General features: G+C 51.6%; 2 protein-coding genes across 2 annotated transcripts; both read left to right on the plus strand.

The window, feature by feature from the left end:
* Nucleotides 1–26,514: 26,514 nt before the first annotated feature.
* WRAP53 (WD repeat containing antisense to TP53) lies at nt 26,515–35,510 on the plus strand. The gene is made up of 10 exons (XM_056863625.1): nt 26,515–26,786; nt 27,617–27,715; nt 28,785–28,893; nt 30,175–30,263; nt 30,868–30,958; nt 31,070–31,202; nt 32,838–33,046; nt 33,617–33,720; nt 34,074–34,217; nt 35,315–35,510. The coding sequence occupies exons 1-10, from the start codon at nt 26,515–26,517 to the stop codon at nt 35,508–35,510; spliced, it is 1,446 nt and encodes a 481-aa protein (XP_056719603.1).
* Nucleotides 35,511–54,437: 18,927 nt separating this feature from the next.
* Nucleotides 54,438–102,260, plus strand: EFNB3 (ephrin B3). The gene is made up of 5 exons (XM_056863433.1): nt 54,438–54,556; nt 89,453–89,745; nt 97,087–97,179; nt 99,316–99,420; nt 101,582–102,260. The coding sequence occupies exons 1-5, from the start codon at nt 54,438–54,440 to the stop codon at nt 101,986–101,988; spliced, it is 1,017 nt and encodes a 338-aa protein (XP_056719411.1). The 3' UTR covers nt 101,989–102,260.
* The last annotated feature ends 5,991 nt before the right edge of the window (nt 102,261–108,251 follow it).

Here is a 108,251-nt window from a genome sequence, read left to right on the forward strand (position 1 = left end):
GCACAGAAGGGGGAATGGACCCCCCCCTTGGCTGCGTGTGGCCTCCCAGTCTGGACGGCCGGGCTCTGGCCCCGCTCCCTGAACTCGCCCTTCTGCACGCAGGGCTGCGTGCAAGCAGCGGTATCCCAATTCTGTGGAGGGTTCAGAAGGTCTCTGCAAAGAGTCCTCCCGCACGGGCCGGCCTCCCGAAGCCAGCCCAGCTGTTGGGTGTGAAAGGAGGAAGGTGGGGAATAGTCCCCCCAGGGGTCCCCTCGGCCCGTTTTCGGGTCAGGAAAACACCGCCTGCCTTGCTCAGGGCCACCCAGGTGCCTCCAGCTCACACCAGCCAGCGGCCCACCCAGACTACTCGAAAAGCTCCACCCCCTCCATCTGAGTGGAGACTTGGTGAGGACCGGCAAGTGCACCCCGCATCCATGCACGGTGTGGTAGTCTGGTGGGACAGCCGTGCCAGGGCTTTTCATCCCTCTGTTCATTGCCATGAGCTGAGAAGCCAGCAGTGTGTTGGAACTTGGATCAGAGGTGGTCGTGGGGGGGTGGGGACCCCCTCCGGCAGTCTTTTCCTTTCCCACGCTGCCTCCCGCAGCAGCACACCCAACAGCTGGGTTGGCCTCGGAAGCTGCCCTGGACCCAGCTTTGCCGCCGCATTCTGACCGCGGCCTCCCATGGGGTCAGCAATAATTGCAAACATTCACAGCTGTCAAATGGCGTTGATGGGGGGGCAAAGGAGCCCCAAGCGAGGCCTCTTTCTCCTGCTTCTCCTGCACATGCACTTTGGAGCATGTGCAGAGTGTGTTCCCGTTTCGGTTGCATGATTGCACTCCCCTGATTGAGACAGGGCAGCAAGCCCTTGAGTTATGAAGGATGCCGTTTGCTTTGGGGATTTCCCTTCCCGGCAAAATGGGGGCTCTGGGGGCCAGTTTTCCTAGTGGCGATCAAGAGGAGCCAGGCGGAATCAGCGCAGCAACCTTGTTTTCCTCCTCTAGCAGCCTGGGATGTTGGAGGAGTTGTTTGCTGTGTTTCCGTAGCAACTGCCTCCAGGATGAGAACCCCCAGGCACATTCCATCTCAGCACTGCTGGACTTTTGCCAGTGATTCCCCCCCCCCACACACACACACACACACAACCCAGGTACAAAAGCAGTAAATCAGCCCAAAATGTTACTTCCTTGTTTTAAACTACCGGCGTTAGTGTAACCTTGAACCTGTCCAGATTCCAGCAAGTTCACACTGGCGTTTTTTGCCTGCATCAAAGCGAATGGACCCAAGGCTGCCCCCTCCCCTCCCCTGCCCCCACCCCACATGAAGCTGCCTTGTACTGAATCACACCATCTGTCCATCAAGGATAGGATTGTCTACTCTGACAGGCAGCTGCATAGTAGGGTTTCCAACAGAGGTCTTTCACATCACTTCTTAGCTGATCCTTTCAAAAAGAGATGCCGGGAATTGAACCTGGGACCTTCTAGCCTGCCAAGCAGAGGCCTTTCCACTGAGCCATGGCCCCTCCCCAAACAGATTCTGGGTCCTTTGAAGTCAGTATCGTCTACTCAGACTGGTAGTGGCTCTCCAGGGTCTCTGGCAGAGGTCTTTCTCAACACCTGCTACCTTTAATTGGCGATGTTGTGGATGGTGCCTGGAACCTTCTGCATGCCAAGCAGGTGCTCTGCCACTGAGCCCCGGCCCCTCCCCTCTCTCTCGGGCCCGTGTGGCTCCCGCAGGGCACCTTCCTTGGGGGCCTCCCAGGAGGGGCTCTCCATCTGCGGTCCCGGCCTGCCTCTGCATGCAGTGTCCTGCTGGCCTCTGACCCCACAATGGCTGCCTCTGAGCCTTGGCAGCCACTTCCATGGCAGAGGCGGACTCTGCAGGGCTGTCGTGCTTGGTTCTGCAGTACGCCTGGATCAGAGGAAGGCTCGCCATTCCAGCTGAAGCAGGCGCCTCAGAGGGGAGGAGCATTTCTCATGAGGTGCGCTCTCGTGTTTTTGCAGTTTGGGGATGTGACCCTCCCATTTCTCTCTCTCTCTCTCTCTCTCTCTGGTTCTCAGGAACTCCTCTCTGCGGACGACGCTGAGGCGATGGATCCAGTAGGTGGCTTTTATTTCTCAGAAGCAAAGGAGGCTTGGTCTCTGGGTGACCTACGTGCATGCATGTGAACTGTGAATGGGAGATGCGCGTGTCTTGGGTCTCCTTGGTGTTGTATGTTTGCCACTGGGGCAGGAGAGAGCCCAGTTCAGAAACTCTCGTTTACTGAGCTTCTGATGTGCTGCAGACCTGCATGCAGAAGACAGGCTGGTGGGCAGGATCCGGCCTGTTCTTGGAGAGAGGGGTTGGTGGTCAGCTGTTGGGCCGTGTCTTACAGGTGTCCTGCTGCATTGGGTTTTGCTGGAGCTTTGTCTTTTGTTTTGGACAGGGACTGTAGACTGCCCCCCTAGCCCAGAACTGCATGCCTTCTATGCTGCTGCAATGGCATCCTCGAACTCGGGGCCTTCGTGGTTCCAGGGCTTCTTCTCCAGCCAGCATGGTGTAGTGGTCAAGTGCGATGGTTTGGAGCGGTGGAGTCTGATCTGGAGAACCGGGTTTGATTCCGCACTCCTCCTCCACATGAGCGACGGAGGCTAATCTGGTGAACTGGATTGGTTTCCCCTCTCCTCCACATGAAGCCAGCTGGGTGACCTTGGGCTAGTCACAGCTCTCTCAGCCCCACCCACCTCACAGGGTGTCTGTTGTGGGGAGGGGAAGGTGACTGTAAGCCGGTTTGATTCTGCCTTAAGTGGGAGAGAAAGTCGGCATCTAAAAACCAGCTCTTCTTCTCTTTCTCCTTAATGACATCTGCCTTCTCTGCCCCGCGTTGCCCCTCTAGGTGGTGCTCTCTGCCAGCTGGAACAGCCAGGGCAAGTTGCTGCACCATTTTGCCCAGCAGGGGGCACTACGGCAGCGAAGACAAGGTGAGTTGGCGCCATTTGGATCCCATTTGGCAGGACATGGTGGGGGGGGGACACAGGAAAAGGGTTTTCAGTTGTGCCAGGGCCGCTTCCATTTGGAGACAATTCTCTGCACAGTCTTATTGCCGCAGCAAATGCCCTCAGTGCGGTCAGTATTTTTTCCTCTGTATTTTCTTGCCTCAACCCCCTCAACCATCTTCACCCTCCACCAAAAATTAGGCACTGCTAGAGTCACTGGAAAAGGCAGTCATGCTAGGAAAAGTCATGCTAGGAAAAGTTGAGGGCAGCAGGAAAAGAGGAAGACCCAACAAGAAATGGATTATAAAGGAAGCCTCGGCCCTCAGTTTGCAAGACCTGATCAAGGCTGTTAAGGATAGGATGTTTTGGAGGACATTGGTTCATAGGGTCGCCATGAGTCGGAAGCGCCTTGACGGCACTTAACACAGAGATCGGTATAACCTTATAACACTCTGTTGCAACTATGTACTTGTTGGCAGCTTTTTTTGAAAGTATGTCTCTAGCCCTTTTCATTGTAGACTTATAGAGGGAATGGTGTAGACTTCACCACGGTGTAGTGGTTAAGAGCTGTGGACTCTAATCTGGAGAACCAGGTTTGATTCCCCACTCCTCCACATGAGCGGCAGACTCTGATCTGGACAACCGGGTTTGATTCCCTGCTCCTCCACATGAAGCCTGCTGGGTGACCTTGAGGAGCTCAAAGACCACACTGAGCATGCTCATTACCCTCTGGTATCCATAGAATGTTGATGGCATTTGAGCATCAATTTTTGGGAGGGGGGACCAAAAGGGACCTGGAAGAGCTGGGCCTGCGCAAGCCCCTGAGAGTTTGGCGGGGGGGGGGGCTGAAGGGTTTGAGGCATGCGCTCCCCCCTCCCTAAAAACCTTCCTCTATTTGGAGTGGGAGATATCAATTGGCCCCTATGCCTCATTCTAATCAGGTCCGAGGCAACATGAACGGTTTCCTGTTCTCTTTGCCCTGAGCATCAGCAGTCGGGGTGATTGTGCTCACAAGCTACGCTCCTGGTAGGGTCTGTTAGGCAAGGGGGTCCCTCCCGCCCTTTCTTGTTGCCCCTCAGGAAAGGCCGACCCCGTGTCCCTAACCAAGCCTTCTCCTCTCCCTTTCAGCTGCCGGCAGAGGGAAGCGTCGGTCCTCCAAAGCCAGCACGGTCTTTGCGGCGCACTATGAAGGTGAGAGGGGCTGGATGCACTTAGGTTGGCCGCTCAGTTCTGTCCCCGTGGGCCTCCTGATTTCTGACCATGCTGAGACCCCAGCTTTCCCCCAGCCCTTGACGCTGCCTTGGCTGCGCACGCTTCCTTTCTCATGAGAGCAGAACCCCAATTTATGCCCTCTCTTGGTGGACCCAGACTCACGCGGGGAAGGCTTGTTCCGAGCAGGCGTGGCCTCCCGAGTCATTTCAACCAGCCTGCCTAGCTGTCCTTGTTTTCTACTGGTGTTAGGTTAACAGAGCATGGGCAGAGTGAGTTCCCTTTATGGAACCATCACTGCAGTCCCATGACTGAGACAGGGCAGCAAGCCCTTGATTTAAGAGGGATGTTGTTTGCTTTGGAGATTTCCCTCCCTGCAGAATTGGGGCTCTGGGGGCCAGTTTTCCTGGCGGAGATCAACTGATCTCTGTAGCCTGGAGATGAGCAATAATTCTGGGGGATCCCCAGGTCCCACCTGGAGGCTAACGTCCCTAGTTGAGCACCAGCTTGCAGCCACAAATAGGGTTGCCAACCTCCAGGTACCAGCTGGAGATCTCCTGCTATTACAACCATTAAGCAGAGGCTAGATAGCCATCTGTCAGCAATGCTGATTCTATGACCTTAGGCAGTTCACGAGAGGGAGGGCACCTTGGCCATCTTCTGGGCATGGAGTATGGCTCACTGGGGGTGTGAGGGGGGAGGTAGTTGTGAAATTCCTGCATTGTGCAGGGGGTTGGACTAGATGACTCTGGTGGTCCCTTCCAACTTATGATGATTCTATGATTCTAACTGATCTCCAGCCGATAGAGATCGGTTCACCTGGAGAAAATGGCCGCTTGGGCAACTGGACTGTATGGCATTGAAGTCCCTCCCCTCCCCAAACCCCGCCTTCCCCAGGCTCCACCCAAAAAACCTCCCGCCGGTGGCAAAGAGGGACCTGGTGACCCTGGCCACAAAGTAAAGTTGTTACTTTACTTTCTTCTGGAGTTGGAATGCACCCCACCACACACACGCACACCAACTCACCAAAGTGTCTGTCTTCCAGTGCAACCCACAGAAGGACGCGGCGGCATCCAGGCAGGTAACACCTTTTGAGCCGGGCCTGTTTGGGGCAGAGGGTGAAGGGACGGGCAGGGAGGAATTTCTCCTGCTGCTTTCCTATTGAGCCATGTTTTGGGATGAAGGGGGGAGAGGCATTAGGGTTAGCGTGTCCCCAGTCTTTTGAAGCCTGAGGGCACCTTTGGAATTCTGACACAGGGTGGTGGGCGGAGCCACAAAGTGGCTGCCGCAGGAGGCGGGGCCAACCACAAAATGTCAGGGATGGGGTCGTACATGACTCTATTAGTAACTCTTCAACATTTCAAAGAGAAGTTCCATTGAACAGGATGCCTTTTAAAATGAAGATATTGTTTGAAAATGTTTTCATGGCATACGCACTGCCTGCCTTCAGTAGTGCAGTGAAGAGCCTTGTTCTGTGTTGGCAGCTGCTGCAGAAGATTTAAAAATCTGCACAGCCAATCAGAAGCCCTGCCGGGCCAAAGCCCCACCTGGCCCTGCCCGCTTTCTAAAACACCTGGCGAGCACCAGGAAAGGTGTCAGCAGGCAACCACAGGCACCACATTGGGGACTCCGGGCTAGGTGGGAAAGTTCTGGGTTTCTTCTTTTTTTATGCCCAGAGGCTCATTCCCCTCCCCTCCCCCACTCTAGATGGCAGCGGGACCATCCGGGGCTGGGGAGAGGCCAAGCTGAACACCAGCAGCCCCCTCCGCTACAACAGCAGCCGAGGGGAGTTCACCGTGCTCAAGAGGGGCCTCTATTACCTGTACTGCCAGGTGAGGGGGCTTCTTGGGGGAGCGGGGCATCCAGGAAGTCTGAGAACTAGAACTCTTGGGCTCTTTGGGAGGGTGGCGGTAGCAGGGGAGGGGAGAACGTCCAGTTGTTGAAAGCTTTGGAAGAGATTTTCCCAGGATGGCCAAGGGGGATGGATGTAAGGGGAACTGACCAGAGCTGGGCCTAAAAGGTCCCTGTTGAGGACAGATGAGCACATGAAGCTGCCTTCTACTGAATTAGGTCAGTGTGACCTACTCAGACTGGCAGCATCTCTCCAGTGTCTCAGGCATAGGTCTCTCACATCACCCACTGCCTGGTCCTTTTAACTGGAGATGCTGCTGGGGATTGAACCTGGGACCTTCTGCAAGCCAAGCAGGTGCTCTACCACTAAGCCACGGCATCTTCCCATGCAGTCACCAAGGGTGGGTTGAAGGGTTTTGCCATCCCATCTTGGGCCTGCTACCATAGGGGCTTGCCTTGGAATCAGTTTGCAGCGGCATGGGCCCTGGAGAGGATGCCACTTGGCTCCTTCACCCACCCACCCCGTGGCTGGGAGCGAGGCGAGGCCCAGCGGTGCTTTGGTGCATTTTGGTGAGTGCTGCTTGTCATGTCACTTGGGTGACTTGGCCGCAGAACTGGCCCCGCTGGCAGAGTCTCCAGGAGCAGAGAGGCAGCCGCTGTCAGGAAGAAGAAGAAGAGGAGTTGGTTTTTACATGCTGACTTTCTCTACCACTTAAGGGAGACTCAAACCAGCTTACAATCAATCGCCTTCCCTTCCTCTCCCCACAACAGACACTTTGTGAGGTAGGTGGGGCTGAGAGAGTTGAGAGAGAGCTGTGACTAGCCCAAGGTCACCCAGCTGGCTTTGTGTGTAGGAGTGGGGAGACCAACCCAGTCTACCAGATTAGCCTCCGCCGCTCATCAGAGTCCACCACTCCAAGCCACCACTCTTAACCACTACACCATGCTGGCTCTCCACAAGCCGCAGCTGTTGTTCATCCTTGGTACGTGGAGGTTCTGTTTTGGCAATAGTGGCTGATAGCCGTAGCTAGGGCTGTCCTCTGAATTTTTCTGATCTTTGTTGCAAGCCGTCTTTTCCTCGGAGCTCTCACTGCATGTTCAATTCCGTACATTTATTTTCTCTCGCTTCCTTCTTGTCCTTGGCTGCCAGGTTCATTTCAACGAGGACAAGGTCAATTACATGAAGCTGGACGTGGTGCTGGGGGGCCAGCTGGCCTTGCGCTGCGTGGAAGAGTTCCGCCCCACCAGCTCCGGGCCCCAGAAGGCCGAACTGCGGGTGTGCCACGTCTCTGGGCTGGTGCTGCTGAGACCCCAGGAGACGATCCGGCTCCAAACCATCCCAAATGTCCAGCTCAAGGCTGACCGCTACCTCACCTACTTTGGCCTCTTCCAAGTTCACTGACAGACTGGACTGTGGGAGGAACGGAGGGCCTGGGTCCTTGGGGGGGACTAGTTGTAGGGAGAGAAAGGGAACGGGCGCTGTCTGTTCGCTGCACGTGCTCTGTGCTTCTAGCTGCACCGGATCTGACCACGAGGGGCTGTTGTGTCCCGCTGACTCTCCTCGGAGTACTGCAGATCCTTTGGGTTCTGATCTCCTTTTCCTCGTTGTAACCCCCTTCCCCCCACAAAAGACTCTGCAGTCCATTCTGCAGTCCGTGGGGAAACCACCGCCCAGCCGCACCCCTCTTCTTGAATCCTGCAGACAACATCTGGACCCCATCTGCAGCTGTACACCAAAAAAAAAAGGCACGGAGCCTGCGTTTTTCCCAAAGGTGTGGACTGCCTGCACGGTCGCCATGTTTCCTTTGCGGATTATATTGTCACCCGAATGCTGCTATGCTTTTCTCCTGCGCTGGGCCCTGTGCCGTTGTGAATTGCTACGCCTCGTACTACTCCGCCGTTTCCTTTGGTGTGTTGGAAGTGGCCAGACTCTTCCCAGGGTCCCGTGCCGACGTTCCAGAGCAGAGGAGCTCGCAGGCTGCGAGGACCCCCACCACCACAAGGGCTCATCTGTATATACGGGCTGCAGTTCCAGTGGCAGCCAGCAGGAGGTGTGACAGGAAGCGGCCGGCTTTGACTAACCCCGCCCAACTGAACCAGCGAACAGCCAATGGAACGACAGGAATCTTCCCCATTGGTTGAGGAGAGCAGAGGGAACCTCAAGGAACGCAGCCCTTGGGGACATATCCCGCCTGTCCAGCCCTTGACCCATTTAAGGTGGGGCAGGGCAGGAGAGGAAGTTTATGCGAGTGGAGTGGAATGGAGATGGGACTGCAATTATTATCGTTGTTAACACAGATTTTTTTTTTAATGAAAATTTCTTGATAACAGAAGTCTTGTTGCCCAATCTGTGCCTAGATACTAACGGTTCCCAAATGTTGGGAACCAGCATGGTGTAGTGGTTAGAGTGTCAGACTACGATATGGGAGGACCAGGTTCGAATCCCCACTCTGCCATGGAAGCTCTCTGGGTTACCTTGAGCCTGTCATAACCCTCTCAGCCTAACCTACCCCACAAGGTTGTTGTGAGGGTGATATGGAGGCACCCTCCAAATTTTCCCAGTTAAAGGGCCAGTGGGCCCCTGCCACTCAGGCTGTAGGGCCCCCAGGTTCCAAATGCATAGTGTTGCCAACTCCAGGTTGGGAAATTCCTGGAGATTTCAGGGTGGCACTGAGGGTTGCCAACCTCCGGGTGGGGTCTGAAGAATTTCCAGTATTGCAACGGGTCTCCAGGCCACCGTTCCCCTGGAGGAAATGGATGTAGGAGATGCAGCGTTGTGTAGTAGTTAAGAGTGCTGGATTGGTATTGGGAGACCCGGGTTCAAATCCCCACTCTGCCTTGGAAGCTCGCTGGGTGACCTTGGGCTAGTCACACCCTCTTAGGCTAGCCTACCTCACAGGGTTGTTGTGAGGGTAAAATGGAGGAGAAGGATGTATGCCACTTTGGGTCCCCATCAGGCGAGAAAGGTGTGGCATAAACGAAATAAATCAATACCTTTTGAAGGTGGACTCTATGGCATTACACCCCGCTGAGGTCGCTCCCTTTCCCAAACCCCACCCCTCCCAGGCCCCACCCCCAAATCCCCAGGAATTCCCCAACCTGGAGTTGCGACACGCTTGAATCGGTGGGGGTGGTGCCGGAATGGGCATTGGCCAGGCAGAGAGGCAGGCAGGCAGGCAGCATGAGGAGGCCTTCCCCAGTTCTGCTCTAGGTGCACAAGGGCTAAATAACCGGTTGGCTCAGCTCCACGCTGGGCGGGCACACTTGGCAGGCAGCGAGCGCGGAGAAGCTTCCTCAAACCCCTGTGGTCTTGCACAATCGACCTCCTCCCTTGGCACCGGCTCAGGTCCCGCTAGCCAGAAAGGAGGGTGCCTTGACCAACGTCAGATGCTGCCGGTCCTGCCGTGGGGCACGAAGGCTGACTCCAGCTGCGCAGGGAGTGTGGCGTCGCCTTCCTTCTGGCGCTGAGCCCATTCGAAAAGGGCACGGGCTGAGCTGAGCTGGGCTGGCCAACAGGCTGCGAGGGTGGCATGGGGCAAGATGGGCAGAGCCGGCAGGGCCGAGATGTGGGGCCTGCTTAGGCATTGCTTTGGCAGAAGGGGTTGGTAGGGGTCTAGGAGGGCCATGGGGTGTCTTGGGGGGCACACGATTCCAAAGCTTTCCGGACCGGAAGATCCTCACGAGGGAAAAGGGGACCTGCAGCAGACGGGTCGGAGGTAAAGGCCGGGACTTTGTGGCCTCTGCAGGTAGAAGTGGTGGGGAGCCGAACCCTTGGCCTCTCTCCCCAGCATTGGGGTAGTCTTGTGGGGGTCCAGGTCCCTAGGCATCTGGGAGGAAATTAGGGGTCTAGCCATCGGAGCAGGAGATTACCAAGTGGTCCCTAAGAAGAACTTGGTGGGAGCACAATATGCTCACTCCATCATCTCCTCCAGGACTGAAAGCCGGGGCAGGGCCGGAGCCCCACCGATACCCCTCTCTTCTGGCGGCTCTCTGGGTGGGCGGGGGCGCCCTGGGGGTGGGGATGGTGGCCTGCCTGCTGACCGTCATCTGTGTCCACCACCACCTGGAAGCCCTGCGAGGGGAACTCGCTCAGCTGCGAGAAGAGCTGCGGTCCCGGACGTCTGGAGGCGAAGGATCCCTCAGAGCTCCCCAGGTAAGACTTTGGTCTGCTTGGCACGTGCAGAGAAGCAAGGGCTGGTACAGCGAGAGGCAGTAGGGTCCAGTGGGTAGGGGCAAGGAAGATGGGGGGGTCCCAACTCCTCAGCAAATGGGTGCTGGTACTCTCATTCCAGCTTGCAACTGCAGGGCTTCGAAAGCTCTACAAGAGCCGGTGCCTAGAAACCCCTAAAGTTAATAAGCGAGCATGCCTCTAAGCATGTGCAGAGTGCTTGGAGATTCGGAAGGAGGATTGTGACTCCCCTGTCCCACGACAGAGCCAGCGTGGTGTAGTGGTTAAGAGTGGTGGTTTGGAGTGGTGGAATCTGATCTGGAGAACCAGGTTTGATTCCCCACTCCTCCACGTGAGCGGCAGAGGCAAATTTGGTGAACTGGATTTGTTTCCCCACTCCTCCACATGAAGCCAGCTGGGTGACCGTGGGCAAGTCACAGCTCTGTTAAAGCTCTCATCCCCACCTACCTCACAGAGTGTCTGTTGTGAGGAGGGGAAGGGAAGGTGATTGTAAGCCGGTTTGAGTCTCCCTTAAGTGGTAGAGAAAGTCGGCACATCAACACCAGCTCCTCTGCTGCTGCTGGAGTTCCAGGCGGAGGCAGAGGGCACCCAGAAATAGCCGGGCTTCTCCCCTCCGCCAAGGCAGGATGAGGCCCCAGCTGCTCCCGAAGCCAATGGTGCAGCCTCATGTAGTGACCGCCGAGCGGAGGAGTGAAGCCAGGACGTGTTTGTTGCAAAATGCTACAATCTGAAAAATTCTTGAGGTTGGGGGGTTTATACAATCTTCATTATTTGGGGCTGAACATTGCAGCCTTTTTTAAAAAAATCCTTCAAGCAAACTTGCTCCACTAGAAATGAGATTTTTGTAGCCCCCCCCCCCCCCCTGAATCATTCATGCAAAGTATCCTCTTGGCTCCCTGCCTTTCCCCTGTGCTTTCCGAGAAATCGGATTAGTTTATTTTGCTCACCAATAAAGCCAGCCTCCTCTTCGCCGCGGAGGGCTGGCTTTTCCAAATCCCAGTTGGGCGGGTGGCCAGAGCTGGGAAGGGAAATTAGTTCCCACCCGTTGCCAGAAATCAATCAGTGGGGAGGGTATGGACAGGGAATCCCCCCTCCCAATGAATTGACAATTGTCCTACAAGTTAAGGATGTATATATGGGTTATGCATTTAATCTCAAACTGAGTCGTGTAAGAAATGTGCTTGTGAGTGTCTGCAAAAAGCTTCCTCACCTGGGCAGGCTTGGACTCAGACTTCCTGGGAATAACTGCCCCTTAGTGATAAGCTTAAATGCACTCTGCACATGTTCTGAGGCATGCTGTTATCCTGAAACAGAAGATGTAAGCACTGGAGCCTGAGTTAAACCTGGAGAAGAGAAGTCTGGACTCCCAGCCTCCCGGTGCCCTGAGACCAACCCAGTTCCTATCCCCTCTCTACTTCTCCCTTATCGAACAGTTCCCCTTTGAACTTCCTGTTCATTTACTGCCATTAATGGGGAAAAACCCACATTATTATGGTGTGCCTGCAAAACAGAAGCCACCTTCTGATCACCTGCCAATTAGCAGATCAAAAGGCCAGGAAACTGCACCCTGGGGTGCCGCCTCTGGGCCCAGCTGGGCGCTTCTCTGCTGCCCCCACGGCTCTACCAGTCTCTTCCGCTGGGACATTTTTCCCAGTCACTTTATCCCCCCCCCTGCACATATACATTACAAGCATAGTTTGAACATACACAAAGAAAGGAAATGTACCCTAACTGGCAAATTCACTCAGGATTTAAATGCCATTAAATGACTCCGACTGCTGTACGTCCTTCCCATTTCTCTGTGCCGTTAACGTCATCCATTTGCAGGTTTCTTTGCATTTATCAATCTGGTCTTGGATCAGTTTCCTGTTTCCAGTGCCTTGCAAAAACAATTCTCGCAGCTGTTATTAAGTGTGAAACAGTTGCTGTGCCGTGAAGTAACTTTCCGCATCTTGGTTAGCAGATAAAGACGCAGGAGCTGTTTAGGAAAAAAAAATAGGTTGGCAACTGCACCTCTCAGTGAGTCTCTGTGAATGTTTGCTTGCAAAAAACAGTGTGGGGAGGGAACTTGGGGATCTGAGGTAGGGTTGCCAACCTCCAGGTACTAGCTGGAGATCTCCTGCTATTACAACTGATCTCCAGCCGATAGAGATCAGTTCACCTGGAGAAAATGGCCCCCTTGGCAATTGGACTCTATTGCATTGATGTCCCTCCCCTCCCCAAACCCCGCCTTCCTCAGGCTCCGCCCCAAAAACCTCCCACTGGTGGCGAAGAGGGACCTGGCAACCCTAATCTGAGATGATGAATTCTTTAGTTCTGCCCCCACCCCTGCCTCTGGTTACCACCTTTTTTGAAGCAAAGGCTGCTGTGCTTTTAAAAGACCTGCAAAAGTGGGGGCGGGATTGTCCATACTGTTGACTGGCAGGACTGTATACTGGGACATCCCTTTTGTATCCTGTCCTGTCCCTGGGCTACGACAGCCAGCCTCCAGGTGGGGCCTGGATTTCTCCCAGAATTACAACTGATCTCCAGATTGCAGAGATCAGCTCCCCTGGAGGAAAGGGCAGCTTCAGAGGGCAAACTCTTTGGTTTACCATAGATTGTAGGTGAAGTCCCCAAATTCTCCCCTTCATGGGCAAGTTCCCAGGATGACCCCCCCTGGGTGGAGGAGCTCCGTCACCTGAAGAGCAGGTCCGGCATTCCTCTCTGCCTTGGTTTCAGGGGGCTGGAGATCTTTTGGTGCCCTCGGCTCTGCAGGAGAGGCCTGCGACACCCCCAGAAAGGAGGAAGAGGGACTTGAGGAAGACCCCCCGTGAGCCCACCCGCCCGTGCCGTAAGTAGGCAATCTCAAAGTGCCCCTTCCTAAAACCCTGAGTCCCCTGCCCTCGGCAAATAAGCGAGAACCACATTTAATGGATGTAACTACAAATATTGTTTTAAGCAAATTTATTTGAGGCACAGCTCCTCCCTCCTCTCCTTGTCCTAGTATTTATTTATTTGTTTACTTCATTTAGACTCCGCCTTCCTCCACGATAGGGACCCTACATGCCTCACATCATTCTCTGCTCCTTCATTTTATCCTCACAACAACCTTGTGAGGTAGGCTAGACTGTGGGAGTGGCCCAAGGTCCCCCAGCAAGCTTCCATGGCAGAGACGGGATTTGAACCTGGAACTCCTAGATCCTAGTCCGATATTCTAACCGTGACACCCCACTGGTAGAGGTCTGCCCCCCTTCTCTCCCCTACAGCAGGCAGGGAAAACTTCATTAGGGAAGCCAGCTGTTGACAACAGAAAAGTCCTGTGTCACCTTAAAGGCTAACAAACTAGAGATCTGTCACGATGGGTCGCCGTGTTAGTCTGTCTGTAGCAGTAGAAAAGAGCAAGAGTCCAGTAGCACCTTCAAGAGTAACAAAATTTCTGGCAGGGGATGAGCTTTTGTGAGCCACGGCTCACAAAACTAGAGATCTGCTGCCCTGAATTCATTAGACTTACAACTAGGATAGAGTTCAGTAGCACCTTAGAGACCAACCAGGTTTTTGGGGTGTACGTTTTAGAGAGTCAAAGCTCCCTTTGACTCTTGAAAGCGAACACCCCCAAAATCTCATTGGTGCTACTGGACTCGAACTGGGTGCCATCAGGGGGTTTCAACAGTTGTAAAAGAGGTTTAACTTGGATTTTAGATTATTTAATTGTATTGTACTTATCAGTCTGTCACTATGTTGTAATTATATGATGTTCGCTGCCAGGGAGGGAGGGATACAAATCAAATGTATTATTATTATTCAGCTACCATCTGAAACTATCATTATTAGCCTTTAAAGTGTTGCGGGGCTTTTATTTTTTGCACAGCAGACAGAAAATCAACAGGTACAGAATTGCTGGTCTCCCCTTTGCTGTGGTGAAAAGGCTGCATGTGTTGGACTCCTGCCTTGCGTGTTGCTGTGAACACCACAGGCACCCTGCTGGGGAAGGAAGTCTGGCAAAGGGAATCCTAATGATCACAGAGAGATGAATCCGTCACGCGGCCCTTTTAAACAGGGCTGCGAGAGTGTAAACAGAGAGCTTCCAAGTGGACTTATGTGGCTGAGGAGTGCTTAATGTTATTCTGGTTACCGTGAAATGATCACAAGAGGAAGGGGGGGGCCGTTGCGCACACAAGTTCTTGGCTTCAGGCATGACTGGCGCAAGTTGCAATGCAAGTGTGCCCCAGAATCTTTTGCAGCGTCCTCGCAAAATACGGTCTGTCCAGCGCATAGACTCATGCAGTATGAGTAGGACGAACAACCACTTCCGACAGTTGGCCTGGCGGAGGGGTGAAGGGAAGGGAGGAAGGGCGCGTGGTTGCCTTTGCAGGGGAAGCGAAAGTCCCCTGGGAAGCAGCCGCATGTGCCTGGCCAGAAACGTGACCCTTTTTTTTTTTTGCTTCGGCCTGGCGGAGCAGAACAAGCAGGGTGAGCTCTGGGGAGGGGAGTCCTCTTGTTTAGACTTTAGATCCTTATATCCCACTTCTCCCCCTCCTCCTTTTACCCTCACAACAACCACCCTGTGAGGTAGGCTAGACTGACAGTGACTGGCCCAAGGCCAGCTTCCATGGCAGTGTGGAGATTCGAACCTGAGACTTCCCAGGTGGTCATAGTCCAGTGCTCGAACGCTGTCTTTCTCTCCTCCTCAAGCCAGGAAAGGCAGAGTCATGGGGTGTGCAAATAGAGAGTGACCCCCAGAGTTGCTGGCATTTGGAGTGGGGTGTATGGGTTGAGGCTTGGCAAGGGTTAACGTATGTCAGTGGCTCTCTGTCCAGGGCAGGTCCAACTTGCAGGGAGACCCCAGAGGACGGCCCCAGCTCTCAAGCATGTCAGCTCGATTCGAATCCAGGAGCACCTTAGAGACCAAACAGATTTTCAGGGTGTCTGCTTTCGAGAGTCAGAGCTCCCTTTGTCAGATACAAGTTGGACTGGAGATCTCTGTGTCCTTTTATCTCAGTCTGAGGGAGGGAGGGATGACTGGGATATAATGCACATGAGCACATGAAGCTGCCTTCTACTGAATCAGACCCTCGGTCCATCAGAGTCAGTATTGTCTACTCAGACCAGCAGCAGCTCTCCAGGGTCTCAGGCAGAGGTCTTTCACATCACCTACTTGCCTAGTCCCTTTAATTGGAGATGCCAGGGATTGAACCTGGGACCTTCTGCATGCAAAGCAGATGCTCTACCATTGAGCCATGGCCCCTCCCCAAAACATCAACAAGCCAGATCGAAGGTTAATATGAAAAAATGAAGCTGCCTTATAGTGATTCAGACCATTAGTTCATCCAAGTTTTAATTTTCTACTCCGATTAGCAGCAGCTCTGTATGTTTTCAGTCTTTCCCATCACTTGCTTCCAGGCCCTTTACCTGGAGATGCTGGGGATTGAACCCAGGACCTTCTGCATGCCAAGCAGATGCTCTACCGCTGAGCCACAGTCTCTCAGATTCAGGACCCAGAGATCTCCATTCCAACCTGTATCTGACGAAGGAAGCATTGACTCTCGAAAGCTCATACCTCAGAATTCTTGTAGGTCTCGAAAGTGCTCCTGGACTCGAATCCAGCTCTTCTACCGCAGACCAGCGTGGCTACCCTCAGAAACTATCTCAAGCATGTAGGTCCCTTCACTGATCTTGGGCTATGGAGGCATTCCCTGTTGCAAATCTTAAATCTCCCATAACCTGCAATTGGATGAGCTGACTTATGGTGACCCCATAGGGTTTTCAAGGCAAGAGACAACAGACAGAGGTGGCTGGCCCCTGCCTGCCTCTGCGTAGCAACCCTGGACGTCCTTGGTGGTCTCCCATCCAAGTCCTAACCAGTACTAACTGGGTGGGTGTAGCTTCTAGACAGGTGTGAGCCACAGAGTCTCCATATGCCCATTGCCCCTTTGGGCATTCCGATGGAGGGCACTGCAGTTTGGGGGCTTTCCTGGCAGCAAAAAATGGCATCAGTTATCAGTTAAGTGCCAAAGGCTTAGCATTGAGGAAAAGGAGTATTTTCAGAGGAGTGAATGGCTGCGCCAGGCTGAGAATCTTCTCGTCGGGTTGCCAACCTCCAGGTGGGGCCTGGAGATCTCCTGGGATTACAACAGATCTCCAGACTACAGAGATCAGTTCCCCTGGAGAAAACGGCTGCTTTGAAAGGTGGACAATGTGGCACTGTATGCGGCTGAGGTGCCCCCCTCCCCAAACCCTGCCCTCCCCAGGCTCCACCACCAAATCTCCAGGAATTTCCCAAGTCGGAGTTGACATCCCTATTTTGTCTCTTCCTGCCAGGAAAACAATCTGTCCTACACTTGGTTCCTGTTCGCCAGTCCAGTAGCAGTGAGTATCTTAGCCCTCTGCAACAGGGCAGGAAAGGGTGGTTGATTCTTACGAAGGTATACAGCAGCTTTGGTGTTCAGGCAGCAGGGCTGGTGTCAGCATGCCCTCAGGTGGGGCCAGGGCTTCTGGTGGGGCTCACTGCCCCCCTCCCAACATGTTCTTTCCCTGCCTGCTCCCTTGAGAATGCCCTGCCACCCATGCTCTAAGAGGCACACGCTGTCTAGTGCCATCTGGGAAAGCACGGGCAGAGGGAGGGCTTGCGAGCTGGGCAGAGGGAGGACGCACCAACAGGTAGTGAGTGGGTGAGAAGGGGGCCCCTGGGGACTCTCTGCCTAGCCCCCCCCCCAAAAAAAATCTGGAACTGGCCCTGCATGTCAGTTTCCAAAAATAAGGCAAGAAAAAGGAGCTCCCTGAAAACGAGGAGGAGCGGAGGGGGTGCGCCCGTGGTCAGTGGAAAAGAATGTGCATCCCACACACTTCCAGGTCTGGTTTATCTGCGAGGTCTCTTTCTGCCTTCTGCTGAGCAAGCCAGTTTCTCTGAGTTTTGCTGATGCTCCTCTTTCTTTCCCTTGGCTTCCTTCAACCCTTCTGTCCCTCCCACTCTCTCTCTCTTCCTTCTTTGAGGACACGCTCGTGGTTCTCCTTCTCCTCTTCCCAGTTGCTCTCCAGGCCTGTTTTTGGTGGTTGCTCCCCTTTCTTGGCTGGGGGTTCCTCTCTTTCGGAGCTCCCTGAGAGGGCTGCCGGCTGCCCTCTCTCGCTCTCTTCTGGTGCCAGCCCTTATGGCTCAAAGGCTTCTCTTGTCTTTCCCAGCCCATCCCGAAGAAACTTTCTCTTGACAATCTGTTCTCTGCATTCTGGTGGCTTCCTCCACACAACCAGGACTCAGCTCTTGGCCCAGGCCAGCAACTAGGGTTGCCAACCTCCAGGTGGTGGTTGGAGATCTCCTGCTATTACAACTGATCTCCAGCTGACAGAGATCAGTTCTCCTGGAGAAAATGGCCCCAAAAACCTCCCGCTGGTGGCAAAGAGCAACCCCTTCTCCTGTCCCCAAATATGAAGCCACGGATTCTTCGTTGGTATATCCCTTTCTTTTTCTTCTTCTCTTCTGACTAATGGCTACCGGTCATTCTTTTCTTTTTTCCCTGCAGCTGCAAAGGTAGGGTTGCCAACCTTCAGGTGGAGCCTGGAGATCTCCTGCAATGACATCTGATGTCCAGACTACAGATACGAGTTCCCCTGGAGGAAATGGCTGCTTTGGAGGGTGGACTTTATGGCATTATACCCTGCTGAGGTTGTTCCACTCTCCCCAGGGCTGCACCCCCAATCCTGCAGGATTTCCCAACCCTGAGTTGGCAATCCTATCTTTCCCCCTTATTCTTTCCCACGTTGGTGACTGTGCCTACGTTTTCTTTCTGGCTTGCCTCTTTCTCACTTTCTATGTGTTCTGTGCCATCAAGTCACTTCTGACTTATGGCTAGGGTTGCCAGGTCTCTTTCTGCCACCGTTTTTTTGGGCGGAGCCTGAGGAGGGTGGGGTTTGGGGAGGGGAGGGGCTTCAGTGCCACAGAGTCCAATTGCCAAAGCAGCCCTTTTCTCCAGGTGAACTGATCTCTATCGGCTGGAGATCAGTTGTAATAGCAGGAGATCTCCAGCTAGTACCTGAAGGTTTGTAGAGGAAAAAAAGACACCACTGTACTGATACTACACAGTTAGGAAATTAGCACAGGAGAGACACAACAATATTACAGGGTGCAAAAATATTCTATTGATAAGCTACCAAAGTGTGAGCAATATCAAAGCAAAAACTGTTTGTACAACACAATCCTATATCTACATAGTCCAATAAACTCTGGTATATGTATCTTCAATGTTATAAAGCTGGTGTAACGTTGCTTTACAGATGATATGGGGATACGGCCGTTTCAAAATTCTTTAGTTCAATTCTTCCTCAGTCCCCAAAAACGTCAAACAAGCTTGGCTTAAACAATTTCTTGACTGCAGTTAGATATACAGGATAGTCATCATGTTCCGCACTGGGATACAACAAATGTAGCAGTGCTACAAATGTAGACTGTGCTACAAATGGAGACTGGTTGCTTCCTTCTACAAATGTAGCAGTGCGGAACATGATGACTATCCTGTATATCTAACTGCAGTCAATAAATTGTTTAAGCCTCACCCAGCTCTCCTCCCTCTCCTTTAGAGCACGAAGAGTGGGTAGGGCTTTTGAAAATAATGACTGCATGGCACCTAGATGTTGAAGCATGTGTAAGTTATTTATATTATTTGCCACACAGCCTTAAACACTTAGGCTTAAACTAGTGTGGCACTTTATAGACTGGCAGATTTACCGAGGCGGAAACGTTTGTGGACTAGAGCCCATCCGTCAGATATATGAAGCAGATCATCAGCTGGCAAGAAAAACAGACATGGCTTAAAAGACGTTTTTAGATCAAAATGAAACGCAGTAAGCGCCAGGGCTTTCCACAGAAGCAGGCGTTGCTGATAATGCCGTCTTCCAAGCTTTGCTTTGCCAGTGACGGCTGAGAATACCTCTGAATTAAAATCAAACTTCCTGATGAATTCTCATGTGGTTGTTTCACGCTGGAATCTCCCTTTGTTGAATAATGGTGACTTTCAGGTTGCCAGCAGAGTATCCTGGGAGAAAGGCGTTACCGCCTACATTTCTACCTGTAGTGAAGTTGCGAAAGGCAAGATGTCATACCAGGACCTAGGGTTGCCAACCTCCAGGCAGGTCCTGGAGATCTCCTGGAATTACAACAGATCTCCAGACTACAGAGATCAATTTCCCTGGGGAAAAATGGCTGCTTTGGAGGGTGGACTCTATGGCATTATACCCCATTGAAGTTCCCTCCAACCCTTCCTGCTCAGGGTCCACCCCCAAATCTCCAGGTATTTCCCAGCCTGGATTTGTCTACCCTAAAACACCCCCCACGGTATCACTATCGGCAGCCACAGACTGTTTTCTGAAGAATTTAATGCACCAACTATTTTCCTGCCCTCCTCAGATGTCGAGGATGTCACAGAGATCTGGTGGGAGACTTTTCTTCACCAGGGACGAGCCCTGGAACTGAGTGGCCAGGACGTGATGGTGAAACACACGGGGCTTTATTTCATTTACAGCCAGGTAAGAATGCAAGGGATTATTGCTCCGGTTCATTCGTAGCCCCTCCCACCCAGTGCTGGCAGAGAAGTGGGGACTCCCCACAATTCTTCCTTGCCAGTACAACATTGTCCATGCCAAATTTTCCCCTCTGAGCCCCCGATCCTAGCCCTCTCTGTCCTGCTGGCCATTCAAAGGGGACTCAGCCTCTCTGCCCTTTCTTCTTCTTCCAGGTGCTGTTTCATGACCACACCTTTACTATGGGGCAGGAGCTACGCCGGCTGAGGCCAGGGGGGCAGGATCAGACCTTGTTCCGCTGCATCCAGAGCATGCCTGCCAAACCGGAGCTGGCGTACAATACTTGCTTCAGTGGAGGTGAGAGAAGAAACGGCACACAGGGCCAGCTTGGGGGAGGAGGCAAGAGAGATAACAGGGAGCCAGGGGTGGGACAAATTTGGTGAGTTGGAGTTCCTGGCAACGATGTTGGGAAGCTTCACCTGTTGAATTTCCACCAGAGGTTTGGCAGGCCTGACAAGGCAGCAATCCGTATCTGTTTACAGCACAAAGAGCATCTATTCCATGATGTTCCAGCTTGGAGTAGTGGTTAAGAGTGGCAGACTCTAATCTGGAGAACTAGGTTTGATTCCCCACTCCTCCCCATGAGTGGCAGACTCTAATCTGATGAACCGGGTTGGTTTCCCCACTCCTCCACATGAAACCTGCTAGGTGACCTTGGGCTAGTCACAGCTCTCTTCAAACTCTCTCAGCCTCACCTACCACAAGGAATCTGTGGAGAGGAGAGGAAGGGAAGGAATTGTAAACCAGGTTCATTCTTTGGTTCTTGTAGGTTATCCAGGCTGTGTAACCGTGGTCTTGACATTTTGCCTGCCACAGCTGCTGGCGAAACATCAGGAAAGAAAATACCAAGACCACGGTTACACAGCCCAGATAACCTATAAGAACCAATGAACTCTGACCGTGAAAGCCTTCGACAATATTCAGGTTCATTCTCCTTAAAAAGGTAGAGAAAATCGGCATATAAAAACCAACTCCTCTTCCTCTTCTGAAATCAAATACCTTTCCTAGCACTTCTGTGTTGTTGAAAGGAAAGCTCTAGGAATCTGAAGGATAATCACTGTTAGTATGGAGGGGCTTCAGACAGCAGTTATAGGCAATTTACAAGTGTACAATTCAACACTGAGAGATTCTCACCTCTAACACTTTTTTAAGAGCTTGTTTCAATTTCTTCAAGCTGCAGTGAGACGTTTGAAAATGTCAGTGCATCAGGTCAGTGCATCAGAGCAGAGCAAGACGTCTAGGGGACCGTGGGGCTCGGCAGACATCTCCTTGTCCCTCCAAAGGGATAGCAGAATATATTGAGCATAGGGTTGCCAACCTCCAGGTGGTGGCTGGAGATCTCCCAGTATCACAACTGATCTCCCGGAGACAGAGATCAGTTCCCCTGGGGAAAATGGCTACTTTGAAGGAGGAGGAAGAGGAGGAGTAGTAGTTGGTTTTTATATGCTGACTTTCTCCACCACTTAAGGAAGAATTAAACCAGCTTACAATCACCTTCCCTGCCCCACAACAGACACCCTGTGAGGTAGGTGGGGCTGAGAGAGCTCTAAAAGAACTGTGACTAGCCCAAGATCACCCAGCTGGCTTCATCTGGAGGAGTGAGGAAACAAATGCAGTCCACCGGATTAGCCTCCGCCTCTCATGTGCAAGAGTGGGGAATCAAACCTGGTTCTCCAGATCAGATTCTACTGCTCCAAACCACTGCTCTTAATTACTACACCACACTATAGTCTATGCTATTATACTCTACTGGGGCCCCTCCCAGTCTCAACCCCCAAATCTCCAGGAATTTCCCAATCTAGAGTTGGCAACCCTAGGTCCAGAAAGGGTAGGGAGGGGCTGTGTCCCAGTGGCAAGAGCCTCTGCTTGACATTCAGAAGGTCCCAGGTTCAATCCCCAGCAGCATCTCCAGTTAAAAGGGCCAGGCAGATGGGAAGGACCTCAGCCTGTGACGGCAATCTTGACCTTGATGGACCGAGGGTCCAGTTCAGGATGGGGCAGCTTCATAGTACATGTACAGAGCTTAAAAATCCTGTCCAAAGTAGGGATCTTTGAACTGTTGGCTTTTGTCTCCTCCTAGGTATATTCCAACTGCAGCACGGAGACCGTGTGAACTTGCGCATCCCACGCTACAACGCTTCTTTCATACTTAGTCCTCATGGAACCTTCTTAGGATTGCTCCGTCTATAGGGGCATTACCAGCCAGCACACAGATGCTGGGACAAGCAAGTTGTCATTTGAAGAAAGAACCCTGGTCCCTGGTGGAGTTGAGAACTTTGCGGCAGAACGGGGGTGACAGCCGGGGGTCTTTCAAGGGTACAGCACTACAGCCAGGCCTGGAGACAATAGGAGGCCAAATTCCGAGGCTTCCTTCCTCGTGGCAGGAAATAGAAAGGACTCAGTAGCTTCCAAGTTTCTCTAGGAAGGAACTTACCTTTGTATTTTGTTTAATTACTATTGGTATAGTGATTATATACAGGATCATACTCCAAATGCAGAAGTGACTAGAAAGACATAATAAAGAATTAGCTACAAAAGAACTCCACCCCCCACATTCCTTTCCAGCCTCATTAAGAGATTGCCTGGGCCAATACTGATTAAACGGAATTAGGGTTGCCAATCTTCAGGTGGCACCTAGAGGTCTCCCACGATTACAATTGATCTCCAGATGACCAAGATCAGTTCCCCTGCAGAAAACGGCTGCTTTGGAATGTGGGCTCCATGGCATTGTACCCTGCTGAGGTCCCTCCCCCCACCCTCCCTGGGGCCCATCTCCAAAATCTCCAGGTATTTCCCAGTTCAGAGCTGCTAACCCTACAGAATCCATTTCTAAGCCAGCCCAGATCAAGAGTGGGGAGGGGTGGCTGCCTCGTGGCCCAGATCTGGCCTGCGGGCCTTATGTTTGACACCCGATTTAGATAGTTATACCCTCCTTTTCTTCCCAATGGAGACTCAACACAGCTTTGAACATAATTTCCCCCTCATCCATTTTATCCTCAGAACAACCCTATAAGGTAGGTTAGGCTGAGAGTAACTGTCTCAAGGTCAGCCAGTGAGCTTCCATTGGACAGTAGAGATTTGAACCCAGGTCTGTACATGCTACGCCAGCAGGGCTGCAGAGCGCAACTGTAACCTCAGCCACACTTCCTAGTGGGTGGGGATAGCTGCATTCCTCAGGTTTGAAGAGGCTGGCACGCAGGTAGCTGTACCTGGGAGCAGCCTGTCTGAGCAACACCCCCATTTTTAAGGCAAGCAACTCAGGCTTGCTAAAGCCTGGCTCACACAGCCAGGTGCCAGAGGTGGTCAGATGCCGAAGCGGCTGATGGCCTGTGCTGCTTCAGACTGCAGGGGGAGGGTCACAGACACCCTGCAGCAAGAAGCCAGCACAAGTTAAGGGAGGATTTTTCTTTTGCGGTGTGTTCTCTATCTAGCTGCAGTTATTATGCACAACGAAAATCCACCCCGTGCAGTCTTAAACGGGGCTGGCCAATGCTGCCCCTGGCTTTGCCTGCTGCACGTGTGAACCCAGTTTCCCCCGTGTTTGTCAAGGACTCCTGGCTGAGCACAGTCAGTTCACATCACTGTGGACAACATCTGCTGGAAAACCAGATCTCGCGAGATTTGAGGCGCAAGAGCGAGGCCCAGCCGGACACAGGCGCCGTACTCTCGCGATACCCGTGGGAAAACAAGGAGCCATGGAAAGAGTCATCCTTCCGATTTCCGTCTTAAGATATCGCGAGATGTGTGGCAGGGAGGCTTGGGTTTCTGGTAAGCCGCCATTGGCCCTGCTATGCCAGGGTGCCGCTCTAGGCCGCCTCGACTCTATAATGAAAGGTCTCTATCCTTTGCATGGGAGCGGGAAACCTCCGTCCATTGCAAATCCAAGCGCTAAACCGGCTATTGTAGCTTCGAGATTAGGAAAGGGGGTGGAGGGAGGAGCACCCAAATGTCAGTTTGGCAAATGACTCTTTATTGCTTGGGCCACAGCCTGCTACCCTGCTGCAGAGTTCTGAGATGTAAGGACTTGGTGCAGCAAAAAGCATTCTTGACATTGTTCATCTTTCAATTCTCACCGCTCTCTTTGTTATGGAAGTAAAAAACAACAACATTTTAACAGCCCCAGGAAAGCATCAACAAAACCTTTTTTTTTTTTTTTTTTGAAAAAAAGATTTCCAGCAGTCCTTGGGAAGAGAAGTGGCTTATCAGGCTTGCGGATGCCCTTTGGCAAGTGGTCCCAGTGAATGCTTTAATGATCGTAAAATGGTGTTGGAAAGCAGGGTAATGCAGGCTGTTCGATTTGTTTCTGAATTTTTGTTTTAAATCGAATGCCCCTTTATTTCCCCCCTTCTGTGCCCCTCTTATAAGATAAAAAAATAATAAAGAGAAAGAGATTGTGGACTATACAGTTGGACACACATGAGACGCACAGAATTATTTCAGGATGTTTGTCATGTTGGTAGCAGAGCATAAGAGCTGGTGCTGGCATGCGTTTCAGTCAGTGTGGAGCCGGGGAGTGGGGGGTGGGGGTGGGCGTCCCTCCTGGAGATCTCTCTTCAAGCCGTGCCTCTTGAGCACAGGAAGCTGCCTGATACTGAATCAGACCCTGGGTCCATCAAAGTCAGTATTGCCTACTCAGATGGGCAGCGGCTCTCCAGGATCTCAGGCTGAGGTCTTTCTCATCACCTCCTTGCCTGGTCCCTTTAACTGGAGATGCTGGGGATTGAACCTGGGACCTTCTGCATGCCAAGCAGATGCTCTGCCACTGAGCAATGACCCATCCCCATGAAGCTGCCTTATACTGAATCAGACCCTGGGTCCATCAAAGTCAGTCTTGTCTACTCAGACTGGCAGCGGCTCTCCAGGGTCTTTCCCATCACCTCCTTGCCCAGTCCCTGGAACTGGAGATGCCGGGGATGGAACCTGGGGCCTTCTGTGTGCCACTGAGCCACGGTCCCTCCAGACCACTGGTTCCCAACCAGGGGTCTGCGAGAACTAAATTAAGGTCCGCGGAACAAAGTTATAAACCCATAATAAATTAATATTTTCAATTTAAGGTTCTCTATTATAAAAATAGATATTTAAATATTATTCTAAGTTTAATGTTTCACTAACAGTTATGATTAAAGTTTATTTTCAAATTCTCGGAATTTTTATGTTGAACCTTGGGGTCCCTGCACCGAACAAAAAGGTCCTAGTGGTCCCTGGTCAAAAAAAGGTTGGGAGCCACTGCTCCAGACGGACCCGACGCCCCTCGTCCCCCCACTTCCATTGTAACGGAGCAGGGGGTTCTGCCGCCCATCCTCCCCCCGCCCTCCCTGGCCGTGCGGACTAGCGCCTTGGCGCGCGCAAGAGGCTTTCCTCCAAATCTCGCGAGAGGGCTGGCTGGCGGGCTGGCGGGCTGGCGGGCAGGGGGCGGGGCTTGCGGGTGTCATGGCTGCCTCCAGGGGCGGCCCACGCGGGGGAGCTGCTGCCGCCGCGGCTTGAGCGGGGCGTGGAGGTGAGGGGCGAGGGGGCTGGGCGGCGAGTCCCAGGGGCGGCCCCCCGGCCCGGGTGGGGGGTCCCTCCGGCCTCTGCGAAGCGGGGCCTTCCCTGGAGGACCTGGGGGCCCGACCGGGGACCCGCAGCCTCTCTGTGGGGCTGCCCCTTTGCGCGCGCCAGGGACACCTGCAAGACTAAGGTGGGGGAGGCTGGGTTGCCAGCCTCCAGGTGCGGCCTGGAGATCTCCCGTAATGCCAGCAGGTCTCCAGACGACGGAGATCAGCTCCCTTGGAGGGGGGGTATGTAAGGCATTGTATTCTCCCCAGGGTTCATCCTTCAACTCTCCAGGTGTTTCACAACCCGGAGCTGGAGGTCCTAACGGCACTTCCACACATGCCAAATAATACACTTACAACCCGCTTTCAATGCACTTTGCAGCTGGATTTTACTGTGTGAAACGGCAAATCCACTTGCAAACAAAGTGCATCGAAAGTGCATTATTTGGCATGTGTGAAAGTGCCCATAGGTTCCAATTATAAAACAGATGTTGGTTTTTCAGAGCCTTCCTTGGCGGGTGAAAGGCTTTGGCAGACCCCCCGTGGGGTGGTTTTGCTCCCCCTTCCCTCACATCTTCTGGCTGCCCCCTGCTCCTTCCCTCCAGAAAGCTGTCCTTAAGCCTGTCCCGGGAGGTGCCTGTGCTTTCTCCCACCCCTGGGTCTGCTTGGCCTCGATGCTGGAAAGTTTATTCTAAACTCCCCCCTGTATGCTTTCAGAGAATGGTGGGAGGGGTGAACACTCCCCATTGGCTCTTGATTTGGTACTCCCTGGGGGCCTAGCATGTCATGTTCTTGCTGTTAGTCTTGTGTTTCCAAGCCCTTGAAACTCAGACTGTGGACAGCCCTCTCAAACCACCTTTGCCATAAGGACAAGGAATTTGGCTGTTCTTTTCTTTTATTAAATTTAAATCCCATGCTCAGGCTTTGTCAGCCTTCTGATTCCTGCCCTTGTAAGCATGGGATATTCACTGCCCTACTTGGAAAAACCAGTGGGATAATCTGGGTGGGTCTTGTTGGGTTAATTTTTTGTTTACCTGCAGATATTTTGCTCCTTCTTGGTGGCGGCCCCCTTGCCCACTCTTGTGCTGGGATGCATAAAACACCGGATGCTGCTGTCCGTTCGCGCTCGATCCGGAGATCTGGCTGGAACCTGGGCCGAAGTTTGCATAAACACTGTCCTAGTAGCGCCTCTTAGGCATCGGCCTCAAGGAGGCCCTAAAAGATTTGCATGATGGAGGCGGAGCCGCCTCCTGAAAATCAGGATGCTCCAGAACTGGACCAGCCAGCCGACAGCAATTTGGAAGCAGGAGAGGATTCCGTATCCGCTGCTACGGTGCTAAAGTTGAACGGAGGTCAGGAGGGCCCAGGAGAGGTGAGAGAGAGGGTCTCGGGGCCTGAACTCCTCGGAGAAGAGCCCTGGCCGGAGGGTGTGTCGCCGGGTCTGGAGGAAGAAGCGCAGGATGAAGGAAGGGAAGCTGCCCTGGAAGGTGGCGAATATTAGTGAGTGTGGGCGTCTTCCTGTGGTTGCGGTTTGGCCCCCGGACCTCCATCTGAGCTTGGCTGGAGCAGCTAGCCTTGCTGGTCTGGGGAAGGAGGCACAGTGCTGTGTGGGGGTCGTTCTCCGTGCTGGTTGTCTAGAGCACGCCCATGATATGGGAGGAATCCTTCTAAGATGGGGCAAGTGGGAGGAAGGGAATGGGTGGCCCTGATGAGGACGGAAAGGCGGGATGTCAATTTTGTACTTAAATACTGCCCTGACCTGGATGGCTCAGGCTGGCCTCAGAAGCGAAGCAGGGACAGCCCTGGTTAGGGTTGGCTGAGGGACCACCAAGGAAGTCCAGGGTCCCTACGCAGAGGAAGGAAATGGCCAGCCACCTCTGTTAGTCTCTTTTTTTGAAAACCCATAAATCAGCTACGACTCGATGGACACTTTTCACCACCAAGTAAATAAATAATATTTTTTTGCTTGGAGAGCCAGCGTGGTGTAGTGGTTAAGAAGGGTGGTTTGGAACGGTGGTCTCTGATCTGGAGAACCGAGTTCGATTCCCCACTCCTCCACATGAGCGGCGGAGGCTAATCTGGTGAACCGGGTTGGTTTCCCCACTCCTTTGCATGAAGCCAGCTGGGTGACCCCAGGCTAGTCACAGCTCTCTCAGCCCAACCTACCTCACAGGGTGTCTGTTGCGGGGAGGAGAAGGAAAGGTGATTGTAAGCCAGTCTGATTCTTCCTTAAGTGGTTGAGAAAGTCGGCATATAAAAACCAACTCTTCTTCTTCTTCTTGATGTGAAATCTTGAGACCGGCTCTCCCCTGGTTTCTCTCCCCTCCTAGCTTCCCTGCATACGACTTCTCGGAGCCCCCCCAGCGTCTGACTGGCTCATGGGCGGAGTACAGCCACATCCCAGAGAACTTCCTGAAAGGCTGCAAATGGTAAGGTGAAGCCATCCCACAGGCCTTGTCCAAGGACATTGCCGCGGAGAGGAACTTTGCCTCCTCTCACCCTTGACTTTGGTCATTAGGAAATGTGGGACCCCCAGGCCTGGACACCCAGAAGAGGGGATCTGGCCTGAGTTGAGGTGGGGTTTGGGGGCCTAGAGGCTGCTGTTGCATTGAGCCACTGGGCAGCTTGTCCCTCCTCCCAGGTTGTTATGCTGGACAGGCTGCCGGATCTGTTCTGGGCCGGGGCAGTAGTACGGAGGTCCGAGCAAGGCAGAGGGGCTCAGGAGGGGAAATGTCGTGTGGTAGGGCAAGTGAAGGCCACATGAAGGTCAGGGAGGGAAGAAGAGGAAAGGCAATAGAAGGGGGGGTTTAGGCAACGAGAGGAAGGGGAGATGGAGGCAACTGGAGGGTCAGCTTTGAATTGGAAGCCAGAAGCTTCGGAAGGGCAAACAAAAATAGAGAGGAACTCTGCAAATCTGGAGGGAGACTCGAATCTAGTTGGAGGGTGAAGAGGTGGTGGTCACCGTTTTCCCGGATCAGGCCGGGTGGCAGTCCTTGGGGTCTCTTTCCCCATAGCTGTGTGACTTGGCCCATTCCTTGGGGAGGTCTCCTTTTCCCATGTGCCTTGGCCCATTCCTTGGGGCGGGGTCTCCTTTTCCCATGTGCCTTGGCCCATTCCTTGGGGGGGGTGTCTCCTTTTCCCATGTGCCTTGGCCCATTCCTTGGGGGGGGGTGTCTCCTTTTCCCATGTGCCTTGGCCCATTCCTTGGGGGGGGTGTCTCCTTTTCCCATGTGCCTTGGCCCATTCCTTCGGGGGGTGTCTCCTTTTCCCATGTGCCTTGGCCCATTCCTTGCGGGGGTCTCCTTTTCCCATGTACCTTGGCCCATTCCTTGGGGGGGGGGTCTCCTTTTCCCATGTGACTTGGCCCATTCCTTGGGGCGGTCTCCTTTTCCCATCGCCAGGGTTTGGCACCTCAGATGCCCCTGCTTCAATGCAGCAATATTGGCATGTGTGTGTGTGATGTTTACGTGATGCTTACCCTGTCCTGGTTCTCTCCAGGGCTCCCGACGGGACTTGCCTGCTCACCAACAGCGCTGACAACTGCCTGCGAATTTACAACCTTCCTGCAGAGATGTATGCGAACGAGTGGGAGGCGATGGCAGAAATGGTAGGTGGTGGACAGAGCAGGCGGAGCCTATTGGGGCAAGCGGGCGGAAAGGGATTCTGTGGGGATTTTGCTCCTGTCCGGAGGGCTGGTCTCTCCCCTTAACAAGGGCACTGGTGGTATCTCTTCCTGTGCTGGTGTCTGGAGGGAGGTGGCCAAGAGGGAAGTTGGTGGTGGCTGAAGGACAGATGCTTTAGGCCAGGGTGTGTGTCTGTGTGTGCGCGCTCATGTGTGTAGGGGTCAGGTGGAGGTAGGAGACCAAGCTGAAACTGAATACAGACAAGATGGTGATGCTGGTCAGATGGGCTAGTTGTTCTAGGGGGGGGAATCAATCTTCCTATTCAAGATAGCTTAAAATTGTCCCTGGCAGAGCATATGATATGTCTTGGAATACATCTTTGAAAAACAGCAGCAAGCTTATGGCATAGTGCCCCAGCTGTACTTGGTTAAGAAATTGCTCTCCCTTCTAGACTCAGCCAGTTTGGTTACATGGATCTGTAATACTGTAACCTTGAGGCTGGACTGCTGGAGCTTGCTTTGCCTGGGGCTGCCCTTGAAGACTGCTCAGAAACTTCAGCTAGTGCAAAATGCATCTGCTTGTCTGCTTATTGGAGCAGTTGGGTTTGAGCACAGAACACCAAGTGTGGTACAATTGTGTTGGCTCCCAGTTTGTTTCTGGGTTCAGTTCAAGGCACTGCTTATTAAGTCCTTCACGACGTGGGACCCACTGATCTGAGGGGCAGCCTGTCTTGCTATATACCTGTGTGCAAGCTTGCATCTGCTGAACCATCTTTCCTGACCGTCCCTTCTTCTCGGGCAGGGGGGTTGGCCTTCGAGAGAACGGGCCTTTCAGTAGCTGCTTCCCCCTTCCTGATTATGGGCCAGCTATCTGAAGGAAATGACTAGGCACCAAGATGTGTTTTTGAGCAATTAAATTTGCAAAGGTTTGTGCAGACAGTGAATTTTATTGTTTGCTATAGATGACTCCTTCCTCTGTTTTACTGTTTCATTGAGGTGCAGTACTACTTAATTCATAATGTTAGCCACTCAGACCTCTTCTTGGGAGTTGGTTTCATAAAATGCAAACCCATATTCCGGTCAATTCTGGGATAGCGGCGCATGACTTTGTTAGACCCGAGTTCTGTTTTGAGCGACATGCTGCTGAGTGGGTGAACCGAATGGACATAGTAAGCAGCACAACCCTCCGGAATAACCTCTGCAGGAGTTACAAACTCCATATGCTGTTGTATGAAAGCAGCCGTTCTCCACTCTCTCCCTCCACAGAGCCCCGTGTTGCGCATGGTGGAAGGAGACACTGTGTACGACTACTGCTGGTTCCCGCACATGAACTCCGCCGACCCGCAGACTTGTTTGTAAATCTCTCTTCCCTTTCCCTGCCTCCTTCCTTGATGCCTGCCAAATCTGCACCGCCAATCAGAACCCTTGCTGGGCAAAACCCTCACTTGGCCCCACCCACTTTCTAAAAACGCCAGGAAAGGTGTTGGTATCCACAGGGGCCTCGTTGGGTGTCCCTGGTCTAACCCATTGGGTGCCCTCCTCCTCAGCTGATGGACCTTCTGGGACTCAGGCCACCCCCAGCTGCACCTCACTGCCCTCTCTAGAGTCGGCGTGGTGTAGTGGTTAAGAGCATTGGTTTGGAGCGGTGGAGTCTGATCCGGAAAACCGGGTTTGATTCCCCACTCCTCCACATGAGTGGCGGAGGCTAATCTGGTGAACCAGGTTTGTTTCCCCACTCCTCCCCATGAAGCCAGCTGGGTGACCTTGGGCTAGTCACAGCGCTCTTAGAGCTCTCTCAGCCCCACCTCCCTCACAGGGTGTCTGTTGTGGGGAGGGGAAGGGAAGGTGATTGTAGGCCGGTTTGATTCTTCCTTAAGTAGAGTATGTTCTTGACTGGATTGATAGAGAAGACGGCATATAAAAGCCAACTCTTCTTCTTCTTCTTCTCTCCCTCTGCAGCGTTGCTAGCAGTAGCCGCGATAACCCCATCCACATCTGGGACGCTTTCTATGGAGACCTGCGGGCGACCTTCCGCTCTTACAACCACCTGGTGAGTGCCCGTACCAGTGTGCCCCGGGACCTGCTGGCAGCCTTCTTCGCCTGGTTGTCCTGCGTCCCTCCCTGGAGAGTTTTCAAGTGCTGACCCTCCGCCTCCCTGCAGGATGAGCTGACTGCCGCCCACGCGCTGAGCTTCACCCCAGATGGCTCCCAGCTCTTCTGCGGCTTCAACAAGACCGTACGAGTGTTCGAGACGTCGCGCCCGGGCCGGGTGTGCGAGACCAGGCCCACGTTTGGTGAGTCAGCCCTGGAGAAGCGGCGGCGATGCTGGGAGCTTCCTCCCCTGGCATCCTTTTTAGGACGATGCATTTATTTACCCATCTCCTGCCTTCCTCCCCTGTTGGGGTTCAAAGTGGCTTTCAGAACATCGCTTTCCCCTCCTCCGTTTTCTCCTCACAACAACATCCCTGTGAGGTGGGCCAGGCAGAGAGGTTGTGACAGGCCCTAGGTCACCCAGTGAGCTTCCATTGTAGAAGTGCAGAATTCTCATATCTCAGAAGACTCCCAAGGATTCCTCCGGGAAGGGAATTTTGGGCCCCTGTGAATGCTCAGCAGTGTGAGGGTGGCAGCTTTAGAAGACAGACAGATTGTTTTCCTTCCATTCTTTTTTTTGGGGGTGTGTGGGGAGTAAATGGAAAGAAATGGAAAAATGGGGCTGGGAGAGTCATCCTTCTTTCTGCATCTCCGGTCAGCCGCCTTATCTTGTAGGCGTCGATGGACTCACAGGTCGGCCGTCTGCCTCTGCAGCAATAATTAATTATGATTGTTCAATGCAGAGAAAGCGTTTATCAAAATCTCCTCTCCTGCTTAACTGCAGAGTTGGGCATGTCTTAAAAGCTGTCCAGCAGCATTTATTTTTATTTATTTTATTTACTTAGATTTATTTATAGTCTGCCTTTCTCACTTGGGCTCCAGGCAGATTATGCAGAGTCTGTCAATTTAATCAACAGGATACGATATTCAATAAACAGAGCAATAGGATTAGGGTTGTGGAACCAACCAGAAATCTAAAATCAGAACTGAAGCAAAGTGTTAAGTCTTCACCTGGGCACATTTAATGGTGCAAAATTACATAGCAGGATCCTACTTTAACCAAGCTATAGACAGTATAGAGCCCAGTCCCCAGTCCAAGTAACTTTGTGAGCCAGCGTGGTGTAGTGGTTAAGAGCGGTGGTTTGGAGCGCGGACTGTAATCTGGAGAACTGAGTTTGATTCCCCACTCCTCCACATGCAGGTTGCTGGGTGACCTTGGGCTAGTCACAGCTCTCTTAGAGCTCTCTCAGCTCCACCCACCTCACAGGGTGTCTGTTGTGGGGAGGGGAAGAGAAGGTGAGTGTAAGCCGGTTTGATTCTTCCTCAAGTAGTAGAGAAAGTCGGCATTTAGAAACCAACTCTTCTTCATTTAGTACAGGGCAACCCTGTGGCCTGCATAAAAAAGCCTCCTGAATAATTCTGTTTTTCATAGTTTGCGGAAAGCCAGGAGAGTAGGAGCCTTCCTGACCTCCTCAGGCCATAGCAAGGAGCATTCAACTTCAAGAAAAAAATTAAATAGTTGGGCCTTGTACAGGTTTCCAGAAGCAACCAGGGAGAGGGTGGATGTGTCTCCATTTTGGAGAAGGTCCCGTGTCATTCGCAGCAGATCTGGTTTCTCTTTGTTGTGGGCTGGATCTCTCCCTGGACGAGGGTATTTCTGGGAATAGAATCATAGAGTTGGAAGGGAACACCAGGGTCATTTAGTCCAACCCCCTGCACCATGCAGGAAATTCACAACTACCTCCCCCCCACACTCCTTCAGTGACCCCCTACGCCATGCCCAGAAGATGGAAGGAGGGGCCCACGTGGACTAATGTACCTCCCCCTCCTCTTCCCAGCAAAGAAGCAAGGTCAGAGCGGCATCATTTCGTGCATCGCCTTCAGCCCCACCCAGCCGGTCTACGCCTGCGCCTCCTACTCGAAGACAGTGGGCCTCTACTCCCGGGCGGAGGGGGATCCCCTGGCCCTGCTGCATGGGCACCGGGGAGGGGTCACGCATGCCCTCTTCTCCCCCGAGGGCTTCTGCCTCTACACCGGTGGCCGCAAGGTGAGGGTTTGCCGCAGGAAGGTGGGGGGGGGAATGAAGAGGTGGCTGGTGGGTGTGGCTTAAGAGTGGCTGGAGGCGGGTTTTATAGAGTGGTGAGGCGTTGAGAGGGGAGCCTGGATTTGGCCGATAGCCCTGTGCCTCACAAAGTGTGCTGGGCCTTGCCTCTGATTACCCTCTGGTGGGTACACCAGACAGGGCCTTTTCGGTGGCAGCCCCAAAATTATGGGACAACCTCGTCAGGGAGGTGTGCCTGGTCCCCTCGCTTTCAATCTTTAAGAGGCAGTTGAAGTCGGTTTTATCTAGGACTGCATTTGAGTGATTTAGTTTTTATTTATTGGCAGTCCTAACTGGAGTTTTTAAACTGTGGTCTCCTATGAGTTTTTATAATCACTGTTTTATTTACATTGTAATCCGCCTTGAGTTCCACAAGGGAGAAAGGCGGCTAATAAAAGTTTTAAATAAAAGAAATTAAATAATGCTGCAGCAGCCCTCCTTCATCCTCTGAAGGAGGCTAGGACTTTTGGGATCAGAGTTGAGTTTTGTGTCTTGTCCCCCGCCCCCCTCCTCCAGGACTCGGAGATCCTCTGCTGGGACCTCCGGCAGCCCGGCGAAGTCCTCTTCTCCATGCGCCGAACGGTGGCCACCAACCAGAGGCTCTACTTTGACTTGGATCCGTAAGCGGCCGCCCGTTTCTTGATGCTGCGCCCTGTCTTGTGTTCAGCTCGGTTTGTGGCCCCATCAAGGGAGGGTTGGAAGGCAGGTTTCCTGGGTTCTCACAGGCAAGGCGTGGGCTGGAACACAGAAAAGAGAGCCCTGACGCAAAATTCTTGGCGGAGGGGGGGAGTCTCAATGGGGAGGGGCCCATCTAGCAGGAAAAAAAACCCTTTCCCAAGGCTCTGGTGGTTTGGACTGGTCTGGCAAAGCACAGTGTCAAATCGGGCTGAAAAGGTGGTGCCTGCAGGAGATTTCCGGTGCTTCCTTTCCTGGGACAGACGTGCATGAGGTTCTCTTGGGCTTTCCTCCCCAGGAGTGGGCGGTACTTGGTGAGTGGAGACACAGAGGGACTGGTCACCATCTGGGATACCTCCCAGCCCCCCAGCAGCGACCCTCGCCCCGCCCTGCAGCCCGTCCTCCAGTTCCAGGCCCTGTGGGACTGCGTCAACGGCATCAGGTATTCACCCAGTGGGAGGTGCTTCTCCTGGTGGGAATCGCTGCGGGGCTGAGGTGGTCAGGCTCTGAGGTGGGAACGGGGGCCCAGATCACATGGAGCTGCCTTCTACTAAATCAGACCCTCGGTCCATCAAAGTCAGCATTCTCTACTCAGACAGGCAGCAGTTCTCCAGGGTCTCAGGTAGAGGTCTTTCACATCACCTACCTGCCTAGTCCCTTTAACTAGAGATGCCGGGGATTGAACCTGGGACCTTCTGCATGCCAAGCAGTGGCTCTACCACTGAGCCACGGCCCCTCCCATCTCTTCCTGCTGTGACCCCGGTTTGTTATGCTGGTTTATAAATCATCCCCACCGCCTGGGAATCAGGGCAGAGAATCCCCAAACCTGGAAAGAGACCTAAACATAAGAAGAGCCCAGCTGGATGATACCAGTAAGGGCCCATCTAGTCCAGCATCCTGTCTCACACAGCGGTTAACCAGTTCTTCTGGAGGGCCGATAACAGCAGAGAGGCCGAGGCCTTCCCCTGATGTTTCCTCCTGGCACTGGGATTCAGAGGTTGGCTGCCTCTGAACGTGGAGGTTCAATAGGTAAAGATTATCCTACCATAGTAAGAACATCCGAAGAGCCCTGCTGGATCAGACCAGTGGGGGTCCATCTAGTCCAGCATCCCATCTCACACAGCAGCCAACCAGTTCCTTGGGAGGGCCAACAACATGGCTCAGATGCCAAGGCTTTCCCCGATGTTGCCTCCTGGCCTGCGGATTCAGAGGTTGGCTGCCTCTGAGTGTGGGGGAGGCTGGCTTTGAGTGCAAGAGCAGACGTGGCTCCCCTCCAGGTCTGTGGCCGAGGTGGCCACTGGGTGGCGCTCCTGGTGCGGCAATTACACCCTTCTTTTTTGGCTGCCATCTGAAGATGTCTGTACATGCGAGGCGGTCTAGCTCTGGGCCGGCCCTTGGCCACTGGGAAGAGGAGGACCGAGGCATGCCCGGGGGGCCTTGATGCTCAGCTGGGTGCCTGTGGAGCAGGGCTCCGTGGGTCAAGGGGGCACAGCAGCCGCCCCTTCCCATCTGACCCTGTTCTCCCCATCCTTTTTTCAGCCTCCACCCCAGCCTCCCTGTGCTGGCCACAGCCTCCGGCCAGCGCAAATTTCCTGACCTGTGGGACAGTGGGGACGAAGAGGCGAAGGAGGAAGGGGCCCACCTGCCCAGTCCCCCCCAGGCCTGCGGGAGCAATTCCCTCGTGCTGTGGCATTGTGCCTCGGCTGCCGGAGCTGGTGTGCCCCAGACTGCTTAGTGAACGGCTGCTTCTCAGTAAGGAGCAGTGGAGTTTCGAGACCAGCCAAGGCCTCCTCGAGAGTAGATGGGGCGATGCTGCGCACAGTGTCGTGTAGTGCGGGTGAGCATCCCCAGCAGGGTTGGTCGGTGCCTGCAGGAATGGTTTGCGTGCATGTGTTCATGGAGTTTGTACCAAAGAAAGAGTGTGTGTGTGTGAGAGAGAGAAAGTGGAAGTTGTTTACTTTGGGTGAGCTACCACAGTTTAGTGCGTTGGCATTTTGAGGAGGGGACGGGGTGTCTGTTGTGATACGCATACCCCACCAGGACGGGAGCAGGAAAGCCGTGGGGTCTGTTGCATTTCAGGAGGAATTATGCCTGGGGGGCTGTCTGCACCCCCCCTCCTCCATTGGCAACTCCCATCTTCGCGGCACTCCTGACTCCTTTCCTGGTCTGAGAAAAAGGGGTAGATGTGGCTGCCTCCCTCAAGGCCACCGTCTTCTAGCTAAGATCCTTTCTCTCTGTCTTGAGTCATGTGCAGACGCTTGCCCCCGAAGCCCCCACTGGTAAGCTGTGCTGGCGAGGGAGGGGCAGGTGATGCATTTGGATCTATGCACAGCTCCCTCAGAGTATGTAGCAAGAGGGTGTGTATGTGTGAGAGAGAGACCCCACATGGATTGGGGGGGCCCTCCTTTTTAAACAAACAAAAAAAAAAACAATATGAAAGGAAGATAATTGGTTCTTTCAGGGGTTTTTTTAATGGCTCTTTTCTTCTCTGCTATGTGATCCATTTTCTATTTGGCTGTCTTGCTGGACAGATGGACCGCAAGGCAATCTGGCGTGGGGAGGGCATGGGGAAGGCTTTTCTTGGGGGAGGGGGGTCTTCTGAATACTGCTCTTCAGTACCTGTTTTTGTTTTGTAGGGAATACAACTTTTTGCCAATCAGTAAATGTTGCAGATGTTTAATAAAAGTTTATAATGTTGTACCTCTTACAGTCTCTTTCTTCCAAGGGCACCCAAATAAACTCTGAAAGCCAGGCAGGCAATTGCTGGAGGGGTGGGGCTGATAAGTGTTTTTTATTCTCTTTTGAGTGCATGTTAGCCCAATACATGAGCACATTGAAAAATACGTCTGTTTTCTGCTCTAAAACCTGGCCTGTTCTGAGTGTGGGTTGACTTTGTGATTGCATGAAATAAATGTGCCCATTTTTATTAATTAATGGGTTTTAAAAACACACACACATGCACGTACACATTCTATAACACATTTATCCCACCCAGCAAGACATGCAAGAACAAAAAGTCGAGACCTTGCAGGCTGTCGAGTTACGCAGGACTCTTCTGCCATCATTACATGCTTTTTCAGTCCCTGGGAAAAAGCTGGAGGCAGGAACTCCTGCAGCTCAAGAATTGTGCCGATAAAAATCCTTTGAGCCCCCCTGAATGTCCAGCTACTGTTTGCAATGATGCAAGGGGGGAGAATATTCTTGACCTATAGAATTTCTGCAGTGTGGGGAAAATCCCGGCTGGATTTTTTGTTCGGAAGGGTTGTGGGACTGCCATCGCACCACCAGGGGGCAGCCTGCTCCTACGCATGGCTCTGTGTAAGCCTCTGCCGGTTCTTGCTAGGTTTGGGATTTTGCATGATGGTCTTTGCAAAACTGGGAAAAGGAAGAGGATCTGTGCCGCCCTGCAGTCTAGCCCAGAGAAGGGATTTTGAAAGGGGTGGAAACTTGTCCACTCCTTTCTCGCTTTTCTTCTGGAAAAAAAGGAATCCTAGTAACTTTGGGAGAACATGAAATAGGGGCCTGGGTTGGGCTTGGCTCGGTGACACTGTCTGGGCTGAAGATGCGCTTGCCTTTGCATTCTCTGTCAGCGGCAGGGCCGGCGGAGGAGACACAGCTGGAGGGCTGTTGATTCTTGCCCTGCTTCTGGTCTCCCTCCTGGGGCCTCCTGCTGACCACGTTCTTGACTGCTGACTTTCTCACTTCATTTATGCCCCACCTTTCTCCCCATTGGGGACCCGAAGCGGCTTACATCATTCTCCTCTCCCCAATTTTATAACAACCCTGTGAGGTAGGTTAGGCTGAGAGTCTGTGACTGGCCCAAGGTCCCCCAGCAAGCTTCCATGGCAGAGTGGAGATTCGAACCTGGGTCTCCCAATCCTGGTCCAGCACTCTGTCCACTACCCCACACTGTCTGTCTCGGGCTGTTCTGATTCTGCAAGGCTGCTGTTATATCCTCAGCTGGGAAACTCAACACTGACTTTTCTTTCCAGGGGAATTAGGTTCATACTGGTCTTTGTTCCAAAGCTTCCAATTTTGTCTTGACTTGTGGGCAGGGAAAACAAACATTATTTTTTCCTGAGAACTGTCCAGGTCTCCTCCCCTGCCCTCAAGGGTTTCTGCCTCAGTTTCCCTGGGTTTGCTCCTTCTGAATGAATTTAAGACTCCTTTCCTTCACTTTTCTGCAGAACTCAGTCTTAGGGAGGGGCTGTGGCTCAGTAGTGGAACATCTGCTGGGCATGCAGAAGGTCCCAGGTTCAGTCCTCACCCTCTCCAGTTTAAAAAGGACCAGGCAGTAGGTGATGTGAAGGACCTTTCTCTGCCTGAGACCCTGGAGAGCTGCTGCCAGTCTGAGTAGACAGCACTGAGCTTGGAGAACCAATGGTTTGATTCAGTATAAGACAGCTTCATGCGTGAGGTGGCATAATTGCATTGGGCTGGATGGTTGGAAGATCCTTCCCCACTCCAGGGGTCTTTTTCAAGGGCTGCTTAAAAGGTCCTTGTGTGTTGGAAGCTAAGGTAGGTTTGAATGTGTCTGGATACAGTTTTTAGCCAAATCAAATCCTTTATAGGAAGGAGTGGGTTTCTCTCTGCCCGCTGGTAGTAGACAGGCCTCAACTTGAAGCATGATACATGGAATACATGAAGCTGCCTTATACTGAGTCAGACCCTCGGTCCATCCAAGTCAGTATTGTCTACTTAGACGGGCAGCAGCTCTCCAGGGTCTCAGGCAGAGGTCTTCCACATCCCCTACTTGCCTAGACCCTTTAACTGGAGCTGCTTCTGGGGATTGAACCTGGGACCCTCTGCATGCCAAGCAGATGCTCTACAAACTGAGCCACAGGTGTTGGTTCTCCAGCTGCCATGCTTACCATAGAGTTGCACCTGGAGGGGCCTCCAATTCTGGGGCAGCGGAGAAACACGGGGCACCCTTCAGAGCAGGAGACCTTTCCTAAGCCTCTTGTAAAAATGCCATTAAAAGTGAGTGTGAGAATAGCGTAGCTCCACGCCCCATAACCAGAGGGTTTGGGGTGAGGGGGGTTCAAGCCCTCGTCCCCTCTTCTCTGCCCCACCAGCCCGGGCCCTTTCAGCTCGGGTATAAATAGTTACTGTTAATGGCCCCAAAGTGAATTATCGCACGGAGAGGGTGTTGCTTGGCAACCGTGTAAACTGAACAGGCCCCGGTGCGCCAGCCAGCGTGCGCTCCCCTCTGCTCAGGAATATTTCCCCTCCTGGTTGCCCAAGCCTTCCTGTGGAGCCTGCCCCCTTTCCAAGGCGGCGGGGCTTCATCGTGAAATAGATGTTCAACTCTGGTACCTGTTAGGAACTCTGCCCTCAATGGCCTGAGAGTTGGCCACCAGAGAAAGCCTGAGTACTTCCAAGAGATGAACATAAGAACAGCCCTGCTGGATCAGACTGAGCCCCATCAAGTAGAATCATAGAATCGTAGAGTTGGAAGGGACCACCAGGGTCATCTAGTCCACCCCCCTGCACAATGCAGGAAATTCACAACTACCTCCCCAACACACACAGTGACCTCTTCTCCATGCCCAGAAGATGGCCAAGGTGCCCTCCCTCCCATCATCTGCCTAAGGTCATAGAATCAGTATTGCTGACAGATGGCCATCTAACCTCTGCTTCAAAACCTCCTGGGAAGGAGAGCTCAACCACCTCCCGAGGAAGCCTGTTCCACTGAGGAACCGCTCTAACTGTTAGAAAATTCTTCCTAATGTCTAGACGGAAACTCTTTTGATTTAATTTCAACCTGTTGGTCCTGCTTCAACAGTCCAGCAGCCGGTTCACCCAGTGGCCAACTAGGTGCCTCCTGGAAGCCCAAACAAACAAAATTAATACTCCACACAGATGCTCTGATTTTCTTGAACATGCTGCTGGGACGGTCAGTCTGGCGTTCTCTTATGGAGGGCGGCGGTCTCTTCCAGGCAGTTGCAGCATTGCCCTAGAAAGTGGGGTGGGCTGGGTTAGTTCTTTACTCAGGGGGGCAAGAGAATGACATGGCTGTCCCTCATCTGGAAACAGGCTCCCCCCTTCCCTTGCACGCACACGCATCTGAATGCCGGCAGCCTTTGGCCCAGCAGAACAGGCCACTGTGGCAAAGAAGAGGCACGTGAATTCACGGGTGCCCATTTTTAACCCTTTCTTATACCTGTGGGAGGGTTAGCCCCCCCATCTGCCACTAGCCCTGCCTGGGCTTGTTCCGCACTCGCCACAATATCACACTATCTTTGGAGGCCCGAAGGGTTCGTCTCGGCTCCGGGTCTCACTTCGCTGCTCTAAGAAGCATCTGTGGAGAGGGGGTGGGGCTGAGGGGCCTCCATGCAGTTTCATTATCGGAGGGGAAGTTTAAACGGCAGGCAGATTTGCTGAAGAGCTTAAGAACATCGGAAGAGCCCTGCTGGATCAGACCAGCGAGGGTCCCTCTAGTCCAGCATCCCGTCTCACACAGCGGCCAACCGGTTCCTTGGGTGGGCCAGCAGCAGGGCGCAGAGGCTGAGGGGATCGCCAAGACCAGCTCCCCTCCTGTGATCACTCCAAGTGATGTGGAAGGTAGTTGTTCCTTCAGCAACTGGGCAGATATTCAACAGGTGACGTTTTCTTCATCGCAGCCAGGGATGCCCAGAACCATCATGGTCTAATTTCCCTCTCCTACCATCCATTCTGCTTGGCATATAGAAGGTCCCAGGTTCAATCCCTGGCATCTCCAGTTAAAAGGACTAGGCAAGTAGGTGATGTTCAAGACCTCTGCCTGAGACCCTGGAGAGCCGCTGCCAGTCTGAGTAGACAATACTGACTTTGATGGACCAAGGGTCTGATTCAGTAGAAGGAAGCTTCATGTGTTCTTGTAGGTTATCCGGGCTGTGTGACGGTGGTCTTGGTATTTTCTTTCCTGACATTTTGCCAGCAGCTGTGGCAGGCGTCTTCAGAGGAGTAACACTGAAGGACAGTGTCTCAGTGTCAAGTGTGTAGGAAGAGTAATATATAGTCAGAAGGGGGTTGGGTTTGAGCTGAGCCATTGTCCTGCAAAGTATTAAAGGTAATGTGCTAATCATTGTCCTGTAAGTATCATGATAATGTGCTAATGAAGTTCCACATTAACATACCACACCCTCATTAGCACATTATCTTGATACTTACAGGACAATGATTAGCACATTACCTTTAATACTTCGCAGGACAATATTTTGCAGCTTCATGTGTTCAAATGGTTCTCTTGTGAGTGCAATAGCATGGGGTGCCAAGGTAGAATGTGACCCTGGCTTAACAGAATACTTTGCGCGCGCACATCCAGTACGCACGCACGTGAGTGAAGGGAAGCTGTAACCCCTTCTTGTCGGGGGCCAGAGGGATTCAAAAGGAGAGGCTGTAACCAGTGAGCTAAACTGGAGTCAGGCTGAGTGCTGGGCTTCCCTTGTTTTTCTCGTTCTGTTCTTGTCAACAGTTTCAGGTATCTGCTTTTCACGGTTGGTTTTGCCGATTTGATTCTCTTGCCTGCACACACTGTGCGGAAAGATTGCAGTGCTGGGAGAGAGGAAATGGCATGGAAATGGAGACTCGGGTATGAATTGCACAAGGGACATGTGGGATTTCTTTCTTTTTTGCCTGGGACAAGAAACAGGGACTTAGAATCATAGAGTTGGAAGGGACCATCAGTGTCATCTAGTCCAACCCCCTGCACAATGCAGGAAATTCACAATTACCTCCCCCACACACACCCAGTGACCCCTACTCCGTGCCCAGAAGATGGTCAAGATGCCCTCCCTCTCAGGATCTGCCTAAGGTAATAGAATCAGCATTGCTGACAGATGGCCATCTAGTCTCTGCTTAAAAACCACCAGGGAAGGAGAGCTCACTGTTCCACTGAGGAACCGCTTCAACTGTCAGGAAATTCTTCCTAATGTCTCGACGGAAACTCTTTGGATTTAATTTCAACCTGTTGGTTCTAGTCCGACCTTCTGGGACAACAGAAAACAACTCGGCACCATCCTCTATATGACAGCCCTTCAAGTACTTGAACATGGTTATCATTTCCCCTCTCAGTCTTCTCCTGTCCAGGCTAAACATACCCAGCTCCTTCAACCTTTCTTCATTGGACTTGGTCTCCAGACCAAGATTCATTCATTCTTGACCCCTCCCCTATCTGCTGTATAGGGTAATACTATTGGCCTATCATACAGGGCTGTTGTACGCTCCAGGAGTAAAAGAGTCATCCTTCCAATCCAGGCGTGTGCATGCATACAGGGAGGAGGGGGTTAATTCTAGCCTGCATTAGCCAACGTGAATACAGTGTGTGTGTGTGGAGGGGAGGGAATAGCAGTTTTGAGCATCCTAGGGCTAGGGCTGGTGCCACAGGTGTCTTAAGAACCAAATTTAATAAATGAGAGCTTAGTCTGTGGCTAGCAGTGCCAAAGGGCTGGTGCCTTGCACAAGGGGGGTGGGGTTTGCGGCTTCAGTCAGTGAAGCAACTTCTTGAACACATGAACACTCATGAAGCTGCCTGATCCTGAATCAGACCCCTGGTCCATCAAAGTCAGTCTTGTCTACTCAGACCGGCAGCGGCTCTCCAGCGTCTCAGGCAGGGGTCTTTCACATCACCTACTTGCCTGGTCCCTTTAACTGGTGATGCCGGGGATTGAACCTGGGATCTTCTGCATGCCAAGCAGATGCTCTACCGCTGAGCCACGGCCCCTCCCCTAAACAGTAGTAGCTAGTAGCTACCAGGCTCAAGTTTGCCTGGCACGTGACCTGGAAACCCCCTCCCTTGTGCATGCAGTGGTGAGGAGAAAACACTCTGCGCATGCACAAGAACGCTTATTACTTGGCATATTCCAGGGGCTGTGGCTTCCTTTGGTGGAAATTGATTGGCGGGGGGGGGGTGAATTCTGGTGAGCCAAGCTGGGCAGTTCCTTTTCCTGCCAACCCTGAGAAGTCCAAAGGTGGTACTTTGGAACCAGCAAATTTTCCTGCTCTCTCTTGTCTCTCTCTCTCTCTTTCGTGTCTCTCCACCCTTCCCGCCAGTCGTTCTGTTGGTGCATAAACACCACCAGGAGAGCCGCCTGGCTTCTGATTTTTGGGGGCACAGCGGAAGCTGATCTTGTATTCTGATTACTTCTCGGCTAACCCAGCGGGGCCTCTCCCCTCCGCTGCCACCCCTTAAATGCCTCATTCATAAAGAGTGTGTGTCTGTGTGGAGGTGGGGGTGTCTGCTTTCAGAAGAGAGCTTTTTGCTAGTCCCTGCAGGGGGGGCTGTAGGGTGCTCCAGCTTCTGATTGCGGGTGGGTACACCTGGATCAGGACAATACCACTTCTGGCTTCAGTGGGCGGGCTCTTGTGATTGCATTCTCCTTCTCACAGTCCTCTCCACAATAAATCTGCCCATAGCAGGGTAAAAAGATATCAGGAGAAGCCCAGGATCTAATCTTGTGCCTTCACCTGCTGGTCTTCTGTATGCAAGGATCTTGATTGTTATTAGGTTTTCCAACCCCCAGGTGGTGGCTGAAGATCTCCTGCTATTACAACTGGTCTCCAGGTGATAGAGATCAGTTCACCAGGAGAAAATGGCTGCTTTGGCAATTGGACTCTATACCATCGAAGACCCTTCCCTCTCCAAACCCTGCCCCCTCAGGCTCCGCCCCCAAAATCTCCAGGTATTTCCCAACCCAGAGCTGGCAACCCGATTTGTTACGGAGGCGCATTCCAGTACCTGCAGCTGGGAGTGGTATCACCTGGGCACAGATCAGTCTTCTCAGTGAGAGGGGTCTCTCCTAGGATTGCCAACTCCAGGTTGAGAAATTCCTGGAGATTTGAGAGTGGACCATCTGCAGCCGAACCCGCAATATCTCTGAGGTATGTTTGTATTACAACAATTAAGAAAAATGGCAGAGAAAATGGGGAGGGGCTGTGGCTCAGAGGTAGAGCCTCTGCTTGGCATGCAGAAGGACCCAGGTTCGATCCCCGGCATCTCCAGTTAAAGGGACCAGGCAGGTAGGTGATGTGAAAGACCCCTGCCTGAGACCCTGGAGAGCCGCTGCCAGTCTGAGTAGACAATACTGACTTTGATGGACAGAGGGTCTGATTCAGTATAAGGCAGCTTCATGTGTTCATGTGACCCTGGGAAGGGTGGTGTTTAGGGAGGGGAGGGACCTCAGCAGGGTATAATCCCATAACGTCCACCTTCCAAAGAGGCCAGTTTCTCCAGGGGAACAGATCTATGTTGTCTGGACATCAGTTGCCACTCCAGGAGATCTCCAGGCCCCACATGGAGGTTGGTAGCCCTATCTTTGCGATTGCAAACAGGAAACGTTTCTATTTTAAATTTCCCCTTTTTCTCCTCCTTCCCCAAACTGAGAAGAATCTGGCTTTAATTAGGGATTTTTTTTTTTAAAGTATTTTGTGGTCTTGGCCTTGAATATTCACTGTTCTGCTGAGTATTCATTTCAGGGAAGCGTTTTGTGTAAGCTGGAAGTTTGCACCCTACAATTTTGAAAGCTAGCTGGCCCAAATGACATATCTGCTCTGTACATTTTGAAACGGGGGCTACTGCTCCGCTCTGACCCCCTTGCGAGGAGAGGGGTGTATCAACACAGCTGTGTGTGCGTGTTCCCATACACACATGGAACTTGGGACTAAATTGGACACTGGAAGTGCCAAAAACGTGCTGCTATTATTAGCTCAGTGTTCTTCTCCTTTGCTTTCCACATTTCCCCTTTAAAAAAAGCAAGCTTCTAGCCCTGAGGGGTAAAACTAGAGTGGGGACAATGCCGTAGGCTATCGTGGAAGTTAGAACAGAACTAAGCATGGTGTAGTGGTTGAAGTGTTGGGGTAGGAATCTCTGAGACCCAGGTTCGAATCCCCAGTCTGGGTGGAAGCTTGCTGTGTGGCCTTGGGCCAGTCACAGGCTCTCGGGGTAACTTACCTCATAGGGTTGTTGTGAGGAGGACGATGTGAGCCGCGTTGGGACCCACTGGGGAGAAAGGCAGGGTATTAAGTAAGTAAGTAAATAAGCAGAACTTCTGGGGTATGAAAGAGTTTAAGGGGCGGAGCTGCTATCAGGGAATCCTCTTAATCCTAGTAAAGGCAGTTGGTTAAAGTGAAACGGCCAAGTCAACAGGAAAGTTTTACAAGCTCGGCAGAACAACCGAATTTGGCAAGCTGTTCCAAAGAGGGTTTTTGGGTTTTTTTGGTATTTAAACACATTTTGGTGGGGGTTCTGTCTGAGTCTTCTGAAAGCCAAAATGACTAAGGGTCTTGTGGTACCTGAAAGGTGACTAAATGGAACCTTCACACTCAGAGGCAGTCAACCTCTGAACACCAGGGCCAAGAGGCCACACCAGGGGAAGGCCTCCGCCTCTAGGCCAGGGGTGTCAAACGTCTAGCCATTAGGAAGAATTTTCTAACAGTTAGAGCTGTTCCTCAGTGGAACAGGCTTCCTTGGGAGGTGGTAAGCTCTCCTCCCATGGAGGTTTTTAAGAAGAGGTTAGAGGGCCATCTGTCAGCAATGCTGATTCTGTGACCTTAGGCAGATGATGAGAGGGATGGGCATCTTGGCCATCTTCTGGTCACTAGGGGTGTGGGGGTGCGGGGTAGTTGCGAATTCCTTGCATTGTGCAGGGGGTTGGACTTGATGACCCTGGTGGTCCCTTCCAACTCTATGATTCTATTCTATAAGGCCCGGGGCCCGAATCTGGCCCCTTGAGAGCTTTTATGCAGTCCACAAGCCAGCCGAGGCAGTTCCCCTCCCCACTCTCGATCTGGGCCGGCAAGTGGCATTTATGTTATATCCGGCCCTCGTGACAATTGAGTTCGATGCCCCTGCTCTAGGCCCGGTTGCTGGCCCTCCAGAGGAACTGGTGTGAGACAGGATGCTGGACTAGATGGATCACGGGTCTGATCCAGCAGGGCTCTTCTGATGTTCTTAGACACACGCCTTTATTGCTGCAGATGTCTCACATCCGCTTCTGCTACAACAAATGTGTTTGTCTTTAAGGTGCCACAAGGCTCTAGATCAGTACATCTGAATTAATTGCAAAATGCGGCTGTTAGAAATGGAGTTGTGGGGAACAGAGCGTTAGAAATAGGGCGTGAACGAATCTGGGGGACTCTGGAAGGGATGAACCCTGTACGGGGGTGACTCAGCTGTCCATTTCTCTCCCCCCCCCCCCACTATGCATCTCTCTGGAAGCCGCTGCAGCATGAATTCTCCCCATCAGCGTCTGTCACCGCCGGGAGGGGGCTTGTCTGGCACAGTGGGGGCAGCTGGTTTTTACGCAGCCGGCAGGGGGCCCGCCGTGCCCAGGCACTCTGAGCATATTTGTGGGTGATTTGCATCTAAATGGCCTGGCTTCCTAAGGTGAGCCCAGGTACAGGACAATTATCTGGCGGGCTGGAGGCAGAGAGGCTGAATTCCCTGCCCTCTTGAAAAGGGAAGCAGAGCCCAGCGGTTAGGGGGATTTCCAAGCAAAGAGGAAGGGAGGAGACCCCGAAACCTGCCAGGCTGTCATGTTTTCTGCTCCATAAAGTAGGATGGGAGGGGAATAACTGTGGTCCTTCGGGGGTATGAGAGAAGAGCGTCCTGCTTGTGGCCAAAGATGCATTCATCTTATTTGCATGTTCAAGGCCACTAACAGGGCAGGGCTGTGGTTCAGTGGTAGAACATGAACACACACATGAAGCTGCCTTTTACTGAGCCAAGGTCCATCAAGGGCAATATTGTCTACTCAGACTGGCAGCAGCTCTCCAGGGTCTCCAGGTTTCACATCACCCCCTACCTGGTCCTTTTAACTGGAGATGCTGTAAATTGAACCAGGGACTTCCTGCATGCAAAGCAGAGGCTCAAGGCCTCTCCTGCTCAGCTTGCAGAAGGTCCTGGGCAGAGGCTGCCTGCTGAGCGGTGGAGTGGGTGCTGTGGAGCTAGCAGAAGGGTGGCCAAGCATTCTGCTTGGCTCTTCCCCCTCCCCTTCTACTCTGTGGCCCACCCTCAACCTGCTGACTGAAGGGAGTCCTAGGGTTTCCAACCTCCAGGTGAGGCCTGGAGATCTTCCAGAATTACAACCTATCTCCAGGTGACAAAGATCAGTTCCCCTGGAGAAAATGGCTGCTTTGAAGGGCTGATACCATGACATTATACTCTGCTGAAGTCCCTCTTTTCCTCAGGCTCCAGCCCCCCTCCCAAATCTGTGGCTCAGTGGTAGAGCATCTACTTTGCATGCAGAAGGTCCCAGGTTCAATCCATGGCCTCTCCAGTTAAAGGGACTGAGTGAGTAGGTTATTTGAAAGACCCCTGCCTGAGACCCTGGAGAGCCGCTGCCGGTCTGAGTAGACAATACTGACTCTGATGGACCAAGGGTCTGATTCAGTAGAAGGCAGCTTCATGTTTTCCCAGCCTGGAGTTGGCAGTCTTGCCTCTCAAGCCCCCTCCTGTGCTAGCCAGACTCCCTTGCCATGAAGCTTTGGATACAACACCTTAGTCCCCCTTCCTGCCCAAAGCTCACCTTGAAAAGGAAGGGAGGCGGCAGAACCACCACCCCCCCCATTGGAAACTGTGACCTCCTCTGGGCAGGGACCCAGCTTCTAATCTCCCCTCTGTCTCATCATGAACACACATGAACACATGAAGCTGCCTTCTACTGAATCAGACCCTCTGTCCATCAAAGTCAGTCTTGTCCTCTCAGACCCGCGGCAGCTCTCCAGGGTCTCAGGCAGAAAAGGGTCTTTCACATCACCTACCTGCCTAGTCCCTTTAACTGGAGATGCCGGGGATGGAACCTGGGACCTTCCGCATGCCAAGCAGATGCTTTCCCACTGAGCCACAGCCCTTCTCCATGGCTCTCCAGGGTCTCAGGCAGAGGGGTCTTTCCCATCACCTACCTGCCTAGTCCCTTTAACTGGAGATGCCGGGGATCGAACCTGGGTCCTTCTGCAGGCCAAGCAGACGCTGTCCCAATCACGCCAGGCTCATGATGCCACCGCGGCAATAAAACCCATGCCGGGCCTCAGCGTTTCGACCTGGGGCTCAGACCTCTTCCTACCGCCCCCCCTCCCGTTTTTCTTTCGTTGCGTGTTTCGCTTCGGCTCTTTGTTTCGAATGCGTCCCGCTCCTCTTTTGTTCCGTAACTCCCTTCGGTTCCTTTCCCGACGCTCGCCTCTAGAGGGCGCGCCTTCGCCTCTCGAAAAGGAGCCGCCTGCATGGGGGGTGGGGGGCTTTGGGGGGGTCGGAGGGGGTCTCCCAAGTAACTTCCTAAAAGCCGGGGAACAGTTTCGGGCGAAAACGCACGGGCGCTGGAGCCTCCTTGCTTCCCTGTTCCAGCTAGGATTCAGCCAGGGAGGGGAGGGACTTTAATGCCATAGAGTTAAAGGACTTTAATGCCATAGAGTCCAATGGCCAAGGCGGCCGCTTTCTCCAGGGGAACTGATCGCTGTCGGCTGGAGATCGGTTGTAATAGCAGGAGATCTCCAGCTAGTACCTGGAGGTTGGCAACCCTACCATTGCTCCCTCCCGTTTAGGAAATTCCTGGCGATTTATGGTGGAGCCTGGGATGGGGGTGGGGGGTTGAGGGAGGGAAGGGACCTCAGCGGGGTATAATGCCGTAGAGGCCACCCTAGGGTTGCCAACATCGAAGTGGGCCATGGCTCAGTGGTAGAGCATCTGCTTGGCATGCAGGAGGTCCCAGGTTCAATCCCTGGCATCTCCACTTAAAGGGTCTAGGTAAGCAGGTGATGGGAAAGACCTCTCTGCCTGAGACCCTGGAGAGCTGCTGCCGGTCTGAGTAGACAATACTGACTTTGATGGACCAAGGGTCTGATTCAGTATAAGGCAGCTTCATGTGTTCTGGGGAAGGGTCTTAGCTCAGTGGTGGAGCATCTCCTTGGCATTCACAAAGCCCCAGGTTCAATCCCTGGCATCTCCAGTTAAAGGGTCTAGGTAAGTAGGTGACGGGGAAGACCCCTGCCTGAGACCCTGGAGAGCCGCTGCCAGTCTGAGCAGACAGTACTGACCTTGGTGGACCAAGGGTTTGATTCAGTATAAGGCAGCTTCATGTGTTCATGTGGGGCCTGGAGATCTCCAAGAATTACAATTGATCTCCAGACTCCAAGAATGGGTTCCCCTGGAGAAAATGGCCATTTTGGAGGGTGGGCTTTATGTTATTATACCCCACTGAGGTCCCTCCCTTCCCTAAATCCTGTCCTCCCTAGGCTCCACCCCCCCCCAGGAATTTCCGAACCCAGAGTAGGCAAACCCAGCCCATCCTCCAAACCTGCAGCTTTCTGCAAGTAAGCTGATCTCTAGTTTGGAGACTAATTGCGATTCTGGGAGATCTCCAGGCCCCACCTGGGAGCTGGCACCCCTGCCCCTTGAGCTCTTACAGCTCCCTTGGAAAGTCCATTGTTTCTGTACCCCGCCAATCTTCCCCCTCCGCTTCAGGTTCGTTTAATTGTGGTCGGCCTCTTTTTCCGGAGCCTTCTGGAGGGACAACAAAGGCTCCCGACTGGAAATGCATTATGTTCCTGCCGCTTCCTTTCCCTGCAAATTTTCCAGGCTGCTGAGACTGTATGATTCAAATGCATCTCAAGAACATTGAGGGCAGGGAATCTGGAGTGGCCGGCTAGACACAGACGATAGACCGGGTCCACTTGTACTGAATGTCTGAAGTGGCTCTTTCCCAAGTCAGCCCGCCTGTGAACTTGTGAAGCTGCCTGAATCAGACCATCAAGGTCAGTATTGCCTACTCAGACTGGCAGCAGCTCTCCAGTTGTCTCAGGCAGAGAAATGTCTTCCACACCATCCTCTGTCTGATCCTTTATTGGTTTATTCTTTAAGAACATAAAAAAGCCCTGCTGGATCAGACCAAGTCCCATCAAGTCCAGCAGTCTGTTCACACAGTGGCCAACCGGGTGCCTCTAGGAAACCCCCAAACAAGACGGCTGCATCAGCAGCATCCTGCCTGTGTTCCACAGCACCTCATATAGAAGGCATGCTCCTCTGATCCTGGAGAGAACATAAGAGCATAAGAAAAGCTATGCTGGATCAGACCAAGGTCCGTCAAGTCCAGCAGTCTGTTCACACAGTGGACTCTTCTTGGTATTGAGTTTCAGGGATGTGTCTTGTTCAACCGCCTTCTTTTTCTCCCCCTACCAGGCTGGTTTCCTGAGGCTGGACTACCACCCCATCAGCACAATTGGCTGGTGGGGGGGGGGCAGGGGCAGTAAAAACACCACTGGCGTATATTACTGTCTCTCTTGACCCCAGGAGATTCTCCATTGCCCCTGCTTCAGCGTGTGTTCCCTTGTGCCACGCCTGCCCATGTCCCCCTGAAAGGGCATGCATGCATGCTCAAGTGGGGAGGGGCTTCTCCCACCCCTTGCTCTGCTTTAGAGAAGTGGGGCGCAAACCCTTGAGCTGAAACGGCTCCTGGGTTTCCCTTGCAACAAGGAAGGCTGCTGTAGTTTACTTTTGGAAGGCGAAGAAAGTGCAGCAGGCTGGGGTGAGCACATGAAGCTGCCTTCTACCGAATCAGACCATAGTTCCATCATGGTCAATATTGTCTACTCAGGCTGGCAGTGGCTCTCCAGAATCTTTCACGTTACCTCCTGCCTGGTCCTTTTAAGTGGAGATGCCGGGGATTGAACCTGGGACCTTTTGCATGCCAAGCAGAGGCTTTGCCGCTGAGCCGTAGCCCCATGTTTTAGGGGCTGTGTGTGTTTCCCTGTGAATTCTCAAAACAGTTTGTCCTTCTCTCTCTGGATTGCTGACTGTGAGTAGAAAATGTAGGGATATTTTGTGAATGAAGTAAGACCCATTAACTCTCTTCGTTTAATGCTGTCGATGCAGCTAATGTCCTGATATTGATTTGATATTTCTCTCTCTCTCTCTTTTTAAGTCTAATATGAATGGCCTTCATCACATCCTGTGGCAGAGTGTTCTGCTGGCAAATTGGTGTGCCCGGCAAATAAATAAAGCTGGGTTGCTTTCTGTTTGCAGAGTAAGGGGAGCTGCAGACGAGAGGAGGGTCTTCAAAGGCTGGCGGTCTCCAGGTAATGGGGCTGGGTCTTATAGGGTCTGAAGACAGTAGGAAAAAAGGAAGACCCAACCTGAGCGGGATTGACTCCATCAAGGAAGCCATGGCCCTCAGTCTGCAAGACCTGAGCAAGGCTGTTAACGATAGGATAGAAGGAGTTGGTTTTTATATGCTGACTTTCTCTACTATTTACAGGAGACTCAAACCGGCTTACAATCGCCTTCCCTTCCCCTCCCCACAACACCCACCCTGTGAGATAGGTGAGGCTGAGAGAGCTCTAACAGAGCTGTGACTAGCCCAAGGTCACCCAGCTGGCTTCGTGTGTAGGAGTGGGGAAACCAACCCGGTTCACCAGATCAGAGTCCACCGCTCATGTGGAGGAGTGGGGAATCAAACCCGGTTCTCCAGCTCAGAGTCAACTGCTCCAAACCACCGCTTTTAACCACTATACCACTTTGGCCATGAAGGTCATTCATTCCTCGGGTCGCCATGAGTCAGTTTCCACTTTACTATCAAGTATGCACGGGCCACCTGTGGGTATTCCCATGTAGGAGAGAGAGTCCTCTGCCGCACATACTCTGGAGCACTGTCACTTTTTAAATAATTTACCTGGCCCCGGGGCAGAGCTTAAATCCAGACTTTAGAGACTATGCGCTTAGCTGAGTTTGGAGTTTCTTTTAAAGGGGTATGTGGGAACTTTTACCTTTTGTGTCAATGTGAGAAAGCGAAGCACCAGGGCCTGGGAGACGCAGGTTCGAATCCCCACTCTGCCATGGAAACCTTGCGGAGTAGCCTTGGTCCAGTTACACACACACACTCAGCTTCTCCTACCTCACTGGGTTGTTGTGAAGATAAAATGGAGGAGAAGAGAATTATATAAGACATCTTGGGTCTCCATGGGGGAGAAAAGTGGGGTATGTGTGTGTTAAGTGCCGTGAAGTCGCCTGCGACTCATGGTGACCCTATGAATCAAGGTCCTCCAAAACGTCCTCTCCTTAACAGCCTTGCTCTGGTCTTGCAAACTGAGGGCTGTGGCTTCCTTTATTGAGTCAATCCATCTCTTGTTGGGTCTTCCTCTTTTCCTGCTACCTTCAACTTTTCCTAGCATGACTGTCTTTTCCAGTGACTCTTGGCTTCTCATAATGTGACCAAAATATGATAGCCTCAGTTTAGTCATTTTAGCACATAGGGTCAGTTCTGGCTTGATTTGATCTAGAACCCACTGGCTTGTTTTTTTGGCGGTCCAGGGTATCCGTAACACTCTCCTCCAATGCCACATTTCAAAAGAATCAACATTCTTCCTATCCGCTTTCTTCATTGTCCAGCTTTCACACCCATACATAGTAATAGGGCATACGATGGCATGAATTAACTTGATATTGGTTGCCAGTGACACAGTGGGGTATAAATGAGGTTAAATAAATAAATACAGCATGGGGTCAGGCCAACAACTGGACTCTTCCCAGCAAAGAACTCTTGAGACCTCAAGAAAACCTGCATTCTTCTCTTGGGATTGAACCAAGTTCGATTGATATAAAAAGGTGTCAGCTTTTGACTACCACACCCCTCTTCCTCTCAAAGGTCTGTCTGCTCCTCCTGACCTTCATCAACACATTCAAAATGCAATTCTGGCTACTGGATATCTTTACTGAGAAGCTGTTTTATTAATAATCTAGAGCAGTTTTAATATGCAAAGTGCTGAGTTGGTCATAGCGGCTCCTAAGAACAACTTACATCTTCTGTATTTATCTATCAGGACTTGTGTAATGTTAATGGCTGCGGGACAGGCAGAAATCCCAAAGGTGCAGCTTTCTCTTGGCACAGATATTCAGAGATCCTGAATTCTGGCTTCTCATGTAGCTGTTAAGAGGAACCAAAGCTTTGCTAGGGAAGAAAAAAACCCAAGCAAGTGACTCAGGTCACATCCCCTTTAGTGCTAGCGGGAAATAGTTCGGAGGTGTCTATCGAAATCAGACTGGCCAGTTCCCCAAGTTGTATTGGAGAGGTTCCATTCTGGGTTGGGGACTTCCTGCTACCCTGACACAGAGATGGACCCTCCATTTGGGCCCTTACCCTATCTGGTTAATTGTTGTTGGGGGGCACAGTGCCCCAGGGACTTGTCTGGCACAATTCCCCTAGACGTGAGCAGGGGCGTGTGGAAGGGGCCACTGGGGATTTCTCCAGCACCATACCCCCTGACCAGCCCATATGCTGGTGCTTGCATAGCTCAGCCCCTGTGCAGGAGAACTTCCTGGTGGATCCTGCCCTCTGGAGTCAGCCCGCTGCCACCCTTAAAGATGCCACCTCCCAGCCCAGCCCGGCTTCCCAAATCCCGAACGCTTTGCCTGCCTTTTCCCTCCTCTCTCCCCTCTTCCGTCTATAAATAATTATGCTGACTCCCTTGAAAACCATCTTTGCCATTTATCTACCTGTGTTCATTGCACCTGGGGGGAGAGCAACATTTCGTGTAGTTTCCCCATTAAAAAAAACCAAAAACCCAATGTTGCCTTTTCCTTTTCCGCGTTCTCCCCCCACCCCCAAGGTGGTTGGGAGGCTGAGAAAGGGGGGATTCTCTCCTCTGGGGGGGGAGGCATTCCCTTGCCCCCCCCCCCGTTCCTCCCTGTCTCTCTTCCTTTCTGGCTGAAGGTTTTTGGAGGGTTTTTTGTGCGCGCCTTCAATCCGGAGTCCGTATCTTCTTTCATCTCCTGACTCCGGCTCCACCATCGCGTTTGGAGCGCGTCTTCTCTCCAGTATTTCCCGTTCACCAATTCTCTTCTCCTCCCTTTTTCCTCTCTCTCTCTCTCTCTCTCTTTCTGCCTCTCAATTTTTTCCCTCCCCTCCTTATTGCCATTCTTTTGCCTTCATCGCTGGAGTTATTCATTGCTCAGCTTTGCAAAGGGCGGGGAGGAGCACCAAAGCGCAAAATCTTACCGAAGAGGAGGAATCCAGAGAGAGGGAGAGAGAAAGCGAGAGCGAGCCAGCAAGCAAGGGGTGTGTTGCATTGGTTGCCAATGAATTTTTCCTCTCCCCCCTTTCTTCTGCCTCGCAGCGCTCACTTTCTGCGCCTCCTTGCCGCACCCCCCCAAGGAGTCCAGCCTGGAGGAAGCCACACAAGCCGGAGGCAACGTGGATGACACTTCTCCCTGGCGCTCCGGGAGCAGTCGGGGTGGGGGTGGCTCCCCCCCTTTCCCTTCCCTTTTTTCTTTCTTTCTTGCAAGCACAACCCCCCCCCACACACCCCACCCCAAGGCAGAAGACATGCAGCTGCGCCCCCCAAGACTGTCTCCATCTTCTCCACTGGATCTCGGCGCGCGCCTCAAACTTTCCGGATCTACCCAAAAAATGCTGGTGGAAAAATGAGGATTTATAAAACTTTGCTGACCGCCGGGATCGAGCTCTAGCCCCCCGGCCCTGTTGCGCTCTCTTCTTGCGTCTCCCCCCCCAAAAGACCCCCAGTGTTTTAGTTGCCGCTCCTTGGAATTTGTGTGTGTGGTTGTCAAAGCAGGGAAAACAAAGGAGAAGCCAGGAGAGAAAAAGGGAAAAGACTGAAGGGGAGTTGGACCCCCACCCCCATCCCCACCCCCGGCTGGCCACTCCACTCTTTAAATAAGGAGTCGGGTCTCCGGGCAGCCATGGCTCTAGGGAGCTCTTGGGTTGGATTTTATATCGGGCTGCTCTTCTCTTTGCTGGAACTCTGGTTTATAGAAGGGCTGAGCTTGGACCCCATTTACTGGAACACCTCCAACAAAAAGTAAGTATTTTGCAAAGGGAGGGGGGTCGTCCCTGCACACAGATACTGCGCGGTGTTTTTGGGGACCCCTTTTCCAAACAAGGGAGCGCGGTGGGCAAGTTCTTTGGGGGGAAAGAAGTGGGAGGGAGGGACGGAGGGAGGGAGAGGTTTGGTACAAAAGAATCTTCTTGTTTGGCTTAAAATAAAATCTGGATTCTGTTGTTGCAGATCTTTGCAACGAACTATAGATGAGCCAGGGGAGGGGAAATAATTTGCTGGTTGGAAATGGTAGGCTGTGTTTTGGTGATGGGAGCCTTGGGCCAATTCGAGGGAAGCAGACCAGAAGGAAACTCTTAACCACAAAGGAGTCTAGCTTCACACCAAGTACTAAACATTTAATACATTTCCTTTTTGTGTGTGGGTGTGGGTGCAAACTTTTGAGATCTGTTTCCTCCTTCCCTTTTGAATTTGGAGGGGGTACAGAGATGTGGGGGAAACTGGATGGGAAAGTTAATTCTTGGGTTTTCGTTGAATAGTTGCTTTAAAAAAAAAACACCACAATGTTAGTGGTGTTGACCCCTGTGCATTTTGCTGCCCACCCCTATTTGTATTTTGGTTTCTTTTCCTCCATTCCCAAGTGTGGCTCTCCGTCTTCCCCTGAAGAAACAGTTGAATGGGTGGAGGGGCCAAGTAGGGAAGGGAGGCGGGTAGGTGACTCTCCAAGGGAAAAGCTGTCATGCCTGTGAATGTGGTCTCTCTCCCTGCTTGTGTGTAAAAGTGCTCCAAAAGTTAGCTTGTTGAGCGTACTCATTTAATTGGAAGTGAGCCTGTTGATCAGTGGAATTCCCATTTAAACATGGAAGATAAGTAAACCTGATGAGATTTGACTTCTGGGTTAGTGTGTGTGTTTGTGTGTGTGTGTTTTAGGAATCATTTAAAGACCACGACCAGTGACTTTGGAGAATTCAGCATGACATATATGTGGGGTTTGGGTGTGTTTTCACGGCCGTTCTCACACAAGCTGCTGGCAAAGATCAATCCACTTGCCAATTGTGAAAATGTATTTTGTGCATCAGGGCTGCGATTTCCGCTTTGTGTCCCAAGACGATCTGTGCAGAGGCAACTCTGAAATTCTCCTTAGCTCCTTTGACTTTTTCATCTTTTGTGTGTGTTTCCTTCTCGTTTGTAGAGTCCGCCTTTCTCTTACTGAAACCCCAGGCGGATTACACAGTGGAAGTCAATATGATCAACGGGATGGGACATCCAGTGAACAATTCCATAGGGTTTGCATTGCAGAAATTTGAAACAGACCTCTTCCCTCCCCCTTCTTCTTTTGTATATGTGGATTTTTAAAAAAATTAAATATGCAAACCTTTCAGTATAACCCCAGTGGGAGGGGTTCTCCTGTGCAAACTGCATTTGAAATGGATGGGGAGTTGTGGAAGTAACTTCTTGGCTTTTCTCTTCTTAAACCTTCTCTGCGCGCACGCACACCGGCCCATTTTTCCAGATCAGAGCTTTAATAGGTCAAACTAAGAACATTTCTCTCCCCGTCCTTCCCTTTAACTGGAGTTTTCATGCCTGCCCATTTCCTCTTGTGGTGCTGGAGGTATTCTAGAGATGGAACGATCACGTCCAATTCTCTTCCTTACACACAGTCTCGCGCACACACACAACCAACACGCACAGCTCTGCCTCCAGCCCAGAAATGACTCCATCTGTTAACAATTGTGGTTAAACCCCCAATAACTTCTGAAATCTAAGCCTGCCGTACACATTTCTTTAAAGGCTAGGGGGTGGGGGGAGGAGGCCGGCCTGGAATAATGTCTTGGGGTCCAGGATTACATCATTTTTTTCAAAGTAGCATTGGGGAAAAGGTTGGTAGCTTCTTTTGGGGGGGGGCGCACGGTGTTAGTTGTTTGTCAGAAAATCTAGCACATAAAAACTGTGATTCATAAGTGCCACAATTTGCACTCTCTCGTCGCCATGTGAGAGAGCGCTTCCTAGCAACAGAAATATATATTAGAGCTTAATAGGTCTATTTGCCTAAATCATGGTGTGTGTGAGAGAGAGAGGGAGTGTGTGTATTTTCCTCTTTTCTTACCTTCCCTCCTCCCTCCTTCCCTTCACCTTAACAATCTCCTCAAACTGCAGGGAGGGGGGGCAGATAATATTTCCCAAGACTGACTTCCTCCCCCACACTTTGACTCTATATAATATAATGGAAACAGAGCGACAGGCGTTCCCAATTAATGATTTTTGTACTGATGAGTTTGGTTTCTGAGAGTGAGACTCTTCTGCCTGGACCCCCCCTCTTGTTCTCTTTGCATTATGTGGGCGTCAGTAATGGGGGGGTTAATCTAGAGAGCAATCCATGGGGGAGTTCTTTGGCACACCCCCACTGGAATAAATGGGGAACAGGTTTCATGGGGGTGCGCCAGAGAACTTCCTGTGTAATTGTGGCCCCCCCAGTATTATCTTGCACAAATCTTCCTTGAATTTGAAATCTTGTTGCTTTCCAGCCTTTTTTTGGGGGGCTGTTATAGTAGAATCTCATGTTGTGGGCAAAGTTGGCATGAGTGGAGGAAGAGTACCAAATTTGGGTTTGTCGGTTTGGAGGAGGCGATGGGTCAGGTTGGAGGGTGCAGAAACCTTATTTGTGGGTCAGTGGAGGGGGTGGCGTGGCCAGCTTCTCTCCCCCCACCCCAGTTTCTGCATACTCTAGACACTTTGCTTCTGAAGAATCGCCCTGGATTGTTTAAAACCAGACAACCGGAGGAGCCGCTTTCCCGGAAAAGTTATTTCCAGAGAGAACACACACAGAGCCGGCCTTCTACCTGTTCTGCCCAACTCAGATGAGGACGGATGGTTTGGACAAGAGAGGAAGAATGTCAATTTATCTTGCTGTTGTAGGTTTCCTTCACCTCTCACACTCTCTTTCTATCTCTCTGTTTGGCATTAACTCACCCGGCCTCCGTGAAGACAGGACGGGTTTGGAGAGAGACACAAGTTGTGGAGTTTGACATGGGGTTGTGTTCATCTTTTGTGGCATCTGGCAGTCTGGGACTGAAGCTGCCGGTTTAGGCTTGCAGGTCCGATGTCAATCGGAGGGGAGGGGCCCGTGTGCCTGAGTGTGTGTACGTAGGCTTGGGTTGTGGGGGGGTCGCTTCCCCTGCAAAGAAGTAGGGCCGCAACCTTGAATTAGTAGATTCATGAGCTAAAAAACACTTTAAAGAAATCTTAAAGGTGAGCAAATTTATGATAGCAGAATCTTCTGTGGACTAGAACGGAAAATATTTAGTTGTTTAATCTGCGAGAGCAGGTTTTAATTGCCTTATTTGTAACAAAGAATGAAGATATATCTGGTGGGTTACCTTCTAGATGCAAAGGATGGGGCTTCTCTTGAGCGTAGATGCAACCCGGTACCTATTCTTTATGGAACTGAGAATTAAAATTAAACTGTAAATTTTCTTGCATTTCCTTCCATCTCTCCGCAAGGCTCCTTTCTGGAGGTTTCCATTTGACGCACCTCTGTGTAAATGCAGTCGGGTTCGTTAGTCGATCTGTGGGTTCAAAGGCAGGTGCTTCCTTGGTTGCCTGCTCCAGGAGCTCAAGTGCTTTCCAACATTAAAAGCGCTCCCTCTTTCATCTAGAGGTCCAGAATGGCCGAGAGGGGAGAGAAAAAGCATTTCCCCCACTCAGTGGTGATGTGGCAGAAATCATGTAGGTGTGGGATGATGGGTGAATTTTGTGCAAAAAAAATTCTAAGTGCAGGTTGCCTGATTTATTGCTGGTCCTTACTGGTGTTTTTCACCTGAAAGAGAGCTTTACAATTTTATTGTCACAGCAGTTTGGCACGAGATGAGATGTTATCCTGGGAAAACCCATGGCTGGAATGAGAAGGTCGGCCTCTGCTATCCAAACAGAAATCCTCTGTCCGTTACACCACAAACTTGATTGAGACCAGTCTCAGTTGCTGCTTCGAACATTGCACACTTTCAGAAAACATGAAACCCCCTATGTCGATGGTCACATGTGATCATTTTTACACATACGTTTTTCTGTGTACATGTAACATGCGACCTCTCGGAAGCCGGCATGTAAATACAACAAAAGAGAAGCGCATGTGATCGGTCCATTCATGACAAATTATCATATGATGTGCATTCTTTTTCCTGTTTATTCCGCCACTGCTGAGAGATCTTCAGTTACTGCCCCCCCACTCCGCATACATGCACGGGAAAATTTTATTCCATTTGGGGAAACTCCCTTTATTGTGTGCTATTAACAAGAATTTGAAATTTACACCAACTAGAAGCAGGAAAAATACCCTCTTTAGGGTCTCCAGAAATGGGATATTTCAAAGGGCAATGAAAGGCCAAATCCAAATTAGTTTGTCCAAATTAGTTTGGCAGAATGTGATTTCTACAGACTCAGACAAAGTTGTACTGGGTTTGAGGTCGTGGCTTGATAACTTTCCCTGAAGTGTAACTGGCAGCCCACCGATATTTATATTACCCCCCAAATATTACCGGATTGTTCCCGGCAAAACTGCCATCCTGAGAACCAGTATATGGGTATCTTTTAAAAAGCAAACTTCCAGTCCTTATGACTGCAAAGAAAAGTTGAGAAGCACCTGAGCAATGTTAAGCGAATTCTTTGAAGCCAGAAGGTGGCCCTGGATGGGATCTTTAGAGATCGGCATTTCAGCGTCTCTTCTCGTTCCCCTCTCGTAATTAATAGAAATATATATTTAAAACAAGCGCAGAGATGCAAACTTTGTGCAGGCCACAGAATACATCTGTTCAGAGTACAGAATTTTGCTCTGAAAGTGGCCAAATGTAGGTTGAATGGCCAGCCGTGTTTTTGAGAGTCAACGCTTCCTCCGTCAGACACAAACGGAAACGGAGATCTCCATTTCTGTTCGTCTGACGAAAGGTGCTTTGACTCTCGAAAGCTCATACCCTGAAATGCTTATTGGTCTCTCGGGTCCTCCTGGACTCAAGTCTAACTGTTCTACTGCAGACCAACTGAAGATGTCTTTTGTATTTGAAAGGGCCCACCACCTCAGTGTGGCAGGGCCTGACCTAACCAGGGGGTTCTGTGTTTGGGAGTCTGCATTTTAAAAAAATTCCCAAGTGTAGGCATGCGTGTCTGAGAATGTAGTTTACAATCCCTGGAACACAGAAATCAGCATATGCTTGGTTTGGCCCTGATCACAGAAAGTCTGTTCGTTCTTGTGGCAGAAGTCCCGCAACATTTGACAGGATTGCTGAGCTGTAGAGATTTGTCGGAGCATCCTAGGATTTCTCCCTCCCGGCACCGTTTGGATCGGGTGGAGCTCCCCTTGCCTGTCTTGACATTAAGCCCAAACTACCTGTTCATGGGGAGATCCATGCCTGGAAATCCCATTAAGGCTGGGAAGCAGGGGCAGGTGCCCTAAATTGGATAAGGTCAGCCATGTGGAGGGAGGGTGGGAGGGGGCATGTTAACCCTTTCCAGACCGCACTGGTCCCCTGATTGCCGACCGCCCTCTGAATCAGCTATGCGCCATGATGGGGGGCGGGGAGTTGGTTCATGCCCTGATACCCGGAGATCAAAGTGGAGAGTTGATCACCAATCTGGAAAATGCACTCCGAGCTCCTCTCCACAAGCAGCCGTGCTTGGACGTTCTTCTGTCCCTCTTCCCGAGGGGTGCGGATGCTTCACCCGTTTGAAATAGGGTTGCCAGGTCCGGCCCGGGAGATTTGGGGGCGGTGCCTGTAGAGGCGAGAATTTGGGGAGAGATTTCCCCCTAGAACCTACGGTAGACCATAAGAGATTGCTTTCCAGAGCTGCCATTTTCTCTGGGGGAGCTGATCTCTGTCATCTGGAGATAAATTGTAATTCTAGGAGGTATCCAGGCCCCACCTGGAAGCTGGCAAGCCTAGCTTGATATGGCAGGCATTATTGGGTCCTTTTGTTCAGCAGTTGGCCTGGAGTTGGTACCCTGTTTTCTGCAGCATCCTTGCTTGGCCCCAGTTGCAGACTCAGGGCAAATCTCCGCTGCCACCAACCCTCTCTCTTTTCTTTCCATCAGAGGCTCCTCAGAATTGTAGTTTGAGGATAGATTCGGAGGGCAGTCGTGTTGGTCTGCAATAGAAGAGCTAGATTCAAGTACAGCGGCGACCTTGTGTGTGTGTGTGTGTGTAAAGTGTGGTCAAGTTGCAGCCAACATGGCTACCCCATAGGGTTTTCAAGGAAACAATCATAGCGTTGGAAGGGGCCGTACAGGCCATCTAGTCCAACCCCCTGCTCAATGCAGGATCAGCCTAGGGCATCCCTGACAAGTGTTTGTCCAGCTGCTGCTTAAAGACGGCCAGTGAGGGTGAGCTCACCACCTCCCTGGGTACCTGATTCCACTGTCCAAGAACTCTTACATTCAAAAGAGACATTCAGAGATGGTTTGCCATTGCCTGCCTCTGCATAGCCACTCTGGATTTCCTTGGTGGTCTCCCATCCAAATACTAACTAGGGCTTAGTTTCTGAGATCTGACGAGAGTGGGTTAGCCGGGGCCATCCAGGTCAGGGCAGTATCATCTTAGAAACCAACAAGATTTCTGGGGCATAAGCTTTTGAGAGAAAACTCCCTTCATCAGATAGATCCTATGAGGAAAGGAGCTGGGTTTGTTTAGCCCGAAGAGGAGAAGACTGAGAGGGGATATGAGAACCATCTTCAAGTACTTGAAGGGCTGTCATATGGAGGAGGGGCCAAGTTGTTTTCTGTTGCTCCAGAAGGTCGGACCAGAACCAACGGGTTGAAATTAAATCAAAAGAGTTTCCGTCTAGACATTAGAAAGAATTTGCTAACAGAGCTGTTCCTCAGTGGAACACGCTTCCTTGGGAGGCTCTCCTGCCCTGGAGGTTTTTAAGCAGAGGCTAGATGGCCATCTGTCAGCAATGCTGATACTATGACCTTCGGCAGTTCATGAGAGGGAGGGCTTCTTGGCCATCTTCTGGGCATGGAGTAGGGGTCACTGGGTGTGTGTGGGGGAACTAGTTATGAATTTCCTGCGTTGTGCAGGGGGTTGGACTAGATGACACTGGTGGTCCCTTCCAACTCTATGATTCTATGACTGGGGAGGTGGCTGTGAATCCGGTGTTAGAGGGCTGAGGCCTCCTTCTCGGGATTCCACACAGAGGAATTGAGTAGTCAAAGCAGCTTAAGGCGGTCACGTAGGGGAAGCCTGGAGTGCCGGGCAGGAAAGTCCGTTCAGTTTGCCAAACCCGGCAGCTGATATAGCCTTTCATGGACATCTCGCTCTAGTTGGAGAGGGCACAGGAGAGGCACCGGGATTCTGAGATGCACAGAATTATTTCAGGATGTTTGTCATCTTGGTAGCAGAGCACAAGAGCCGGTGCTGGCATGCATTTCAGTCAGTGTGGAGCCGAGGGGGGGGTGTCTCCTGGAGTTCTCTCTTCAAGCCGTGCGTCTTGCAGTCAACCTTCTGTGTGGCCTAGGGCAAGCTGTGCACTCTCTCTCTCCCTCACTGCCTCAGTTTCCCTACTGGGAATAACTGCTACCTGCATCTCAGGGTTCTTGTGAGTCAGTGACAGTCAAGTTCATAAAACGCACTGAGAACCCAGAGCGGCATCTGCGTTTGCACCAAACCGTGAGTGTAGGCAGAACCAGGCTGGTGAGCAACCTAGAGATCTTTGTCATTATGACTTCCTTTGTTTCTGAATAACTAGGGAACTTGTACCTTTCCCCTCCCCATTCTGAAGCTCCCCTTAAAGGGCAGAGGCTGTGGCTCAGCGGTAGAGCATCTGCTTGGCATGCAGAAGGTCCCTATTTCGATTCCAGGCATCTCCAGATAAATGGATCAGGCAGTAGGTGGTGTGAAAGACCTCTGCCTGAGACCCTGGAGAGTGGCTGCCAGTCTGAGTAGACAATACTGGCGTTGATGGACCAAGGGTCTGACTCAGTATGAGGCAGCTTCGTGTGTTCGTGATCCAATACTAGTCATTGTCTAAACCTTTTGGAGGCTGGTAAGGGACAAACCAGCAGACGGGTGTGCGGTTTGGCTCTTTGCAAAGTTTTGCCTACCTCGGATCCTTGGGGAGAACCTCGGGAAGCAAGCCATGCCGTTTAAGATATCTGTCTCTCTGATAATCTTGTGTGTAGAGTTTTTTTTTCTCTTTAGCTGCTTTCCCCCCCTCCCCTTAAAACTTGCTTTCTGGTATGCATCATTCCCAACGTCTGAACTGCCGGGGTTGCTCTTTGGGTAATTGTAGTGTCTGTTTTATTTTGTTTTTCCAAAAGGTGAGGGCGGGGCCCCAAGGTTTTTGTTTTCTGGAATTAAAGAGCCACCTGTGTGGAGAACCTCACTTGACTTTCCGCCTCGTGAGATTCTCTGGCCCCAGAGGTCCTGGGCTTTCCCTCCTCGCTGCTAAGTTGTGGTAGACTGTAATTTGCGCTGATCATAGCCTTACATTCTTCTGTTCGGCAGACGGATCTCATAGAGGTTATTTGAGCACCAGAGATTCAGTCCCAGGGTGTGTGGTTGCGGGGGTTGGGTCAGACTGGATGACCTTTGCCATCTTTCTCAGACCTATAATTGTATGAGACTCTAATCTTCCTTGGGAAGCTACTGAGAAGCTGCATCATTTTCAGACGGCTTTAAATCCAGGTGATTTTGATCTTCCTTTCTTTGAAGAAACGGTCTTTGAGGCATGGATTTCCCTTACTTTTTGAAAAAAGTCCAGACTTCTCTCCTGTCGAGTGTTCCTTGAATTTGCCCTCTACCCTAACTCACATGGTAACAATATTTATGGGGCATTTTCGAAGTGTTCCAAGCACTTCACGTACACTGATGTGTCATAATGCCTGTCGTGTAGGTGAAGATCGTGGGTTGGATCCAGACAACATTTTCCCTAGGGCAGAATCAACCTCTCCTTCCTCCCTCCGCCCGCTGTGGTCCACCCATCCCCATAAAATGCTGATCCTGGGGGACGGGGAATTTGAGGAATGGCATTCATGGGGGGTCTGCAGTGGAAAAGGGAGATTGGTGGAAATTGCCGATTTAGTTTGGATCCAACCCTCACACCCTTGTATTGTAGAGGTGTGTGTGTGTTGGGGGGGGGTTCAGTGTGAGACAGGGTAGCAAGGCAAAGTCTGTTTCATTAATTTATTCTCCCTTCCTGGAATGAAAAACATTCTGGTTCTTTGGATTTTTTCCCTCTCTGTTACTCACATCCGATGATCCACAGAAGTGTCAGGTTTTGAATAATTTTTTAAAAATCAAATGAGGTATATATGAGTGTACAAATGGATAAGGCTACAGCAGCAATAATCCTAACATTTAATTAGTCTACAAGCAAACTCTCTATACCACAGTCTGATACTCTGTTAATAGCTGTGCAGTTATAAAAAGTCACAATTATAGTTTATTTTTTTCAGAAGTCGAAAACCTTCGCCCAGCATTTTCCAGACTTTGGATAACATGATTTCAAAAAATACATTCTTTCTGGATGATGCTTAGTATTTAGGATCATTATCATATACCATAAATATAATCAATGATAATACATAGCTGATATTTCATTATCCAGAATGCACATCTGAATTCACAGTACCCATGGGTGACTCCTGGAATATGCAAAGTAACAGTCAAGACTCTCTGGGGCATGTGTAGATTGTCTTTTCTTCAGTACCAAGCAACTGAATCCTGTTTGCACACATGTAAGATCAAGACTTCCCAGGAATCTGGCTCACCTCTCAGTCAAACATAAGTCTTAACATTTTTCTCGCAGAGAAATTTGATTGTTCTCCTCCAAGAAGCACCCAAAATGTTCTCATTTTTACAGTCTTCTTCTACACGTTCAGCTGTTTTCTTCCTCTTTCCATCCCTCAGGCCACTGGGATAAATGAGATATTTTAAAATTAAAGTGATGTGTTTTCTCTCTGGAGCAATCAAGCAAAACCAGTTTTGCCTTCTGGTTTTTAAAAAAAATAAATCTTCCAAATTTCAACATGGAATTTCTCAAATGTTTTTCCGGCCGCGACACATGGCAGGGAAATCTCTCTCCCAGGCTTTCCTGTGCCCTTCTGAAGGCTGCATCATTGTAGGTGTTAGAAACTGTTCTTGTTTTTTATTTTTCCCCCATTCATATTTCGACATTTGTTCTCGGTGTTGCAACGTATGGGGAGAGAGGTTCCTATATTATTGCATGGAACGGCCTGTCAGAGTTCCAGTGTGGCCCCAAATTCCTTGAGCGCAACCTGGAGAGAAATTGTGCACATTTACGGAGGGGGGGGGCAGAGCCCCACCGATGCTCGATTGCGCAGATCCTTGGATTTTTGTCAAGGGAGCTGAAAGTTTACTCAATTAACAAGAATGATTAATCGACTAACGTTTTAATCAGAGGTTGAAATTTGCCTCCGGTCGGTCTATTAACTAATCGATGCAAAGCCAGATAGTAGATTGATTTAAAAAAACAACAACCTGAATTGGTTGGCGGCCTTGATTTCCAGCACAGGGGGTGTAATTGGGATGCAGGTTGTTAACAGAGCCTGGAACAGAGTGATGTTCTCTTGGAGAGCGACAGCTGGAGCTTACAAGAGCCGTAGCCCGTTTTTGGCCCATGGTGAATAGTGAGCAGGGCCCAGAATGGCTGGCTCCTCGCGTTCTTCCAGAGAGCGCACCTCCAGGAGCTGCCCTGAAATGGACAGGATGCACGCAAGAGCAAGATGCTGGACTGGAGTTCTCTGTCTGCTCATTCTGCAACTGCCGGTGACATCCAAAACTCCTTGCTCAAGCTTGCTGCCTCAGTTTCCCTCCCTGAGAGGCCGCCTCTGCTTTCATACCCTCCCCAGAGAGAAAGATTCCACCACGTTGCCACCAGGCAACCTGTTTCTGGCCTCTACCGCCATTGCGGTTGAAAAGGTTCTTCATGTTGTCTCAGACGTGGGAACCAAGTGGTCTCAATCTTCCTGAAGCTATTGAGTCCCGAGGGACTGATCTCCACTGCCTTGTCAACTTTCTTTTGGCAAGTGTAATAAATGATTCTTCAATTACTCATATAAACCAGGGTGGTTAGGGTGTCAAATTAGGACTGGGTTCAAACCTCCACTTAGCCATGACGCACAGTGGGTGACAGTTGTGCCCTTTCGGCCTAGACTACCTCACAGGGTTGTTAAGAGGATAAAATGGAGGAGAGGAGAACATGTACGCTGCCCTGAGCTACTTAGAGGAAGGGTGGTATAGAAGAAGAGTTGGTTTTTATATGCTGATTTTCTCTACCTTTTAAGGAGAATCAAACCGGTTTACCATCTCCTTCCCTTCCTCTCCCCACAACAGACACCTTGTAAGGTAGGTGGGACTGAGACAGTGTGACTAGCCCAAGGTCACCCAGCTGGCTTCATGTGTAGGAGTGGGGAAACCAACCCGGTTCACCAGATTAAGGTCCGCTCACCGCTCATGTGGAGGAGTGGGGAATCAAACCTGGTTCTCCAGATTAGAGTCCACTGCTCTTAACCACTATACCACGCTGGCTCTCTCTAGACTTCTAAGCAATTTCCCCCATGCTTTTGATTCTTTCCACTTTCTTCCTGAGGGAGTGGCTCTGTTTATCAGGGGTTAGTTGGCAGGTGTCAGCCTCTTGTAGAAGGGCTGGAATCTTTAAATCCTTTTTGCTTTGAAGGAAAGGTAGGATTCTGTTCTTGCAAATCATCAGGATTTTCAGTTTAGGTGGTCTTTTCACAAGTGGTTTGCAAACAGCTTCACCCACGACTCCTCGCCACACCACCCCTCCTTCAGATTAGCCTTGTGTCTACTGTTCACAAGTGAATTTTTCCCCTCTACTGGGCAAGGGTTACTCTGCACGACCATTCACAGCTCTATGATACCCGGCTCAATAAGTGTGTAGCAGCCATTCAGAGCAAGTCAGAGAAGTAAAGCTAGTTCAGAGGATCTCATCTAACAGTTATGGTTCTGAATAAACGATTTTTTTTTTAAGCTGAACTTTCCCCTAAAGAAAAGCTTTTTAAAGTTCGTAACATGTTGAGCTCCATGGTGGTAATGGTGGTTTAAGGGCTAGTAATCTGCTTCAGGTGGTATGCATCTGCTCACAGGTGCCATGGACAGCACATGAAAATTGACACATGACCGTAAATCCACCTTCCTGTGCGGCTCTCAACTGATTTTAAAATCTGGTTTCCTGCCCATTTAAAACCGCATTATGTTCATTTGCCTCTTGTGCATAAATAACTTCAGAGAAGCTACAGGGCTCTTTTAGGGTCTCTCGTGAAAATCCCTTTGGGATGCTGCGTTCTGCGCTCCACAATGCAGTGGTAGTTTATTGAGATCATATTCTGGTCCCCATCAGGACTTCTGGCTCAAGACTTGTGGAAATTGCAATGATCGTAAATCATCATGTTCTACAGAGGGTTTTTTGTGTGTTGTATGTGGATAAGTAGAGATTTTTTCCCTTTCTTTTTTAATGTGAGCGATTATATGTCTTTTTCTGCCTCCCATGTTTGTACTGAAAATATCTGCTGATGTGCCCAGTAAATCTAAGCTTTCCCCTTTATTAAAATCGACAGTTTGGTATCCTGGAGCCAGAACAGGGCTCAGCTGTCATTGCTGTGGCGTCTCTAAAGAATTCTCTACTTACAACGTTGAAATTCCTGATAAAATTAAGGTAGCAAATAATTTAACACCCCTAATCAGACTGGCAAAGAGGTGGCTTGTGTGACCTTCGCTTTCAAGTGCTGCCAAGCCAGAGGTGGAGCATCCTTCTCCCTGCCTTCTCCTCCTACAAGGCTGGCTGGAGGCGTTGGGGGGGCCCTCCAAATGGCTTGCCTCCCCTCAATTAACGCGCGCTGCTGCTGAAGGCGCAGTTATGCTCCTGTGATCATTTCAGTGGGGCTTGTGCCAGAGAGCTGGTTGCTGGATTGTGTCCCATCTTCTAGGAGCAGGTCTCCCACGACTTTTGTAAAGCTGGAAAACGGTTATGTGGAGTTTGTTTCAGAAGGTAGCCATGCTGCTGTGTAGTAGACTCAAGTCCGGGAGCACCTTAATGGCCAGCATAATTTCAGGAGGGGTCGTGGCTCAGTGGCAGAGCATCTGCTTGGCATGCAGAAGGTCTCAGGTTCAGTCCCCGGAAATCTCCAGTTAAAGGGACTAGGCAAGAAGGTGATGCGAAAGACCTCTGCCTGAGACCCTGGAGAGCTGCTGCAGGTCAGAGTAGACCGTATGGACTTTGATGGACCAAGGGTCTGATTCAGTAGAAGGCAGCTTCATGTGTTGTGGGGTATGAGGTTTTGAGAGTCAAAGTTCCCTTCATCAGATACCGGTAGCATCCCTGAAGGACCTCCATTTTGTATCTGACAAGGGGAGCTTTGACTAATTATTTAGGGTGGTTAAAACAAAATCGGACTGTGAAGAGCTCCAGAAGGATCTCTACATACTGGAAGAATGGGCATTAAAATGCCAAATGATATTCAGTGTGAGCAAGTGTAAAGTGATGCATATTGGGGCAAAAAATCCCAGCTTCACATATACACTGATGGGATCGGTGCTGGCAGCGACAGACCAAGAAAGGGATCTTGGGGTGGTAGTGGATAGCTCAATGAAGATGTCAACCCAGTGTGCAGCTGCTGTAAAAAAGGCAAATTTCATGCTGGCCATAATTAGACGGGGAATAGAGAATAAAACTGCTGATATCATACTGCCCTTGTACAAATCTATGGTGAGACCACACTTGGAATACTGTGTACAGTTCTGGTCACCACACCTAAAAAAGGATATTATAGAGCTTGAGAAGGTGCAGAAAAGAGCAACCAAAATGATTAGGGGACTAGAGCAACTGTCCTATGGGGAGCGGTTAAGACGCTTAGGGCTGTTTAGCTTGGAAAGAAGGCGGCTAAGGAGAGACATGATAGAGGTCTATAAAATTATGCATGGTTTGGAGAGAGTGGACAGGGAGTTTTTCTCCCTCTCCCGTAATACTAGAACACGGGGTCATCTGCTAAAGCTGGAGGGTGAGAGATTCAAAACAGATAAAAGGAAGTATTTTTTCAACAACGCATAGTTAAATTGTGGAACTCCCTGCCCCAGGATGTGGTGATGGCTGCCAGCTTGGAGGGCTTTAAGAGGGGAATGGACATATTCATGGAGGAAAGGGGTATTCATCCATAGTTAGAATGGATACTAGTCATGCTGCATACCTATTCTCTCTAGTATCAGAGGAGCATGCCTATTATTTTGGGTGCAGAGGAACACAGGCAGGATGGTGCTGCTGCAGTTATCTTGTTTGTGGCTTCTTAGAGGCACCTGGTTGGCCACTGCGTGAACAGACTGCTGGACTTGATGGGCCTGGGTCTGATCCAGCAGGGCCTTTCTTATGTTTTATGTTGTTATGACTTTCAAAAGCTCATACCCCCTGCCCCCAAATGTTGTTGGTCTGTTAGGTGCTGCCAAACTCGAATTTACTTGTGTGGAATGTTGTGTGTTAAGTGCCGTCAAGTTGCTTCTGACTCCTGGCAACCCTATGAATCAAAGTCCTCCAAAATGTCCTATCTTTGACAGCCTTGCTCATATCTTGCAAATTGAGGGCCGTGGCTTCCTTTATTGAGTCAATCCATCTCTTGTTGGGTCTTCCTCTTTTCCTGCTACCCTCAACTTTTCCTAACGTGACTCTTTTCCAGTGACTCTTGTACTTGTGTGGAATAAAGAGGGAGAATTACATCAGCAAACTGGTCACAGGATACTAAACGGGGTGTCTGAAGAAGGGAGCTTTGACTCTTGAGAGATTATACCCTAAAAATCTTGTTGTTCTCTAAAGTGCTCCTGGACTCAAATCTAGCTCTTCTACCGCAGACCAACAGGGCTACTCTCTGAAACGAAACCCACACAGCTTTCCCATTCTAAAATCCCACTACCGGCAGCTCCTGCTTGCCCTGTTAAAAATCTGTCACCTGGCCTTACTTCCCTGAAACAATTTGTGCTGTCCTCTTAGCTGCTCTGAAGCTTTAAAAGAGAAGGGGGAGATCTTGCCGCCTCTTCCGGCCGGGCCCTTTGGCACCGAATGCCTGGTGCCAGGCCTCAGTCGAGAACAAGGTTGTTATGGCAAGGAGGCACTCCCAAATTGCTCAGGTGAGCCCAATTAGCTTGCGAAATTCAGCTGCCTGCTAGGCGGTGGTGATCTCTGCCTTAGATCGCTTTTTGGAAAGTTTAAACAGCTTCATGGAGGAAAACCCATGGCTATACATGGAATTTGCAAAGCCACAGGGAGTGTTTGTGGGATCGCTATAGGTAGGTGGTGAACTGCAAGGCTTGGCTGCCTCTATCAGGGCTCGCTCCTGGAAACTGGCCACTGTGGTAAACAAGAATCCAGGACTGTGCCGGGCCTTGGGATTAAGGAAGGCATTTTTTCTCCTGAAGTCAAATTAGGCCATCGGCTCTACCCTAAGCATCGCTATTTTTATTTGCAAGATTTTGTAAGAGCAACCGCCAAAAAAATATGCATCATCCCCCCTCCGTCTGAAAAACACAATTTACATAAAATTACAAAACGAACACGATAACATCGTATCAATCAAAAAACAGCAGCTAGCACCTCGCTTAAAAGCTGAAATATATTTATCTAAAAGCTTGTTGGGAAAGGGATTAACAAAACTCATCCGCCCAATCCATCTAAAGGGAAATTTAACTGGGCGCATCACCCCACTCCCCTTGATTTTCCTGTGCCTGGCGGTAGAAGCTTTTCCTGCCTCAAGAAGGAGGGAAGGGAGGGACGGGCACCAAATTGTCTCTATTTTCACGAACTCTCACAAATAGCAGGGCTCAAATTAAGCCCTTGAAAAACAAGGCTTCCACTGGGGGTTTGCGAAGGGAGCTAGATTACCAGTCCCCCCTCCCTCCCCTGTCTTGCATTTGGGGGCCAAATCATCTCAGCATTGTGTCCAATTGGTCAAATCATTCCCTATTGTGTAGGAAGAATGAGGAAAACGGGGGCCCTTATTTGTACCGTAAACCCCCCCCCCAATCTTTTCATCGGGTTTTCGTTCTGCTCTCCCTCCTCCCGACCTTTGTGCGATTCAAGAGCCCCTTGGAAACCACAGCGGGAAGGGGGTTGGTGAAGTGGCCATCTTGTCACCTGTGCGACAGACATTTCGCACGAGAGAGCGGATGCCCGACGACTGATCGATGCTCCTGAGCCACTTAAAAATCAGTCCCCTCTTGTTAAATCAACGGGCAACTGTTCGGGTGACGAGCAATTGGCCACGTTTAATCTATATGGGCCGGCGCAACAGATCCGTGGATGTACCCGTGAAACCTGCCGCTTTAGAAAGTGAGATGGGAAACATGAAAGTGTTTTCACGAGTGATGTATAGAATATCGTTTTAGCCCACACAGCATCCCTGGTCACATGTTACACTGAATGCATGTACAATCCATGAACAGTATTCTCTTAGTTTTTTTTTTGTACATACAATGAGTAATTCTCATGTTACGTTCAATGTATCTACACCTCATTATGTCATTTATACCCCACGTATATCCAGGCGCTGGTCTCTGGTTTCATTTGTAAAGTAAACTTGCGTTGGCTCTTTTCTAACAAACAAGTGTACGCGCATACATGCTGGGTGTACATGTGTTCTCTGTAATTTGTGAATGGGGATATTGTGTTGCGTGGTTATTGCTAATGTGGCGTAGGAAGTGGATTTTTAGTCAAAGATCCTGTACTTGCCGAAGGCCATTACGGTTGAATGACAGATACAGGGAAAATTTAAGAGCCAAGGAGACATTAATGAAAATTGCTTTGTGCTACAAGGTTTAAAGTAGGGCAGCCTGGCCCCCGTGCATCTTGCGCCGTTCAGTCACGGTGAGGTGTCATTTGTGGAACGTTTTATGTTCTGCCGTCTTCAACATCTGGTTATTAAAAAATTTAGTATCGGGGTTGGCAGTGAATTTTTTTTTGTTAATTTAGTGGCCCGTTACTGCAAGGTAGTCTCCTCTGTGTGCAAAGCTGAGAGCTGGCCTTTATTAGCCAGGGCGAGGCAGCAGGTTTGGGGGTCCTAGGAAGAGGCAGCACTTTGTCAATTTGTTACGAGCAGTGCTTATTTAGTAAAAAGAAAAGGTGCCGGTATACCTAAAGTGGAGCTGATCTCTGCCAATTCCCTCCTCGGGACTTGGCAGGGCCTCCAGAAAGATGCTGGTACTCTGTACCGGTAAGTAGCATCTCAGACAAAGCCCTGGTTATATGTTGTTTTCAACCAAGGGGGCACACTTTTTGGATATTTTTATTTGTTTGTTACCCACTGGGTCACAAAATATATTGCACTGGCGCCACGTACGTAAAAGAGACGGAAAGGGAATGGCGCGTGGCTGGCCCTCGCGAGGTAGGCCGAATGACACGCTGGGAGCCTTCCTGAGGTGGTTTTTGCTGACGAGTACACAGCGAAAGCCGGTGGAGCTCTTCTTAATTAGGTCATGAACAATTTGGAACAGTTTGGTGTGAAAAACGTTGTGCGCGAGTTTACATTACAGGAGATGCGAACGCAGCAGCCGTTGCTGGCTTGCGCACACCGCCCCCCAACAAGAGTCATGCATACAACGAGTGCCAAAAAAGAAATTCCCCTTTGTGTTTGGTTTCGTTGCTGTTTGAGATTTCCTGCTTTCCGAGTTGGGGTCCCTAGGCTGGACCCGAGCAAGGGGAGACAGCGGAGCCCAAATTGCTGCAGATCCACCTCAAGACATTTTGGGTTGTGAGCGCGGCACCCTTCTGGGGACACCTTTCCTTCTTGGGTTGCCAAATTTGGGGATTTGACCCGAACCTCCAGGGTTTCTAGCCTCCTCCATTTTATGCGGCTCGGCGAGGGGCTGTTGTGTGATCACAGAAATGGTAGCTGATGATTAATCGCTTGATTAAATCTGCATAAATTTGCATATGAGGAAAAAATCATTTTAAAGGGGGGGGGGAACCCCGCACTGCTTTGGTGTTCGAGCAACGTCATTTAGAAAGGGACCTTCCCTGCCTTTCTGAAGAAGGTGCTAGACCTCAACACTTTTCTATGTAATTATTTTTATAACTAATGTACATTATTTTTAAAAAGCTGCTGGCAGGTTTATCGGGCAGGCAGCACCTTTTTAGTCAACCGAACTATTGCAAGCCCTTGTGAAATCTCAGGGTGAGAACCCAGGGCTGGCCTATAGTCTGTCTGGACTGATCAGAATGCACTTTCATACAGCCCAAATAATGCACTTTTAATCCACTTTCAATGCACTTTGAATGTGAATTTTACTGAGTGAACTGGAAAATCCACTTGCAAACAATCGTTAAGGTGCACTGAAAGTGGATTGAAAGTACATTATTTGGGCTGTGTGAAAATATACATTCTTTTGACTCCAGCCCCCCTCCCCCAACTCTCAGGAATTTAGGGCCGCAGGTATGGTCCTTCCCTGTTTCATGCTATCCTCGCAACAACCCCGTGAGGCAGGTCTTGCCGAGAGAGGATGCCTGGCTCAAAGTTGCCAATGGCAGAAAAAGGGTCTCCCCGATCCTAATACGACATTCCAACCACTTTTGCTATTCTTTCCTCTTCCTCGTCCGTCAGACTTCCTCCTTGTGCGCCAGTGGGGTTGCCAACCTCCAGGTGGGGCCTAGCAATCGATCAGAATTACACTTGATTTCCAGAATTACAGAGATCAGTTCCCCTGGAGAAAATGGCTGCTTTGGAGGGTGGACTGTATGGGCATTATACCCTGCTGAGGTCCCTCCCCTCCTTAAAGGCGACCCTCTCCAGGTCCAAATATGGAGGGGCCTTCTAATCCAGAATTGGCATCCCTAGCCCCCAGGTCTGCTCCTTGACAGTTGTGACTCCCTTCCAGCTCCTCCATGTGCTCTTCCTTTATCCACCCCCCCCCCCCGTTTTAGGACTGAAGACTCAGGTAACTCTTACGTTCCTCCTGTAACCTATAGCGAAGGAGCCCTGGGCAAGCCTTGCTAAAATGAACGGTACATTTATAGAGGAGCGAGCCCAAATCACACAACATTAGCAGTGGATGTTCCTGAAGCTCAACAAAGTTGGATTTTAACATTGTAGGCAGAGGGGAGGCTTGCTTTCATAGTTAAATTGTGGAACTCCTTGCCCCAGGATGTGGTGGTGGCTGCCAACTTGGAAGGCTTGAAGAGCGGAGTGGACATGTTCGTGGAGGAGAGGGGTATTCATGGCTGCTAGTAAAAATGGACACTAGTCATGATGCAGACCTATTCCTCTCCAGGACCAGAGGAGCATGCCTATTATGTTAGGTGCTGTGGATCACAGGCAGGATGGTGCTGCCGCAGTTGTCTTGTTTGTGGGCTTCCTGGAGGCACCTCGTTGGCCACTGTGTGAACAGAGTGCTGGACTTGATGGGCCTTGGTCTGATCCAGCATGGCCTTTCTTATATGTTCTTAACTCTTCTGGCTCAGGTAACTCGGGCTCCCCCCGGTTTAGTTCCTGCCCCCCATCCATCGTCCCTTCCACTCTTGCGTGGCACACCAAGGTTGGAGATGGGAGCAAACTCTAGCAAATAGCCTTGGGCTCTTACTAGGCAGTCTGCGAAGGTTTTAATAAGCGAGGAAAGAAGACACCTGTCTTCAGTCTTGGCATGCTGGTTGGCAGAGGCAGGGAGGGTGGGCATCCACCAGTGGTAGAGCATCTGCTTGGCATGCAGAAGGTCCCAGGTTCAACCCCTGGCATCTCCCGTTAAAAGGACCAGGCGGTAGGTGATGTGAAAGACCTCAGCCCGAGACCCTAGACAGCGGCTTCCAGTCAGAGTAGGCAAGACTGACCTTGATGAACCAATGGTCTGATTCAGTATGAGACAGTTTCAAGTCTGTTCATGTCCATACTGCTAGGGAATTCGAGAGAAATGTAGAGTGTGATCAGAGCATTAGGAGTGGTTATTCCAGAACAAATTAGTGATAATGTATTGATGTGACCATTCTTCAGAATGCAATACCCCAATAACAGGGGTGTCTATGCGTCTTTGTTTTTCCCCTAATAGCGTGGGGGGGGGGAGCTTTGCATTGGGAAAACAGCACAGGGGAAGGGTTAAGCCCTCCTTCCTCAGTGATGCAACCCTTATCCACATCCCCCCTTTTAAAGAGGGAAGATCATAACTCTCTCCCCCACTGCATCTAGTTTGACCCTTAGTTAATGGCAGAAGAGAACGCATAGAGGACGGGTTCAGACTGCCGATTGGAATTCACCAACCTACTTTCTTACACCAGCCTCTGAATTCGGATTACAGATTTGAAATGGTCCATTTATTTCCACTCTAAAATGCATCAGTCCCCCCCACCCTATCTTAAATGGACAGGTGGTGACCAGGCAACCAATAATTTGCAGGAAGAATCGATACTGATCTGTGTGCTCAGGTACTTCAGATGGCAGCCATCTCAGTAAATGTATTTGCAAATGGGGAGGGGGGCAAATTACCTAGGTACCGGGGGAGGGAGTGGAAGGGTGTGCATAGATGCAGGATTAATTTATGCCAATGCACAAAAGCATTTCTTCACCCTGGAACTTGTCAGAGTTTGGGTAGTTCACATCTCAGACAGTGAAGGAAAGAGTTGTTTTCAGGCCAGAGAGAAATTTATGTTATGATTTTGTTGTGGGCATCCAAGATGCCCGATATACCATCATCTCACAAATTAACATTTCAGTACATGGATGCAAATTACAGTGCCATTAAGAACAATGTCAGGTAGTGAATTAAGGGTGGTTCTTCTTCATGGTCTCTGTGCGGGCCCCCCCCCACATTTGCCAACACTTGAGAGCTTTCCCCAGAGGATTGGCACTAAAATCCTTACCCCCACAGTAGAGCTTGGCCTCTCTCTCTCTCTGCTCCTCCAGAGGAGGGCTGAGCAACTTCCTCCCTCACTGTGAGATCGTTCTGTCCAGCAGATGTGAACTTTAGCATTCTACTCCTTTTCCATGTAGCATTCTTCTATGTGTTATCTTTTAGATATTTTGTTGTCAGCTGGATTTTGTCATCTTTTTTGTGACTATTTGTGGGGGGAAAGTCCTCATTTCTGACCAGTACAGTCAATGCCCCATGGATTAGGGGGTTCAAGGGTCACCTCTTGCCTGCGCTTCTCAGAGTTTCCCAAACCGACTCTAGATCTCTGGCTTTGTTCCCTGGAGTGGGAAGAATGCGTTAGCGCAGAGGTTGGGAACTGACAGCCCAGGGGCCACATCTGGCTTGCAGCAGTTTTTCATTTGACCCTCAAACTGCTTAAGAGTTGAACAGCTAACGCTCATGAAGCTGAATCAGATCCTCGGCCCATCAAGGTCAGTTTTGTCTACTCAGACTGGCAGCCACTCTCCAGGGTCTAAAGCGGAGGTCTTTCACATCACCTACTGCTTGGTCCTTTTTTGACTGGAGATGCTGGGGATTGAACCTGGGACCTTCTGCATGCCAAACCGATGCTCTTCCACTGAGCCACAGCATCGGTCCACTGGACTGCAGTGTTGACTAGCAGGCTGCTTGTCTTGAAAAACTGTTAAACAGCTCAGGAGCACTTTTAAAAACAGCAGGATAGATCTCTGCCCGTTTTTGAGGGCTCATAGTTGGGTTTCACCTCTTCCTGTTTCCAGTGCCCACAGTACTGGAAACAGGGAGAGTTAGAGTGGAGTTCTCAAAAGCTGGTGGAAACCCTGATATGGCCCTCAGGGTGAATAACTGGCACACCCCTGTCATTCAACCATCGGGAGAGCCCTGCTGGATCAGACCAGTGAGGGTCCATCTAGTCCAGCATCCAGGACCACACAATGGCCAACCGGTTTCTCTGGCGGGCCAACAACAGGGCATAGAGGCTAAAGCCTTTCCCTGTTGCTGCCTCCTGATGCTGGGATTCAGAGGTTGACTGCCTCTGAACGTGGAGGTTCCCTTCAGTCACCATGCCGAGCAGCCACTGATAGACCTCTCCTCCATGGATCTGTCCAATCCCCTTTTAGAGCTGTCTATGCCTTAGGCCATCACTACATCCTCTGGCAGCTAATTCCACATTTTAACCACTTACTGTGTAAAGAAGCATTTCCTTTGTTCCAACCTCACTAACTGCCCAGCAGCCTCATTGGATGCCCTTGAGTTCTAGTATTTTGCGAGAGGGAGAAAAAGTTCTCTTTGGGCACTTTCACACTGCCCAAATAATGCACTTTCAATCCACTTTTAATGCACTTTGAAGGTGGATTTTACTGTGTGAACTGGCAAAATCCACTTGTAAACGGTCGTTAAGGTGCAGTGAAAGTGGATTGAAAGTGCATTATTTGGACTCTGTGAAAGTGCCTTTTGTCGGCTCTCTCCACCTCGTGCATCATTTTTCATTAGTGGCTACCAGTGTGTCTCTGTCCCCCTCGTCTGTAGCCAACTTGTCCTCCTGGGGAGTCACACCTGACTCTCTCAGGACTGACCTTTGGTAGCCTTGCCTTCGCTTGCCTCCCTGCCAGCTGCCTCTGAGATTCTGACCGCCAACCCTCTTCTCTCTGGGGCCTGTTCTCCGTGCTCTAGAAGTCCAGCTCCTCTGGAGCCAGGGAAGAAGCAGGCGGATTCCAAACAGCCCCCTGCAAAACAGTTAAGAGCAACTCAAGCTATAAAACAGGTAGTTGGTAATAAAGGGTTTAAACTTTGCAGGCAATTGTTTCCTTCCTCTTTCGGATGTCCCAAGATAGTCTTGTTGTTAACCACTACAGCATGCTGGTTGTCATTCCTTTGGGTGCTGTCCAGGACTGCCGAGCTCCTTCTGGGAGGCTGCTTGGAAGCTTGTCAAGCTGTTTAGTTTCCGATTTGCCCCTGGCACCCCTGCCTCTCATCAACGCTGCCCCCTTCACTCACGCCATCCCTGCCACGGCCGGGCACAACAACTGCAACTCTTCCTTCTCTCCCAGCCTCCTGCCAGTATCTCCGCATTTCGCGAAGGGTTATCATCACATCCACTCCCCTGAGATCATCATCCACTGCGGCTGCTCTCAAGACGGGGCATGCCCACCTCCCCCAACCCTGCTTCCGAAAGCCCTTCATCATCGCTTTAACCTCTTAAGGGCTTAAAACCGCCCAACAAGCAGAGGCAGCATGCCACCCAGGCTGCTGCAAGCCACCCCCGCACAGAACAGGGCTGTGAACATGATTGGAGCCGGGAGGGCTCCCCAAATGGGCAGTCTGGGCCCTGGCTCACCTTGGCCCCCTGGACTCTGCCCCACTTGCTGTCCTTGAACCTCCTCTTCCACCCTGCCCATGGCTCCTAATCAGGGCTGCCCAAGACACTTTGGTGCCAGAGGCGGAACTTCCCATCGGCCCTGCCCGTTAATTAAAACGGGGCACAAGCTACAAGCCCTGGCCTGGATGGCCCAGGCTAGCCTGGTCTCGTCAGATCTTGGAAGCTAAGTAGGGTCAGATCTGGTTAATATTTGGATGGGAGACCAGCAAAGAAGTCCAGGGTTGCTATGCAGAGGCAGGCAATGGCAAAATGCCTCTGTTCGTCTCTTGCCTTGATTATCATATGGGGAGGGGCTGTGGCTCAGTGGTAGAGCCTCTGCTTGGCATGCAGAAGGTCCCAGGTTCAATCCCCGGCATCTCCAGTTAAAGGGACTAGGCAAGTAGGTGATGTGAAAGACCCCTGCCTGAGACCCTGGAGAGCCGCTGCCGGTCTGAGTAGACAATTCTGACTTGGATGGACCGAGGGTCTGATTCAGTATAAGGCAGCTTCATGTTTTCCTGTGTTCAAAGCACTGGGATTGGAGGGAGGGGGTTTGTGGCTGGGTTTTAGAAACTACTTTGGAGGGCTCTGGCTGAAGAGGCCAAGCCTCCCAGGCTCAGTCACACCTGGGCCTGGCCCATCTGTCTTTTCCATCTCAAAGCTCCATGGAATAAGGGAACGCACCAAAGAAATGTAGGGAATGTGGCCTCGGGAGCAGGAGTGGAGCTGGGGAACGTGGAGGTGGGGAGGCAAGTCCAGGCGAGAAAGATCCCAGGGCTTTTGCGCAGGTGTGTGTGTGAGAGAGAAACAGAGAGAACGGATATGTAAAAGGCCAAAACAAAGGCAGGGTGTGTGTGTGTGTCGAGGGGAGATGCCATCACCCCCTCCTCACTGGTGGAAAAATCAGCCATGGAGCTGCCAAAGTCCAAAGTTCTGGAATTGTCTGAACTGAGCCAGGAATTTTGGAGGGCAGTGCAGCATAGTGGTGTGGGTGGGGAGGGGAGGGGACCTGGAGATGGGAGATGAGTTCTCTGTACAGGTGGTGGAATGAGGAGGCTGAAGGTGGCAATGTGGGCAGGCGGGATGCCTGGGTTCTCACGGGTTAGGCGAGGGAGGACAGGAGACAGATGACTGGGGAGATAGTTGGGGCCCAAGAAATTAGCCCACAGAGTGACTTCTAAGAGGCAGCCTGCGATTAACTTGGGAGGACACTGGGGGTTTTGGCGTCTTGCCCTGTTTGGGGAGAGTTGGAGAGGATTTCCAGGGCCTTCCCGGCCAGATGCGTCTCAATGCCTGGTCCTTCTGGTTTTGCAATTTGGTGTGGGAGGTGTGTGGATGGAGAGGGGCCTTGGACAGCAGAATTGGGGGTGGGGGTGCTTATCTTGACACTACCACCTCCCCTCTCATCCAGGGAATCCAGATCACTTTCCCTTTCCAAGTGTGTTAATTGTTGCCAGAAGATCTCAAGGAGACCAGATGTCAATGGCTAGGGGGAAAAGTGCAGTGGAGAGAAACTCCAGCTCTGAGGACCCAAGAGTCCTGAAGAGCAGACTCCCTCCCTTTCCCAAACACTGCCCTGTTCCTTTCCAGAGCAGGCTTGCCAACCTCCAGGTGGGGCTTGGAGATCTCCCGGCATTATGGCTCATCTCCAGAGATCAGCTCCCCTGCAGAAAAATGGCTGCTTTGGAGGGTGGACTCTATGACATTATACCCCTCTGAGGTCCCTCCTCTCCCCAAACCCTGCCCTCCTCAGCCTCCACCCCCAAAACCTCCAGGAGTTTCCCAATCCAGAGTTGGCAACTCTATTCCAAAGGCTGTTGCAGGCCAGACCCAAGACTTTTGTCTGAAGGCTGGCTCCCTACCCCGTGTGTCTAAAAGCCACTTTTAGTGACCTCTGGAAACCCCTGGGCATCAGAACACAGCCACGAGAGAACCTCTGAGCATGCCCCTCCCCTCACCCCAGAGCCTATGCAACCGGCAAGGCTGCGCATGTCTTGGATTAGGCGCAAAAGACTGGCGCACTTCCATGCAGGCCCTTTGGGTTCTTAGCTAGGGTTACCAACCTCCAGGTACTAGCTGGAGATCTCCTGCTATTACAAGTGATCTCCAGCCAAGAGAGATCGGTTTGCCTGGAGAAAATGGCCACTTTGGCAATTGGACTCTATGGCATTGAAGTCCCTCCCCTCCCCAAACCCCGCCCTCCTCAGACTCTGCCCCAAAACCCTCCTGCCGGTGGCGAAGAGGGACCCAGCAACCCTATTCTTAGCACTTAATCGCTGCTCCACCCCAGAGGCAGGCGCATCTTTGGGCCGAGCGAGGCATCCCGGCCGGCCAGCAGCTGTGGCCGAGATCCAGACAAGGAGGCTGTGTGTGCCGCGGGCTTCCCTCTCCGTCTTTGGGCGCGGGAGGTCAGGGGGAGTTAATTATTTCATTATGAGGAAGGTGCCCAGGCAATCAGGTCTGTCCCCCCCCAGCGGGCCCCGATAGGAATCAGCAGGCGTCTCACTCCAGCGAGCTGGAACAGGACAGAGCAGCCGGTCGGGCCACGTCGGGGAGGCCAGGCCAGCCTGGGACCTCCAATCTTTAACTAGGAGATTAAACTCCTGTTGGACCCTGGGTGTGGGGGAGTGGGGGCTGGGTTTGCTGGGAGGGGGCAAGAGACGGGACCTCTGGTCCCTTTGCAACTGGGCTTTTGGGAGGGTTGGAGCAAAACCGGGCTGTCTGGAAAGGGAATGAGGGCTAGCCGGTGTGGTATAACGGGTAGGGGGCTGGACTAGGACCCAGAAGACCTGGGTTCTAATCCCTGAAGCATACTAGATGACCCCGGGCCAGCCAGCATAGCCCACCTCTAGGGTTGCCAACCTCCAGGCTCTAGCTGGAGATTTCCTGCTATTACATCTGATCTCCAGCCGATAGAGATCAGATCACCTGGAGACAGAGTTGTGGTGGGGATAAAAGGGAGCGGGGAGCCATCTATGCTGCCCTGAGCGCTAAAGAAACAACTGGTGTTTCATAGGGGTTGGAAGCTGGGGTCCTGGGTTCTCTGAGGAGGGGGGAAGGGTGTCCAGTGGGTCAGAACTGGAGGAAGTGTTTCTGTTGGAGTGGAGCGTGGCATGGGTGTGAGAGCCCGGACTCCTGAGCCCCCAGAATAACTCTGTGGTGGCGGTGGGGAGTCCAGAGGGTCAAGACCTGTTGCAAGAAAGATTTCAGGGCCCAGGCCAGGGTCTCTCTCCCCCCCCCCCCCCGCTCTGCCCATTTGCTCCTTAGCTCCTTTCCGGAGCTGTCGCTTTTCATTCTGTTTCCCCTCCCTGCCTTCCCCAATTTCCAGCTGAGCCCATGACCCCGTTGCAGGAGGGGGGGGAGAGAGCGGGAAGGGGGGTCACCCTCCTGCAGGGCAAAAAGCAACAAGCCCCAAGACAAAGCCTCCTCGCACTCGGGCCTGGGCCGACATCCAGTTGCAAAGAATGATCCGGTGGCCGCCCATCTCTGTCCCCTCTGCCGGCCACCCCCTTCCTGCCCGCATTCAGATGGAGGCCCCTCCATCGCCACCCGTTGGCATGCGTTGCTATGGCAACTGTAGGCATTTTGCCCTTTCAGGAATGGGGTGGGGGAGCAGGGTCTAAAGGGGAGGGTTGCAACCAAGGAACATTGCATGCGGCCTTTGCGGGGTGGGCAGGCTATATTGTAGGGGCTACGGAAGTGGGGCTGCATGTTTGGGGGGAACATGTGTGGATATAGGGGGTGGGATAGAGGCTCCCTTCTGGTTTCTATGGGGAAGAGAATTATACAGGCTGCAGAACTGGGGGGCTTTGGTCAGGGTGGGAAGGGTCTCCGGCTTGTTTTTAGGGTTGCCAACTCCAGGTTGGGACATTCTTGGAGATTTTAGGGTGGTGCCTAGGAACGGTGGGGGTTAGGGAGGGGCCTCAGCAGGGTGTAATGCTGTAGGCCCCCACCCTCCAAAGCAGCCATTTTGTCCTGGGAAACTGATCTCTGTAGTCTGGAGATCAGTTGTAATTCCGGGAGGTCCCCAGGCCCCACCGGGAGGTTGGCAACCCTAGTTGTCAGGGCAGGGGAGGTGGTGTTTGGATCTGGACCCACAGACCCTGGGAAGCAGGGGCTGCAAGGGCAAGCTTGGGAGGAGGAATGACACTTCTGGGTTCCCTCGAAGGCAGCGAGGGCCTAGTGGTAGGAGCTAGGTCTCCAGGGTTCAACCTCTCCCGCTCTCTGCTTATGTTGGAGGCAAGGGACTGAATCTTCTCATATTTTCTCCACGGCTAAAAAGCAGCTAGTGAGCTCCCTTCTCCCACACATGCACTTGGATCTGGCCACAGTGCTAGGTAGCGTTGCCAACTCTGGCCTGGGAAATTCCTGGAGATTTTGGGGTGCCTGTAGACGGGGGGGGGGATTCGGAAGGAATTTCACCTAGAATCTATGGGCTACCATAGAGTCCACCCTAGGAAGCTGCCATTTCCTCCAGGAGAATGGATCTCTGTAGTCTGAAGATCAGTTGTGATTCTGGGAGAACCCCAGGCCCCACCTGGAGCTTGGCAACCCTAGCCCTGCCCCACCCCAATGCCCCCATAGAAATTGCTTCCCGGAGCTGTTCAGTAGCTGCAGCAGGGGGAAAAACCTGCCCCTCATCTCGTATGTATCTCTTCGGCAAATCTGCCTCTCCTCCGCATGATTGACTTGGCACCAATGCCAGAAATCTGGGCCGGGCCCCACATTGCAGGAGCAGAGTGGGGTAGGGTTGAGAGAGCCTGTTAGGGTGCGTCCGCTCCTTTGGGGAGTGTACTTTTTGCAGCCTGAGCATGAGATGGAGCCATGTGAACACATGAACACATGAAGCTGCCTTATACTGAATCAGACCCTCTGTCCATCGAAGTCAGTATTGTCTACTCAGACTGGCAGTGGCTCTCCAGGGTCTCAGGCAGAGAGGTCTTTCACATCACCTACTTGCTTAGTCCTTTTAACTGGAGATGCCGGGGATTGAACCTGGGACCTTCTGCATGCCAAGCAGATGCTTTACCACTGAGCCACAGCCCCTCCCCAGCTGTTCTGAGCACAGTCAAAGGCCTCCTTCCTCAGGGCTCAAAGTGCGTATTTGGATGGCGGAGGGGGGGCAAAGCGGAGGGGGGGGAGCAGCTATTTTATGTTCTGGGGGAGGGATTTCTTCATGGTGTTGCTCACAAGTGAGTGTGCGCTTGTGAACATGAGGCTGCATTGCCCACATTGGCACATGTTAAATGTGCTTTGCATGCACATGCGACTTTGCAGGCTCCCGCTGCAGCTGGGGGGAAAGTTATCAAGCGTAGAAGGCTTGGGCTTGTCGGAGAGGGCACCGGCTGCTTTTCCGCAAAGGGTCGATATTTCTTAATGTGTTTCCCAGGGACTTTCCAGACAGCAAAATAAAATGGGGTTTTATTTTTAGCACTCAAATCTGTGCCAGTGGTGGGGCAATGCATTCCCGTATCAAGAAAAAAAATTGGAGTGATGTGCTGCCTAGCCTTTCTTTTAAGTGTGGAGGAGGTAGCAGGTTCATGGACTGGCAGGGTATGCTGAAAAGATGGGGCGGGGGGGACCTCGCTGCTGATAAATGCATATTTTTTTAAGTGGTCGCCTTAGCAATCCTCTGCAGGAATGGGGAGTACGCAGCCTCTAAAGATGTAAAATAATCACATAAATAGAAGTTTATTTATTTCTTAGCATTGCATAAAAATGTGCATGCCGTGTGTGAGATTCAGTAGCAGCAACATCACAAGCAGTAGCCAACAGGTACCCTGTACGAAAGTCACTTGCTCCCATCTCCCTTAGAATCATAGTATCATAGAGTCGGAAGGGACCACCAGGGTCATCTTGTCCAACCCCCTGCACAACGCAGGAAATTCACAAGTACCTCCCCACACACCCCCAGTGACCCCTAATCCATGCCCAGAAGATGGCCAAGATGCCCCTCCCTCTCGTGATCTGTCTAAGGTCATAGAATCAGCATTGCTGACAGATGGCCATCTAGCCTCTGCTTAAAAACCTCCAGGGAAGGAGAGCTCACCATCTCCCGAGGAAGCCTGTTCCACTGAGGAACCGCTCTAACTGTTAGAAAATTCTTCCTAATGTCTAGACGGAAACTCTTTTGATTTAATTTCAACCCGTTGGTTCTGGTCCGACCTTCTGAGGCAATAGAAAACAACTCAGCACCCTCCTCTATATGACAGCACTTCAGGTACTTCAAGATGGTTATCATATCCCCTCTCAGTCTTCTCCTCTTCAGGCTAAACATACCCAGCTCCTTCAACCTTTCCTCATAGGACTTGGTCTCCAGACCCCTCACCATCTTTGTTGCCCTCCTCTGGACACATTCCAGGTTGTCTGTGTGTGTTAAGTGCCGTCAAGTCGCTTTCGACTCATGGCGACCCTATGAATGAAAGTCCTCCAAAATGTCCTATCTTTGCCAGCCTTTCTCAGATCTTGCAAATTGAAGGCTGTGGCTTCCTTTATTGAGTCAATCCATCTCTTGTTGGGTCTTCCTCTTTTCCTGTTGCCCTCAACTTTTCCTAGTATGACTGTCTTTTCCAGTGACTCTTGTTGTCTCATGACGTGACCAAAATACGACAGACTCAGTTTAGTCATTTTAGCTTCTAGGGTCAGTTCAGGCTTGATTTGATCTATAACCCACTGATTTGTTTTTTTTGGCAGTCCATGGAATCCGTAACACTCTCCTCCAACACCACATTTCAAAGGAATCTATTTTCTTCCTATCAGCTTTCTTCACTGTCCAGCTTTCACACCCAGGTTGTCTACATCCTTCTTAAAATGCCATCTGGCTGGGTTCTTCTGCCCAACATGACAGATTCCAGACTGGCTGCTGTGTTGCCGTGGACAGGAAAAAAACAGAATAGGCTCTTGGTAGTGGTAGAAAGTGCCATCAAGTCACAGCTGACTTATGGTGACACCGTTGGGTTTTCAAGGCAAGGGACTTGCAGAGGTGGTTTGCCATTGCCTGCCTCTGTGTAGCAACCCTGGACTTCCTTGGTGGTCTCCCACCCAAGTTCTAATAAGGGCTGACCCTGCTTAGCTTGTGAGGTCTGACGCGATTGGGATAGCCTGGGCCGTCCAGGTCAGGGAAGACCAACAGAGGTGGTTGGCCATTGCCTGCCTCTGCGTAGTGACCCTGGTCTTCCTTGGTGGTCTCCCACCCAAGTTCTAATAAAGGCTGACCCTGCTTAGCTTCCGAGATCTGCCTAGCATCTCAAAGGCTAACACATAGTTTGTGTGGCAGATGTTTTTGTGGTCTAAGGCCCAGAGGCAACTGAGATGGGCTCTGTTTGCCCTTTCCCTTAGCCTCCCACCTTCCTCTTTCACAAGATCAGAACCTGTAAGTCTTGGCTGTCCTGCCCTGCCCTAGCCCAGTAATGGCCCTTATTTGTTTGTCTGAAGCATTTACTTGCCAAGTTTCTGGTGTAAAGCAAATAAATCATCATTAAACACCCAAGTAAACAGCAGTCAGCGAGGATAGTCACGGCCACATCTTACTCGTCAAGGAAAAGCTGCGGCCAGTTGAAGGTGGTAAAGGAAATTTGTGCCTCCATCTGTAGATCTGGATCTACCACTGCTGTGAGCTGTGAATCCGCTCCTCTAAGAGGGGTACAATGGCGTTGAGAGCAGGACCCGATCCCAGCCCCTTTGAAAGAGGGAGGAAAGGGCTGTTAAGGTGGAAGAAGGCTAGGATAAAAATATCATGTGCAATAACCCAGTAACTCCTTGAGTAGTACCCCTCTGACTAGGGTTGCCAACTCCGGATTGGGAAATTCCTGGAGGCTTAGGGGTGGAGCCTGGGGAGGGGAGGGTTTGGGATGGGAGGGACCTCAGCCGGGTACCGTATATTGCCATAGAGCCCCCCCCCTCCAAAGCATCCATTTTCTCCAAGGGAATTGATCTTTGCCAGCCAGAGATTAGTTGCTTTTTCCACCTGGAAATTGGCAACCTTACCTGACCAACAGCGGAGCTGTTTTATCCGGATTGACCTTCAGTTTATTGGTTCTCATCCAGCCTTTTACTTGGTGCTTTTTTGTAAAGAAAATAAAAGGTGCCAGGAATCATGGATAAGGTTTTGCCAGTTTCCACCAATTTCCTCCTCAAGACTTGGGTGAGCCCCAAAAAAGGGTTATGGCATCCAGTACCAGTGAGTACCGTCCCAAATTAGCCCTGCTTTCGCTGCTTCCAGGTGCCTGTTCCAGATGTTCACCGATTCACTGGTTTTTCAATGATGGCAGCGATGCTTATTACCCACATATTGATGATCCTTAAATCCGTAACTCTGGGTGACCCCCTCCAAGCAACTTTGTGTAGATGCTAAAAGTCACAGGGTATAAGATTGACCCCCTGAAGGGTCCTGCAGTATAAACGCTGCGAGGCTGAATGGCAATCCCTCAGCACCATCCTTGGGAACCAGTCAGCTCGACAGGGCCCGAACCGTTGCTGGTGGATGGCATCAAAGGATGCTGAAAGATCCGGGGAGGGGGGGAACATGGATGCCCTCCCTCTGCCCCTCTTCTGGCAAAGCCCATTCATCCAGGCAGCCAAGAGGGCATCCCCGGTCATCTGCCCTGTGTGCCTGGCACAAGGCCCACCTGCTCAACATTTGGGCTTTGCTGACAAAGTACCTGGGTAGGAGGGACCGCGCAGCATCTCCCCTTCCCTCAGCACAGAGAATCCCGGAGGTCGCCTCAGGAGCGGTCATATCCTCCCTTCACATCCAAGCAGGTTCTCAGTGATACAAGCCAGGTCAGCTTTCCCGTCCAGAATGCAATCCTGTCGGATCAATGATTTAACCGACCTGGAATGTAGCAACAAGCTCTTTTGAGCTTAGCGGTGGCAGATCTATCAGGGTAACAAAGGTTGAGAGTGCCAGAGACACCGAGCTTCTCACTGGCCTCCCCCTTATCTGGCTTGTCCGGTCCCTCTCCCACTGCCCGAGATGACCCAGATAGCGGCCTTACCCCCTCCCCTCATCCCTAAGACTCAGGCATATAAGCATGCATAACTCAACAAACCCCCCTCTTTTACACACACACCAAAATAACTGGCCCTTGCCCTCCCCTGGCTATTATCTGCTTTGGCAGCTGATCTGTCCCCTGGGGCTGGGACAGGCGGCTTTGGGGTCAGATGTCAACAGTTTTGAATACCGGGTTGGAATCCTTTGTCAGTCCTCTGGTGCTGCTCACATGGGGAGGGGGGCAGGCGAGGGCCATATGGGTGCAGGGGTTGGGGGGGGGCGGGGTTCCATCCCACCGATCTTTGGAAGGGTGGAGAAACGAAATTGAAGACAGATGTTAAGGCAAAGTGAAATTTAACTTGTGCAGACTCACAAAGGGTTTAATATTTATGGTGCTGATGTGGGTTGGTTCCGTTTGAATCTTCTGGATCCGAGTCCAGGGGCACCTTAGAGACCAACCAGATTTTCAGGGTATGAGCTTTGGAGAGTCAAAGCAGGGCAGAGCTTTGACTCTCGGACTCGGGCTGGACTCGGATCTAGCTGTTCTACTGCAGACCAACACGGCTAACCTCTGAAACTATCGTCTGAATCTGTAAACTTTGAAAGGGTTTGGTGGTGTTGTTTTTTGCAGGTTTGTTTTATGTTGTTTAAGAACAAGTTTACCCACCTCAAAGCTTTGGGATACACATTGTATGTAATTGGTAAAGACTGAAAGAGGACTGGAGACGGCTTTTGGGGAGCCCTGAGAAGTCTTTGGAAGGGGATCTCTGCATTGCGTAGGCTCAGGCCATTTTGCGCACTCGGAAACCGGATTCGCAAATTCTTAAATTTTTCTCCAGAAACCTGAAAAAACCCGTTTGAACTAAGAGGACAGTAGGACAAAATTAACGTGGTGTACGCCGGCTGGAATTAAGTTTGCAATCCGCTTTCAGCCTTAGTCTGGGTACAGACCAGACTGTGTCTGATAGGTCTTATCACTGGTTACTAGCCATGGTCTTATCAGTGGCTACTAGCCATGGTGACTAAAGGGAACCTCCACATTCAGAGGTAGTCAACCTGTGAATACCAGTGACAGCATCAGGGCAAGGCGTTGGCCTCTGGGCCCTGTTTGCTGGCCCTCCAGGGCCGCCAGTTAAGGCGCTGTGTGAGACGGGATGCTGGACTAGATGGACCCTCACTGGTCTGATCCAGCAGGGCTCTTCATGTTCCACAAATGGAAGGGAACCACTGGATCTGGCCCTGTGGTCTGTATCCAAATCACTGACTGTCTCCATCCCGTGCAGAAGATTTATGGGGAGTGTGACAGTATGGAAGAGAGAGGACCTTTGGCCCCCATAGGCTGCCTAATGTAATTTCGGAGTAACGGGATGGGTTCTGTTGACGGGTTCTGTTTTCCTCGGAGTCTGAATTCCAATATGTTTGATGGGGAAACAGACATGTGACAGCGTAAATCAGAAACATGTGTCCAGCAATTTGCGATCTCCAGGAGGTGCACGTCTCCTCTACTTTTCCAGATCTTAACTGAGCGCCCGAACCTGCTTCAATGACAGGCTCATCCTTGAAGCATATCTGTCATAGTAATATATTGCATTTGCATTGATATTGCATTTAAATCCCTCCTGGGACGCAAGGCAACTACTTGAGGGTTTCCAGGAAGTCTCCCGTCTAGGCCCTGACCAGATGCAGATCTGCTTAGCTTCGGCAAGGAGGTAATTTCCTGTGCTCTGCCTCTGTGTCCTGGTACATGTGCAAAGTGCCTTTTCCTGACCACTGAGTAAATTGTAGCTGAGTCCCTACAAGAATTCACTTTCAGTCAAGAGTAGGCTTTGGCCTCTTTTATTCTGAAAACAGCAACAATACAGCACTGTAGCTTCCCTTCCTCCTGGCATTACTTTATCTGGTGCAGTAGACTCCACTCTTCCTAGAATGCCCTGGGCTCCTGCCTTCCAACCCCTTTAGGGGGCTCAGCCCTCCCTCCCAGCCCACCAAAGCATTTACATTTGCATTTATTTATTTATATCCTGCTTTTGTCCCCAGTTGGGACTCAAAGCGGCGTAGAACATTGTTCTCCCTCCTCTGTTTTCCCACAACAACCCTGGGAGGTATGCCAGGCAAAGAGATTGTAAGAAGCTCAAGGTCACCCAGCAAGCTTCCATAGGAGAAGTAGGGATTCGAACCTGAGTCCGCCAGGGTCGTCCTAGTCGGCCACTCTGTCCACTGCGCCACATGCCAGAAGCCCTGCTGGAGTGCAGGGCTCCCTCCTCCTTTCCCTTCCACTGTCATATTGAGGAGGGTGCAGAGTTGTTTTCTGTTGCCCCAGAAGGTCGGACCAGAACCAACAGGTTGAAATTAAATCAAAAGAGTTTCCGTCTAGACATTAGGAAGAATTTTCTAACAGTCAGAGCGGTTCCTCAGTGGAACGGGCTTCCTCGGGAGGTGGTTGAGCTCCCCTTCCCTGGAGGTATTTTAGCAGAGGCTAGATGTCAGCAATGCTGATTCCATGACCTTAGGCAGGTGATGAGAAGGAGGGCACCTTGGCCACCTTCTGGGAATGGAGGAGGGGTCACTGGGGGGTGGGGGGAAGGTCGTTGTGAATTTCCTGCATTGTGCAGGGGGTTGGACTAGATGACCCGGGTGGTCCCTTCCTGCTCTATGATTCCCCCAGCTTGGCTGACTCCCCGCTTGTGCCCCTGCAGGTTCCAGAACGAGGGCGGCTACGTCTTGTACCCCCAGATCGGCGACCGCCTGGACCTCATCTGCCCACGCTCGGTGCCACTGGGCCAGTTCTCCACCGAGGACTACGAGTATTACAAGCTCTACCTGGTCCAGACGGAGCAGGCGGAGCGCTGCGAGATCCTGCGCACCCCCAACCTGCTGCTGACCTGCGACCGGCCTGAGCAAGACATGCGCTTCACCATCAAGTTCCAGGAGTACAGCCCCAACCTCTGGGGTCACGAGTTCAAGACCAACCAGGACTATTACATTATTAGTAAGTGCCACACTTGGGGGAGGGACGAGCAGGAACCTTCTTTCTTTTTCAGCCCTTGCCAACTAGGGTTGCCAGGTCCCTCTTCGCCACCAGCGGGAGGTTTTTGGGGCGGAGCCTGGGGAGGGTGGGGTTTGGGGAGGGGAGGGACTTCAATGCCATAGAGTCCAGTTGCCAAAGCGGCCATTTTCTCCAGGGGAACTGATCTCTGTCGGCCAGGGCCGTCTTAATGCATGGGCACCCTGGGCCCTTGCCCCGCGGGCCCCATGAGCATAGGGGCCCCATGCTAATCTATGTATGTTGCGACTTGCATATTTAGCATGTGTTTTACTAAAGATAATGAACAATGTTAATGTTAATTTGGGTTTGGATTAAGAATGAATACTGAAGTATAATGTAAGAAAGGACCAATGGAAGCACCAATACATATATCTTTAATTTTATTGACCATTTACATTTTTATTCCTGTGAGTGGTTGGGTAGGTAGGGGCCCCGGTGCACTGCTTTGCCCGGGGGCCTGTAATGCTGTTTAGACGGCCCTGCTGTCGGCTGGAGATCAGTTGTAATAGCAGGAGATCTCCAGCCACCACCTGGAGGTTGGCAACCCTATCAGTTGCCTGTCCAGATGTTCTTCCCTGCCAGCTCCCTCACTTGCAGCAAGCTCTCCCACCACCCGCTCTTCCAGCTCTGGGCAACAAATTTCTTCCCTTTCCCTGATGACGCTGGGTGGCAGGAGGACATTTGGGATAGGGTGGCAGGGGAGCTTGGGTGAGGGCAGTAGCAGCGGGCCCTGCTGGAAGCCCTGGGCCTTGGCAGCTACCTGGCCTTGGGGGTATGCTAATGCCAGCCCTGGCTGAGAACCATCTGTTGTTCTCCTAAATTCCATGCTTGGCCAAAACCACAGAGTGGGCACATGCCAGGCCTGAGGGACGCCTTGTAGGTGGTTTGCTCTTCTCCTGGCCGGCCCCAGGCAAAGCAGGGCACCGGATGTGGCTGAAGGCAAATTTGGAGGAATGGGAAGACGTGGGAAACGTTGCGGGGACCGCGCCAAGATGAATGTGTATGTGTGTAAGAGACGGAGAGCCTCAAAACGCAGGGACAGCGGAGGGAGATGGCAAGGGGAGAGGGGAAGGGTTGTCCGATTCCCCCATTCCCTTCCCAGAAACCACCTGTGTTAAAATGACACAGACAGGAGGGAGGGATTGAAGCATTCAGGGAGAGTGTAGAGATGGAGAATTGCCTGTTTTGGCAGATCCTCTGGGGGAAAGGGAGAGGAAAACATTTGGGATACCGCGGGGCAGAGGGCAGCGCTTTTCTTTAAAGGAAGGTGAGAGCCCCCTCCTGCCATCCCGTCTCCCCCTCCCTACCCCACAGCAACCCTGTCACATCAGCTCCGGATGCCTGGGGTGGCCCTTCAGCCATCGCCATGGCAACTGTCTCCCGGCAAACCTGCGCGAGCCAGCGGCTTGGCTGTACCACGGCAACCATGATGTGGTAACCAGCCAGTCTTCCCCCCATGTCCCCATCCTGTGCTCTCTCCACTGGGTTTGTGTGCGTGTGTGTGTGTGGGGGGGGGTTTTTCCATTCTCCACCCCTTTCCCTCCATCCTTCCCTGGAGTTGTTTATGGAAGGTCCTAGCTTGACCTTTCTTGAGAGGCAACGTGTTTCCAAGTTTGGTTTCCAAGGTTGGTCAGGGACCCGACGGAAGAAAGACAATACTGCGGGAGGCAAGGGGGGTCGAGGGGTATCTGGGCCCAGGTTGGCTGCAGAGGATTGTGGGGAGTCGCCTCCAATTTCCTCTCCCGTAGCCCCAAACGAACGCACGCCCACACGCAAAATGTCTTCCTCTTTCGGTCTTTCTTCCTTCTTCAGTTCTTTCTGCTTTGTAGCCTGGTATGTGCCTTCGGCAAGGAGACACCGTTGAAAGAGACCGACTCTTTGCACGCCCTGCGTGCCCCCCTCTTTGCCCTGCTTCCCAAGCGTTGCATCTCTGGTGGGGCGGCAGGATGCATTTCTGTGGGGCAGGGGAAGATGGCGAATCTGGAGAGGTGTTTTTTTTAAAAAAAACAAGGGGAGGCAATTCAAGGTCACAGCTCCTCTCACCGGGCAAGGCACTGGGGCTGGCTTGTTTGCTAGCCCCCCCCCAATGACACCCCTTGGAAGCCAGCTGATGGAAGCACCCCCGGGAGGAGAGTCGGGAGGGTGGGTGTTCGGTGGTTTGACCCAGTTTCCTTTTTCAGATGATTTTATGCCCAGCCATGCATGAGGGGAGAGAGTGAGACAGCCGAGTGGAAGGAAGGAGGGGACACGGGAGGGGTTGCGGGGTGATGTTGCCATCTAGGACAGGAAGTGATGGAAGAGGAAATGACAAGCCAGCCCTGTAAGTGGCTGCCCCCCCCCCAAAGTTGCATCTCAGCACCTGTAGACAAGGACTGAAGAGCTTGATGGCCGCACTAGCAAGAAAAAGTCCTTCCCCTCAAAGTCTTTCATTGGAGAACCCTCACAAATCACCACCACACTGCCCTGATTCCCTCAAATTACATAAAGGGCCATAGCTCAGTGGTAGAGCATCTGCTTGGCACGCAGAAGGTCCCAGGTTCAATCCCCGGCATTGCCAGTTAAAGGGACCAGGCAAGTAGGTGATGTGAAAGACCTCTGTCTTGCCGGTCAGAGTAGACAATACTGACTTTGATGGACCGAGGGTCTGATTCAGTATAAGGCAGCTTCATGTGTTCATGCTGCCTTATACTGAATCAGACCCTTGGTCCATCAAGGTGATTGTAAGCTGGTTTGATTCTTCCTTGAGTGGTAGAGAAAGTCGGCATATAAAACACCAACTCTTCTTCTTCTTTGTTTCATTGGGGTGCGCACTGGAGAATATCCCAATTCATTGCGCCATGCACATGTGTATGGAGGACGCCACTGGATAACCGATAGTTTCAGAAAATAGATATGTTGGTCTGCAGTGGAATAGCTAGATGGGAGTCTTGTAGCACCTTAGAGACCGACAAGCTTTTTGGGGTATGAGCTTTCTAACACTTATACATCGACAATCTTGCTGGTCTCTAAGGTGCTACATGACTGCAATCTAGCTGCAGTCTAATTGGATAACCGACTTCAGGCTTAGGATTTCATGGGAGGCTTGTGAGATATCATTCCAAGTCATTGGGTAGTTATGGGATGCCAGAATCCATAGGCAGGTGGTAGAACTGTGGGAGGGATATTGAAACCAGGGTCCTTCCGAGCATGCACAGATCACTTCTCCCTCGCCACAGCATGACCCCAGCCAAATCCTCACCTATCTCAGGTTAGGTGAAGAGCATCCCATCAAGTGAGTGGGGGGAAAGCTGTAGCTCAGGGATAGGGCATCTGCTTGGCATTCAGAAGGTCCCAGGTTCAATCCCCGGCATCACCAGTTCAAAGGGTCAGATATCCAGTGATGGGAAAGATTTCCTCCGGAGACCCTGGAGAGCCGCTGCTGGTCAGACAATACTGATGGTGGTAGAACGGTGGTGGGACTCAGTATAAAGCCACTTCGTACGTCCTTATATGCATAAAGATGGTGGCTTTCCGGCACGCCTGAGCCCCGGACTCTCTCTCTCTCTCTTGCTTTTTACCGTTAGTGATGCACTAGCTAGGTTAACAGGGCATCTTTCTGGCAGTGCGCACTCATTAGGCAAGGGAAGCGGCGGAGTGGGGTGCTCTATGCCTGAGCCACGTCCCCACCCTTTGGCGGCACTCAGCCCGTCCTGTCTACGGCCTCTTTAAAGGCGGCCCCCATTGGCTAGCCGCGTGCTTTTGTGAGGGCTCAGCCGAGCGCATCTAAACCGAACCGACGGGCCCGGCTTCCCAGCGCCCCTGGCAGCTGCCTGTGAGAGAGTCCTGCCGGCACGCAACTCTCCCTTTCTCTACCCATTAAGCCCAGTGCTTTTCGCAGAACCAGAGGGAGAGTCCAGTGGGTCCCGTCCGTGGCGTTCTTGATGCCACCTTCACAAGGCGATCTCATTGCTTTCCCTGTTCATTGTTCCAGAAAATGGGTGCAGAGACCCTGTCCTATTCAGGTGGGTGTCCAAAGAAGGGTGGGAAGAGTCCAGATACCTGAGGGTGGTTAAAAGGTGATAAAGAGGAGCAAACCCACGTGAAGCAGACTTGAGTCCTATGACGTACGGAGTACTTAAAATAAACATGCAACATGCATCACCATTATTATTATTATTATTATCATCATCATTATTATTATTATCATTATCTACAAATTTTGCATCTCGCCTTTCTGCCCTTACAAGGGCCACGAAGGCGGCAAGCAATGTAAAATATACATGATAAAATCACATTTTAAAACAATTAAAATCAACCTGCCCCAAACACACATCGTTAAAGCAAGTTTTTAAAAGTTAAAATACTTGCGAATCATTTTAAAAACATCAGTTAAAACATTGGTTAGAAAGGAGGGATTGTTTTCTGTGGTTTATGTTAGCGATTCTTTTGGAAAGCCATTTGAATAGATCCCTGCAATCCGAACAGGTCACTGGAGGTCTTCGACTTCTGCCCCTAGTAGCACCTGGCTTGATTTATTTAACATGTACGAAGTCACACAACCTCCCTGTTCTGAGTCAGGCTGTTGATCCGTCTAGCTCCCAAGGGCACATAAGAGCAACGGGCAGTCTGGCGTATGCCAGAAAACCCACTGGGTGGTGCTGTATTTGGGCTGGCAGCAGTGGCAGAGAAGAGGGACTGTGGTCTTCTCTATGATCCAGGGGTAGGTGCAGCCACCCCAGAACGTCTCAGGCTGTACATAGTGGCTCATGCGCCACATGAGTCATCCTGGCTTCTTCTCCCCACCAGCCCTCGCTCTGAGCAATGGGTACCTTTTACTGAAGACAACTAGAGTCATCACTTGCAGGAGAGACAGGGGGACTTTGTGTCCAGAGTGGCTGTTGAGGGATGTGTTCAGTCCTTTGGAGCCAGCTTAGAATATTTATTATTATTTTGTTTATTTGTTACATTTTTATCCCTCCTTTCCTCCAAGGAGGTCAGGGCAGGTTACACCATTCTCCTCTTCTTCATTTTATTCTCCCAATGACAGTCCTTGCGAGTTAGGTCTCCTGGCTAGTTCAGCACCATACTCAATACACCACAGTAGTGTAAAATAACAGTTGCTATGATATAGTTCTAGAAGCTAAAATGACTGAACTGAGGCTATCGTATTTTGGTCACATTATGAGAAGACAAGAGTAACTGGAAAGGACAGTCATGCTAGGAAAAGTTGAAGGCAGCAGGAAAAGAGGAAGACCCAACTAGAGATGGATGGACTCAATAAAGGAAGCCATGTCCTTCAGTTTGCAAGATCTGAGCAAGACTGTCAAAGATAGGACCTTTTGGAGGACATTGATTCATAGGGACGCCATGAGTCGGAAGTGACTTGACGGCACTTAACACACACACACACACACATGATATAGCCCTATAACATTATTAGATCTACGTTATCCTATAATGTTCATGCATGCCCAGTCATTCCTTTAGGAGCCCTTTTTAAAAATGGGCCCACTCGGTTTGCAGCCCTTTGGGGTGACTCTAATTGCTCGATTCTGTGCTTAACTCCGGCATCCTTTGGCATCACTCAGAATTCTGTGAGGTTGTTTCCCAGCCTTCGGGACAGCGTGACCGTTGGGAGGAATTCGTCCTCAAGTGAAGGTGGATCAATCACGCAGGGTTCTGTGTATGTATAAGACAGCCCGTGCAGAATGAATGAGGCAAGGGAACGCGAAGTGACTGGCGCCGTGGAGGAACAGAGAGAGGAACAGCAGAAGCTGCTGTTTGAAGTGGCCGGCAAGACTTGAAGTGGCCGGCAAAGGTTTCTTCAAGCAGGCGTGGCCCAGTCAGTGCTGGTTTGCATATTTTGCCCTTTTCATCCACATACTGATCCCAACTGACCATTTCCCCAGTGTAAAGCCCATTTTAGAAAAACATGAAGAGATGCTGGTTCTCCTATTGTATTAGACTGTTCTGCAGAGCAAGAAGAAGAAGAGTTGGTTTTTATATGCCAACTTTCTCTACCACTTAAGGGAGACTCAAACCGGCTTACAATCCCCTTCCCCTCCCCACAACAGACACCCTGTGAGGTAGGTGGGGCTGAGAGAGCTTGAAGAGAGCTGTGACTATCCCAAGGTCACCCAGCTGGCTTCATGTGTAGGAGTGGGAAAACAAATCCGGTTCACCAGATTAGCCTCCGCCGCTCATGTGGAGGAGTGGGGAATCAAACCCAGTCCTCCAGATCAGACTCCACCGCTCTTAACCACTACACCGCGCTGGCTCTCCATGAACATTGCCAGGATCTATGTTAACTCTGCTAACTCTAGGTTGAGGAATTCCTGGGAATTGGGGCACAGAACCTGGGGCAGGTGGGGTTTGGGGAGGGGAGGGACCTCAGTGAGGTTTAATGGCCTAGAGTCCACCCCCACCCCCAAATAATCCATTTCCTCTTGGGCCACAAGGTCCACAGCTAGAGTCAGGGGTGTCGCTTCTGGGCCGGTCCGAACAGTGGGTTCAGCAGCCCCATGCCACGGCTTGGGGACTGCTGGGCAGGAGGGTGGCCGTTGGCCGGGGAGCCTGCTTTCTCCCTGCAGCTCTCGGTCGAGGTTTGGCAGAGCCAGGCCATGATGACTCCCTGCTCGTCTCTGCAGCTTCTGGCATGTGATCGGACCACAGGAGGGGAACCTCTGTGCAAACATTCAGCATCTTGTTTAAATATTTCATGGCCCTGCAGAGCATCTTGCAGCAGTAGGGTGGGGCTGGTAGGGTTGCCAGCTCCTCACTGGGAAATTCCTGGAGACTTGGGGGCGGAGCCTGGGGAGGGCAGGTTTTGGGGAGGGGAGAGACCTCAGCAAGGTATAATTCCATGGAGTCCACCCTCAAAAGCAGCCATTTTGAACCATTCTCTGTGGTCTGTAGATCAGTTGTGATGCCGGGAGATCTCTAGGCCCTGTTTGGAGGTTGGCCACCCTAGGCTGGGGGGCGAGAAGGTGGAGGTATGCGGGTGCTTGGAAGGCACCTGAAGGCCCCGATGGGGAACCCTTCTCCTCTGCCCCATGGCCTAATCACAGTCCTCTTAATACCACTTTCTGCTTTGGCTCATCTGGAGTGATTAAGGGGATTTAAGATGGTCCTTGAAGTCCTGAGATTCTGACGCTTCCCCTCCCCCATGTCTTCCTTCACCCCTCTGTCAGGGGGACGCCAGCCTGGAATAAAGTTCCCCAGGGTCTTCCAGCTCCCACTGTCTAAAGCCTTCGCGCGCCCCCCCACACAATCAAACCACGGCTGATCTGTCCTTCTCTCCTACAGCGACGTCCGACGGCACCAACGAAGGGCTGGAGAACATGAAGGGGGGTGCCTGCCTGTCAAAAGGCATGAAAGTGGTCTTGAAAGTTGGCCAGCGTAAGTTGCCAGGGGGCTGGAAGTGGGTTGGGTGGGTTGGGGCAGGAGGGCCAAAAGGAGGGGGCTTTGTGTGTTGGAGATGGGGGAATAGGCGCTCGAATCTTGGGTCTTTGGGACGGGAGTGGTGTCTACTCCACAAGAGCTGAGCATTCTGGGAGCCGGGACTCCTGGGTTCCCTGGGAAGAGAGTTGAGCCTGGGGAATTGGAACGGGAGATGCGGGCAGTGGCGGTTCTCGGTTCCTCCCAGAGAGGACATGGGTCTTGGGGCTGGTTCTCTGTGTGTATGCAAAACTCAAGCCCTCTGGGTGCGCGGATCTTCCGCTCTTTCTGTCCTCTGAATCCTTTGGATTTGGGAAACTCGCACCGGCCAGGCCTGGTACACCTGGGGGCTGACTCAGATGAGCTCCTTTATTCCCGGGAAGCGGGAGGTGGCAGGCTGAGGACAGGAGCAGAATTACGCAGCTCCAGTCTCCTTTCCTCCCTGCCTGGAGATCCCTCCCACCCAGGGTGCAAAGGTTCGGTCATGCTGACCTTGATCTCACTCACCCAACCTCAACCCCTCCCCGACCAGGCCAGTCAGAAATGCATTCAAGCAGAACCAGAAATAGGCTGAACGCTTCTCATGAAGAACCATGGGCTCGGCAAAGGGAGTCCCGGGTGTGAAGTTGACTGAGCAGCCGTTTCCCCCAGACTTCTTGCAGGGCTGTTGTGAAAGCAAACTAGAGCTGGAATGTATTTGGGGGGGGGGATATTTGCAGGCCAAGCTTCTCCTCTGAAATTTCGGTTTGAAATGTTGATTTCCTTTTTGGCCTATTTGAATATTTTGTTTAAAGTTAAATTCAAGTCCTGTGGCACTTTCGAGGCCAACAAGATTTTCAGGGTGTAAGCTTTCAAGTCAAAACACCCTTCGTCAAACTTGAATTCAGTAGCTGCCGTCAAATCTCGCTGTTCTTCTGCAGAACGGCACGGCTGCCCTGTGAAACTTTGTTTGAAGCAGTTTGGAAATCTGGCTTTTAAATTTGTAAACGTTCCCCCCATTTTCAAAACTTGGGCAATCTTTTTAAGCTCAATAATAAAACAAACTGAAAGGAAGCCTTGTAGACTGCCGTGAGCTGCAGGAGCAGGGGGAGAAAAAAGGAAAAGCTGTTTATTTAAAGCCATTGGGTTTTTTGGGGGGGGGGGGTGGAGGTGAGATACTGCTGTTTGCCTAGGTTGGGGTGGGGGGAGGTGAGGGGATCAGAGGACATCGCCTTCTGTGCAAAAGATATCACAGCCTTTGGATGGGGGGTGGTCAGTTGTGAGCCACGACCCCGAAAGGCAACTTTTGATGGGTAGGGTTGCCAGGTCCTTCTTCGCCACCGGCAGGAGGTTTTTAGGGTGGAGCCTGAGGAGGGCGGGGTTTGGAGAGGGGAGAGACTTCAAGGACATAGAGTCCAATTGCTAAAGCGGCCATTTTTTCCAGGTGATCTGATCTCTATCGGCTGGAGATCAGTTGTAATAGCAGGTGATCTCCAGCTAGTACCTGGAGGTTGGCAACCCTATTGATGGGGTATTTGGCCATTTAGTGGCAGCAGAGGCTGCAACAAGTCATGTTGCTCCACTCTTGGCTGCCTCTGGGTTCAACAAGAGGGAACTTTCCTTGGATTTGTGGTTCCCTTCCCACGCAGGCACCCACTGTTGACTTCAGCACTGTTCAGAGCCCCTCCCTAGCTGGGACATTTGCAGGGGCCCTTTCCCACCCCTCAGGTTTTCCAACCTTCGCCATTTCATACATGCAAAAACAGTCAAACTGTACCTTTTGAATTATGGCGAGTGTTACAAGGGCAGGCGTTCGAGGTACCCAGAACTCACCATGCTCTGCCTGGTGTGGAATTCTGTAGGACTCGAAAGCTAGCTTCTTCTTTTTTTACTAAAGTTCAACTTACCAGCCCAGTTTGCATTTCCGAAGGTTGCCAGGACCGACATACACTCACCCTTGGCGCCAGAGGGGGAAGGTGGTGACCCGGCCAAACTGCGTGGGAGGGAGAGGGGGGCTGGCTGCCTCTCCGGACCCCAGACCCCTTTTGCAGCCTCCCCGCCTCTGCTGCTGGCCCAGCATTTGCCCACCCCTCTCTCTCTCTCTGCCCTTGCCCCCAGATCCCAACACGGGCTCGAAATCCCAGAAGTCAGTTCCAGACACGCCCGCTGAGAAGGAGCGAGGGACTTCAGGTGCTGCCGAGCCCAGCAAGGAGATGAACCCAGGTATGCCCAGTGACAGGGACGCCCTCCTTGCCCGGACTGCCAACGTGCAGAGGACGCAAGAGACGTTAATCCAGTAGCCTCCTTCCTCAGCACCAGGGCTGAAAGAAATACCGTTTACCAACGGCATTTTCCGCCTCTCCCGTAGAACGTCCAAGTGCAGTTTTCAGCAGGAGCATGACAGGAATGTTTGCTCTGAAGGAAAATCTACCCTGTCTCTTCTATAAATAGCGAGATTCGAGTCCAGGAGCACCTTAGAGACCAACGAGATATCCGGGGTATGAGTTTTCGAGAGTCAAAAGCTCCCTTTGTCAGTATCTGAGACCTTAGAGACCAACAAGATTTTCAGGATATGAATTTTCGAGAGCCTGTGCTGCCTTGGTCAGTATCTGCCGAAGGGAGCTTGAACTCTCGGAAGCTCCTGCCCCGAAAATCTTGGTCTCTACAGTGCTACTGGATCGAATCTAGCTGTTCGGTTGCAGACCAACATGGCTACCCTCTAAAACTATTCTGTAAATGTTTTCCATACAACCGAGGGAAGCACAGGCCAGAAAGTAGAGAAGCTTCAGTGGAATAGAGATGCAAGTCCTGTGTTCTGGCCCCCTCTGTCCCCTCCTGAGCACGGGGAAGCCCGCCCTTTCTTTCCTCCAAAACCCCAGCCTGGGTGGCTTCTGGTATCCTGTTTCCCAGGGCCCTCCGGTGTCCAAACTCCTGGTCCTGCTTCTCTAACCTTCTCTGCTCTCAGAGGACCCAGGTGTTCTGGGACTGAGCTGACCGGCTCTACTCAGGAGGCAGAATATTCAGATAGGATATCAGCTGTGTCCGGGGAAGGAGAGGGCAGGACTTCTTTCCCTCTGGGCCCGGGCAGGGCAAGCGAGGGAGACGGCCCCAGGACCCAGCTGTTGCAGAGTGCCCTGTTCTCCCATCTCTCTTCCGTGGCAGGGACCGGCGAGGGAGCTGGGTGCGGGGTGTAGCTTGAGCTTTATTGATGCTGATGGTTGAAATGAACCCTGCAGAGCCGGGCCAGGGGAGGTATCGGGGAGGCAATTAGCTCCATTAACCAGAGTCGACAGACACTAACGAGCACCTTCCCCCGCCAAGCGGGACTGCTTGGACATGTCTGCTCTAGCCGAGTTTTCAGCAATTTCTCTCTGAAAACACAGTGGTTGGGGAAGTACCTGTAACGAGTCAAATTCTTCTTCGGCTGGATGGCCGTGCTTTCCGGGCTCCTCTTCTCTGTCCCGCTCCAGAATTGTACAGCTAACCTGTGGCCTCTTGGCTCCAGGTCTGGCCTTATCCCCCCAAGTCGAGCTCCCCCCCCCCCAAAAAAAACTGGTCCATGTTGAATCAAAAGCTGGCATAGCTTGCGTGTCTGATCTTGCTCTCCTTAATGGCTCATAGGGAGCGGTTTCAGCAACATAATTTATGGGAAATAAACCTTCTCTGTATTACTTTTAGCAACAGATTACGCAAAGGTTCAGTGTAGCCTGCTCCCTGTTTTTGTATGAGCGGGAAGGTTTCTTCTAGATCAGAGCCACCCTGGCAATGCTCCCCTTCCACCTGGGGTGTCGCGGCTTCATCTCAGCATTTTCAGCATAGTAAAGGATCTGAGGTCCTCGTAGGGGGTACCCTCTTGTCAGAATATGGGGGTAGAGCAGGGATCCCTGACGTTTTTGAGCCCCTTTGGAATTCTGACACAATGTGCACAGCCTTAAAATGGCTGCCCCAAAGTGGTTGCCACACAGGAAGCAGAGCTAGCCACAAAATGGCTGCTGCAGCTTACCTTCGCTCACACAGTAAAGGTCCTTGTTCTGTGGCGGCCAAACCAGCGTTTTTAAAAATCTGGATAGCCAATCAAATCTCCCATGGCCAGTCAGAAGCCTTGATGAGCAAAAGTCCCATGCAGCCACGCCCACTTTCTAAAAACCCTTGGTATGTCCCAGGTAAGGCGTTGGCAGGCACCATGATGCCTGCAGGCACTATGTTGGGGACCCCTGAGGAAGAGGTTTCCTTGTGCAACGGGAAGCTGTCCGGGGATGCTGGGTTGTCAGGGAAGCAACTGGAAGGCTGTCTGTGAAATGAGAGGACTTGGATTGAGGCCCTGGCCTCTAGCCTTCCGGGATGTCTCCTCTAAGCTCTCTTTTTTTCCCCCACCCCCAAACAGGACCCCCGACAGGAAACACCACGGGCAAGGTAGGGGGAGAGAACGGCCCCCTGCCTCAGTCCAACGTGCCGATCATCGCTGGGGCCGCCGGGGGAGCCGCCTTCGTCCTGCTGGTGGCAGCCGCTGTGACGGGAGCCCTGTGTTATCGCCGCCGGCAGGCCAAGCACAGCGAGTCGCACCACCCGCCTTTGTCGCTCAGCACCCTGACCAGCCCCAAGAGGGGGGGCGGGGGCAGCGGGGGCAACAACAACGGCTCCGAGCCCAGCGACATCATCATCCCGCTCAGGACTTCAGACAGCGCCTTCTGCCCCCACTACGAGAAGGTGAGCGGGGACTACGGCCACCCCGTCTACATCGTCCAGGAGATGCCGCCGCAGAGTCCGGCCAACATCTACTACAAAGTATGAGCGGGAGGGGGCAGCCGAGCGCCCTCCGCTTGTATCGCCAACCCCGAGGTGGGGAGGGGAGAACTCAGCACTGCTGGGGTGGACGGGACGAGCCACCCCGCATCCCTCCCCTCTTGCCCCAGACGCTTGACAACGGGGTCAGTGCCTGAGCCGTCCTCCAGAAATCAGGGGGGTTACTGGGACACGGATCATTTTCTCCCAGCGATCGTCCCCTTTCACCGGATTGTGGCCTGGCTAGGATTGACAGAACAAGGAATCCAACCTCCCCACTTCCTGTCTGGCCTCCCCTCATCCTCCCCTCTCTCTTTCTGCCTATAAAAGGGCTGAACCCCACCGCCTCCATCCCTCTCCCCAAGTCAACGGATTCTGCTGTGGAATGTGGTCTGGAGGAAGTCAGCGGGGCACCACATCACCCCTTTCCTGCCTTCAGGCCTCCTAGGGGACGGTATCCGTTAGCGGGTGAGCCACACTCTGTTTCAACCCAGAAGGGTTACTTACCCATTCACACGGGTAGGTCAAAATGAATTCGGGAACAAACATTCCCAAGCATTTATTCAGACGGTAATTTCTTTGATAATTTCCACGCAAAAATTCAAATTTATTGTAATTCATGGGGAAAAAAACACATCTCCGACAGTGTAGGGGTTCGAAATTTTAGGGAGAAAACCAAAGGGTGGGAAAGGTTGCATTTGAGAAAGTACTACTGAACGGATTCCATTATTGCCTTAAAGAAATATCAAGGTTTACCTTCCCCTCCCCAAGTGCCCCTCAAAACGGAAGTGTCAAACTTGCCGTTTTGAAATTTTAGGATTCAGATTTGAAATAGCACATGCCTTTTAAGTGGTGGAAAGCTGAGCTCCGTTTCTGTTCCCCTCCCCTTTTCTTACTGGCTTGGTCAGCCTCTGCTAAGGGGGGCATACAATCCACCCCCTTTGGTATCCCTCCAGACGACAGGGGCACAGAGCCAGGGCGGGAGACCCTGGCATTCCCTCTTTTTGGGTCCCTCAGGAAAGGGGTTAAAGAGATGGTCATCGTTCCCCCACCCCAAAGTCTCCAAACCTAGGCTTGAAACACTGAGCAGATGCCACCTGAACTCCCCCCACGGCTGACATAGATGCTGAAGGGCATCTATCTCGTCACTCCTGCGCCCCAAACCCTGAGCCTCCTCCTGCGCTCCTTGGGTGGACTGGGGTTGATTTGGATATAAGATGAAGGCGGCCCTTTCTCAACAAATGTTTGGATCGGGGAGACTCAACTGACGAGCACAATCCCCGGATTGGATTTGATGTTAGAAGAGGATTGCTTATTTATCCAGCGGCGGCCATTTTGGTAGCCTTTTCTTGTTGATTCAGTCGGCAGAAGTACCGGGAACAAAATGGCTGCCTTTCCCCAATCGGACCCTGGCGAGACTCCGACGGGGGTGTGTGTCTCCGACCAGCGTTGGGTTTTGTCATCCGGTTTGGGCAGAATGTGGTTTTTGACTGAATTCCCACACGGCCGCATCCGGTGGATTTTCTGAAGCAGCGTTATCGTGTGTGAAGTTTGTAAAACACAAAAGAGGCAGGACTTCGTGTATAAGACTGGCTACATGAGCTTTCCTGTTTTTGGCAGGGAAACAAAACAAAACAAAAAAAAAGAAAAAATGTGGTCTTTTTCAGCTTTAACAGAGTTTTTGTTTGGGGTTGGGGTTTTTTTTGATGGGAGAGTTTCTTAGCTTTGTCGGTGGAATTTTACTGTTGAATCATGTTGATTATAGAAGTTCTTGTGCAGTTTGGTTTGGACTCTGCTTTGCTTATTTCCTGGCGATGAAACAAATGCCCGGCTTCTTCCTGGCGAGACCAGAGATGGACGAGGTCCCGGCAGCACCCCCAAGCCAAACGCTGCTGTACATCGGACACCTGTTGTGGGTGTATGTGTGGGAAGGGATGACCAAGAGATCTCTTTCTGGGCTGGAAATGGAATAAAAATTGGGGAGAGGGGGGGAAGAACCAATTGTGGGTAATCTGCCCCTTCTCTGGCACACAGAAAGGGTACCAAGAAAATGGCAACCACCCCCTTCTCCCCCCTCGCAGCCCCCTACACCTTGGGTTGTAGGGTTGCCATCCTCCATATACTAGCTGGAGATCTCCATATACTAGCTGGAGACATGATAGACATGATAGAGGTCTATAAAATTATTAATGGTTTGGAGAGAGTGGACAGGGAGAAGTTTTTCTCCCTCTCCCATAATACTAGAGCATGGGGTCATCTGCTAAAGCTGGAGGGTGAGAGATTCAAAACAGATAAAAGGAAGTATTTTTTCACACAACGCATAAATTGTGGAACTCCCTGCCCCAGGATGTGGTGATGGCTGCCAGCTTGGAGGGCTTTAAGAGGGGAGTGGACATATTCATGGAGGAGAGGGGTATTCATGGCTATTAGTTAGAATGGATACTAGTCATGCTGCATACCTATTCTCTCTAGTATCAGAGGAGCATGCCTATTATTTTGGGTGCAGAGGAACACAGACAGGACGGTGCTGCTGCAGTCGTCTTGCTTGTAGGCTTCCTAGAGGCACCTGGTTGGCCACTGTGTGAACAGACTGCTGGACCTGATGGGCCTTGGTCCGATCCAGCAGGGCCTTTCTTATGTTCTTATCTCCTGCTATTACAACAGATCTCCAGCCAATAGAGATCAATTCACCTGGAGAAAATGGCCGCTTTGGCCATTAGACTCTATGGCATTGAAGTCCCTCCCCAAACCCCGCCCTCCTCAGGCTCCGCCCCCCAAACCTCCGGTGGCGAAGAGGGACCTGGAAACGCTATTGGGTTGTGACATAAATTAGGGTTGCCAACTGTGGGTTGGGGAATTCCTGGGAAGGGTGGAGGTTGGAGAGGGGAGGGACCTCAGTGGGGTATAATACCTTAGTCCCCCCTCCAAAACAGGCAGTTCCTCCTGGGGAACCGATCGCTGTCGCCTGGAGATTATTTTTAACTCTAGCCCCCACCCCCCACCTTGGAGGTTGGCAGCCCTAACCCAGCCACCAAAGCACAAGCCCCCAGTTTAGATTTCATGCACTCCTGGGGATGGCATTGCTCGTCTTGGAAAAAGCACACTGGCACAAAAAGAGGAGGGTCACCCCCCATCCCAAACCCATCTGCCCTGGAAGCCGCCTCCTTAACCCCAGTAGAGTGAGGGGTGCTCTGTGTGGGAAAGGCCCTCTGTGTATGCTCAGAAGCTGGAGCATCTTTTTGACAACAGGCTAGCTAGACCCTGCTCAGTTTGAGGAGGGGCTGTGGCTCAGTGGTAGAGCATCTGCTTGGCATGCAGAAGGTCCCAGGTTCAATCCCCAGCATCTCCAGTTGAAAGGATCAGGTCGTAGGTGATGTGAAAGACCCCCTGCCTGAGACCCTGGAGAGCCGCTGCCAGTCAGAGTAGACAATACTGACTTTGATGGACCGAGGGTCTGATTCCTTTTAAGGCAGCTTCATGTGTTCATGTATGTGGGCAGTCTGCTTGGGGTATGTTTTCCTGTAGGTAAGTGCCTCCCCCTTGCTTCCTGGCCATGGGGCTCTGGTAGGCCTCCTGTCTCCTCCCATACCGGAGCCAGTGAATCCCGAATAGACGCCAGTGCCCACTGGGCGGGAAGGGGGGGGCAGCAGGCTCCATCCTGTGGTCGCTTTTTTGCTTCCCCCCCTGCTGCCAGCTCCACACCCCACCTGACTGTTCATCCCCCCCATCTTCTTACTCAACGGAGCGCTTGGATCAGCAAAACTGGCTGTTTGCATGATGGATTTTGGCAGCGTCTGGCGTTCTGCCACCCCCCGGGCTGCGTCTGTCCCACGGAACAAGGATCTAATAGAGAACTGCACCAAAGGAGGCTGCTGGGGGTGGGTTTTTTTGGAGGGGGGAGCGGAGATGCTGTGCCAGCAACCGCTTTCCTGAAGCAGCCCCATCTCCCGACACTCAAGTTTGCTCACATCACAGCAGGCAGGCGTGTCCCAAGCCGGTGACAGCCCCCCCCCTCCCCACCCGGCGTGTCCTGGGCTTTTCTCCTGCCACATTCAGATACCTTGTCAGTGTCTGAATGACACAAGGGCTGGAGAGGCTATTTTGGGAATGGCAGCGGGAGAGATGCCAACGTTGTGTGCCCCAGCAGAGTCAAGGGGTGAACCTGGCAGCCGGAGGGCGGGCAGCGTCGGGAGACTTTTTGGAGCTGGAGAGACAGCCGGACGGATGGCGGAGTGTGGCCCCGTTTGTTCACACATTATGGGGTACACAGATTGGGTCAGGGCCCTGCCCCATGTCAGACGTAACACACTCAGGTGTGAGTTCTATTTTCTTCTCAGTTCCCATGTGCATGGTGCTTGATGTGGGTCAAACTATTTGGTGTGTTGGGGAAACCCACATGTATAGGGTTGCCAGGTCCCTCTTTGCCACTGGAGGTTTGGGGGGCAGAGCCTGAGGAGGGCGGGGTTTGGGGAGGGACTTCAATGCCATAGAGTCCAATGGCCAAAGCGGCCATTTTCTCCAGGTGAACTGATCTCTACCAGCGGGGTTTTTTTGGGATGGAGCCCGAGGAGGGCGGGGTTTGGGAAGGGGGAGGGGCTTCAATGCCATAGAGTCCAATTGCCAAAGCAGCCATTTTCTCCAGGTGAACTGATCTCTATCGGCTGGAGATCAGTTGTAGTAGCAGATCCAGGTTGGAAAGCTCCTGGAGATTTGGGGAAGGAGCCTGGGGAGGACAAAGACCTCCGTGGGATACGCCATAGAGCCCACCTCCCAAAGCATCCATTTTCTCCAGGGGAACTGATCTCTGTAGTCTGGAGATGAGCTGTAATTCTAGGGGATCCCCAGGTCCCAGCTGGAACTAGGCACCCCTACAACACGGCTACCCTCTAAAACTAGGCCACAAAAGCCGTGCATTAATCTTTAACACGATTCCTTTACAACGGGCCAACAAGGTAGGACATTTTTATTTTTAACAGCCTATCCCAAAGTTTAACTTTAGAACGGAGATTTTGGAAAATGCTACATGCAAGATCTGGGTTTACAAATGTCGGAAGTCCGACCTGGTGATTAAGTGTGCAAAATTTGGCTCCCGCTTAAAATTTCGTCAGGGAGGGAGGTGGGTGCAGGAAACCCTCATGCACTCCTCTCCCTCCCCGGTCTGCTGGTGGCAGGAATGTCTTTGGAGGCGGAAGGGGGCTGCCTCTCCCACCCTGGTTCTAAACCAGAGCCCCAAACTCTTACCGCCTGCAATCCCTTCCAGCTTCGGTGGCAGGGTATGGGGGAACCAGAGATGGGTGGGGGGGAGAACCCATTAGCTCAGCCAGCTTAGCCGCTTGGCTCAGAGCCAGGGGTCGCCTGGGGTCACTCCCCAATTAGGTCACATTTTCTCCTCCTGTCTCCACACTTGGAACCAGCCATTGCTAATAAGCCAGGATTGGGGGGTTCCTGTCCTGGGAGGGGGGCTCAGGAGGAAGGGGATTGGGGATGCTTTGGCTGCCTTTCTCAAGGGGGGTGGGTGGGCACGGCAGCCTCATGGGCTGATGGGGCAAGGGTAGGGGCTGACTGGAGGGGGGGCGGTCTTTCACACACATCTCTTGCTGAGTTTACCTTGCCGGGGCCTGACAAAGGGGGAAGGGTTTGCATGTGACAAAGGGAATTAATCAAAGGGGCCCGAAGCAGAATTCCTCCCGCAGGTTGGGGATTCTGGAGTTGCTGCGGCCCCACGGAAGGAGAAACCCAGATGGGGGGTATGTGTTTGTCTTGGCTTTTCTGGTTTGAACGTTTCCAAAACACCCACCATTTCGCTTTGAATGTGGTTCTTTTATGCAAACATCACATCAAACCTCAATGTGTTGTCCAATGCCCAGGTTTGGCTAGAGACTTGGGCTCAGCCTTGTAGTATGGTAGAGAGAGCCCGTGAGCACGTGCAAAGTGCCTCTTTCCCAACTGCGAAAGCCTACCCTGTACGTATCCAGGTTTCCAAGTCAGAGAGCTGCCCATCTAGAGCTAATTTGCCCTGCCTGTGGCAACCACCAAGACCACAGACCCAGGTTACCAATCTCCAGGTGGGGCCTGGAGATCTCCTGGGATTGCAACTGGTGGCGACAGAGATAAGTTCCCCTGGACAAAATGGCTGCTTTGGAGGGTGGTCTCTGTGGCATTACACCCTGCAGTGGTCCCTGCCCTCCCTGGGCCCCACCCCCAAATTTCCAGGAATTTCCCATCCTGGAGGTGGCAACCCTACACAGACCTGGCCACATTCTTACACAGGG

Source organism: Euleptes europaea, chromosome 18, assembly GCF_029931775.1.
Source record: "Euleptes europaea isolate rEulEur1 chromosome 18, rEulEur1.hap1, whole genome shotgun sequence".
Classification (NCBI taxonomy): domain Eukaryota; kingdom Metazoa; phylum Chordata; class Lepidosauria; order Squamata; family Sphaerodactylidae; genus Euleptes; species Euleptes europaea.

What these genes read in the sequence shown, in the direction of transcription:
- EFNB3 (XM_056863433.1), top strand. Translation starts at nt 54,438, where the DNA reads ATGGCTCTAGGGAGCTCTTGGGTTGGATTTTATATCGGGCTGCTCTTC. An exon ending in CCAGGACTATTACATTATTA is followed by an intron (nt 89,746 to 97,086) that starts GTAAGTGCCACA and finishes TCTCTCCTACAG; the next exon opens with CGACGTCCGACGGCACCAAC. An exon ending in GGTCTTGAAAGTTGGCCAGC is followed by an intron (nt 97,180 to 99,315) that starts GTAAGTTGCCAG and finishes CCTTGCCCCCAG; the next exon opens with ATCCCAACACGGGCTCGAAA.
- WRAP53 (XM_056863625.1), top strand. Translation starts at nt 26,515, where the DNA reads ATGATGGAGGCGGAGCCGCCTCCTGAAAATCAGGATGCTCCAGAACTG. An exon ending in GCCGACCCGCAGACTTGTTT is followed by an intron (nt 30,264 to 30,867) that starts GTAAATCTCTCT and finishes CTCCCTCTGCAG; the next exon opens with CGTTGCTAGCAGTAGCCGCG. An exon ending in TCCGCTCTTACAACCACCTG is followed by an intron (nt 30,959 to 31,069) that starts GTGAGTGCCCGT and finishes GCCTCCCTGCAG; the next exon opens with GATGAGCTGACTGCCGCCCA.